The sequence below is a fragment of the Atractosteus spatula genome, chromosome 5 (assembly GCF_055471065.1).
Source record: "Atractosteus spatula isolate fAtrSpa1 chromosome 5, fAtrSpa1.hap1, whole genome shotgun sequence".
Classification (NCBI taxonomy): domain Eukaryota; kingdom Metazoa; phylum Chordata; class Actinopteri; order Semionotiformes; family Lepisosteidae; genus Atractosteus; species Atractosteus spatula.
Window position 1 is genome coordinate 28304975 of NC_142710.1, and position 144179 is coordinate 28449153.

General features: G+C 39.2%; 3 protein-coding genes across 5 annotated transcripts; 2 read left to right on the forward strand and 1 right to left on the reverse strand.

Moving 5' to 3' along the window:
• Positions 1-8836: 8836 nt before the first annotated feature.
• zfyve27 (zinc finger, FYVE domain containing 27) lies at positions 8837-67406 on the forward strand. Of its 3 annotated transcripts, none has more exons than XM_088915858.1 (13): positions 8837-9009; positions 9581-9620; positions 10148-10388; positions 10586-10656; positions 13799-13985; positions 14518-14613; positions 15176-15288; positions 21850-21974; positions 24460-24531; positions 28779-28920; positions 37328-37374; positions 38031-38112; positions 38455-41358. In XM_088915858.1, exons 3-13 carry the CDS (start codon positions 10153-10155, stop codon positions 38523-38525), a joined length of 1242 nt encoding a protein of 413 aa, XP_088771984.1. In that variant the 5' UTR covers positions 8837-9009; positions 9581-9620; positions 10148-10152; the 3' UTR covers positions 38526-41358. The 3 variants fall into 3 exon arrangements, with proteins under 3 accessions (XP_088771984.1, XP_088771983.1, XP_088771985.1); XM_088915857.1 differs by having other exon boundaries at positions 8841-9009; positions 9576-9620; XM_088915859.1 differs by lacking the exons at positions 37328-37374; positions 38031-38112; positions 38455-41358 and adding an exon at positions 67333-67406 and having other exon boundaries at positions 8841-9009; positions 9576-9620.
• Positions 59665-86449, reverse strand: sfrp5 (secreted frizzled-related protein 5). Its single transcript, XM_088915860.1, has 3 exons — positions 85579-86449; positions 73641-73718; positions 59665-61198 (listed from the first exon to the last, which is right to left on the reverse strand). The coding sequence occupies exons 1-3, from the start codon at positions 86108-86110 to the stop codon at positions 60870-60872; spliced, it is 939 nt and encodes a 312-aa protein (XP_088771986.1). The 5' UTR covers positions 86111-86449; the 3' UTR covers positions 59665-60869.
• Positions 86450-114257: 27808 nt separating this feature from the next.
• On the forward strand, positions 114258-139266 carry golga7bb (golgin A7 family, member Bb). The gene is made up of 6 exons (XM_088916760.1): positions 114258-114282; positions 121688-121876; positions 131702-131827; positions 133462-133614; positions 136832-136933; positions 139163-139266. Exons 2-6 carry the CDS (start codon positions 121865-121867, stop codon positions 139244-139246), a joined length of 477 nt encoding a protein of 158 aa, XP_088772886.1. The 5' UTR covers positions 114258-114282; positions 121688-121864; the 3' UTR covers positions 139247-139266.
• The last annotated feature ends 4913 nt before the right edge of the window (positions 139267-144179 follow it).

The window sequence follows — 144179 nt, forward strand, 5'->3', positions numbered from 1 at the left end:
TCCCCTCCACCACCACCAATGTGCAGCATCCACCTAGGTAATCATTTATCCCCTAAACAATTTCACTTTTGAGTAATGTAAAATAATTATGTATTTTGTTATTTCATGTTTTCATGAGATTTGTTCTTGAACTAAAATATTATTCGTCCTGAACTTTTCATTGTTAATCGTTGTTATATTGTGTTGTTGTGTTGGGTTATCCCAGAAAACAAATCGACCCTTGAGAATAATATTAAAGTTTGAATTCATTTGAATTTTGAATTGGATTGAAAATGCAGGCCACTTTATTTAAAAAATGACCATCTGACATCATATCAGACCCTAATTTTTCTTTCATTGTGTAATTCTGAGTAGGATATTTGTGTGTACTTTGTGTTAAATTAATAAATAATGCAGATATCTTATTACATAAATTCTGTGTCTAGAAAATTGTTATACTCATGTTCTCACTAGCAATAGGAGGTATAATCAGCCTAAATAATTTGGGACCATTGCATGGCTTCTAGTGGTTTTGACAGCTGTTCTTTGGTAACATAGACAAACAGCTCTAACTCAAAATAACAAGAATGCAAAAAGATCTGAAGAAGCCGATTCATGAAAATGCATACTTAACACCCCTGGGTTGTACAGTGCCAGTGAAGATTAATGATTCAATATTTAAAATAAAGTATAAAAGATCTGTTGGGCCAAGGCATGTGCTCTTTTATTTAACCACAATATCACTGAACTTGATGTAACACAAAGGCTTTTTATCGAAGTGCCATTATTTATTTTGATTAATAGAGAGTAATGTCTTCTTGACATCAACAGTGACAGTTTGCTAATTAAAAGGTCTTAGAAAAAGAAGTGTTATTAATATGTACATTGATGTATTTAATAAACACAATACTAAGGTCAATTTGATTTAATCAAACAAATCACGATCAAATTCACAGAAAATGTGAGCACAAATATCAATTAAAAATGTATGATACACTTTTAGCATGAAATGTTATACACTGACCAAATAAGAATATTACAACATAGTATCACATACTGTATGACATCCATGAGTATTAATTCAATTCTTTAAGCACTGAAAAATAGACTCTATTACTCTATAGCTTCTGGTAAGTCTGCTGTGGAATCTTCTGCCACTCATGCAACAGTAGCCACTAGGGCAGTCTAACCAGTCCGGACTGTATCCTGATGCCATCAGTGATTTGGTCGTACAAATGTACCACTGGACTCAGGTCAGGAGGAAAATCTGACCAAGTCATGCCGTTGTAATCCTTGCACTCTGGGGTCCTGCATTGTCCCAGTGGAACATATTGTAGATGTTTCCAGATTGGCTTGCATTAAAAGGAAAAACTGTTGCTTACCACGGCATCTCAAAATGTGTTTTCACATGAGACATGTCATGGAAAAATGACTCGGTAAACAAAATATTCCATCAGCATCTTTCTGTCAGCACCTCGTATGTTCTCCTATCCCACAAAGAATGGAAACTTTACCTTTCTGCGGCCAACGTTACACCTGAACTGCCCCCAAGCATGTGTATCATTTTCATGCAGCTGGTACAGTATATCACAATCGTTCTGCTACCGTGTGGGTTAATTATTTCTGAATTTCATGTGCGGTAGCCATTGCTCTCTGAAAAATACGATATTACATACTGTATATTACATACTGTAGACAGCTTAGATGGATTTGATGGGCCTGAGCCAGCATGGAGACCCTCTGTCTTCTAGCATGTGGTCTCTTCCTCTCACAGCAAGTTAACTGATTTCTCTGGACTTGTCAGCTGATTGTAGAAACAAAGCATCTCATCCTCTGATCAACTTTTCTCGCAAGCCTTTAATTGTGCCAGCAGCAACCAGGACATCTTTTTTATTCAAATGGAGTGTGATTGTGTCTTTCACTGTTCTTGCGTTAATTAAAATTATGTTCTTTTGAATGTAAATTGATGCAGGTTCATAGCCACTTATTTTGCCAATTTTCACTCATACACTGTAGCAATCACTGAGTATATAGGCAATTTCTGAAATCACTTGACATGAACTCAGTATTTTGTTATCTGCAGGAATAATAGTTCCTTCTACTCAAAAACCATCTGCTAAATATTTAAAAAGTCAGCACCATAATGTATATGTCCAGTGAGATACTGATGTAAACCTTAGATTGTTGCTTTTTCATTACATGTCAGTCCATTAAAGATTGATATAAAGTAGATTAATCATTGCAAATTGTCAAATTGTCTAGGCAGGCATAATTAGCTTTTTTTCATTTCTTATTTCTTTTCTACAATTTCAATATTTTATCTTGGAAACTGAAGGTGTCACAGTTTATATTCATAGGGCATGGTACTTCTGTTAAAAAAAAAAACATTTTTCTATGAAATATGACTTCTGCTACTCAACCCACTGAGTAGCTGGGAAGTGGTACTTTTCTTCCTGAGACTTTGGAGTGAATGTCTGCCCAGAGCACTTGAGCTGTCATGTTACAGATTCAGACGATACTACTGTCTCCTCATGACCCACATGTGACCCTGCAGCCTTAGGGCAGACATGTTGGAGGGACATGTATGGGCTGGTAGCTGAATTGGACGACAGCGACAAAGAACAGGTGATGCCAAAGACAGCTCAGTTCTTCGAGGTCGAAGAGGACTTGATTAACTTAGTCTGCCTGCTGCAGAAAAATCCCTGCTCCTGACAAGGAGCACAAGTCATTAAGCTGATGACGAATGCTGGGAAATAAAACCCCTCCTGTTTATGTTGTCCTCCAAATGGTCAGCTGTATTAAATAGAATTGCTGACTGGCTTTAGGCTAGCACACGCCACCACTATCAAATTAATAGATCGATTTTCATTTCCAGCAGTTTATTAGTTTTACAAGTCCAATTTAATCATCATCTCCGGGGCTCATTCAGTTATGCCAGAGTGTACAGAACAGTTTAATCTCTAAGAAGGTCTGCTGCTTTACAATGGAGCCCTTGATGACGCTAGTAATAGACAGACCATTGAGACATTGCTTTGTCTGTGGAAGTCAGGGTGTTCGTAGTGACTTCTTAGTGACCACAAAGTCACTGATGCTAATCTTGCACAGCAATCTGCATTGCACAGACCCTGGCTCAGTGACAGACTTGACTTGAATGACAGACAGCGCCACTGATTGCTTGCTGTATTATAGTGAATAACAGTACAGTCTGCCTTCCATCAAATAATCAAAAAGAAGAGTTGTGTTGAGCTTAACAGAAAGAAATGATGGTTTTGGTGAACAGAATTTTATCATTTTAATTTTGCAATGCACTTATCAAATTTGAGCTCCCAGCTCCTTTTCAAACACACAATCTAGGTGCAAAATGTTGACTATCTGTGAATTATTCTTTCCATTGTTGTTACACTATTATTACAGATCTGCTGCAGTTGTTACCAGTATCAAAACAAAGCTGCTAATTTTAAATGAGCTTCACTGCACTCCTACCACTCACATATACTTAACATATTGTTGATGTCCACCACTACACACATAGCCCACAATTTATGCTTAACTCAATACAGTTTTTTTTAATTCATTCTGATATATGCACTTAACCTTTTCCCTGACTTCTATTTATTTAAAAAGATTTTCCTGATTCAGTTCTGCTTCAGCGAAGGGGAATTCATGATGAAGAGTTTAATTTATACATTAACATATAAAGTTGGAAACAACAAAGTACAACAAAGAAAACAGAACCTAAATTTATCCCTTAATATTCAACTTTGTTGATGTAGGACTCAGAGAGCTGAAGAGTGTACAATCACATGATTTCACTGTCACAAAAGGTAATATCCAAGGTTCATGAGCACAGTACGAAAGAAAAACAAAATCACTGGTCTCATGAAAACAGCCTGCCTGATCTTTCTAGATGAGCTCAAGGCCCTGATCTCAACCCCATTGATTTCTTGTAGAATGTGTTAGAATGCTGTCTAAGAGGAAGATCAATGTGACCCTGAATTCCACTATTATGGAAAGAATAGCAAGTATGCTTACCTGTGGGGGTACGCTGTTTCCATGGATTTTGTATTAAATCAAACAAAATCATAACTATGGAAATTGATGTGGAACTTGAATGCATTGTCTCTCACAATATAGTACACACACAATGAACTCTCTGTCCAATGTTTTCATTTTTGAAGGACACAGATGTGACCCTGATTTCCATTGTGAGTTATGGCATTGTGTGAGGAATACTAAGTGTTCTTAGTGAACAGGCAGGATTTCTGTCTGTTCTGGGATGTTGTTTTAACTCATCTAAAATTCTAACTGTGGAAGATATGAGACGGCTCATTGGCTATCTCAGTTTACGCTATACTCAAAATATACAAAATATACTAGACAGCTCATCTAGCCTGTTTGGTATTTCATCGTTAATTGAGAAAGGATCTCATCCAGCCATTGCTTGAAATGTGCCAGGACATCAGCTTCGACAGTAGAAGTGGTTTGTTCCATACTCCCACATCCCTTTGCATAAAGAAGTGCCTCCTCTTCTTTTAATGTCACTCTATGTCCAGTGTTTTCTTTTTGAAAGGATAAAATTTAACCTAAGAAATCTTTTATTAGGCTACAACTGTATATTTGTATTACACCTCTTGTCAATAGGTATACATAGATTGACGGGAATGGTCATTTAAAGTCCCAGTGCTGTCAAAATCTAAGCCTACATAGATCAGTTGGACTGAAGCTACCCGGATGATGGACAGTCTCTTCAGCTCATGATGCTGACTTTCCATTTTGTTCCACAAAACATACCTGCCTTCCCAACACATTTTAATGGTTTAGGGAGGTTCAGTACTGAACCCAGCCTTTACCTATTATACTCATGGGCACTGAAAACATGGGACTCTTAATTACCATATTATTCTGTTGTCGATATTTATAAAGAGAAAATGTTTGTATTGTAAGTGTCTGTTACACAATATATGTATTCTGTTAATAAGATATGAACTTCAAAATTATTTAGCTGATCCACCTGAAAAGGATTTAACAGGGACTGCTGAAGGTCAAAAATATTTTCTAAACCTAATTAATTTTCAAGGAAATTCCTGACCAGAGAGAGATTGGTTGAAACTATAATACCCAAATAAAGCTCTATCATGATTGTGATCTCAGAGCACATAGCAGTACTATCCATCACTAGACACTAGAAATGACATGAAAAGCCTGTGAAGAAGGAGATGTCTGTGGTGTATCAATTTCCTACTTTGAGAACTGTTTGTTAGCCCTATGTTATACATTCTCAGTAAACTCTGACAGTGTTAAAGAATGCTCAATCTGGAAACTTCAAACCTCCTCCGTAATTTCTTGAACTAAAGTTAAGAGCAGCATTTTCAGACATAATGGTGGGCACTGCCATCTGGTGGAACATTTTATTTTTTCAATTTAAATCAGACAAATTAACATGTACTGTCTTATGTGATATTAATGCTAATAATAATACATTTTATTTTTATATAGCACCTTTAAAAGTAGCTTCCCAAAGCCTTTTACTGTATGGGAAAAATTACAAGGAGAGGAGATAATAGAATTAGTATAATTAAATACAAGAGTTTCTAATTAAATAAAAGAAGGTTGACAGTATAGATTTGAAGATGCTCAGGGAAGATGACTCCCTGATAGCCTTGGGGATAGATTTCCCGAGCTCTGGGGCATAACAATTGAAGAACATCTCAACCAGAGTATGAAGACAAGCTTGGGGAACAAAGAGAAGGCCAGAGTCAGATGGACCAAGGGTGTGTTCTCTATGTAAGAGAGACTATTTGTCTAAAATTTTTATTTTATGTTTTGTTGTGCTTTATTTTATACAATCTTTTAAACCAATTCATTTTAAGAAGTATTTTGTACTGGGTTATATGAATTCATGAATAATATTGTATGACATTTACTGAACACTGAACTGAACTAATTTAGTTCACCTGTCATCCTTACTGCTTCCTGCGAGGGTGATTCTGTGTTCACTTGTGAAACTTGTGAAGATATCACTAATAAAATAATTTTAATAAATACTATTTTTAAATAAAAATGGGAGCCAGTATTTTTTGTGACTCCAGACTGTACTTAAATATCCTTTGGTAATATCTTAACTTGTAGAGCACAAGTATAACCCGCTCAAAAATAGACATATTTGACACAATCTTCATCGTTTGTGAAATTATGTTTTGTAAATGAAAAGAGAGCTATTTAATTCTGAAATTCCCAGATTGTGAATTAATTTAATTCTAAAATTCCCAGATCAAATCAAATCAAATTTATTTATATATTTATTATTGATCAAATACACAACAATACAGCGTGCAGCAGTAGTTGCTGGCAATAAAATGTCTTTTCTGTGAGCTCACAAAAGTCACAAGAATCATAAAAATCACAAAAATCACAAAAACACAAAAATCACAAAAATCACAAAATTAAGGTTACAAAAAATAAAGTTAAAATAAAGATAATAATAGATATAATAGAAATTGAATAATACTCAATATGAATAGAGATGCTATGTGTCCATGGTGTATTTAATATATACAAGTAGTGCAGTATGCTGAATACAGTGAAAACTGTGTGTCCATGTAGCCATTACAGGTGATTTGCTAAAGGAGCTGCAAGTTGGCTATTTCGCACTTATTGCCTGGAGGTAGTCTGTTGGACTTGGACCAAATGCTTTGGTACCATTTACCGGACAGTAGGAGGGAAAACAGTTTGTGACTGGGATGACTGGGGTCCTTGAGAATGGACCTGGCTTTCTTAAGACATCTAGCTGAGTAAATATCCTGGATGTTTGGTAGCTCACAGCCGGTAATGAGCTGCGCTGACTTCACCACCCTCTGCAGTACTTTGCAATCCCGGGCAGAGCAGTTCCCATACCAGGCAGTGATGCAACCAGTCAGGATACTCTCAATAGTGCTCCTGTAGAAGTTGGCCTGGATATGTTATGGCATGCCAAATGTCTTTAGCCTGCGTAGAAAGAATAGGCGCTGCCGTGCTGTCTTGACCATGATGTTGGTGTGGTGGGTCCAGGTTAAGTCCTCTGAGATGTTAACTCCCAGGAACTTAAAACTGCTGACCCTCTCCACTGCAGTCCCATTGATATAGATAGGTGTGTGATCTCCTCCCTGGTGTTTCCTATAGTCTACAATCATCTCCTTAGTCTTACTGATGTTCAGAGAGAGGTTGTTCTCCTGGCACCATGCTGCTAGAGTTTCAACCTCCTCCCTGTATGCAGACTCTTCACCATCTGTGATCAGGCCAACTGTTGTATCGTCCGCAAACTTAATGATGGAGTTTGAGTTATGCCTGGCGACACAATCATGGGTAAATAAGAAGTAGAGGACAGGGCTAAGCACACAGCCTTGGGGGGCTCCAGTGTTAAGAGTCAGGGTAGAGGATATGTTGGTGCCCACCCTCACCACCTGCGGATGTTCCGTCAAGAAGCCCAGGATCCAATTACAGAGGGAAGTGTTCAGTCGCAGGTCCTGGAGCTTGATGACAAGTTTTGAGGGCACTATGGTATTGAATGCTAAGCTGTAATCAACAAACAGCATTCCCACATATGTTCCTTTCTTATACAGGTGTGAGAGGGCAGTATGGAGGGCAGTGGCAAAAGCATCTTCTGTTGACCTGTTCTGGCGATACGCAAATTGCAGCGGGTCTAGGGTGTCAGGCAGTGAGGAGGAGATGTAAGCTTCAACCAACCGCTCGAAGCACTTCATGATAACTGATGTGAGTGCAACAGGGCGGTAGTCATTCAGGCAGATGACTCTGGGTTTCTTAGGAACAGGGACAATGGTGGTTTTCTTAAAGCAGGAAGGAACTATAGACTGAGCTAGAGAGAGAGATTGAATATGTCCGAGAAGACGCCTGCCAGCTGGTCTGCACATGCCTTCAGAACACGGCCAGGGATAGCATCAGGGCCAGGAGCCTTGCGTGGATTGGTCTTTTTAAAAACTTTACACACATCCGCTCTGGATATGATCAGTGGGTTTCTGTCTTGGATTTCTGAACTTATTGATTATGAACTTAATGATTAATCTAACAATAATATTGTAACGCATATGGCCGACAGGTACTGTGTAAGAGCCGGCTTACCAGAGCAGGTGACGTCACCGCCCTTCCTTGTGATAGCAGGACCACAGCCCCTGGGCTGTGGAGAGCTCTCTCTTTAGCTCACCGGGCTGGGTCCCTGTTGAGTGACGCGGGAGTCCCGGGTTCGAGCCCCCGACGGTGCGGGGCCGAGCTAATGCGGCAAGGGCGCCCACCTGAACCCCTGTTACGTTACAATATTTAGATTTTATATTAATAATTTTAATCTTAGGCTTTTGCTCTGTATTGTACCATTTTAGCAATTTATTGGTGCTCAGATAGACCTATAGCAGGATTGCAGAGGATCTAAAGTCATTCAGGAAATTCTTGAAAAGATCTTGAACCTGAAAGCTGTTAAATTAGTCTCACAAAGCCGCAGGGCAGGTTCCACCACCTTAAACTGGAATGGTTTTTGAGTACATTTAGCCAAAATGTTTAATAGATTTAGAAAGGATCTCAATTGTTTGTTACATTTTCTAATATCACATATTATTCATTTGATATTCAAAAGATGCTCTATTTAGTATTTAGTAAGATGAAGTTTTTATCTTTTCTATTTCTTTATCTTTTTCAATTTCTATTTAGCATTTAGTAATGTGATTCTAAGATCAATAAAGTCTAAGCTACAGGTACAGTACAGTATGCTCTACTTCCATGAGTGAAATACTGTATTCTCCACTAGTGTCTCTAAATCGATACATTCTGCAATCATGAGTAATTCCTGGTGTTGTACATCGATGGTTTCTGTGATCATCTCTACGAACTTATTGCGGAAGCTTGAAGTACTGGAGTTGTTTTGTATGTTTTGTTATCAGGCGTTTAAAGAAAACTGTTTGTTCCAGTTAGTTAAGGGTTTTAAATTTGACTCTTATAATAAGTGCGTTTTACAAGGATATACGGGTTATACGGCATCACGTTACGGTAAATAGAATATTTACAAAATTGCAGTTAAGTTGTTCAACTAGGTAATTCATTCAGCACTTTTATTTTTTTCTTATATAATGTATTGTTCTGTAAATTATTGACAAGGCGGTGGAATATAGTGCTGATTAGCTGTGCAAATGTCAAGGCATCTATTCGTGCAGGTTTAGCATCAATGTTGAAAACGGTACCTGAATTCAGTCCTGGTTAATTAACATCTAAATTAGAGCGGGGAGCTCAGTCGGTGTGCCATTCGCGAAGGGACAAGTTAGGAGATTTATTTAATCCTGAGAAGTACAAAGATAAAAAAAAGAAACGCATTTCAACTATAGAGCCTCTTCATGTACAGTAACTCCCACTTCAGAAGGAGAACAGAGATGAGAGGGGAAAAAGGTGGGCAAGTGAAAGAGACTGGAGGTGGGAATAGGAAGAGAGTGGGAATAATTAGGTAGAAATATGACGGACAAAGAGGAGGCATGATAGGCAGCAACCTGTAAATGTACTGTGTGATGAGACTGAAAGATGATTAGTCAATTGTTGAATCTAATTCTGACGTTTTTTTCTAGCACAGCTGTCTTGAATCCCTGCTATTGAAGGACACAGGCAGAGAGGTCAGTGTTTTGGGGATCACTAAAATGGTGGACTCTTGGTTTGGACAGACCTTTAATTTTTTCATCTTTGACAAGTTCCCCGAAACGGTCGACCATTCTTATTCCTGTTACCCTGATGTAAATGGCTGGACAAATGCAATGATTAACATGACTTTTTCTGCTCTTTCTGATTCTTAATGTGGAAGTATCTTCTGCTTGTTTGTCTTGTCAAGTCTGTCTCTCTTGTTAAACTGTTATATAGACTGTTATATACAGAGTGCAATATCCACAGTAGAAACAATGAAACAATGTAGTACCTGATTAACTGACTTGTGGTTGGTAAAGACGTGAGTTATTTTACAATTATGTCAGTATGGTACTCATGTAATTAGCTTTGATTGGAGCTTGTGTGTCTCCCGCTACCTCAGGACACAGCAGACTATTGGTGACATTCCTGTGAAAAGGAGACTTTTTTGCAAACTAAGTTAGAGAACCCACACTGATGTGGTGACAGGATTAACTGATGGCACCGCGCTGTGCATGTGCAGGCAGGATGCAGTCTGGAGTGGTGGCTTCTCTGGAGCTGCCACAAGGGGCCGCTGTGGCTGGAGATAGAGGAGACCCGCCAGAGCCGCCTCTGAAGGAAGCTGGGACATCTGAAATGTGTGATTTCAGCAGCCCCAAAGCGCAAACTTTTGATCTCTTCAACATGGTCATTTCATTCAAGAGGATGGGAATTTATTTGGAGCCCCTAAGTGATGCCTGGGATGTTCTCAAGTACATTTTGAGGTGAGTTCCATGTCAGTGGGCACTGACAGCACTGCTGCACTGTTCCTTACAGTGCAGGGTTACTAAAAAAGTCCCCCTTTGCTGACATTTCCTCAGCGTTCCTTTGCTGAGTTTGTTTTTGCTGATTAGATTTAAAATGTTTTGTTTCACCACTTTTTGGATTTAGACTTGACAGTTGTCTTGCTCTGTGTCTCTAGGTGGAAGATGCCCATTTGCTCCCTGCTATGCTGCATCACACTCAATATCCTTTTTCTAACACTTAATGAAGGTGAGACATTTGCACATGGTACATGGAGTAGCAGCAGTCATAATTTTCCCCATGCTCTGTCTTTTTGTGATCTTGTTCTTTTCAAAGAGTTTTACTAAAGTAATACAGCAGCACATTCAGTCCCTTAGCCCTTAGACACTGCCATCTAGATAGATACTTTATTGATCCCATGAGAGAAATAGCAGTGCAACAGCAGCTTAACACAGACAACACAGCCACAGTGTAACGAATGATACAATAATAATAATACAATACATACAATACAATCTAGAATGCAATCTAGAATGCACGAAGGGGCCATTGGTATCCTGGGCAGTACTGTGTCATGGCATTATAATTTTTTTTTTAATACTCCAGTGTAGGACTGCACTACTCTGTAAAATTTGCAAGGTGTTGCATTGAATCTTAAAGTACTACAGATGCATATGGTTATCAGATAAATTAGTACAGTTATGGTAATATTGCAATATGCCATCCAGTGAATCCTTAAAGTACTGCACTATTAAAGTCCTTACAATATTACATGTTTATGAACCCATTGGTGCTTTCCAGCACTAAGCATTCTGTGTGCATACTGTGTTGAGGCATGGTGTTGTTCTGTTACTAGCACAGCTCACAATATTGAGCAATACAATTGATATCATATCATGAAAATGTAAATGTATAAAATGCATTTTATATATATGGAATTTAATTCATATTTTTATATTAATTGAAGTAATGTCATTTTTTCGGGGGAACATTCTCACATTTGCTAGCTCTACACTACAGAGGTTCTCCCTTGCAAAAAAGTCTGCGAGCTGTGCTTTTCACTGTAACAACATAAACATGCCTTTTTATTCTGGTGATTTCATTTATTTATAATTTAATTATTGCTACATTTCATGTTAATATTAATGTGATATTTAATATATTTTTAAATAAAACTGTCAATTTATTGTTATTGTTTTATAAATAGTATATATAAACAACAAATAATTAAAATTCTATAAGGAAGTGAAATGAACCAGAAGTGTTTAGGAAATAAAACAATATTCATAAAAAAACACTGAATGAAACTTATACTATGTTACCGAGAACCACACCAAAACAAAAAATATTACAAATAAAAGTAATTTTGTCATAATTGTCATAAATTGAGGCATTGTGGCAAAAGTGTGGTGTCTGCTCCTTGAAGAGAATCTCTGGTGCTTAAAAACCCGGTAGAACACGGACAGTAGCTAACAGACTGTAGTATTTTTCTTAAAATGATCCATTTTTATATATTGGTGTACTGTTTACTTAAAAACAATAACATTATAGATCTAGACACTGTTTCATTCAGGACAATGATACAAACCCACTGCAGCAATAACGTGTATTAAAGCAGAGGGAATAAACTGGGAAAAAGCCAGCAGATTCCCCTAATTTAAATCCAGTAAAAATGGTTTGGCTGTCCCTCAAAGGCTACATTTGAAAGATGGCAAAACCAACCACAAAGCTAGAACTCATCACAGCAATTGGCAAGTTCTGGGATGAAGATCTGACCAAACAAATGTGAACAACTATATTAACAGACGTTTTTGTGTTCTTCCAAATATTGTAGAATGCTGGGGGGCGTTGAGTTATGCAAGTCTGTAAATGTGTAAGGTGAGAGATGTAATGTATTTGTTCTGTTTTAAAATATAAGTTTGTGTAAAGTTATATCGAAGCCTCTGGACATTTGTAAGCAGTTGTGAGTTAGTTCCCCTCTACAGGCTGTTTCACGTGTAATTACGTCCTTTGTCACCAAATTAGAACATCAAGAAAAACAGAATCTCTATGTGGATCTCATATCTCATGTTTTTTTTTTCAGTTTTGTAAAATAAACCGTTAAAATTAGAGATTCTGTGTGTGTGTGAAATTAACAACTCTTTATGTTCCTCCTGGTTTTGTTTTCTTTCAAATCACTGATGTTTAAAAGAATACTATTTGTGATTTTTTTCAGAATTTTTATTTAGATACTATTTATTACCTAATTGCATTTTTAGAAACCTTTTTGTTTATGTGCAGTTATGCAGAAGCTAGTCTATGGCGTAATCGCGGTGTACATGGGCTTACACAGTACTATTCAGTAGGTATTTATGTGAAGTACTGACATTCAAAGCAGAATACCACAAACTCATGTTTTGAAAGAGTCACTATGTATAATATATTTTTAATTATTACAATCTGAAAATGATCTGTTTTCTAATTGCTATTTATACACAATTACTTATGTTTATTGTATGTAACTAAAAACTGTAGTTCTAGTAGAGTTTTGCTAAATTGAGATATACAGTACCTCATTTGGAGTTGGGGTAGCAATGTGGTACCAACATCGTGTCTAAACAATGCTCTGTAATTATTGTATTTGATGAAATTTTCGCAAGTGCAGTAATGCATATAGTATGATTAGTGCAGGAAAGCACTAATGGGTAAATAAATATTTAATACTGTCAGGCTTGTGTGACAATCACACACAACAGCGGGACTTTAAATATTTACTACGTGGCAAATTGCAATATTAAAAATTAAATTGTTTTGACTAGTTTATAGTCATTCCATTGAAATTCTGAAAAATGCACAACCATTGTAGCTACAGTAGGTCATGTATTTTACTGTATATGTTTTTATAACACAGAAATTATGGGTTGTTTTCAATATATTTTCAATAATTATGATTATCATACTAAAAAACATTAAATGAAGCTACTTTTTCATTACTACTACTTTATCTAACTCAACACAAGTGCTACCTATTGATCTTTGAACAGTGAAGGGATAAATTCTGTATGCTAAAACGAGCCCAGGATACTGCAGCTTGCTTACCACTCATGTCAAGTTTGATATGCATTCCAGATGGCTGCATCTGTACATGGGAGTGAAAATATCAGTTAAAGTAATGTTTTCTTACATAAAATAAAAAAAAACTACTTTGTATGACAGTAGGGACATACAGTATGCAGTCAAAAGAAAGAATGCTTCTGATTAAACCAAAAGTAGTAGTAATAATAATTATTATGTTATTATCATTTTATTATTATCATCTGCTCCAAATTTGAACCCCACCCCAAATGAAATAAGGCTGTAGAAGACTAATGGAAACTGTTTGCTAATGGACTTGAGCTCTTGTCTCCTGCAGTGGCGTGGTTTTCCATGTGCCTCTTGTGTACCTCTGTCCCTGCTGCTCTGGGATATCTCCAGGACTGTTCCCGGGACAAGGCCCCTGAGCCCGCACTGCAAAGGAAAAGACACCATGCTGTGCAGAGACGAGACTTACAGACTGTGCACCTCTCCAGGAAGGAGGCCATGCTGGAGGTCAAGGGCTTGTGAGTACACCTCTTCTCTCTCTTGGCCTTTCTTTGGGTGAGAACAAGGTTCTGCTTCTGGTACTCTATGAAGTGTGGGCTTTTCAAGTACAAAATTTATCATCTTCCCTTGTCAAGCTCAACAGCTGAGCAAAGAATAGTCTGCATTGATGTAAAGCAGAATTCTCAGGATATCACTGAACATCTTAAAGGTCATCAAAGAATTCTTCATATAATTAACGTTCTATTCCGTGTCACATTTCGGGTATTGGCAAGGCTCTCAAAGGAGCTGTCGAGCAACATTGACAAACCACTGAGTGCAGTGTTGTCTGGTAAGACTTTACAAGTCTTGTAAAGCACTGCCTTTTTATAAGACACAGAGTGGCACATAGATAAATTCTGCAGACCTCAGAGGTAATCTTTGCTAATTTAGGGGTGATGTTAGTGTCAGCTGAAGAAGTGGCTGACTGTGGCAGTTGGTTCATTAGGAATGTGTCAGTGGAGCATGGGCCCTGAGTGAGCTCAGTGATTTTGAAGGCTGTTGTCATTGCAGGTTGGTGCAGCTGGATGAGATCCTGTCTCAGGCCTGCCTCACTGCAGAGTCCATGTACAGAGTACTCTACTGGGAGGATCACAGTGCCTCGTTCCTGTGAGTACCACCAGACCAGAATGAGATCAATTGTCCTGTAAATTAGAGTAAATGTAATGTAAATAAAACTAATCTGAATGATAGCACCCAGTGTTTTCCTGATAGGACATTTTTAGTCCATTAGTTGCTTTTATTTTCTTTAGTAGCAGTAGCATTCTTTAGTAGCAGATTGGAATTGCCTTTTGACAATACAGTATGTGAATAACATCTTCTGGCAGGTGTTAGAATGCATTTAGTCCTGTTTGTTGGTCTTAGACAAACTTTATTTTTCTGTGATTCCACAAATCAGTTAACTCCGTCCAATGTGAATTCACTTGCTGGGCTTGGTGTTTATGTTTATCTTGACAGACCATTCATAGAGCTTTTTGCAGTGCCTAGCTTTCTTAGATCTTAACATGCATACTATAAAACTGATAGAGGCCTTACAGTGCTGAACTCTCATTCAGCGATTTCTTTGTGAATTGGCTTCTCTGTACACCAGCACATTTCATTTTTATTTTGCTTGCTTTTTCTTTGCCTCCATGGCAGTGGCTCACCCTCCCTGTCTTATTTTGTGGTCAAGGTTTTATGGCGGTCTCCTGACAGGTCTGTGTCTGGTCTATGTTGTGCCTCTGTGCTGGGTCCTGGCAGCTGTCAATAACGCCCTGTTTCTGTGGAACAGAGATTTCTGTCGAGGTGAGTGGGGTGGGATGCTTGGAACAGGACAGAGTTCTCATACTGTTATAGATTTTGCATTTTGTCTAATGATCACGTTCCTTTTTGATTATATCGAAAAAAACATTATATCCATACATAGATTTCTACTTTTTGTGGTGTTGCCTTACCTTACATGTTACAGCACATTGTATCGATGTAATTGCAGTCCTGCTACATCTAATACATTTTTAATGGAATAACTAATATCATTTTGGTAATTGATTACAGTTCTTATTTCATTTTGGGAAATGTCACAAAATCTTTGAATGTTGTGCTGATGTTGCAGTTCACATTTTCTTCACTAGGAGGAGATGCGACTTTCTTAGCTAAACTGAGAAGTTATCCTTTAATTTTAAACACCAGATCAGTTGTTTCTATTTCATATAACTAATTACTACATTCAGTAGATGTCTTAATCCCTCAGCTATCCAAAGATACCATACCACTTTGTTTCCTGGGCCTTCACTTTCAAAAACAAAAAAATATGTAAATGATTTAAAATAATTTATTTGGAAATTGTTCAGTTCAGTATTCAGATGTACTACCTTCAGCTGTTGGATTTTTAGTAATGAACTGGGAAACAGGTATGTATGATGGATAGATTGATATACGTACATCATAGAAAATTCTGTATGATTTGACTAGGTGTAGCAACAGTGTTTTTAACCACAGCAGTTTTCTTCCAAGAATTTGGACATAGTTTGAATGTGTCGTGAGTAAGTGTTTCGTGCTTCATTTGTTTCAAAAAGGCTCACATGCAGTGACTGTTAAAAGGCAGTGACTTCAGTGCTAAATGTATTGGTCCTGCTGTTTCAAAATGACTAAAGTCCAATGTGGTATCTGACAGGGAGATTAAGGTGGGGAAGGGAGTGATGACTGTAAAAAGCAGCGAAGAAGTATGAATAAATGTCTACCCACGTTTATAGCCAACGGAACAAAGCTTTATTGCGAGAGCAGTAATTTTACAGTTTAACATAGCATTCAACTGGCTGCTTGTCCCGGTGCCGTAAATCATTATGTTAGAACATTTCACAGGATACAGCAATTATTGTCATAACACAGCTCTCTTAAAGGCATATTCAGTTTGCATATAATGCCCATTATATGACAGTGACTGCTGTCTCTCAGAGCCTGTCCCTAACCTACCTGCAGTATGCTATCAATCTAAAACCTTAGATGTAAAATCTGAGGTGATATGTGTATTTCCTTGTAAAATAAACTATTTATTTTTTTATACTGATGAACTATAACTGTAGTATCTGTTTCTGAATGTACTGACTAAAAATATTTAACCAGCTCTGAATCCCCCTTCCTCTGCGGTCCTTGGGCTGAAGAGACTTGTGACGGGGGAGTGCTCCTTTCCACTTGGAATCTCTGGAAATGAGATTCAGAGACCAGGAAAGCCCTGAATAGTTAAACAGGTGGCATAGTTACAACGTGTTGTTAAAGTCATTGAGTTGCAACCTGTGAATTGCCCCTTCCTCCTTTATTTCAGTAGTCAATATTTCCTGTACCCTTCAACTCTAGGGAGCCATTAACAGCTTCTTGTTTTTGGAGAAAATGTTTGACACAGGAAGAAGATGTGTCCCTCATCTCAGTCTCTGCATGTAGATGGAATTCTGTCAGCACAGTTCTTTATGGGGAGGATGCAATCTATCACTGATCCATAAATAAATCAGTAAGCACCAAATATCAAACTGCTTCACATTTGTGAAGTGGCAACAATGCGTTTTGTGACATCAGATGCGCAGGAAGAGGAGTGGTAGTGAAAACCTCAGCTGTCAGGCTGAGGTGTGGTACTTATCCCCCTGTATATTTATGTTAGCAGTTTGTTTTACAGCATAGGTTACAACATTAGCAGGTGGACATTGTAACGAATAATTCAGTAATGAACTGAAGGGGTCATCTTTAAAAGCTGCTGACAGCAGTGACAAGGATAAGTGGAGATGGTCGTGGCTTGATGGGTCAAGCCAGCTACGATACCAATGTTGTTAAATTTAGGAATCTGGTTATTTGAAATAAAACAGTGTACGGTGGCAATGGTAAACATTATGAATACTTTAATCACAAATATACACAACATTAACACAGCAGAACACTGCTATGCCAGGGACTGTTTTGGGGAAATCTTTTCTTACAGAGTGAAATGGAAATAAGCTGTCCCAAAAACGATACATGTACTGTATAAGCACATAGCAAAGGTTACTTAAGAGAAGAGGCCATTTGGCTGACCATCTATCTGTTTTCTGTATGCAGCGGGGGTATTGGCTTCAACACTGCAGCTAGGTAGCCTGTTCCACAGCTCTTTTTATATCAATTTGCCTCCTATTCTCAGTTTTAAGGGCACTTCCAGTGTATTTACACTGTCCTGCTTTGTGTTTCACTGTTAATTCTGAAGAAGTCCACCAGGCTGTCTTTGTTAGAAGCTTTAGGTATTTTGAATAATTGAATCAGATTCCATCTCAGTCTTCGTTGTTCAAGACTAAAAAGATTCTTTTACCTTAGTCAGAGTAAGATGTTAATCCCGGGAATATACCTTGTCTCTTTTCTTTGGACTAATTCCAGCAGTAAATGTAGAGGTTTAAGTAGGTAGGAACAAGTCAAGATTTATTCCATGCTGAAAAGAAAAGAAACACAACGTTTAGGCTGTGGAGCCTTCTTCAGGTGTGGAATGTGAATGTAGAGGCCTTGTTTTATTTCACATGTCATATACAGTGGGTATGGAAAGTCACCACCCCCTTTCAAAATGTTCACCTTTTGTTGCCCTAAAACCCAAAGAGAAGACAAATAAAATCAGACTTTTTCCAGTTTTATTTACAAATTGTACCTTGCAACATCCAAGTGAAAAAAGAAAGCAAACTTTCTGGGGAAAAAAAATGTAGAATAACTGAATAAGAGAACACCCTCCTGAGTTAATACTTGGTGGAAGCATCTTTTGCTTGAATTACAGCCTTGAGTCTCTAACAACTTTGCACACCTAGAGGGAGGAATATTTGCTCATTTCTCCTTACACAGTTGTTCAAGTTCAGTCAAACTGCGTGGTGTCCGTTGATGGACTGCCCTCTTCAAGTCATTCCAAAGATTTTTGATGGGATTTAGGTCGAGCTTCTGACTAGGCCACTCAAGGACATTCACCTTCCTGTCCTTCAGCCACTGTACAGTTGTTTTGGTGGTGTGCTTTGGGTCATTGCCATGTTGAAAGGCGAACCATCTTCCCATTTTCAACTTCCTGGCTGAGGGCTGCAGGTTTTCTTCAAGAATTTGGCTGTATTTTGCACCATCCATCTTCTCTTCTATCCTGACAAGTGCCACAGTCCCAGCTGAAATGAAACACCCCCACAACAGGATGCTGCCACCACCATGGCTTACTGTAGGAATGGTGTTCTTTGGATGGTAAGATGTATTGGGTTTTCGCCAGACGTACCGTTTTGCATTCTGGCCAAAATGTTCGATTTTGGTCTCATCTGACCACCGCATCTTTAAGGTGCTTTTTAGCAAAACATAAACGAGACTTGATGTGGCTTTTTTTAAGGAGTGGCTTTTTCCTTGCCACCCTCCCATACAGATTTGTGGAGCACTTGTGATATTGTTGTCCCATGCACACAATGACCACTTTGCCATGAAGGCCTGTAGCTCGTTCAAAGTTGTCATCGGCCTCTTGGTAGCCTCTCTGATCAGTCTTCTTGCTTGGTCATGCAGTTTGGAGGGACGGCCTGATCTAGGCAAGGTTTGGGTGGTGCTATACGCTTTCCACTTCTTAATGATGGTCTTAACTGTGCTCCATAGGATACTTAAAGCCTTTGAAATCTTTTTATACCCATCACCTGACTTGTGCCTTTCCACAACTTTATCTCAAAGTTCTTTTGAAAGCGCCTTTCTGTCCATAGCGGATTCTTTGTTTTGAAATGGATTTCCAAGCTCTGAAATCCTCTAGAAACAGCTGTTTTTATTCTGATCTAATCAAACTCGCCACAGTTTAAGGCGAGAGCCAATTAGTTTGTTGTGTGATCTGTAAGGTGATTGACCTGAGCAAGTTTACAAATGCAGTTGTAAAGGGGGTGTTCACTTATCCAAATAAGGTATTTTACTGTTGTAGTATTAATTTTTAGAATGTTTTAGAATTTTATTTTCACTTGGCTAATGTAGGTTACTGTGTGTAAATAAAAATGGAACAAGCCTAATTTAATTTGTTTTTATTTTCAGAGTGTCGTACAACAAAAGGTACACATTTGAAAGGGGGTGGTGACTTCCTGTACCCACTGTATTTACTATAGGACCAGGGAGCAATTACTGAGGAATATCCAATATTCATGCAAAATAATTGGCTGGTTCTCACTGTGTTGCTCAGATGTGTTTATGATGGCTTCAGATGACAAAATATATTCAGCACTGCATTAAAAGTGGCATTGAGACACAAAATACAATTAAATCAGCCTGTGTAATGCATGTTTATAAGGTTTTTCATCAGGCCATACTTCAGATCACCATTCCATTAAGCATCATTCCTAATTTTAATGATATATGTAAAGGACTCAAGAAAAGTAATGACACAGGCCATTTTATGGGAGGTCATGTTCACAAGACAGGTCATTGATATTTTATTAATATGATACAAAACATAAGTCAAATTATGTTATTGTGCCTACGTAGAGAGAATTAGTTAAAGGTTAAATACAATACAGGTATTACAGTTATTTGTAAATCTTAAAATTAAATTATGTTGTGAGAAACACAAAGTCTGTTGTATTTATGCTGCTGTGAGGTTGGGCAGAAAGCTGATGTAACTTCACCTCTGAATGCTTCATCTGACAATGTTGACATCAGATACAGTCCAGGGTACTAACACTGCTGGAGAATAGTCCCTTGGGAGTCAATGGAAAGCTAAATGTCTATCATAATTGTAGTTGTGGTGATCATATAAGTGAAATCCAGAATAGTTCTAGTGTTGTTATTGATACCAAGTGATACCAAATTACAATGAAAAATTCCAAGTCACGGCGATTGAATTAAATATATCATGACCAATCCCATAAGCTCCTTGTACCATTTATTCACCTACTATTCCTACTGTATCCTTTCGAGTATCATGTTATGAATGGTTAATTCTTTGATTTTATTTTCTGTGACTGAAAGCTTTTTCATATACCAAATTAGTAATATTTAAGAAACTGTTAGCTAGCCCTAAGAGTTTGATTGTCGGTATAGTCCGTCTGTTAAAATTACAAGCCTTGAATAGCTTTTTTTGTAAAAGTCAAGTTAAGAAATGATTCGGAAATTAAATTTTGATTGTGATTCAAAGCGGCTTAGAATGTGTCCTTGGCAGCCTTTAAAGCTCTCGACCATGACATAAAATTTCAGTCAAAATGATCACCGCAGACTTCACAGCAGTCTTGTTGCTGGGCTCTCTAAGCAGAATGCAGGCTCTGGGCTTTATACAGTATCTGCCCCAGAAGCACCTGTCTACCAGCAGGAATGCTTTCTGTGTTTCTTTGAAATTGATACCCTTGTGTTTAAGCTCTGAATGAGCACATTTTCTCATTGGCAAAAGCAAAAAGTCTGTGAGAGAAATTTGTAAGCATTTGGGGATTTATTGGTGTTTTAATTATAATTTTAACATAGAAGGAGTCGAGGAATCCGTTTATGAGTCAGGTTTATTTTTAACTGAAATGGTTGCTTAATTGTGTTGCATGGGACAAAAAATTAGTGTAAAAAATTAGTAAATCTATACATGTTCACCTTTGTGAGTGAAGAAAATGGACTGTTTGCAGACAAAACTAGAATAGACATGCTCCCGTTGGAATTCTGTGCAGTTTTCTGTCAAGCGTTAAATGGACTTAATGTGGTGTTTGCATTCGCCTGTAAACTTTATAGTAAGTCATAGAAAGCACTTTCGTTTTTTAATGGACAAAACTAATAACTCAACAATGACAAAATACATCGCATAAAATCTCCTATTTGTTGAAAACATGTGCTTTCAATTTATAAATGCAAGTGATATTTTCTTGCTACCCAGTAAAGTTCAGATACACACAACCACATTTGTATTAAAGGGCACCGTTTTATTTAAAAGAACAGCAAAAAACGTTATACAAATTGTCCGTCACTAGTATTCAGTCAGTGGAATGATAGATCAATAATACTTATTGAAAAGGAATTCAGTATATGGGAAAAATATTTAAGTGGTTAGGCATTTAGGTTAGAGGCCGTGGCAATTAAATTGATTTCATTTGCTTATTACTGCTTGTTTCTTACTGGCTTAATGACCGCTTCAAACACCGGGTCCATTCATGTCTGGGTATGGGTTGAAAAAAGCACACAGAATTCTGGCGGGAGTGTAGACTGGGGAAGGACAATTGTAAAAAAGATAAGATTAATCCTGATTTATCTCAAGCCAACCTAAAGATTCTCCAGTTTAACGTCTGTTTAAATCCTGTTGTTGAGATGGGACCTTGATCACTGTCTGCAGCTTCCCCTGCTTCACTGTGAAGTGAACTGTCTGACTCCACAAGATGCTCAAGGTGTTTTGTCTCCCTACAACAGTGGTCTTGGAAATCAGGGAGTCATTCCATCAGGGTCGGCTCAAATCCCCAGAGGGAGAGACTGAAAACCCAGTGCTGGAACTGGGAGGGCTGGCAGACCAGACACCAACTCCCACCAGTGTGGAGGTAAGCATTGCTAATAGGCCCTACCATGTATGAGTGGCTCTACCTGCAACTGTGTACTGAATTGGTATGGTAAATTTTTCAATGGTGTTCAGTATACAGAAGATAAAACTAATAGATCTGTTTGACTACACCAGTTAAACATGAATTAGCCTCCAAATATGTTCATCTTTTAAAGAAAGTGTACAGTAGGTGCACATTAGACGTTTTCGACATATCTGAATCAAAATATAATAAAAAGTTGTAAATCAAAATAGTGTTCTTTAGCTGTTGCATCAACTTTCCTAAATCAAGACCCTAGGGAATAGTGCATTTATTCCTGAATGTGCAACACTAATTGTTGCCCACAGAAGCCACTGTAGTGTGTTGATTTTCAGGCTGTCATGCTCTTATTAGTGGTGCTGGAATTTAAGCAGAACTGGAGTGAAATCATTGAGTTTAAATAACCCTGCAATTAACCTCCTGAAATGGAGAAGCCCCCAGCAGAAGTTTAGTGGGTATTCCCATGAGCTCTGTGTCTCCTTCCTTCCTGCTGTCTTCACCAGCAAGCAGGGCTGTAAATAACCAACGAGAGCTTAGTGTATGCAGACCAGGGCCTGCTTCAGAGGGAAATGTGCAATACTGTTTTATCAGCACAAAAGCATAGCCTGTCTGTGGCACTTGTTCCAAGTCAGGACAGATAAATCACCCCCACAGCCTACATGCTTCATGATGTAGCTTCATTAACATAACTCAGATTTCTGTGATACTAGTAGTAAATTAGTACCTAGCAGGTGGTTACTAGTAGTAACGATGCTCTGTATTAAAAATTAATGTGAAATTGTTAGGATGTGGCACAGAAAACCAGTCCTTCTAACTCTGTTCTTCTAACCCTTTTAAAGCACACATTCAATTTGGATAAAGCAAACAGGGATATCTTGGTTTCAAGTTGTTTTAGCCTATTTTTGTTGCTAGCCATGTGTATGGGAGAGTATGTTTTCAAAACTGTTGTTTGCTTTCTCCAAGTGATACCAACAAAACTGTTAAGCTACTGACACTTCTGAAATCTATCACTCCGTAAAGCCACAATTAACAGATGTGTATCTTTCTAAAAATAAAGCCAGCATTTCTCAACATTCTGCTATTGCAAAGGCATGAAAAAGTTATGTTGGCATTCTCAATGTAGGCGTCAGTTTTTGTAAAAAAAATGGGAGATCAATTAAATTCACAGTATGACATTCCTCACATTTATGGCAGTATAATCATAATGTTACTATTCTCAGATTTATTTTCATGTTTACTCTTCTTTATAGTTTGCAAATCTTTAAGATATCCAGTAACACCTCTTTGTGAAATTCTGACTTTCTGTAATTTTGCCAGTTCTGCCAAAATTGGCTCAAACATTAGAAACTGGACATTTTAGGTCCACAATTTATGGTTTCTACCTTGATTGTTGTTGGTCAAAATTATGTGTTTTTATTCACAGACTCATTGACAGATTTTGACAAAGGCATACTATTGTTTGTTCCAATGTATTTGTTCATGTGCTTGATGCTTTTCAGCCCATTTTCAGTTTATCTTTCCTCTTCAGTGTTCATGTGCCAGCTGTAGAATATCTTTATTATGTTTATTCGCAAAGGACATAGTGGACAATTATATGTCATTGTACAGTTTGTCATACTTCGTAGAAGTTGCAATTTTATAATTTCCTAGTATGTTCTCCATCATTTGAATATTTATTTATGAAGACCCTTGCAAGATTATCCTTGTCACCCCTCATTTCAATGGATTGATTATTTTAGGGCATACTAAGGTTTAGGTTTTACTGTATATTATTATGAGCCATTCTTTTAACATTGTACTGAATACTTTGGCTACCAGATGGCCTGTAGTATTGAGTGTGGTAGTGTAGCTTGGTTTATACCAAATCCTTTGGAGTAGTGTGGTTTTGAAAAGATTCAGCTGGAAGGAGGAAGCAGTTAAACTGTAAGTTGATATTTATAGCTCAACAAACCTCAGCAGCTGTACACGCTGGGTGCTCAATAGCCTGTAAACTCAAATGCTGTCAGGACCCACACCACAGGAGAGCTGGCCTGCACATGTGCACAGATGTGTTGCCAGCAGAGTTCTTAGGCAGATGTGTCACCAGGCTGACACTGTCATCAGGCTAACATCTGGAGACCACCACAAACCAGAAGCCACTGAAGAGCACTGCCAATCTTGGTGCATATGCTGTGAAAAATAGGCAGTGCTGAATTGCTGGGGTTCTGTAGAACTGTATAATTGTGGTCAACATTGGGAAAATGTTCAGGCCCTTTTTTCAAACCAACACTTCACTTACAGTAGGACACTTTGGCCAGAACCGCTTTACTCTAGGTTGAAACCTAATAGACCATGAGATGGTGAGTGTTGTGGTATAAGGATATAATCCAGGAGGCAGTGCTTGTTGGATGTATGTTGAGGCATGTGAAGGGCAATTTATTGTCTTTGGTTCTTGTTCTTTGTACAGGATCTCTCACCGGGGAGCATTGAGGAAGCAGAGGAGGCAGAGCCTGATGATGACTTTAAAGATGCAATTGAGGTGAGGGCACACTTTTTAAGTCAGTACCAGCTGTATTCCTCTGGCACTGGTAATAAGAATTGTGAATAACAACATTGTGGTCATTATAACCAAATTCTGCTTTACACCTGATCAAACTGTGTGCATGTACTCTCCAGTCAGTGTGTAGCATATTCAGCACATTCATTGTCGTGCAAAACAAACGCTCACTCTCGAACTTAAATATGTGCAATCCTGTATCATCTTACAGTATGTGATTCTGTACCCACAAATTCCTTTACAAACACACCTGCAGAAGAATGTCATATGCTACCACATGCCGGCATTGAGTAATTGTATACTAGTAGAGATACACGCGTTAGTAAGAATCTACTTCAGATCGAGGGTTTTATCTCATAGCCCTCGCAGAGCAGCTGTTGATGAGGAAGGCTGTGTGGGTGGCCCTCTGCAGAAGTACCTGTGTTTTTGGCGTGGTGTGGCGTGGGTGGGTGAGTGCTGACTGGTCCAGGTGCTGACAGCATGGCGCGTGTATTTCATGTCCAGCTGAAGAGTCCAGTCCCAGCCAGCTGTGTGTAAAACCTAAAGGAGACTCTCCAGCCAGAACAAACACTCTCCACAGCAACTCCTCAGAGGAGTGGGAGGGAGGGGAATGTCTCCCCACACATGCACATACCAGCAAGAAGAGAAGAGAAACTGTGGTCTTTACAGCAGATCAAAGTAACAGTTAATGTTTGTATGAGGAGGACCACTTCACAATATCTGTGAAATATTGACACTATAGTTGTATACTCTAAAAGTACCATTATACTGACCTTAAAGAAGGCAATAACTTTGTCGTTGTGGGAGTTTTTATTGTGTTAAACATACAAAAGATTATTTTCAGTCTTTGACTGCCTTTAAGCATTGACTGTGTGATATCACTGTTTAAAATGTTGTGGGATCCCATCCCAAAGACGGAGCAAATGCCTTTGAATTGGAGGCCTCTTCTAATGTTTACTTTGTTTTACTTTGCTCTCCAAGGAGCCGCCTATGATACTGCCGGTAAGTATGCAGCTCTCCCTAGAGCCGGAGAGAGAAAACGTTCGGGAAGGTTGTGAAACAATGCCCTTTAAACACTCTTTCCAAAGATCATAGCTTGAAGAAACAACTGAGAATGCATTGAGATACTTTTTCCTTTTTAATGCACTGCTGGTCCAGATGACATTATGCCAAAGAATGTGAGAGTCTCTGGGAGTTGTTGATCAGAGAGAGATTTGAACTCAAATGTTTTTTCTTAATTGTTATAAACTCAGTTTTTGGGGTGAAACATGCTTTAAAAAACTAAGAGCTATAAAAGTGAAGGAAAACAAGTACATTTTTTTCATTTTTGCAATAAATCTCTTCCCATTATTTCTGTATCAGAAATAAAGTCTATAGTAGGTTGCAGTCTTTCAATTATATAAAGATTAAGAAGGAATATTTTAATATTAGTTACCTTTTTGCAAGATGTTGTACTGCTTACAAAAATGTAATGACACTGGTGTACAATGAAAATGCATTAGTTTTGAGTTTTACAACGGTAGTTCATTGGTCACATAAATAAGTATATTAATTATTTGAGGTAGCATTGTTTTTTGGGATGATTTAGTTCAATTAAAATTAATTTAGATTCTTAAACAGACATTCAAAAATACATTATTTTAATTAATATGTCAATGAAGGATATATTCAACCAAACTCCACTTACATAATGAAGATTGGCTAGTTTCAATGAGCATGACTGAGGGTAAACTGTCTGTCAGAGAAAGTCCTGAAATAATGTTCTGAGATGAGATGTTCAGCTTTAACAATCAGCACATTAATCCCAAAGGAACCATGGACCCATCAGTGTGAGGAACAGGATTAAACCCATCCTGGTCCTTCTGATGCACCAACATAATAATTTTCAGACTGCAGTGGCTAAAGCATGTGCAATTACAGGAAGAAATAAGCAGTATCACATGATTGTAATCACTATTAGTGCGAAAATAATCTCCATGCTCAAAGGCCTTTCAAGGTAATGTTGACAGCTGAGAGACAGAAGCACCATCATCTGTGGGCCAGAGAACATCTGAGGTGGAAGCAGAAAGAGTAGTGGAATGTTGTGTTCATTGATTGTACAGTATGTCATTTTGCCCTTGAGGAGACTGAAGACAGCATGTGTGGGGAAGTCAGAATAAGGCAGAATAAACATTATGCCTGTTAGAATAAGGTTGATTTTGCAATTATTCAACCAGTTGACATGGTGACATGAGTTTGTTGATATTGGAGAAACGCAGGAACACCTTTATTGTACGTTCACTACAGTTTTATTGCTCAGCAGTACATTAAGAAATTCTTGGGGCCAATAGTTTTTCCATTCCTGCAAGCCAATCAAGAAGCAACGATTTTCCAGCAGGATCCTGTGAGACCTGTGAGACCTGTGAGACCAGTGCTAGGATTACCGTGGCATGACTTCACAAAAACAGTACCATGAAAGCCTTTTTCTCATTACCCTCTCCATGAGTTCACTAGAACATCTTCAGGATCAAGTCATCAACATACCAAATCCATCAACAGGAGACAACAGTAACCAACCTGCAGCTGCATGAGAATAGTGGTGCAAAGCCTCACAGCAACCTGTCCAGAGGCTGATCAGGTCTATGTATCAGTGCTGCCAGGATTGTTTTCAGTCTTAGGGAGCTTATACCTAATACTAATGTTTTCATTTTGACAGTGTCAAATTTCATACTGTAAGTAATTGTTCACATATTTTCTGAATATTTTTGTATTTCTGTTTAAGTTATATTATACCTCTATTAGACCTAAGTGCTGAGTTTTGTTTGTGCACCTGTGTAATATCATGGAGGGACTTTTTTTTTTACTATTTCTGTTTTTTATTGCCACCACTGTAAAAAAGAAAGTACGGTTTTCAAATATTTTTGTATAAACTTGTATTTCACTTTATGGTGGCTCATGTTTATTTATGAGAAGTTGAGGAGACAAAATGCTTAAATGCCTTTTGTAAACAATGAAAACACTTAAGACTTGTCGTAAACATTATTTTATTTTTTAACTTAATGGAAATTTCATTAAGATTAATGAAATGGAAAACCAACTGAAATGTGCTTTAAAAATGAGGATGTAAACTACACGCTTTGTTTTCTTCTGCTTTCCAAGGAGCCACCGCTGGCTTTGATGGTAAGTTCCCAGACTCTTTCAAGGAGTGAGGCAAGGGGAATGGCAAAAGGAAATAAGAATGGTTTGCATTGCTCATTTTGAAGAACTGAGTGTTTTCTGTTTCCTTATCTTTAAGTTTATATACAACAGATAGTGATACGAGCTTTACTCTTTTTCAAGGGCCTGAAGAGGAAAGTGACTCTATTATAAAATGGCAACTTCAGGTTTTTTTATCCACTCTAGCTAGGGATCTGACAGTAGCCATCTGTAACTCTCGTGGTCCTGAATAACAGGTTATTTTTAAAAGCATATCTTTTTTTAATCTCCATATTTATAGATAGCTTTTGCTCTCCAACAAAGAACTTTGTTTCTTGGACTTTATTTGTAGAGACAAGCCACTGTACAGTATGCATACCCAGTCAATGCATAAAACTTAGTATTTATCCTGGGACAAAGCAAGTGGGTTTTCAAATGCCGGTGGCTTGTACTGTGTCTATTGTGGCTTTTTTAGTTCTTAAAGAGAGGCAGTGTGTGCTGCTGCCCTTTGCAGTACATCGGCAGTGACTGGCAAGGATTATTTATACCACTGTAAGGCGACAGGTCTGTGAAGTCTGGGAGCAGCTAATGAGTTTACCAGTCTTCCCAGGGGACTGAAGATCCCGCTAGTGATCAGGGCCTCCAGCCCTAGATGAGTTATTGGTTCTGTTATTTATATAGGTGAGACTGAATGCCCATTTGCCAGGACTGTTCTTGCAATCCCTGCATGTTTGTTTGGAGAATCAGGTCTTCCTAAGGACCAAGGTGCCTCAATTCCATTCATGTGCAAGAACAATCCTGTACCAAGGTGTCTCAGTCTAAAATGGCATGCCATTGCAGTTCTCTTGTTTTCACTGGTGACTTTGTAGGGAACGGGTAAGAGATCTCCTCTCCAAATCAAAACTGACTCTTTCATGGGCTGACAGAGAATCACTTTATACTGTACATTACTGGCACTCTTCCCTGTTATGGAAGGATACAGCTTTCATTTGGATACTATAGCCTAAACCCCACCTGATGGGAGAAGTTGTAACTTCTATGTGGTTTCTCTGCAGGAGGAAGATGAAGTCTTACCCGGTGCTGCTGACTTTGATATGGCCCCTGACAATGGCCTTCTGAGTAGGAATGAGCCCATCCGCAGTAAAGTGTCCAAACTTACTGAGAAACTTCGCAAACGCTACCCTACCAACAACTGTGGTATGTAATGGAATGAAATAACTTCATGCCTTTTGTTTTTATAAATGAAATAACTTCAAACACCAATTTATTTAAGACCCTCAGTCACTCCTGTTGCATTGTTTTTGTTTGTTCCAAACCCCTGAAATTTAAAGGCAAGGCTGCTTTCTCTTGAACCTCTGCTCTGAGCTCAAGGCTGCATTGTCTTTTACTTTCTCATTCTCAGTGCATGTGCAGCACCAGTAGGCCTCATGGATTTCTAACATAGTCACTTAAACTTTATTATACTGTGCTGGCTGATAAATTCCGTGAGATTAGCTCTATTCTATTCTTAAATTACTACGTGAATGCTGATTCATGGATATAGTATGGAGCAGCTTTAAAAGTCCTAATCTAATTTTAAAAACTATAAACAACTAAATCATTTTTTAAAATTTCAGAGCATGAAATTTGAATGACTTTTTTTTTTAGTTTCTATACACCTGAACAGCAGCCAAATGCACTGCAGGAGGCTTTTGGAAGTTGGATACCTTAACCTTTCCCTCTCTGTTAGTACAGAGAGCAGACCAGGCTGAAAAAAAGCAATATCAAATCCAAAGCAGCAGAAACTTTTCCATGTAACCTTGGGGGATTATCTGATATCTGTTATATGTCATCTTATATATTGAAGCAAGTCAGATAGGCTCCAGTGAACAATAGGCATTTCAGGATGTCTAGCATTGATGTCCAGTGTGAGCAGTGTTCAGTTCAGGACAAAGCTGCAGAGGCATCATTTTGCTCTTTTTTATATAAAAATATCTAAGAATATTTGATTTTTTATCAAAATACATTTTTAAAATGCATTCACTTTACAACATATCCAAACAATAAGAGAAATGCATATTCAGCATCTTTCAAAACTAATTCAGTTACTCTTGCGCTGTTGTGGTAACCTGTCAGATGTCCTTTTTATTACTAACTTGCATCAGAAAACAACATTTCAGACCATAATGCAGCTGGACATCTTACAAAAGACGAGGGCAAACAATATGGAAGCAGAAGCTGTACATCCACCATTTGTTCTCTGATTGGAGAGGAGTTTAAAGAAGTAGAAATTTTGTTTGTGTTGTTTAAAAATATTTATTCAGCAGCATTTTGGTGTGTGCTGTGGGTTAATAAGTGGTTTCCTGATCAGATATGTAGCACATACCCCATAACAGAGACCAGCAGAGGTCAGTGTTGTACAGTGGAAAGCAGGCCAACACCAGCCATTCAGACTGCATTCGCATGTTTTGTCCATAAGGCCTCATAACTTACATGCTTCAGGGAAGTCAGTTTGCATCACTACCGATAAAACTACCCTTAAGAGAGGAGAACAAGCTGCACAGTACCTTCTGATAAAACAAAATGACTCATCTTTGGAGGAATGTAATCACCAGACTGTAGGTTTTTTTGTCTTTGTAAATTTAGCATTGAATGTGAGTGTGTGAGTCTGCTACTTGAAGTTTAACGGATGATGAGCGTAATTCACAAAGCAGTCTGGGTCTTCTAAGGGAAACTACTAATCAGACTGTGTGATTGGCATTTGGTAGCATTTCAGTGTTCTTGGCTGTACATTTATAGTGAAAGTGTTCTGCATTTTTGTATAGCATATAACCCTTTGTGTGATTATCTTCTGTGTTTTGGTTAATCTGTTAACCCAATATAACTACTTGTAAAAGCTTTTTGACTACTAATATTTACAAAAGAGAAAAAATAACTACTGTTTCCAGAATAAGATTTTAATACCCTTTTGTGTTCAGACATTTTCCTTGGAGATGGCCAGCTTTGCTACCTGTTTTTTTTCACAATAAGAACTTTACTAAACCTGTCAAAGTTAGTAATGGCTTAGAATGTTTTTTTTAGAACTGCAGGAGAAGTGCTGGAGCTTCAGGGATAATTTAATTGGTGTGATGATGAAAAACAGCCTTACTATTCAGTTTGGATTCTGTGTATTTAGAAATACTTTTTGACCAAGTTCCAGGAAAGAAAGGGGTTAAGAACACAGTCTAATTGTCTTTAAATAGTCATTAGTCTGTTGTAACTGCCGTTAAACATACTTTTAACATAAGTGCTGTTAGGCTGTGGACCTCTGAGGATGTATGGCTGATAAGTGAAAAGGGTAGGACACAGCTGCTGGGGAGTTCTGTGATCTCTTTAACATAGAGAAAAGATACCTAGCCTTTTGTGAATTTAATACTTCATTGCCAGTAGTAATAAGCATAATAAGATTAATTAAAAGATGTGGTATTGATGTCTAGATGCATATTCCAGCATAAAAAATTCTCCAGGAGAGTTACTGTAAACTACAGTAATTCTTGGAGAAGTCTAAAATCTTTGACAAATAAATTAACTGATGATGGTCTACAGGCTTTTAGTGCACAAACGAGCAGCACTTACACATCCTGTTTCGCCATATATAATCCTATATAATCTCGGTAGAAACCTGTGTTTCTCATCATGTTTGATATTAATTGTTTAACAATTACTGGGAGATACAGTGAGGACTACCAGAGACATTCTTGTGCTTGTCTCCCTCTATCTGTCTCCCTCCCATTTAGCAGAATAAGATCATGGGGCTGCTGGTGCAGTGGGGGAAATACATGAAGGGTTCCCACAAGAGTAGAACAGCCACTGATGCAGAACATTGAGGTTTGATCGGCCGTACAATACACTTTTGGTCTAGCACATCTGTGCAAAACCCAGAAGCCCTAATAATTACCTGTCATGAAGTTAGGTAACAACATTCTTGTTTGTATTTTTGAAGAAAGTCAGAGATGCTGGGGGTGACGTTTTTAGCTCAGGAATGATTAACCTTATCATCGTGTGCTGCAATAACTGACCTGTAACATGTTTTCCACAGTCACAAAGCGATAACAGGCTCATTGGCACAAAAGCCCAGGAGCTCCAGTATTGCGGCCTTTCAGAGATAAGGGATTGAAGTCCTTCCCAAACACACTTGATTATATGGGATCAGGCATAGCAGAAACTATGAGCAAGCCCCACATACAGCAACATGTAGCCTTTAAGCATAGACCCAGAAAGGTCCAGTAAACCACAAGCCTTACAATGAGAGAGGCAATATGGAGAGAAATGTTCTGCTTTCAGGCAGTGGTTGTCAAACTACTGTTTCCATATTTATTTAATTCAGAATGACTTTTTATGTTGCCAAGAATTTGCTTTTGTTTCTTCCAATGAAAACATTTATCAATTAGTTTGAATAGTGGAGAAGTACTTATTTGCTTTGCTAGAAATAAATTCATTATGGTTTTATCTTAATTGCCCACTGAGATACAAGATATTTAAATTTGATGTTTTTTACCCAAATAAGAAATAATAAAAGGCTTGAATTTTGATTAAGACCAGCAGTGATGTCTGCAGATCAGAGAAATAGGAATGGTGAGTAGATTAGCCCATCACATAAAAAGTACTTCAAGAAGTGGTTTTCCCAAGGAGTAGAACTTGAGGAGCAGAGAAGCCCTATCAAAGTTCAATGTAGTTGAAGAGTGACCAGAGATCCAGAAAGCATGTATGCACAAGGCATTGTTCAATATAAATTTATACTCAAGCATGCATTGCAAACATATGGTCACGTGAGATGAGAATTTGAGATACCTTATCTGCACAAATGTTTTAAGGATGAAAGCATAAGCCAGAAACACTGATTTCTGATGGGAAACCAATAAAACTGTCATTACTGTGAATAAGTCAGTTATTACTACTTGCCAGGCAATCCATAGATGTCCATCACTCTGGAAAGATTACAAAGTATTCATTCCTTAACAGGTCTTTTGTTTAAAGAGGGTTACCGATTACACAAACGCCTTTAGATAAATGAGTTAACATCCACCCCTTTAAACAGTAGAGCAATAAAGTGATTAGGCCTAATCAAGCCTATTTGTAAGTCCCAAGCCCTAACACACACTCAATGGGCCAATGACCTACTCAGTTGTTAGAACGATCAATATCCCTGGGGGTCTGTGCCTCGGTTGGTATCAGACCTCTCAGTAAGCCTTGAACTTCCAACCTCCTTTATAGTGAGTGTCTAATAACTGCCACAGCTTCTGCTGTTTGGTACGAACATGCTAATTAGACTAATGTAAAAGACGCCAGAAATCTTTTTAGGGTGACCCTGAATTGCATGTTCATTGTATCTAAAACGTGTTCATTATTTCATGTGGACAGCTAATCAGAAACAAAATGATAACATCACACCCCTTTTAATAACCCTTGTCTATCCGATTCAGAGTCATGGTAGCCCAGAGCCTGTCCCAAGAAGCATTGGGCCCAAGGTGGCATATAGGCTAGATGGGACACCAGTCCATTGCAGGACACACTCACAGTCACACCAGGGCCTATTTTTACAGAAGCAAATTAACCTACCAGTTTGTCTTTGGAGAAAACCAGAGCACCGGGAGGCAGAAAGAAAATGATATTCCACTACATTTTAGTTCTTTTAAAATTATCAGGAGAAACGTCTTGCCAACACCTCTTTGAGCTGGCCTTTTGTCAGTTCCCAAATGAGATTTCATACTCTTGGAGGCAGGTCTGCTCTATGACTCCAATGCTGTGGAATGATCTTGCGAGTCAGTCAGCACTTTTGGATTCCATCTCAAAATTTACTTTTATTCTCTAGCTTTTCTGACTTCATTTACTGCATTAAATTGTTTGTACACGTCTCTACTGGTTTTGCCCTTGCCTTGTTTTATTGTAAAGCACTTTGAGATGATTTCACAAAGGGCACTATATTAAACAAAGATGGTTATTATTTATAAGAGTTGTTGGGAATTGCATTAGCTACTATTGTGGTTCTTGCATTATGTGTTTAATCTCAGTTTAGTACTTTATTACACACATTTATATGTGTACATAGTATTAGAGCATTTTATCAAATGCTTTGAAGCCTTTAAATAGATTCAGAGTTCAGTCTATATAAATCAGATACACATGGTAGAGGATTCTGCAATTTTCAACGGGAAATAAATGGGTGTAACCTAATGGGTTATAAATTCTACACTATATGCACAAACACCTCCATCTGACAGCTAAAGAACACTATGAACTGGAGAAGTTGAGTGTCTGTTGTAAAAGCTCCATGCTTCCCTCATGACAGAAAGTCACTTTTCAGCCTGCTGTGAAGAATCTACTTAGCATAGCCATTCCAATAAGACTAAAAGCACGCATTTGAGGTGATAGACAGGAAGAGAGGTTGTGTAATTCTGGCCTGATCACATCTGGCTCATATTGAGAGAATCTAAAAGCACAAGCCCTGTGGATGTCGAACTTCAGTGTCGGGATGAGAATCGAATGGCAGAGTAGGTGGCCTCCTGCATATACTGTACTGTAGATTATGTATTTCTGAGTCTTCAAAGCCTCGTGTCACTTTGTCCCTACTTCAAAGAATACACAGACTAATGTTATTCAAATTACAACTGAGATATTTGAAAATGAATAAAAAATAACCTCTTAAAAATACATATCACTCATTATTAAATGATTAAATTTAATTTTAAATGATCACGGTCTTAAATCATCTGACCTTTTTGAGTCAGGCTGGTGCTGGTTCCACTGACTACAGGGAAGATACCATAGGATGTCAAATTCATATGGAATGGTAGATCTTTGCCTGACAAATTCTTCTCTACCCAGTATGCTGTAGTGAAAAGAAAATGTCTTATGAATTTCATTCCTCCATAAATAACTTATAAGAAGCTGTAATCGTATGCACTGGCACGATGTAGCCCTGACATAAGCTATGCCGAGTGAGAGGATCAGGCATACTGTAATCACTGACTGCTCCTGCTCAGGAGATGCAGCAGAATCTGGTTTTCAGGCAGCTGTCATGCATTCTTATAGGTAACAATTATGAACAATATGGTGGTGCTGCATCATTAGGTAGTTTAGAATTCCCCAGGCTTCACTGATTTACATGCAGAGCAAGTAAATAAGGGATTTAATTGCACATGAAAATGTTGCCTGGCAGGAGGTTGTTTAAGGGAACTTATATGGTTAATATGAGATCATATAACCTAGTTTAAAAAATTTCAATGTTATGTAATTTTCAGTAAAGGAAAAAGTCCTACAAAACTGAGATGAGCGTTTGTTTGGATTAATTTCTATATATACAAGTGCTGGGCAAGAGAGTGATGTTTGATAATGCTGCTTTGTTGTTTTTAGGTTCCCTCTGCTTGTTAGATCCTTTCTGCAGTCGGCACTGACAGATACCCGAGGTCTTAATGGGCTAGCACTGATGCGTACTGTTTCTCGCACCTCATATAATTAAACTATCACGAGCGGAATGCTAAAAAACACATGCATGTTCATGCATAGCCTCTGGTTCCTCTGTTTCTCCACTCCAGTGCATTATTTACAGGGCTGGAGTCTTACAGCAGTGAGCCTCTTCTTAGGGTTCCTCCATTAAGGATGTGATTATGTAATGGTTGTAACTGTTGTTACAGAAACCGTGAATCTGAGGCTTTTGCCCTGAAAACTGGAAGCAAGATTAACAGGTGGTTGAAGTACAGTACCATGCAGTGGCAGTTTACATGGGAATTCATTTTTTGTGAGCAGTGGAAGATGGGAATCAATAGCAAGTTTTTCTGATTTAAATACTTTTTGATCACCATGGACCAGGAGGCCTGGGCCTGATGGTCTCCATCCTCAGTATCCATCATTCTCATGAGCCTGAGCACTGATTTCAGTTGTAGCATTCTCAATAGATCTTGTAGTTCTTTGTCATAAAATCCAAAGTGATGTAGAAGAATCCTCAGTTTCTTTTGATTAAATGAACATCTAGCACATTGGCTTCAGCTCTGTTGAACTTCCCACTCCCACAGTCCTTGCTCAGAAAAGAGCAGTCTTAAAGATGGGGTCATCATATTGCCCTGTCAGCCAGATAAAGCGCTTCTGTCCTTCTCTTGGTGCCTTTCTCTTGGGTTTTCCTTGGCTGCAGGCAGCGCCTTTTTCAAAAGGCCCGGCCACTCCAGCTGATACGTTTCCTCTCAGCTCACTGACAGAAACAGAGTGCTGATGATTAATGATGTGAAAAGAAGGCAGGTAAAACAAAAGAAAGCAATTCATTTATTTTTTTGCATAGTCCATAAGCCAGTAAGCCCGAGCTAATTCAAAACTGCTTTATTTGGCAAGAAGTTGATTAAGCACCCTGTTCAAATGCAACCTGGAATCGGGACTGACCACAGCAGGTGGAATATTATAGACACTTGGGGGGTAAGAGAGGAAAATATTTGGATGGATTAGTTTTCAAGAAGCAAAGTCAGTGCAAAGAAAGGGGTTTTATTAAAGAATTTGCTGTCTCTGTTTTTGACTTCACTGGCCTCTTTAGAGAAGACCATCATTCATAGTATTTCTTCTAAAAAATAAAGCCCAATATGTTTCAGTGACATAATGACTTGTTGGTTTTATATATAGACATAATAAAGTCTGATTTCACAGTCACCATGATAAAATAAGAAGGGAAATGGCTGGTTTTTTAAATGTCTTACCAAATGGAAGTGTGCAACAAAAATCCAGAAGATCTTGCAATAGACCTGAAATTAAATCACTTATAATGGGTCATATAATTTGATATAGAAAGCCTCAAAGTGCTGAATAATTTTTGGTTTCCAGATATTGCATTTGTTGAAAACCCACAATAAGCCCTCTGCAAACACACATGCTGAAAGGATCCATTGTAGGCAGGGATTCTTTGCATTGGTGGTGTGGCAGGTGGAGAGTGAAAGGAGGAGGAAAGATGAATGTGCGGACTTTCGGAGTGGTGCGATGTGTAATGATTGCGGTAAGCCGCATCAGACGTGGCACAAGGTGGTGAAACAAGGTTTGGCTCTGCTTTGGGTGAGTCCTAGCTTTTGAAAGAATTGGGTCGTGGTCTGCCCACTGCAAGAAAGGATAAAAGCACTGATTGTAAACTACTGACCTCTAAAGCATCCTTTAAAATCCAGAGGCTCTGAATCACTGCTCTTACCCACATGTTTGAGCGGCTGAGTCACTGGGCCCATGTTCCCATCATCGGCAAGCCCTAAGATGTGGGCGCTCCTCTGGGATCCCCCCGCAATGTTTCCCAGCAGCCATGATCGTTCACATCATCTTCAGTCACTTTCACTGCACACACACTTTGTTCAGTTACTGGCACAGCTCTCTCCTGTCATATCCAGGACATGACGCTGGATTCTGACCTGGAAAAGTTCCTTCTCGTTGAATGGCATATGGAGTCTCAAACAATTAAAGAGGTGGTTTACATATTCTGAAAGTAGTTGGAACCGTTAAATTCACATGATTTTATTTTAAAACTGCTTGTACTTTGTTATTAAATCTGATACATCTAGAATACTATTATATAAGAGCTTCAGCCAGTTCTGTGAAATCACTTAAACAGTCCCTTTCTTATTGCCAGGTAACTGCTCCAATTGCAGTGCTGTCTTCTCTGTGCTGAAGAAGAGGGTGAGCTATTGACATTTAGTTATAAATTCGAATAACTGCTCCCAGGCCATCAAATTAATAAGCTTGTGCACTGTGACCTGAAAAATAGAAGAGTTTGGCAGAGATTAGACAATAACCAGTGTGCAGATTCAGTCTGATCCACCACTGAAAACCCCATTAGTTCTCTCTAATTCTAGTTCTCAAAGTCTCCACATTGTTGAAATGCTGCAACAGACATAAAAATATAACTAGCAGAGCAATATGAAGCTTGTAATAGATAGCTTATAGATTCTGTAACACCCAAGATAGCACAATTAGTTGAGCCTGGCTCAGGTGAAGCCTATCTTGTATGAACTGCATAGACTTTTGATTAATTTATGTAATGGAACTGTGCTAAAGATCTAAATAACCTGTGTTAAATAGTGGAAATTAAGTCTCAGAGATGCCTTAGGATTCATATCCTCTGTTTTAGTCCAGCACCCGGTACTTATTTATAACATGCTTCATTGCCATTTATAATTAAAATGCCAATCTTAAGTTCCATCTAGTGCAATACTCTGTTTTTTGTTTTGTTTTCACTGCCTTGCAAAGCTGCAAAGAGGAGTTAGGCCCCTGTGGTGTGATGTATTTTGAAGCCCGCTTTTTCTTGATGGGGTGGTGATTGTTTTCTTTTTCAGAGGAGCTGTAGTAACTGTGGAAACAGTTTCTGTTCACGGTGCTGCTCTTACAAAGTCCCAAAGTCCTGTATGGGAGCTACAGGTGAGTGGCTCTCAAAACATCAGAATGCCTGAGGCATGGTGTTAGGGTAGAAGTGGTAGACGGTATTAGGTTTCCTGCAGGTATACAGTATGTTAAATATACTGTATAAGTCTAATTACTTCCTATTTTATTTCTTTGTATGGCTTGAATTGCTCAGGATTGCTGATGACATAGTGGATTGAGCGTATTTGAAATTGTTTAGAGGGAGGGGGCAACTAAGTTTCTTAGCCATATGTTGCTTCGGGTTTATTAGGAGTCCGAGGTGCAGCCTGTACATTAGGTCAGTAAAAATGACTGCACGTTATCACACTCATTTGGAGACGTATTTTGTTTTTGTTTTAGCTCCTGAGGCTCAGAGAGAGACGGTGTTTGTCTGCAGCCAATGCCACCAGATTCTCAGCAAGAAGGACTAGGAATTCTCCCCTCCTCCCTCCTCCTCCTCTTTTCTCCTCCCTGGAGCCGCCATGCTTTTCTCTGTCTTTCTGTCCTTCTCTGTGACGGCTGGCAATGTTCCAGGATGTAGGCCGGCTGATTTTCCAGAAGACTGGTAGTTCCTGCAGGTCACCCAACCAAAGAGATGCTTCCCCCCTCCACACTCTCTTGACCTCTTTACTGGTGCTTAACTTGCAAACCTATGGCAACATCAGCGCACAAAGAATGAAGACTTGGTTGACCGAAGTATTTTGAAAGCACTTATTTTCCTTTTAAGAATCTTTGAAGGTCCTTTTGACCATGTGATCGCAAGGAAGAGATCAAAACATTTTCTCTGAGAAGTTTTCCAGTAACTACCAGGGTCCTAGTTTATCCCATGTTGCCGCAGACAAGGGGTTATGGGAGGCCAGAGGTGCTGTCAAGGGGGAACAATGCAGGGAGAGCTAGCTTCTGAGTCATCTCTGTCCTGATTAGGACTGGTACATTCAGCCAGGTTTCCAACATGCCATTATAAACTCCAGCACAAACATACATACAAATTAAGTTTCATGAAATATCTTGGCAATATGTGCAAAAACCAATTAATGAACTGAGCTTAGAAGATCTGTTTTTTTTTGTTTCTTGCATCCTTGCTGACAGTTTCAGACTAATTGAAATTAAAACAAATTGCAGGTTTATTGATTACATTTTGAATGCATTTTAGTACAGACATAGAGGAGTGTCAACATTTTTCTGTTGACATTGTGTTATCTTCAAATAGAAATGCTCAAACTGGCAATTACAGAATTCCTACTTTTCTCAAAGTTTGACACAGAACAGTGCATCTGTTATGCCGCTAAGAACATGGAGGCCTCCAGCAGCTCCAGCTAAGGAACCACTGGGAAAAGTGAAAAACTGCACTATAACAAATACACAGGAGTATGTGAACCATTGACAAACATCATGCACGTGCACTCCAAGAAATTCAATTCTAATAGCATTTCTTAGAGGGTTTTAAATAAAGGCTAAAGACTATGGCACATTAGCCTTGAGATCATGAGTGGGAATGCATAAATAATACCGAGACCATTGCAGAATTGCATGATGCCTGTATAACGAGTCAGACATGTATTTCTTCCACAGAAAGTTAATCCCATTTCTGTTTTGAGGTAGTGTGGTAGAGAAAAGCAGATTAACTAGGTCAAGTCACGAGAATCCGACAATAGAAATATAGCTCAGAATTTATTCAGTGGAGATGCACAGTATGATTATGTTCAGTTATCCACATTAGACAATATCTTAGTTTGTATTTCTCCTGCTCAAACACTAGTGATCATCTGTCTGTCATTTTAAATGCTCATCTTCTGGAACTAGGTTACCGAAATGAAAATGAATTGCTTGTGAATCGTTATTTTAAATTGTCCACACCTGTGCTATAAAGTAATGTGCTCAGCCCTTGAATACTGTGCTAGGGGCACCTTGGCCTAGATTATGTCAGGACCAGAAGGCAACAATCACAAGGGGACAGGAATAAGCATGCCTGCAGCCAAGATGGTATCACTGCTTGGTACTATTCAATGACATCAAAGGAAGTCTTCAAGGGGAAAAAATCATGTGTCAACAGTTCATATATCCAGTGATGCAACTGAGCCTTCCAATCTGGACTCTTTCACTAGCACTTGTGTAGAAACCCCTGGCATTATACTTTCAAAAAGAAAAGGAACGGTTTTGTTTTTTTTATTTTCTTAGAGTTCTTTTTGCATTGCTTCCACGCAAATATTTCATCTGGCAGATCTAATCTCCCTGTCGTTTCGAGTCGCTGCCTGCCTGCCTTGGTGCTGCAAGAGGAAGCTTCAACCAGCCTGAGGGCTCCAGCATCTCTCCTTTTCACACTGCCTGTGGAGAATGTTAACAAACTGTCAGCACGATCCCAGACGAATCCCTACAAGGCCACGCTGATGAATCAGTAGTATAGATACATCACAAAAAAAGCAAATGGGTTAGGATCCAGTTTCCTGGTTACTTTAGAGGGGGCTGGTTCTGCAACTGGGAATTCCACAAATGTTGTGGGAATCTTGTGAACAAGGGATCAGGATCTGTGAGGTAATGCTTGCCTTCCAAGTGTGACATCCTGTGTAGGCACCGAGTTTCTCCACTGCGGTTGCCTGAGCTTCCTTGGTTTGACTTGCCAGTCACTCGCCAGACTTGCTTGGCCATTTAAATTTCCTTTGAATGAAACGCAGCACAAAAGAAACACTGGGCCTTACAAAATATATCTACATTTTGGTTTTGCTTAATTTGTTTCTATTTGTTTTGAAGGAGATCTTGCATTCTCTTAAGTTATTTTCCCTAAAACCCAAAGAATTGTGCAAGAAAGTAGCCACAGTGGTCTGAATAGACAAAAACAGTCCCGCAACTACTTCAGATATTTTAAAACACTGTAATTGTTCAAACATATGTAATCGGATTTTAGCTAAATGTTACAATTTGTTTTATGAAACAAAGTAAAGCATCTATATTATTCCATGTGAAACATGGGCGTCAGACATTAATCAGAATGTCCTTGCAAGCATTGAATTTTGAGTCTATGTAAAGTAGTTAACCTGCATAAATCAGACACCACTAGGGAGGACTTGGTTTATGACATGACTACTTAATATGCTGTATTTATACTTAAGAATAGTAAATCTATATACATTTTGTGTTTGTGTTTTTGATCATTTCTGTATATGTTGGCATTAAGAGAAAGTTTGTTTGAATTTATGTTTTGTTCCTTAAAACAATGTCTACAGCCTTCCCAATAAATGCTTATGGCATGGAGATGAAATGTCCAAATGTCTCTATACTATCTGTTCATTTTCACTCGTAGATTTTCCTTTATAAGGGTGCCCTTATTATGATTATGAATTATGAATATTCATAATATTATGAATGTTTCTATAGAACAGCATCTTAAGGTAGTCTTGGCTTGGAGTTGCCATGTGTTGTATTAGGTGTCAAGTAAGTTCTTGTTTTTGATTTTGTACTCTTGTCTGAAAGCGATATGCCTCTTTTTCCTGAGCAGGTAGTAGTGGTGAAAATGTCTCATCCACCTCAAGACAAATCCATTGAAATTAGCTAGAAGAGCTCCGATCATCAGGTACAGTAGTGAAGTGTGTCACTGTCATGAAAGTCGCGAGTCCTAATTTTGCTCCATTTTTCTTGTGTTATTAGTGAGTTTTTTTTGTATTTGTAATGTCAAAATCAATTTGCAGTCGGTTTTGTACATTCTTTTACAGATGTCATGCAAGACTTATGGAAGCTTTGCAGTTCTTTCTGTATCGTTCAGTCAAGACAGGCACCAAAGAACTAGTTAGTGTGTCTGAGATTTATTATGTAAAGAGAAACTGGCCAAGATTGGCATACTGCTGCGATCTTATCAGGAAGGCTCCCTTAAATACACCGGAATTGTGACCTACTGACTTCAAAACCCATTTGTGTTTTATTAGCTAACTTAACAAGAGATCTCAAATGGTTGGCAAGCAGGGATGTCTCATTTGAATAAAGGCAAGTAGCTTGCCTTACTGTTCTCTGAACTCCCACATTTATCATAGACACATTCCTTCCATCACACTTTAGGTGAGCTGATGCAGAGATGGGTTTTTCTCAAGGGCTGGTGCTGTAGTTACTTTCTAACTGTTGAGCTTTAATCTCACAATCAGGAGAGCAGGAAAAGCATACCCCCAATCCTCTAGTTCTTAACCTGCATCCTTAGACCTCGTGGTCTGTTCCATGTATGCCTTCCTGTGGTTGTCTCAGTGTCAACAACAAATAATACGCTTAAAATATTTGGACTTCTTACTTCCTTTGGGAAAGTGGTTTGTGATTTAATCTCGGGAGTTATGAATGTTATGAATCTTAAGACACTAATACAGCTAGTCCCTGGCAGAAGGGTGATGAACAGAAAGCTGTGTTGTTTCTCCTGGTTTTGATTAATTTCAAATGTAATTCTATTTGTGAAAATAGTTAGTGAATTCAGAGCCTTTTGAAAAACATAAAAATTGTGTCATAAATGTCCTGCAAAAATGTCAGTCCTACCTGAGGAGCAGGCCAGAAACTGCATCATGTTTTTATTTCTAGCCTGTTCCTAAAGCACCACAATTCTTTGCATCATGGTTTGACAGAAGCAAGTGAAATATAAATCATGCTGGATACGTATTCAGTCATGAACTGAGGACCTCAAATGCCTGATTAAGAGGTTAAGCGCATACAGTGGCTTTGAACTGTAGCGTCATTTGCCTTGGAAAGAGATCACACTGGAAAGCAACAAAAGATTCTGAAGTCCTGTAATGTAGTGCTCCAGAGAAACAGGATTCATCATAAATTATTTCAATCTGTGTTAATATCAGATTTGTCTCTGTTTTTCAGCCACAAAACCTCCAGTATTTCCTTTTTGCTTTGAATACTCAAGCCTGTCCAACGTAACGGCAGGCCCAGAGCGATGCCACTCAGTTGGGCTCAAATGTGTCGGGGGTAGACAGGACCAGGATGAGTCCAGTGGACCTGTGTGCCTCCACTGACTCTTTCAGGCAGGGCTGGGAAACATCCTGATGACAAAGTCTCTTCCCTCAATGATATGGGGTCCTGCTATGGAGGAGATTTTTTTCCCATTTTTGTTCTACTTGAACTAACACATTTTACTGTTGAATGGTTGTTGATTGAAAGAATGGCATTCCTGACAGAAGCCTTTCTTAGGAAAGGATTCACACACTCTGATTAGCACTGATTGTGGCCCTTTTATTGACGGGATTTATGCAACTCTGAAACCTTTAGGTACTCACATTTGCACATTTGCATGTGCCACTTTGAAACCTATTGCCTATAATGGTTGAGCGAATCCAAACAAAAAGAGCATTTGAGGACTTTTAAAAAAAACTTTGATGAATCAAATAAAAACCTCAAACTGCATAGACATTTGGAGAAACCATCTGGCCCTTCTTATTAGTATGACTACTATGACAGTCATACTGTTATCTTGCTGTAAGGGGGTAATGTGTCTTGTGGGAGGAATGGTAAGATTTTTGGGGAGTTGGAGTGAAGTCCTCACTCAACCTTAGTCTTTCTGCAGGAGTTCCAGGCCCAATAAGCTACTTGTTGAAATTCCCAAATCCTGGATGTGCTTTAATTTCCCTTTCAAATTTGTCTTCAGTTTCTGTGTTGAGCTTTGACATAGTGGTTTCAGGTGACCTTCCTTTCAAACACATGAATCCAGAGTTGTCCTTATTCCAGGCTAAAGGAGTTCCTTGCCTCTCTGCTCAGTGTATACCTGTCAGTTGATGCTGGGCTGCCTCTTCGAGCACAGTTTCCCTCTGGTAACTATGACAGGAGGTGGCCACGCCACAAACAGGTACTTTCCACAGCCTGGCTGGCTCTGTCCCAGCCCATTCATTAGCACCGCTGCCACAAGATTTCTCTCTCCTGCTCTTAAAGATGTGTGAACAATAGCAAACCACATTGCACTACAATTTGAGGTTACTGGTTTGTAGAGTGGAGTATTAATCATCTCTAGGTTTTCTATGCGAGATCAGGGCAGATGCCAAGAAGCAATGTACAGAATTGACAGCAGAGCAGGAGCACAAAAAGTACAGTATACTGGTGACAGTGTGGCATGTGGTTGAGTATGAAGCAAATTGATTTTAGTTTTGTACGTGTTCTAATATCTGTGTAATAGGGGCTGGGAGACGTGGTTTTTTCTGCAGTTTGACGAGCTCCAGCTGGACTGTATGTGCCGTAGTGACGGAGGTTCCCCCAGACTCTAGTGGGCAGGCAGTATGTGAGGAAGCCCAAGGTCCTGCCTGTGAGGCCTGGCCTGTGTCTGAGTGGTGCCAAATGGACGTGCTACAGTGTTGACATTTCTGAGCTAGCGCACCTCCGCCCGCCTCTGGATCAGCTTCAGACCGCACAATCTTTACAATTTTCTACTTCGTTTCTTTAGCTGAAAGTTCATTTTTCTTTTTTTATTAAAAAAAAACTTTTTCTGTTCCCCTGCCAAACATCTGTTGCGATTTTACGGTTTGGATCATTAAAATCTGTAAAACATAAACAATAAAAAAAACTTTAAAGGCCTCATTTTTGTTTCAGGGGAACTCATTGCAGTTTATATATTTATATATTTCAAAAAAGTGAATCAAGTTAATAGGAAGAAAAAACCTAGCATGGTTTATCTGGGCTCCTCTGTAAGGAGACTGTAAGCTCAGATGGCTGCTGGTGCTCACAGAAATTGCTACTTTAATGCTGTACATCCTGCTCCTGTGTCTAATCTTCGTAGTTCAACCTACATCAATGCCTTGCTCCAGTGCTTTGACATCATTGTGCAGCCTAGTTATTATGTCCTTGTGACAGAGGAACATGCCCAGCACTTTCAGTCCCTTATATTTTTGTCCTACAAGCCGTGAGTCTATGTCTCATACATCTGATGGAAATATCTGCCCTGCTTCTCGTACTGTCATCAGCTTGTAAATTTCCAGTGTTTGCTCTTGTTGTGCATGTTGAAGTCTTTCAGAATATTTTGCTACAGTCTACTTTCTGCATTATCACAAGATTGTTTGCTATTTTTATCCCTTGTCTAACCTCCTTTAGAATTTGTGTCAAAATACATCAACAAAATTGCATGAATATAATTTACTTAAATATGTATTCCCAGGCAATATCTTGCATTGCTACTGTAACACTCCCACCCAGACATTACCATGGGGCTAAAAATTCTTTAAAAATGTGAAGTGAAAGCTAATGTAAAGGTTAAGTCTTTGCTTAGTGTAAACCTGCTTTAGGGGTCGACTGATCAATGGAGAAGCATTGGCAGGCTGACTGATAGAGTCATAGGGGCTCAAGTCATAGGGGTCCGTCGGCCCTGCACCTTTTCAGAGGCACTAAATTCATTGGAATTAAAAAGACAGAGGAAGAGGGAGGGGGAATCCAGTGCCACAGCCCTAATGACCCCAATTCCAACAGGCAGATAGGAATCTGAAGTCTCCCCTAAAGATGCATTGTGTGAGCCTCCCGCCTCAGTCCTCTCCACGTGGGAAAGCAGACTGAGAGGGGACAGGAGAGGTGGGGGGGGGCATGAGCCCGTCATGGCAGCTTGCCATTCCCACCAGACAATGACACAGAATAGCTTTATTTGTTAAGGCTTCCTTAGGCACCAAATAAAAAGCTTTAGAAAGCCTGAAAGGGACTGGCCAGCCCCCGAGTCCCATTGATTAACCTGGCTGCTCTGCTGAAAAGGGGCTGACAAGATGGAGTTTAAAGATTATGTCAATTAGTGATTTCATAGAGAAGCTCAGTGTTGCTGGTCTGCATTAACCCCTGCCTGCCTGGCTTCCTGGAACAGGGCTGCTGTTCTTCTTTCGTAAGCGCAGCTGAGAAAAACCCATGGAGGCCACAACTGTGAGTTTAGGCTTGACTGTGGTTTTGCCATCTCTAATGACCGTTTCATCTGACTATCAATAAAGAGTCCTAATGGAGAGTATGTACACAGCAGCCAGGCATGAGGAAGTGTGACGTACATTACAACAGTGAGGGGGAATTGACTGATGGACCTACTGTACTAGAATAAAAGCTACTGTAGATTTTTTAATGAAAGTACTGTGGAAGTATTTTTCAAAAGTTTCCAAGGAAATATTCCTTTTTAATGACTGTTCTTCCTGGGATATTAATAATGTTGTTACCTACCAGACACTACACTTTATGCAGCTTTTTGGAAGCATTCACAATGGCTTGTCATAGAAACCTTTGCTGTAGTGAGGAAGCCAGTGAAATAGTTTGTTTCCAAAATAGCATGAGATGTTAGAGCTGCTTCACACACTCTTAAGTAAATTCTGGGAAACTACAAATACTGTAACTTAAACATCTCTCACTGATAGGCCTGGCTATATAGCTGGGTCTCATATGGTCTCCACAAGCACCGCGATTTTATTTTCCTATTACTGGAGGAAGCTCACAATATAACCATGTACTGTATATCACGTGTTTATTCCTCCACCCCCACTGCCACTTGCACCATCGTCACTACTAGCAATCACTGTGTGGAGGGTCTTAGGGGTCTGGAAGCCAAGCCAGTCTCCTCACAAGGGTTCCTGTCTGTGGAAGCACCCCCCAACTCCCCCCAGTCCTGACCCGACCCCCCCCTGTCCTGCAGACAAAGCCCTCTTCATCCCAGGCTGGGGGTTTGTTCAGGGACTCAATAGTGTCTGTGCTGCTGGGCCAAGAGAGCCTGCCCTACAATACACTGCAGCACTTCACAGCTCTGCTGTCGCCACAGGGGGGGAGCCCACACTTCTCAATCAGAGGGACCCTTTCCTTCAGGGCTAGACTGCTCTAGCCTGCTGCCTCTATTAAAGGGTAGTTGGCCCTTTATGTTCTCCTCCCTTATTCTCTTTCCAGCGCCAACTGTTTTGTCTGCCATTTTACATCATTCCTTTCATGGGCTAGTGAGATGGAAGCCTTCTAGTGCATCTTCACATTGATCTTGGTGCTTGTTGCAGTTGTCACAGGTCTCGTGTGGTCAAATGAGACAGTCATAGTGGGCCAGTCTTTTGGTGCACTGAAGAGGGTTTGGTGCCTCGTTGGGCTGTGCAGACTGGGTATTCAGTAGACTGCCAGTGACAGTGTTCCAAGTTTGGGGTCTAATCACATAGGCTCCTCAGACATCAATTGTTATATACAATATGTCCATCGGTTAGGCATAGAGATTTTTATTTCCTGTCATGTATGTCATTTATATTCCTTGTGCTACCACAAATTCCTAATAGCATGAACCACTATTTATCTAGAATGATGAAACAATAAGCAATGTTTTTTTTAATTAACTTGTTACATTTGTAGAGCTTTTTCAGTTCAAAGAATGCCGCAGTGCTTTACATACAGTATAGTAAGTGACCTGGTTGACACACTGTAGTTATTCTGCACCAGCAGCCCCACTGCCCAGCAGAACAGGAGAAGAAATGAGAGCTTGCTTCAGTAGGGGTTTTAGGAAGGCCAGACTGATCAAGCCCAAAGTGAAATGTAGCCATAACAGCAAGGTTAATATCCTACTCTTATGTACAATGCAAACTTTAAGAATAATGTGGTCAGGCCCTCAATATATTGTTTCATCTAAAGATGGTATTGTACCTACTATAGCACAGTATCATCAGTCACCATGACACTTATGTAGAAATTCTGGTACAGAGGGAAGAGTGCTTCTTACTGGTCACCACCATCACCTAGTTAGCTTATAATTTCTGTTGAGTTCTGGCTGTAAGGTGGTAATGCTGTTTTCACAATATATTAATTTCTTGCATTTGTATCATATTCATGATACCCAGGTGTTTAAAATCCAGGAGAGATCCATTCCATACACCACAGAAGTAGCACTAACCTAATTCAATTCAATTCAACTTTATTTGTCATTATACTTAAATGGGTGCATAGTATAGTGAAAAGTGTTTCTCATTAGTCTCTCAAGTGCAGTATATAAATAGAACAGAAGACAAGTCAAAAAACAGTAATGCAATAACAATAACAGTGTAAACAACAATATGGTGCCAGGGCAAAATCATCAAAAACTGTGCAAATACACAAACAGAGAAATTATACAAACAGGACAAAAACAGTACAAAAGTCATATGGTGATTAATAAATAGTACAACTAGTACATTTGTATGTACAATTTCGGCTTACACCCAGTTGTCGTGTATGTAGAGGTGTTGGAGTACAGTCATTGTGGGTACAGGAAGAAGTGAGGAGAGATCATTGTATGATGGGAGGGAGAGTTGACTGCCCTGGGGAAGAAGCTATTTTGGAGTCTAGTTGTGTGCAACTGGAGCGTCCGGAACCTTTTATCAGATGATAGGGAGACAGACAAGTTATGACTGGGATGAGTGGGGTCAGACATAATTTTGGTGGCTTTTTTTCAGACTCCTGGTGTTGTAGATTTCCTGGATGGATGGTAAGGCACTGCTGATGATGTGTTGGGCAGTTTTGACCACCCACTGCAGTGCCTTACGGTCGGATGCAGTGCAGTTGCCGTACCAGACAGTGATGCAGGCCTCAATGCAACAACCAAGTACTGTATGGTAGCAGTTCCAGTGCACACCGTATCAGGTGGAGAAGTGAGCAATTGCCTTGACGTTTGAATTAAAATGGAGTTTTAGGGAGCCTACAGTAGGTCATGCAAACTAAAGTGGCAATTAAACTGAGGTAAACAGTACCGTATATACCTGTAGGCCTGTGATTGGAATAAGGTTTTTGTACCTGATTCTGTTTCCTGGATAGTAATTTGACATACTGATGAGATCAGTAGTGTTTGTAGAAGAACTATAGCCTTTTTAAATTTGTTAATGATTTTACTGTATTTGTAAATTAATCAGTAGTACAACATGCAGTATTTGCAAAAGTGTTTCAAAAAGCTAGTCATGTACAGTAGATTCACTTTTAACTAAATTCTTTAAAAAGTATACCCCAGCTGAAATATAATCTTGTGGAGATTTAATTACACGTTTCTCAAGTCTTTTGTCAGGAATTAGGTTTATGGGATAAACAACAGTGAGCTAACTGGCCAGTTCAGTAGGGCAAAGGAAGGAAGCCAAGGCTAACAATCGAATGGTTATTTCGTCACGCATTTTGTCTAACTTCTTATGTTACTATGGGTCCACTGAGAAAACCATTACATTTAAAAAAGAGATTTTTGCTGGTGTGGTATCGATGTAAAGCGCTTTAATTTTAGTTCAATAATTACCTCATTGTTTTGATTTCTTTTTGAAGTTTGGCCTCGACAGCTTATTGATGATGTTCTGGCTCAGGAAACAGAGGGTTAAATCAAGTTTAGCATGGTCAAGTAAAACACAAGAAAGTGCCCCGGCACTGCTGAGAGAAAACCCCTCAAGAGAGAACAACTATGTGAGTCTGGGAGTCTAAGGCTTGATCTAATTGATTTGAGTGTTTAGATTATGACATATTTATGTATTCATAATGCTGGCTCTCCTGTGGAGAGTAGGGGGTGGGGGTGAGAGGCAGATTTAGGGTCTGGGATCACTGGGCGAGTCAGAGGCCCTGAGATGCTGGATGTGGAATAACAGTCCCTTTTCCTTGCGGTTTGGCCTTCCTGGAGCACACTGTAACTTAAGCAGCTCTCACTGATAGGCCTGGCTGTGCAGCTCGGTCTCATACATTCACGAAGGCTGTGTTTGTGCAACAGGCACATGATCACTGGTTTCAGTGGTGAGTAATGCAATTCCAGTGTAAGTGTATGTGTCTCTGACAAGGCATTGTGTATGATGGCCTTAGGAAAGGTTTCCTTTGATACATGTCTCTGAATTTCTGAGAGAAATTAGTATTCTGGCTTGATCCTGATGGGAGGAATCAGACTTTATTACTATATGTGGAGCATGCATTTACCAAGGTTACCTTCAGTAAACCAAAGGAACAGACAAAGATATGTATTTTTACAATTGCTGCTATAAAAAAAATGCCACATAAATTTACTGTTACTAATTATTTTAATATAGGGGCTACATACTGTACAAGAATATATCACAGTGTTAGTAACTTTAATTTGTTCCTGTAATCTCTTAACATTTTTGTTGTTCAAAAGTCCACTTACTGTAAGTAATTCCTAAAAGGTAGCTTATTACCCTTAACTAACTTGTTTTAAATGTATGATTCAGCAATTTCTTGAAAAAAATATCTCAATCCATCTCAATCTTTTTGCATTTCCTTAGATGCTTCTTTATTGTTTGATAATCATCCAACTTTGGTATCATCTGCAAACTTGACTACTTTGCTAACTATACTGCAATCTAGATCACTTATGTAATTCAGGAAGAGCAGTGGTCCTAATATGGATCCCTGTGGACCTTCACTAATTACATCACATCAATTTGAGCATTTACCTCTTATCTGTACTCTGTTTTCTATTCTTACTAGTTCTCAATTCAAATACACATTGCATTGAATACCTCTTACCTGCAATTTGAGAATTACTCTCTTATGAGGAATTTTATCAAAAGCCTTCTGAAAATCCAAATTACCATCTTGTATGCTCCATGTGTCAGTTACTGTTGCTCGAAACACTAAGTAGTAAATTTAGCAAAACCTACCTTTTCTAAAGCCACATTGCCTGTCCATTAGGATCATATTTCCATATAGAGCACATTAGTAATTTTGAAGTCACTGTGTATTATGCATGTCTTGAGCGATTGTTGGAAGGGTTTTGTTTACAGCCTAGAAATAAGATCTCTTGGTTCTTTAGGTACAGGTACCACTGGCAGAAAACCATCAGATCCTGAAAATGTGTTTATCCTGTTTCTAGTACTTGTAAGACTTCTACCCCCTCTACACTAATAATATTCAATATAAAAGTCTGTTTCCTCAGTCTGAAGCATGTTGTTTATTTCTTTCTGGGTGAGCACCTGAGTAAATTGTTCATCAGTTGCTTTTCTGTCATTTACACGTTTCCTTTAATTACTCAGGATCCAATTTATTTCATCCTTTCCTGGTTTTGCTGTTACAGTTCTGAAATAAAGGCTTTCTAGCCTTTGATTTATTTACTCCTAAAATAAATCTGCTTAGGTCTTCAAACATACAAGAATACTTTTAATTTTTTCCATCTATCCTGTACTGCTTCCACATCCATCATATCATAATTCTGCTTCTTTTAAGCTCTGTCTCCTTCCTTTCTAGACTGTTTTCCTGAAATTGGAAATCGTTGGATTTATGTTGGGTTTTGTGGATGTTTGCATTTTTCTTATTCTTCATCTGCAGCTGGTTGTTCAGGGACATATTGATTTTAAAGTATGAAGTATTACAATTTAATGATCAATGAAGGAGGACTTTTAGTAGTACATTCTTGAATGGTAATGGAATATTTTTTCAAGAAAAAAGCAAGTGTGTTTTCTCAGTAGACACCCACTTTAATACTGACAGTGACAGATACTCCCCTGGATCAGTCGCTTTCACTGTGCAGTGAGAGAGAATGCTGTGTTTCTCTGAGTCTTTTTCTGTCGGTAGTGCTGTTGTCTTCTGCACTTTGTCTTCAAGCAGTTTAGAGATCTCTGCCTGCCTCTGGACTGTGTACCTCAGGGCTGTATGGCATGTTCCGAGTCCCTGACTATGCAAGTGCGTGTGAAGCGCATCAGTGTCCATGTCTGAGGCAGTGAGAGTGTCCTGGGGGCACGGCAGTTCTTTCTGTCCTGCTCTGTCGATGTGCTCTCAGCGGGTAGAGGGCCTGAGCATCTGGTGATCATTAGAAAAAACAACCAAAGCTGCTTATGATTTAAGAGATGTTGATGTGGGGTGAATCAAGATCTTTTTTTTTTCTGCCAGTTTGTCAAGAATAAATTCACGTTCTCGCCCATGGCATTTTCCACAATGCTGTTGAGTGTGGGGCGGGTCCTGCAGGATTGATTTGTATGTTGTTCAGTCAGCAGCTAAGCCTGACCTGGCAATTCACCCAGGGGTCCAACTGCCCTCATTGAGCCGCCTGGCAGAATGAGCGATACTTCATTACAGGGATGAAAATCCTGCTTTACCTGTGGGTAATGTATTTCTGTAACACCTCATATTTTATTAACAATCTATAAATGCTGGGTTATACATTTAGGCTTTTGAATAATTAATGATGATCAGGGTCGGCCTTACCACTCCACCTTTCTTCAGATGATGTCCAAGTTCCCATTTCTTTCCCACTTTAGAAATGTGCTATTGTATTCAGGCCACATTAGTTTTTTTGTGTTATTTTCCATGTCAGTGGCTACACCAATAACATACCTTGCAGAATTTAAATTGCGGTTAGATATTTTTTACTAATTAGAGAGTTGTGTGAGAGGAAAGAGTCATGTCTTCAGGATCACCCCATAATTCTAAATCTTAACTCAGCTGCTGCATGGAAATAAGTGGCTGTCCTATTGCCCTGTTTGACAGCAGACCTGTTGCTTGTATGCACACTGTACAGGTGGAAGCAATGACAGTGGTTTTTGGACATGGACCAGCCAGCGTTGACCTCTGAAATCGTAAAAGAGGAGAGTGTGGCTGGCTCTAGGGTCACTATAACACAGTGGTGTTCTCTCCCTGTTTTCTCTTTCTTTTTCAGTGTTGTTTTCAGACTTCTTTGATGAAGTCTGGAAAAAAAAGACACCTGTCACAAAAGCTAGGTCAGTGCAGGAAATTCCTCTCTTCAGCCACTGTTTTGGACGCAGAGATATCCAGTATTTTAACAGAGCACTAAACCATGAGAACATTATATGTTTCTATTCAATGTAGCTTTATTACATTAGCTTTTTAGATATCGTCAATTTGCAAAATATAACAGTCAGCAGTATCTGAAACCTGACTATGGAGAGCTTAGAAAAACAAACAGAGAAGTGTAATGGAGTTCGGTCATTCTTTTTCCTTAATTAGTCCAAAAGAATCGCCATAAAAGGACTTGTTGCTATAGTTAACACGTTTACTTGTTACTGAAAAGCAGCATTTTTTATCTTCAAATTTAAAGTGAAGCTTGCCAAACTTACACTCCGATTTTCCATTTGGAAAATGTCCAACTTTTGTGCAAAAGAAATAATTGAAATTATGTTATTAATATTAGCCTTTTCCAGCATTGTCCGAGAGACTTCATTCCATCATCTGGTCATTTCAGTGTCAGTTCAGTGTTTTGAAGTCCTAAATTCCCTGCCTTCGTTGTATATTTGCAGACCGAGTTGGTAGCATCAGAAACTCAGGCTGTGTGTGTTTTTGGACTCCCAGAGAGAAGCAAGAACAGCCAGGGTTGGAGAAAGGAAGGCATTCCTCCTCAGGCTGCGGTCTGCTACAGCGGGTGTGCCGTGGGCTGGCAGGAGATCTCTATCTTGAGACAGCACACAGTGTGTCCTGCAGCTCTTCTGTGCTGCTCAGCTTGTTCCAGAGCTGGCACTGCCTCAGTGTCTTTGCCATCTGGAAACATTTAGGCAGGACTCTCACCTTCATGTTGCCTTGAGAGCAGTTTCCTCCTTATTCCCAGCGCACAGCTTCCTAAGACCAGAGATCACTCGGGCAGCATTCTGCCAGACTCCTGTTTACTTAGCGCACTCTTCTGCTTCTCGCTTCACTGAAGGCGGCTGGATAGACAGCTGTTTTTTTTTGCGTTCTCCTGCTATTGTTTTTTTTTCATTTTGTCTCTGGTAGTTTGTGCTTCACATGAGCAATTTTGTTCTCTGCGGGCGCTGGATTAAGAGCAGCAGAGTCCAGCCTACTCCTCCCCTGGCTCCTGGAACCTGCCTGTTTTTCTTCATGACACAGAAACTGATGGACTTTGTAAAGGGATGATGTGTTCGATACAGTAGCTTCTGTTGAATTTACAATAGCAAAAGGCAAATAACTAATATGGTCAAAATAGCCTAACAGTGCTTAAATTAATCAGGAAATTTAGAATTTTAAATTCCCTTTATTTGTCCCATTTTTTGTAAAGTTATTGTGCATTTTTGGGACATACCTATACTGCATTAAGTGTAGCCTTTACTGGCTAAGCCTGCAGGTGGTAGGTGACCCTGGACATCTTTCCTGATTCCTCTCTCATGGCCACCTTCCCTCAATCCCTGCTCTGCTCCTGCTGCTTTGATTTCCCCCAACAGCTGCTGCAGATGCCAAGTTACCTGGAAATGTGGCCTTGGCAAAGACAATACCAACAAAGCTGGGCCACAGTAAGTAAATTACTGTAACTGCACTGAAACATGACAGTGGAGGCCACTTCAGCTTTGTGAGATCTCAAGGGGATTACTGTGATGGAAGGAGAGTGAGAGGGATCTTTGGCCTGGATCTGACATTCCCTCCATCTTTGCCTACAGAAGAAAACAGCATGTGAGGCTCAGGAGCTCACAGGGTATCTAAATCACCATTTGATTGTTCTCACTGTGACGCCTTTTTTCTGCTGCCTGTTTATTACTGCAGGACGAGTACAGTATGGTCCTTGTCCTCGATCTGATGAATTTTGGCATTCTCTTATTAAGTACTGCAAGTGAGCTTTTAAGAAGCGCTGATGGTATGCTGACAGACGGATTGCCATCCAGCAGCTCACTGATAGCCTGCACTGATGGTTAGAGCCTCACTGATGACCGGATGCTGTGAGCTTGAAGCTACAAAGCTGTGCAGATCACAGCATGTACAGTATTAAACAGTCCCAACCTACCTATTCTTTATTATTTGTTAACTTTCAGTGGGAGGACAAAAGGTTTTTTTCTCCTTCTCCATTTTTAACACTTAAATTATTTACTTAATTAAATAAATCAAAATCTAGCAGTTTTAATAGTCATTTCCTCCTTTCACTCATTTCTCCTAACTGATCAGTAATAGGGAACCCTCTAGGGGTGGGTGGTTCTTGGCCACCACGTCATACTTTTAGAAACTGTACTGAACAAAAATAACAAGGCTAACAGACTATGATGTCCTGCAGTCATCATTGCACAAGATTAAGTTTTACTTAAGCCTAGCTGTGCTTGCCAACACCCATTCAAGACCCCCTCCCTCCACCCCTTGTCACCAATCCCCCCCGTATTGAATTCTGACAGTTCCCAGAAGAGCAGCCTTTCTCTGTGTGTATGTCAGAGCCTAACATGCTTTATATAATATACCAGTGTAGGTAAGGCATGAACAGGGCTGTCACCATGCTCGTTAGTGAAGGGTGGAGATATAGTGATCGATATGCTGTATGCTACTATGTACTGGTAACTCAGAAATGGCTCAGGACCAGGATAAGTGTTTGCCAACCATTGGTTAATAATGTGCCATTTTCAGGGGCTACATCTGGTCCCAATGTGTTTATGTATTTGCAGGTGTTTCACAGATATTTAGGATAACCCGTTTGGTTAATTGACGAGCATTAACCAGTTGTCTAAAAGGACACTTTCAATGGGAAAGCTCCTAATGACAATGAATCCTTTTATCTTTAATCCTGAGGTGTTGTTAACTAGAGGTGAACATACAATACTTTTTGTGCCATTCTAACTCTCCTCTGCAAAGAAAAAATACTTTTTCACCCTTTTCAGAAATGTGGACAATAACAAAAAATCCTGGTTATTGGAAGTGAAGCAAAAGTATTTCAAAGATAAGGACTTTAAAATTAAAAATACCAACACCTGTTAATTTTTTATGTGCTGCAGGCTTTTCTTGCTTTGGCCTCACAAAACATCCTCAGATGTGGTTGGTTGTCTTTTCTAACAGGTCTCAGAGTTTATCCTGCCTTTATTGCTAGCGTACTGTATGTTGTAAACTTCTCCAGCCATTGTTTATTGGATAACAGCAGGTGAGTGATGTGTACATCAACCTGATTATGTCTTCAATTGGTCTAAAGACTGATCTTGGTACCCTTCAATAAGGAGCAACTAGATTTCACCTTCACGAAGAGGGTTTTCACTTCAGGAATATGTAATAATATGCATGTTCTCTCTTTTAATGTGAAATTACTTTGTCGAAATTGTCAGAAATTGTTGACTTAAACCAGATATATATTGCCATCCATGTGAATGAGTTGGAAGGCTGTTTCAAAATAAACACAGACTGTTAATTCTTATACTGTACCACTCCTTTATTCATAAATAGGTTATGAAAAGGTTTACATTGTCTCACATAATACCACTCAGTCCTGAAACACTACAGAAATAGGGGTCTCTAAATTTAATGTTGCTTGAATTGTGAATAACTTTTACATTTCCTTCAAAGGATCACAGCACCCTTTCAAACGTTACTTTACTCTGACATAATTTGCAAACTATTTTAATGGCTCTCAAGCATTATGCATGACTGAAAAATTTAAATTATTTAGATGAAATAAAACTTTCAAGATTTTAAGATGGCTTTATATACAGTATGAATGATGCTTACAGGGTTATTTTCAAATAGAAAACAAATTGATCAGTTACATTTATTCTCCTTTTTTGGAATGAGCTATTCTCATTGAGTTTCTTAAGACCCTGTTTCCATCATTGAGGGTGTGTTGGGGGGCAAAAGAGGGAACAGTAGTGCTTTCTGGGGAACAGTGAAGCAATTTGTAAGGTACCAGGCTTCTCCTTAGTTAATGTGAAATCAGGAATCTCAGAGTCTGACATATTTAATTTACAATTAATCTTGATATGCTTTTGTTTAAAGGGTATTTATGGTTGAGCTCCCAATGAGCTGCCTAAGCAGTGGATCTTAAAATTATTCAAATGTAATATAAAATTATTTTACGTCTTCCAACCACAAATACAGCAGTGGTGTTGAGCCAGCTTTCTATATTGAGAGCACTGAGATTAAGATGGCTTGGGTTGAATCCCATTTTATTGTATTCATCCAGCTCAGCAGTATGTAAAAAGTGAAATTTAAGGAAAATGGCATGATACTGTATCCATAGCTCATTGGCTATTGGGTTACAGATTGTGGCACGGAGTTTCAGATTATTGCAATCTAAGAAGGAGAAGGAGGCAGGCACAACATTGTTAAAGAATGAGGTCTAGGAAATCTTGCTTGCCTAGTAAACACTGAGCCAAATCATTTATTGGAATCTTTTTTACTGTATATATTGTGCAGTATCGGGTAACTTAATAATGATAGGGTGTATACCAGATATGCCTAAATCTGGTTCTGGAGAGCTGGTGTGTCAGTAAATTTGCATTCAGACCATGTTAAAGTACACCAATCACCTCCTTACTGGTTTAGCCGGACAGCTGCCAGCTACAGTACTCAAGTGCTAATGCTTTAAAGAGACCCCAAAAATCCCAAAAAGACCTGGCCATCCAGAACCAGGACAGGACGCCCTTAGTGTGGGATTTGCCTGTGCATGTCTGCTGCTATAAAATCTGAGATATTAGACTATGCAGAAATGTAATCAGGAAGGAGTATAAAAAAGGATAACTGCATGTATAGAGGTGTGAGCAGAGACTTCGCTGCATGCCAGCTGTGGCTTTAAACCTCATTTAGAGATGAGGTTGCCGCTCTGATTAGAAGTGTGATGTCAGTTGCCAGTTGGCCTACAGTCTCATTAAATTCTTAGAGAGGGGGCTTCCTCTGTCCTTGGGGGTGTTCTCTCAGGTCTGATCCTTGTCAGCCGCCTGCTCTGTCTCCAATTAGAGTGTGATTCCAATAGAACTGTAGTCTTCTTTTTATAGAGCTGAAGAATGAAAATGTAATGAGTGCCTAGACGCCCACACGAATGGTAGATGCTGAAGGGAAGGTCACTTTTTGATTCTGTATTGAGGGCATGCTCATGAGTTGTTGTTTTTTGGGGGGGGCTTTGAACAAGGTGCTTTTATATGTATTTCACCACAATATCAGATTGCCCAAAATCATCAATAAAGATAAATAAGCAATCATTATAATTGATCACATCACCCTGCAGTGTGGTTCTAGCTAAAGTTTTATAAAGAAAATACTAGTGGAAAACAATAGGAATATAACTGACTGTCAAAATGAATTAAGAAGAATATACTGTAAGTGTTTGCTGTGAGTGCAGATTGATCACCAGGATCCAGACGTCACTAGCTTGAGTCTGGACCATGTCATGATCTGGCTGTGAATGAAAGAAGCATGCAATTAACTGAGCCCTGGTAGGGTTGGGTGAACTTCAGCCAGCCAGGATCACTTTGGCTTTCAGAGGAACTGCTGGGTGGCTGAGAGGTTGCAGTGGCATCTCAACACATGCTGCTCCTACTTTACAGTCAGCACTAAATATTCTGTAAGGTACTGCAGAGCTTGCAGTTTTTACAAAAGGGTATTCTGGAGGCAAGATATTTATGCATAAGGTAGCAGATGTGGATTAGATCAGATATTTGTCCTCCTCCTAGACTCCTATTTACAAACTCCATTTCAGCAGTTCAGTCAAATTCAAATTAATGTGACAAGACAGCTCGATTTATAAGGAAAGCACATTAAAACTTGGCAAAACTCAAGTGGGTGAGGAAATGGCAGCCTAACTGTAAGGACAAGGTTGACAAGACCCACAAAAGAGATCAAGGGAACCCCATAGCACTTGTGGTACAGTACACTTCCTGAGAGCACCAATCTAGGGTTTTATTGGTAATGGGCTGTGGAAGTTACTATACCAGTCCAGATGGAGTAAGTCCTCGCTGAGGCTTGTTAGTACAGGAATGGGAGACTAAGAAAAAAGCAGAAAGTAATAAGAATAAATAAACACATAGGGCTAATGGTGGAATCCTGACATGACTGGTCCATTAGCTAGGACTGAATGAATGAGGACAGATTCTAGGCAGAAGCCCCAGAAATATTTGCTAAAGCGACATCTGTCTGAAGGAAGGAGGGCAGAGGAGAGAGAACCCGTTGCAGCCCCTCCCTGGACTGTGTGGGATGGCGAGGTCAGTTCCAGCGCAGTCTGAGGCTGTGCGCTTGCACCCACAGGGTGAAGGGTCCAATGGGGAACACTGGGGAGGGGAAGAGAGCAACACTGGAGATGACCCGGGGCTCAGGCTGTGGTGGGTTGGATGAGAATTAGATGGGACAAAAAGGGGAGAGGACAGAAAGGAAAGAGCAAATAGAGCAGGGTGTTGTGGAAAGGGGAAGGGGGGGGGGACGAAAAGCACCCATGGGTGCACAATTGTTCCCGAGATGCCATGGAGGGGAGAGGACATCAGAAGGAGCAGAAACCGAAGAGTAGCGACTGCAGGGAACCAGCTGTGGAGGCCGAGATCAAAGAGCTGCTCGTTTGAGGCAGAGCAGGGAGGCCTCTCCCCACCTCAGCCTGAAGGAGGTGAACAGTAATTGGACCACTGGGTCCGGCCATAGTATAATGCCAGCAACTGGGAGGAGATGGTGGGGTGGCAGCCAAGCAATGAAGTCGGAACTAGCAGGAACAATGGAGGATGAAGAGACAGAGACGGAGAAAGAGATCTGGAAGGCGAAGGCTGTCTCTGGAAAGAGCAAACTCAGGAGGCGAGGTATTTGTGTGTAAGAGAATGGAAGTGGGCAGAATTAGAAATTGGACCTCCTCCATAACTTCTGTTTACACTCCATAAACTGTAATAACAGTAATAACACAAGTAACAAATTGTGTGGTGAAACCTGAGAAAAAATATTTTGCTAAATCTGTTGAAGATCAAACGGGATAATTTTTAGACCACGTAAGCTATTAATGTATTTGACTTACAATAAGAACACAGATTGTTGTTGTTCTATATAAAAATTTCAAGTATATTTTATTATTTTTTGTAGAAAACAGGGATGGTAACTCCTTTTTCAGGATAACAGCTACTTACACATGTACTGATTTTTAAAAACAATTTAAAGTTATTTTTTTTTTACCATTTATTATAGCAACAGTTGATGTATGTGCTACAGTATGCCTGTAGAGGTTTTATATTGTAGATGATATTTAAGCAAATAGGAATAATAATACAAAGTTTAATAATAATGTTGAACAGAGATCTCACAAACCAGTGATATTGGTAAGATCCAGAGTTTTTTAGATTCCAAGCCAGTGGCCAATTTCCCAGCTGCCTCCTTTCTGACGAAGCAGAGTGGTCCTCCTGTTTGCTGCACACAGTCTCGCTCTGGGCTGTCAGTGAGGGCTGCTTTTTAGAACAGTCAGTGGCAGCTCGCTCCATTTCTCTTTCCTCTGAAAAAGGCCTTATATACCCTTGTTCCACGATTCACCTCATTTTTGTAATAGCACTCTACTTTTTTACAGGATAGATTTAATTTTTTATTATCTACAATAGCTAGTTGGTCCTTCAGCACCAGTCCTGGATTGGAGATCTCCATGGTGACCGTTATTTTGCTGTACTGAGAACCTGCCAGTCCCTGCCCCACACTTAGGAACCAGTATTTTAAATCGTTTTAGCTTCTTTCCACACCAAAAACTGCACCCCTCCCCATTCCTTGCCTTCATGTTCCCTTCGTATTTTTCCTTTTAATTCCCTGCTTCTCCCCCGTCTCTTTCCCGTTCTTTCAGAAAAAGCTCTCTACCTCCCCGTTCTCGTAGTGCTACTTCACTCTTACTCTTGCACTCTTTGTGCTTTAAATAAAATCAAGACATAAAATATAAAAAATATCCAAAGTTGCAAAATTCTCCAAGATCTTGCCTATTTTGTTATTAATTGCAATGATTTTATTAGCATATTATATTAATAACCATTATTATTACTGCTGGAAAGACCTGGCGTAACAGAATGAATACAGTGTGGAGAATGCAGAAGCCCATTTCCATGTGAGAGAGATACTGACTTGTACTGCTTTGAGCTGAAATGATCAGTTAATATTGTACTTATTATTACTCTTATTAATATTCAGACAGAAACACTGAAAAAAAGTATCAAAATGTGCTTTCCTTTGAAGTTTGGGGCTCTTTGGGGTGCTTTAGGGTGTGGGGTCATAGGTCACTGGAAGACCGTGTGGTAGGTGGGACACTGATGGGATTTCATGTACTTGACAGCAAATTTGAGTTCCTTGCTCTTCTTCTCCCACTTGTGGATGGACATGAGCAGCAGCTGCTGGTCCACCTTGCGTCCCATGATGAGGAAGTTGCTGCCCAGGTTGTCCAGCTGGGTGCAGGGGCAGTTTGCCCCATTCTTGATGTAAAGGACCAACTTTTTTAGGTCCTTCTTGCGCAGGACTCCCATCTTCAGCACCTTCTTCTTCTTCTGTGCTGCAACCAGCTTCCGGTCACCCTTCTCCTTCTTCACCTCTTTGATCTTCATTTTCAGAGCTAAGGAAGATAGTGAGACAAAGACAGAGATGACCATCGACCAAAGGGATTCTTTGCTTTACTGCTTGTGTGTTATGTGTTTATTCTGAGTTACTTTTGAGGTCAAACTGTTAGACATTAGGGCATCTTGAAATTTCAGCATCAAGATGTCTTACAGTATATTTCTGAATAGGAAAGTTTTCTCTCTAAATAAAATGTGCACTTCCATTGTTATAATATGCAGTATATATGCTTTCAACTATAGATTGTGAATGACCAGCCATTACACTAACAATTTCAGTTTAGGTTACCCATACTTGAGGGGCAGCTCAGGAAAAAGTTAACTCCATCCACCCTTCTACAACCCTTTTCTGTTTCTGTCATTGAGTGAGATAGCTAGAACTTTGAAGTTCGTTTTGACAAACACACAGGACAAACATGTTCATACAGTATGTCTGAATGATAAAATCCAAAGTCGCCTCTCGAGAGCAAAATCAATCAAACACAGACTCATTTTTCATCTCAGCAGAACCACCTGTTCACATCTATAAGAGTAACATACTGTAGTGTGAAGTAAGGTTTTGGAGTTTTGGACCTACAGTACAAGCACTCTACTCAGTCCTTTGGGTTGTTTGGTCCAAGAGACTTGGAATTGCTTTTGTAATGAAGTGAGCAGACTCTCTTATATTCCCATAAATCTTTACGTCTTCATCATTCCTTTGATGAAGATGATCATGCAGTGTAGATGGTAGTCTGATGTCAATGTTAAAAAACTCACTCCACTTTTAGTTGTTAATAATAAAGTTCACTCTTTTAAAGGTCCCCATGTCTGAAAACGACCACATTTTCTTTCATTTACACATGCTCTTTCTTTCCTCCAAGCAAAATATCTTTAGTTTTAATTTAAGACTTAAAACCAGGCTTCTACTGTATAACGTTCTAGAGATATTACAAGATATTTGAGGGGACATCATACCAAGTGGAAATTGACTCTATTTCCAGAGGCAAGAAAGTGTTAAACCGGTTAGTTCCTTTACTGGTTCCAAATAAGGTGTGACAGCAGAGGTATTCTCTTTACAGAAGCTTTGTGGAGCAGCTGAATCCTAGAACTGAAAGGGAATATGATTAAGGAATCTGATCCCACCCACATCAGATGTGAATTCTGCAATATAGCTGTAGTGCTCCACACCCTTTGTATAGTAAATCTGTGGCACCAGTTCTGGGAAAGAACAATAAAGTGACACATCTATCCTTCACCAGAAAGAAGTGACTTTGATTTCCCTCACTAAAGTAATACAGAGTTGAAGAGTTTCATAGTACTTTGGTCTTGCACAAAGCTTCATGGTTATTGGTAGTTCCAGTACATTACCCTATAGCTAAATTACAGACTGTGAACCCAATTCTTTTTGTAAACTTTGGAACTGAGAACTGGGCTCTGGAAGGCCAGAACAGACAGAAATGAAATCTACAGACAGGATCATTTTAAACTACCCTAAAATGTGTTCCAAATAATTCCATTTTCAGAAGTAGCTCTAGTAGCAGTAAAATAATTATTGTGTTTCAGAGAATAACAAAAGAGAATGCAAGTATTTCAGTTTCATAGTCCATGATAATGGCTCAGTGGTCAGATACAGAACATTTCTGACTAGGAATGGGAGAATTGTCTCTAACTGGGCTCCAGAATTATGTGGGGTCTCCATTTCTTTTATGATGCGGAATGTCTGCGACTCTGCTATAAAATTTAAAGGAATGCCACTGCAATTTTATCCCATTTTCAATGCCAGGGTTTTGGCAATAGGTATAAACATTACTTCAGCACAGAGGTTTTGGCCACTACTGCATTTTAAATGTCAGCCATAGATTGCAAATAAATAAGAAAAAAAAATCAGAAGATGATTAATAAGAAGTTCAATTAAGTTAGCCACAGTGACAGATCCCAGCCGTACAAAGCAAAGTCGACTCAGACCGAGGCACTTCCTTGGATGTGGCGTCAAAGGGCTGGTGCTCCAGAATTGGAGCACACATTCCAACTGGATGCACACCAACATACTAGGGAGGGCTGAGGAAAAATGTACATACAGGAGTCTTGTTTAGCAAATTGCACGCAAGCTGTCTTCTCACGCTCCAAAAGCTACATCATTTCTCACTGCAGCCACTGGTAATTAAACAAATTAAGTGGAAGAAAAATATCTTATATTTCTCTTTTTCAGAGGCTCTTTCACCCCCATGATCCTCCTCCCAAAGCACACGAGTGAATGCATGAGCACTGTATGTCTGGGTAGTGTCCCGGTGACAGTCCGATCCCACTGCTAAAACAAGAGCTCTTTTACATTGAAGAGGAGGGCAAGACAAGAGAGGGGGGAGCAGGGAGAACAGCTGTCATCCTGAAGAGAAACAGCATTTCCTTGAAAACTGGCTCAGGTTTGTCGCCCATACAGTACATACACAACAGCCTTCAACCTCTCATCTAGTTTCACAGTGGGGTGAGTGATGAAAGCAACACTGGCCTGATAGGAATCCAACCATAGCCATGCAGGGCAAACTTTATGGGTACGTTTACTTTTCACCCTATACAAAGACCACTGAAGAGAAATCTAAAAAAAAAAAATATTTCAGCGTCCGTCTACCACACTGTTGTTAATGCAAGGATTCTAAAAGATCATTCAAGGAAACTTCAGATTTCATGTAACATACTATACAGGTTAGCAAGCTAACTTTAAAAGAATGACGTGAAGCACAGCACATCGCAGGTCCTGCGCAAGCTTCACAGTCTTGATTCCTTTTCACTGAGCATCCATGCCCTGCAGCAGTGGTTCCCAACCCTGGTCCCGGAGGTACAGAATACTCAGGGTTTTGCTCCAGCTGTGTTCTTAATCACGGGCTAATTGATTTCAGTTTCCTGTTTGGGGCATGTTTGTAAACTGCCTTTCAGCTCTTAGAAGGTCAAATGGGATGTGTAATTGGTATCAACCCTTTACCAATTTCTGAGCTTCAAAGCTGCTTTCATTCAGGTGTGTTGCTTGAAATGTAACCAGCTGGACCAAAAATAAAATGCTCATTGTGGGTCTTTTTGGCACAGTGTTGTTCTAATCTGAATTTGTTCATCATTAACTGATCAGGTGGCAACAGCTGTATACAGAAGTTAAAAATAATAGCAAGAAAGCTGAGGAGAGGCTGCATAACCTTCTGTGTGCTGACATTGCTGGAAACAGTGTCCTTTAAGCAGAGTATTTTTGACACTCTGGACTGACTGAAGAAACAAGTGAAAGAAAAGTCTAAACAAGCAAGTAGATCAATTAAATTATCAGTTAGCACTGTGATTTAGTACTCAGCTAGAATGATAACCAATCCCAAGATGTCCCTCTGGGACCAAAGTTTGGAACCATTTCTCTACAAAACATGTGCGAAACCTGTAACACATCAGTTTGTAGCACTTGAATTGGTTTTATAAAAACATTCAAGGGGTTGATCTTCCTCCAGCAACTGCATTTTTTCTGTGCATTGGTTTTCAAGGTGTCACTACAAACTCGCAAGAAATTTGTGGCAAACTGGCAGAATATATATAGGGGAGGCAAAGGTCATGAAAAATTAGACTGCTTATTTGTTTCATTTGAAAGTGCAGCAAATCACATTGAAGTCATACTTGGCAATATGATAGAAGTAAATTCAAGTAATTTATAAACCCATTGTAATCACAGTAATCTCTGGATTGCATTCAACTTCCAAACCTGCCTGAGCAAGAGCCAAAGAGGTGTTAAGAATGTACGTTTAAGGAAATGCTTTTTATGACTGTTCAGAATTGGAAATCTGCCTTCAGGCCTCATTATGTAACATACTAATAAATAAATCATTTAGTATGCATTTGTAATTAATCTTCAGACTTCACATTGCACCAAAATAAATTAGTGTTGGTTCTGTCATTAAATACATCAATAAATACTGACAAAATCCAATTGCAAACTATTTCTTGTTCTGGCAACCCCTTCTTTCAGTAAAAGAGGCTGGTGAACAAATGAGATTTGCAATATTTGCTTCTGAAGAAGTCACACTTTTATCCCTGCAAGGCTTATCGCAACAACAAAGCACTGCATGCCACGCTGTTGGTGAGTTGTGAGTTGGAAGGTGCTTTCCCCATGTGGCTGTGCAATGTTTATTTTAGATCTTGCATTTGAGTTGATGAAAAATGCTGGCTGAAAGGGGGAAAAGAGTAAGTTGATAAATAGGCAAAAGAATGCTGATAACAGGCAAAGTGAAGGATAGTGAGAAATCAATTCCAAGGCCATTCACAAAGCACAGCAGAGAACATGACAAACGCATTAGGGACCAAAGGATAATCAGTGCCTATGGAAAATGGATGAAAGCTAACCACATGTACAGACTGCCTGGTGTACATAGCCTGGTCAGAAAGACACGCGCTATAAGGTGCTACTACCCTTGAGCTTTCTCAGCCCCAGTGAGGTATTAATCCCAAAATGATTAACTTGACTTAAGCAACACATTTTAGTCCACAAAGGAAACAAATTGTAAAAACCTGGATCTGGGTGCCCAGGTTGTGGGAGGGCCTAGAGGCAGGCATTGAATGGAAAAGCACAGACTCCATCTGTGTTGAACTCTGTTCTCCTTGGAGCACAGATCGCTTGCTACCTGACTTGTAACTGGCCCTGTCAACTATTATGGAGGTACGTATCACTGCATTTTTATGTACCCATTACAAACACTGATTCCACTTACACATTTGGTCAGTGTGTTATGTGCTCTACTGGAAAACACACTCTCACATTTCCAGTGCAATCGAACTTATATGAAGCAAAGAAAAGGAGAGTGATCAGATCAGATATCATAGTACTTTTAACACTCTCTTTACCTTCCTATAGCTTCTTGATGTACAGTACTGCAGGGGTTTCTCTGTTCTCATCTGCTTTGCATTGCTTTACTGCAGGGATTTCCAATCCTGGTCGTGGAGATCCAGCAGCTTCTGTAGGTCATCATTAAATCACCTATTTCTTTAAATCTGAAACCATTGCACTGTGATCAGCTAAACAAATTAATTGTTAAATCAAGTAATTTAGCGATTGTTTCAGGCTAAACTCTAAGTCCTCTTCACCTCTTCTCAAAGATCAGTGGTCCTTATTGAACAGATTACAGTACTTCCTTGATTCATTCATCAGTAGCTTTCTGGTTTTGTCAATCTTTAGAAACAGGTGAACTGCAAGATTTATTGGATTAAGACCCCTGTATTACTAGATTGAGCACATGCTGCATACAGTCCCTTACAAAATAGACCGTGGTACACCTTGGTTACAACAGAGCTTCCTATAGTAAAGAACAATAAGGTTCAGTTAATGTACTGTAAAACAGACAGGCGTACAGTATACAAAGAATGGCACAACCCATGAGATACTAGGTGAAGGCAAGTAATGTGATAGAAAAAATGGAAAATCCATAAGAAAACTGCAAAATATAATGCAAATTTGCTTTCTCTCTGGCTGATAGCAAAATAATTTATTTTTACAGAAAAATACTATAATAAGCAGACTAATGACTGGGAAATGGGCAAGACTAAAATAAGGGCAGAAAATAAATCCCGTACCTTCATGTGGTGTCTTCACTGAGGTGGTGATGTGACAAAACTGGCAAAAAGATCATGAGTTTATCTGTCGTGAATGATATCTGCCATCTGACCTTCAAAGCTGGAGCACTTTTTCATTGAATATCTCTGATTTGCTCCAGCATTATCAGGATAAGCTACAGTGAGCAAGTTCTGAAAGTTAAGTTGAAGTACAAGTAACACAAAAGTGCCTTTGTTTAAAAACAATGAACAGAAATGAATTTGTTAACAACAGTATTGTGTTGCTCATATTAAATCAGAGAGTGACATTTCTCCAACAAACACTACTGTCAGTCAGCGATACTGACAGTCACAAAATCATATCCTCTCACCTATACTATGGATTTTTCCACAGCTGAGATCTACTGTATTATTTGATTGTTTTAAATAATGAGTATTATATGAATGCCATTTTCCAAATCTGTGTAAACTTGGCACTACATCAGTAAGTGAGTCTGTTCCATAAAACAAACTTATGTGAATAAGAGGATATCCCATTTTCTTTCTGTGGTAGTCACATTCCTGTTTTTTTTTTTTTGCTGTGCAGATCCCACATGGCACATCCCCAGAAAACTCCTCATCCTGTTCTGAGATGCTCCTGCTTGGTCCAGCAACTTTTCTTGACTACCCTTCCTTCTCTCCTTACCGGGAACAAAGTAGGAAATGGGATCTCGGTTTTGAAAAGACACCTGCTGTTCTGCATGGCATGAAAGGTTTTCATTTCACATTTTTTATGGGCTTTGCCGATTATGGCCTGATGTAAAAATGTAAGTGAATCTGGTTCAGCTGCAACTCAGTATTGTTGCAGTTCTCAGGGATCTGTAAACATGGTCCTAGAGAGCCGCAGGCTCTTTTGGGGTTTCATTTCCAGCTGAGTTCCGAATAACTTAATTAAACCAATTATCTGCTTCATTAGTACAAGATAACATGTTTCCAGCTCTCCGCTCATTTATCATTTAAGGCTGTCTCTAAACCCTCCACAGGACAGCTCTGACAATATAGGCAGGACACTTCAACTGAGAGAGACAGAATAGGCTGAGGTCGGAGGAGGGCAAAGAGTGACGGGACGGTCTGAGGAAAAGCAGAGTAGAAAGAGCTGAGTTAATATTCCCCAACTGCCAAGAGCTGGATTGCTAACAGACACAGTGAAAATGTCAAGATGTATTAAAGTGTAAGATCACCATTTAGAACATCACGAGGACGGGTTGTAGGAGCGGTGCAGAATAAAAAATCTAAATAAAACGGCATGTCATGATAACACTCCTTACAGGAAGCCCTCCCCTTTCCAGTATTTTTACAAGCTGTGAACGTCTTATTTTGTACAGCTTTGTAGCAGTGATAAGGGTTCTGGTACTTGTCACTGGAGGACTGTAGATTCGGATCACAGGTGAGACACTGCCGTTATAAAGCAAGGTCCTTCACTCAAATTGCTCCAGTAAAATGTCCAGCTGTATAAATGGGCCCAATTGTAAATCACCTTGGATAAAATCATCAGATACTTCAATAGTAGCAGAATTAAATATCTTGGTGCAGACATGCATTTGAGCAGGACTGTGTTCCACAAAAACTGTGTGAGACTTGTTTTCCATACTGTATGTTCTCCGTACACTGATCTACTAACCAATTACATCGCGGCATGTGGAGATCAGAATATTACAGCATGGTAATTGGGATTTTTCCAAACCAGCTTGCCGTGTTCTTTCCCTCGTTTGCATTGGCGGCAGCAGAGTAGAGAGATATTTGGAAAATTTGATTCAGAAGAGAGATTAAGTTGACCATACTCGCACCTGGCAGCTCTTTTTGTCCAATCTCATGATAAGGATTTCTTAGAGAATAAACAGCAGAGATGCCTTCATTGTTGCAGTGTAGGAATAGATTCCATATATTGCTACAATACTGTATGTCCGGTACATGCAATGGTGTGAGTAGACCTCCGGACTTGTGTTCCTTTTTAGATTGTTTTTTAAAATGTACTTCTGTTTTAGAAAAACAAATGGGATAGTAATTAATAATAGTCTTAAAAAAATCTCTGTACAATATGTTATACAAAATCAGTGTTTACATTTCTCCATATAAAAGTCAATAGAGATGGTACACCATTTATTAAAATAGAACAGAAGCATATTAAACTCGATCGGCTGTAACAAATACTGATTTTTGTCCACGGAATGGAAAGCAGAGGTTTGTTCTGGTCTCTCTCCAGCAGATTATGGAAAATATAAAGCAAGAAGGCTGCTTACAAGATGTGCTTTGAAACAGTAATGTCAAATGCTGAGTTTAGATATGCTTTACGTTTTTTTGTCTCTGCCTTTCCGTTCAAGATACTGTATTAGACCTGTCTGTAACAGATGACTAATTTGTGTAGCACTAGAAGAAAAATATGGATAAAATACAATTTACCCACAGTAATGACTTGTTAGCTGTTTCAGTGTGACGCTAAAACACAACAGAGCCCGGATCTCCGCACCCCAGTTTATATTCGTTTATGCAAGCAGTCATTAGGTACCACAGGGAAGTAATTTGTGTCAAACCTATTGAAATGTAAAACTCATAGATTCACAAAAACTTTAAGAAAAAACGACGTCTAGTCTGTAAGAAAAATTGCTGTAAACGATATAAACAAAATTGACCAGTATTTCCGCAAATAAGCACAGTAAGCAACACCCAGATATGAGCTAATTCCTAAAACTGTTCTCTATGGAGATAGCGGGATGGAGAGCATGGAAGCTTGATTAACTACAGTACACTTCGGTCCAGCTAGCTACTTACTGTAGTTTATATTTTTGCGGACCGTACTTTGAAAACCGTGTTGCTGAATGCAGGTTGAGTTGATACTGCACGTGTCATCTCATATCTCGTTTCTCCTTCAAACGTGCGCTTAAAGCAGTTAATGTGAAACAAAAACTACAGACAACCACAGACGTTGCAGGTGAGTTACTTGACAGGAAATGTAAACAAACATGAACGGTGTTTTTCGTCCCCATTTCATAACGGGAGACGCATTAAGCTGAAGCTGCAGTTTCGGTTTCGACGTGGTATCGATATACAGTAGTTACCAAAAGAACATATTAATAGTACAATTTTAGGCTAGATGTCTGATTTTATGTTATTGCGAACTGTGTGGGTGCTGACAGAAGTTCTGCAGGTACGGAAAAACAAGCTTTCACAGCTCAGCAACATCTAAGTAGACTAATCAAAAACACCGCACTAAATTACTCTTGAGAAAACAGTGGTCTGCCTGTTCGGTACGGCTCCAGTGTAAGAACATACCCGTCTGAGAAAAATCCGTGTTATTTGTTTTTTAAAAGAATTCCTTTTTAAAAGCCAATAACAAAGTTTTTTTTCAAGTACAAAAAGTAACTTAAAGACCAGAGTTCACTTTTCCTATTTCACTGCGCTTTGCATAAATTACATTCTTCTCAATCATTCGGATATGATTTAGGATGACTTCCTCCGGTGTAAAATTTTCTTTTTAATTAGTATTAAATCACTTTGCGAAGGAAATATTTCTTAGAGCATTGAACCTTCGGGAAAATTGCTCTTTTCCTGGGACTTAAAAAAGCACTGTATTAAGTTATTCCCTTCGTTCCGAGTGGTTTTATTATTAGTATAATAAGTCTTGCAGAACCTACAGTAAGATCCCACAGATATTTTAAGATCCTCTTAAATTACAGAGTTCATTTTAGATCTTGGAAAGGTTCATCATAAACAAATTCAGAACACACTGATAATCCTGCCTTTGAAATTCTGTTTACTTACTGAAATACCTGTACAAATGCGTACTGTACAGTACACAGCATAACGTAAGATAACGCCGGTATCATTCAGAAACCTGGAACGTCTTGTTGAGCGTGTGTCCATTACGGAAAGTACAGATACGACACCAAGTGTTTGTGAATGCCTCCTCTCACCACAGGTTAAGAACACTAAAGTGTTTTTATTCTGAACCTCGACTCAGTTATACCAAATGATGGTGGTCTTTCAATTGCCTAAAATGGTCTTTACACGCATTTCTGAATGATGGTGTTTTATTTAAACGGACGTTATAAGGCATGTATTATTTCTTTTTCACTAAAAAAGTCCTTAACTCTGCTTTGTGAGTCATATATGCCTCATATATGTCATAAAATGATATTTATAATGTGCATTTTAGATATTTATTGCTAACAAAAAGGTAATAAAAAGTGACAAGACATTTGCTATCTGCGATGCGTTAAGTGCTAGTACATTTATGTTAGTCATTATTAATACATGCCTTATACTGTACACCTAAACTAAAGCATTACATCGTGCATTGTGAGTCCAAACAACTTGGTAAGGATTGATGATCTCTTTGGGTGTGGAACGAAACATAGAGCGACTGCCAAAAATATACAGAGGCATATGAGACCGTTTATTATCATCCTCCGGATAAATGTCAGATCAAATGTTTTGGATACCAATGAATGAAGACAGGTCTGTTTGGAAAATCATCTGCTGTGTCTTTTGCATAAAAAAAAACTTTTGAAAGGCCCTGAAGTTAAAAAAAAAATGCAGATATAATGACCCTCTAATTGCAAAACAATTCCACAGCTGGCAGTCATGTACAGTATATAAAATCTTCACCATTCTTCGTCCAGCAGCATGCTGTCCTAGCTCAGAGTCAGAATTTTCCTTCACTAGGAAGGACCTGAGCCAAATGTGTGAGTGCCGATAATATATTAATATAATTGTTTATTATTGAGGAGCCACAACCCCACAATTGAGTAATATGTCTTTGTTACTCGAACGATGTTTCTGTTTTTCTAAAAGCGTGTGAAGGAAACTACACAGCTTCGCTTTCTTGATGCTGCCAACAGAGAAGACCCATAATTATACTGTACATAATTTAAAAAAATGCACATAAAAATAAAAACGTGACAAACTTTGTAGCTCCTACCCAGCGGTGTGAGTAATTTGTTAACTTTATCACAATATAAAAAAGCATATTAAAGTGTGAACAGCCTCTATAACACAATACAGGAACACATGCATCTGGATCATACTGTTTTGTAATCGTGGGTGGTGGGCCCAGGAGTGTGTGTCTGTGTGTGAGGGGGGTTACAGAACCCATTTTAATTGATGTGGCTTTTGAATACCAGCCAGATGAACTGTAAACACTCTGTCATTTACATTATTGGGTATATTGTGCGGCACACCACTGACATGGAGTCTCGTCTCTTGAAGCTCGCAAAACTTTTATAAATCGTCAAATTAGAACAGGGCAAAATACATGCTAGTCTGCTTTTGACAGTGTTGCCTTGAACTTAAAAAATTATCAATCCATCATGTACTGTCAGAACAGAAGTTTCACCACCTAGAGGAATAAACAAGACAACAAACGTTGTCTTCTTGGAGAGGGGGTGGCTTTTTATTCAATTTTTTACAAATTGTCTGTAGTACAACGTCATTAGGCTATTCTCTGTACAGAATAACTGACTCCAGTCTGCCATACAAATGAATCCATACAGAAAGTGTAACAGGGACAAAGACAGACAGTTTAGCCACACTAAAATTTTTAAGGTTTTCGTAAAAAGATAAAATTCTCATTTTCTGTACCTGTCCTGAGCATTAAAAGAAACCTCAACAAGTTCTAAAAGTTACTGTCAGAAAAATTATAAAATCATTTTTGTTGTAAGTGCAATGGCGTTTCGTTGAACAGACATGTCAAAGGTAAATTCATACAATACATAAACCTCACCATCAGTTTTGGTCTCTCTGATTGTCGCCAGTACTTGGTGGACTGTGTTTAGCTATAATGTCTTTCCAGGTTAGAGTATACAGACTGTGAAGTGCCCAGACAGTGGAATTAGTCCAGCCTAAAACAGTGGCACGAAGGTGTTGTTCTCTTGATAATCTAGGCATATTGGTTCTTTTCTGTGATTTTCTTCCTTGATTTATACCAGGTATAATACAGTATTCAACACGTTTAATTCCCTCATCACCTGTGGCCCTTATTAATGAAGTGTTTTAGATCTTGTGCAACAGTCAAGTCACTCATGTGTATCATGGTCAGTCATGAACAAAATCAAAATGTTCAAAATTCAATCAAAATGATGCTAACGACATTTAAATAATATGCAAAATCAATGCACTTTTTTTCTGAAAACATACAGTATATGCATCAATAGAGCAATGTTCCTTTGGATGCACGGCATGCTTTACTTACAGTACATTTTCTTCATCCTCGCTATGCTTTGGATCACATCAGCTTTATCTGCATTATTTACCCACAACTTTAAGGACTACAGTATAGTATCTATAGAGGATACTCCAAATATTTCTCTCTTTATAAAATGTGGTCCATTCATTTTTTGTATCATCCTATATGTACTGTAGAGTATACTGTTTGATTCACTGTGTTCACTGCAGGCAAAGTTTAGATTCTTAAATTGTTCTAGTGTAGATGTGCCAATATGTATAACAGCAGTGCCAATTTAGCATGTTAGATTTTCTGCACCGTGGGAACTTTTTCATAATATTGATCTTAGTCACTCTGTGTTCAGTCCCGTATTCTTCACACTCACATTTTTATATTTTGAACTGCTTTGAAGGCAATTTTTTGTGATTACTTTTGTAGAGTATACCTTGTCAAGCAGTGACAAGAGGCTGCTTCTGGCTGTGTCGGTTGTGGTCCTTGGTCAGTACAGACTGGGGGTCCTGAAGTGATAACTCTCTCCTCTGTCAGTGGTACGTGCTTCCTAGGACCAGTCAGCTTTCAAGCTTTCTTGGATCTTATGTGTAACATATTCCACTGTATGCATATGTGTATAGGCACTTATCTCCACCCTGTCTCAAATACAGGACACTTTCTCAGGCATTTCTAAAGGCACTTACCAAAATCGCTGGCGCAGAAATGCTCCATTATAGTGTCGGCCTTAAGCTCATTGTCACAGGGTGGGCAGACTTTGGAGGCTGGGGAGAAAGTAAGAAAGTACAACATGAGAGAACGTTCTTAGAACTTATAAATTCTCCACTTGCAGACATCCAGAGCAAACCATCTGCATACTGTATGGAGAAGTTACTTTGTGCATTTCCATGTTAAGATACTGTAACGCATACGGCCACCATTGATTGTGAGAGCTGGCTTACCAGAGCGGTGACGTCACCGCCCTTCCCTGTGAATAGCAGGGACCGCAGCCGCTGGGCTGAGGGGAGATTTCCCTTTAGCTCAAGTGGCTGGGTCCCTGTGGAGTGACGCTGGAGGCCCAGGTTCGAGTCCCTGACGGTGGGGGGCTGACCTGATGCGGCAGAGGCAAGGGCGCCCACGTGAACCCCGTAGGGTTACAATGCTGTACAAGCCAAATTATTTTCTCATTTGCTTAAACTTAAATACATGCATATCTGGCCATAGAGCCACATCATACTAAGGAGAAACAAGCAGCAATAGAGTCTTTTCTCCATTGGTATTTGTACATCGTATATACAGTAGTTATCATTGACAAACATTTGGTTTGATGGATATTGAACTGAAAGAAGCTCTCAAATTCCATTGTAATCAGTGTCAGTTTCTTTAATGAGAAGTGAAAAGTCTACCCAATTATCTTACTTTGAAAATCCAAAAGAAAACCATTACAATAGAGCACGTACTGTAGATGTGCCTAGATTTTTTAATTCTGTAAAAATATCCCTGTCATGGGGCATTAATTATTATTACATTAATTATTACAACTATCATTATGTAAAATCACTCTGCATAGACAGTTGCTTCTTGATAGGGGACTAGGTGCTGTTATCCATCATTTCCAGCATTGCTTTCATCACTGAGTTGTATTCACTCCTCCCTTCCATCAGCTATACAGTACATTTTGTATTTTACATTTATTTGTTCCTTGGTGGTGTCTCAAAACTGTAGGTTTAGTAAAATAAACAGAAGCATTTTTTTTTCCATAGTTACTCTGTACAGTATATGTGATCTATTTAATTGCCTGTCTTACATTGGTATGGCCGTTATGCATACACTAGCAAGGTTAAGCAAAACACAGGTATGAATGCATGTTATCGGACTATATTTTGTATGTAAATTTAGATGTCAAAAGAATAGTTGACATTTCAACTTGTATTTGAAACACTGACTGTGCTTCGTTTCAACCTTGACTACCTCCACCCTTTCAGAGTACAGTCTTTCTTGTGTGAGTGTGCCCCCTACTGGCTACCCTTGAAACCACACCTTGCAATGTGCCAGGAGGAGAGCTCAAGCTCATTTTCATGCTTCTCACAGACTAGTGAAGGACAGGGGTGAGAGGGCGGCACTAATAGGGGTTAATCCACAGCTTTGGAAAGGAAAGGGGGGCAGGGGTCTTTTTGGCAGCTGAGGATGTTGGATTTCCTCTCCGCAAAGAGAATAAAATGGAGACCTGGAATGCTGCAGGCTTAATGTTTTCGAAGTAATGCAGCAGATTCTGACAGGTTAAAACTTCAAGTCATTCTGAAGAGCTTTATGATTCCAAAAATTACAAATTAATTTGGAACTCGTTACAGCTCTGACCCAGAAGAATGTACACATCTGTCTGAAAGAAGTCTCTGTGCACACATCTGTTTGATACTTATTGGCAGTCTTTCGCAGCACTTAAAATTACATTTTTCTAGTCAGCAGAAGGGTTTTTTGAAGAAGATAGGGGCAATGGAGCAGCAAGACTAGTTCTCCATTTATCAGTAATAAGAAACAAATGGCATTATCAATATACAGGCTTTTAAGTGATCATTATGTCTAAGCTTTTTAGGTTTGTGTATTAATAGTTTAGAATAGCTAAGAACATGAAACAATGATGAACCTCTTGTAAATATTCACCAAATCATCAGTTGCCTTATTTCTGTACTTAATTTAGCAACATTGCATCCTTTCAAAATCAAGTACACATGTTCTTGAAAGAAAGTTAAGATCCTAATCTGTGGCTCATCTTTTATAAACCTTATGATGTTGTACAAACATGAAGAGCATTACACTCTCAACACTGCAGTTAACCTCACTGTCCTGCCAGTCTGCTGTGCTAATGCTCTACTCTATAATGTCACTTAATCTTCTCTCACAGTTGCTATGTTTTGTGTGATTTCAGACTTTACTCTTTGGGATTAGTGCCGTTATCTAGAGTTTGACTTGCGAATTGATTGGCAGTTTGGCAGCATCATGAACTCTGACCCTTTTAGTTTGTGGCTGCAAGGACACCCTGCCAGCTTTGCCTGGGAAAATGACTTTAAGTCAATAGTTAGCAGGAGGGGATTATCCCTGTGCAGCCTGCCTAGTGAGCAGACAAGAGAACACTTTACTGTAATGGACTGTAACAATGCCACAGTAAAATGTGTTAAAGCTAGCAAAAGCATTGTCAATGAAAGAGAAGAGAACAGAATTATTGTCAGGCAACCATGGGAAAGTCTGTTAAATGCTAATCTCCTGAAAGGGGAAAGCATGATAAACTATCAATTTTGTCTGCAAAGGAAGCCTGACATTAAGCTATGGAGTGGACAGATAAAGGAATGACCTTAGTTTCAGGAGGGTTTGCACCCAAAAAATTCCTGTAGTCCTACCTCAGGTTTGCTGTGATTTTAAAGCACATTTTATTTTCTTTTGTTGCCTCATAACACTTCCATGCTAGTGCTATAAAGTGACTACCATGGTGTAATAAAAGCACAACTATAACTCATTATTCTTTTTTTTCTTAAAAAGGATACACAGTTAATCCCTGTGCAGTTAATGTGCTGTATCATAAAGCAACATTCATAAACTGACAGGCATGTTAACAAATGGTGTTTGCTAAGGTCTTTGCCAGTCTGTGGAAAGGGATAGGCATGGCCTTCCACTCCCTTTTGCTCTGCCAAGTCACCAGATCAGATCATGAAAGTGACTTTTGTAGAAATGCATAAACTATAAACCAATTCAGTGCAAGTCCCAGCAGCAGCTTATAGAACATTAACACAGTCAATCAGCTAAGGAAATGTTCCAAACAAAATCAATCCTGCAATCAATGTGTTTGCTCTGCTTGAGCAAACTGAGTTGAGCTTCACTTGAAAGAAATAAGCTAGTCCTTGTTAATAATGTGTGGTTTATGGCATTAATTAAGTCATACTGTCAGTAACTAAAGTTGTGTATTCTTTATCTAATATAATGATCATTGAACTACTGTATATATTCTTTTAATATCTGTTCATAATCACAGATAATGGTAGGGACACAACACCACTAAATCACATCTTTATTAGTACAGCAACACCAGTGTTCAAAGATTTGCACAATCTCCTCTGCATCATTTCTCTGACAGCAGTAATAGATTCCTGGTAATTCTCTGACTGCATGAATAACTTGTTGAATTTTTTGCATACCAAACTTGGAAAAAGTCCCCACACCCGTCCTTTCTCACTTTCCTATTCTTAGTGCACTGCAATGTGGGTTAGCAGGAGAAACAAATCAAGATGTCCACCATCAAACCAGCTTCAAAGACCCCAGCAAATAAGTGTTCCATAAAATGGAAATTAATTGCTTGCGCATGATTTATGCTGAGAATTTTGCACAATGTTTATAAAAGCAATCATAAGCGAGTGGGTGCTTGAATATGGCAGTATATTAGCATGCACTGTTTCTCTGGGTGGGTGCAGTTGCCAGAGAGTTTCACTAGTGTTGTAGGGAAAAAAATTGCAACGTGTGATTTTAACAAGTCAGAACAGCAAGATTTTTTAGGCTTAGTAGGTGAATAACTTAAGTTAGCACTATTTTTAAGTGTGAAAAAAGGCCAAGGCACAGTCCCGTCCACAGTCCTGTCTGAATGTAATGAGTATGTGTGTGTGTGCCCTTTTGCATAAGTTTAGACTGGGGGTTGGTAGACTAGAAAAGAAATGAAGGCTGCAAAGAAATGAAAAAGTGTATTATTATTAACTGAATTGCATTCTTCTCTGGCTGAGCCTTTTGTACTGAATGAGAATGCCTCCTGGAAAACGCCAGGGCCAAGAGCACAGACCTCCCACTATTGAGTCCTTAATGCTATGTGTGACTTTTCTAGGGCGCCACCTGCTGGGTGAGAGGGCTCTGTTGCACATCAGCCTTGTCTTCGGCTGCTGGATGCAGTCAGTATTCTGTGCTCCTAGCTGGTGTGTTCTGTAGAACAGGACTCTACAGAGAACATATTAAACACTGCGTTTGTGTCTATTACTTTTCTTTCCCGTTTTTCCTTAAAGAAATGGTTGGAAATGATTGGCATTGCTTGTTCTGAAAATCTTCTGTTCATTGCCCAGTAGAAGTATTTTAGGAATGTGTTCATGGGACCTAAGAATAGTACAGGGCATCTTATAGTGAAACGAACAATAGCATAACATAGTTTACTGACTATAATATCCTTTCAGATCTTTTAACTAAGGCTGTCATAAAGTAGTTGCTACATTGTGCAAGTGAAAAATGGTCTTGCAATAGCAAAATTCTTTTAACATTTAACAGTGTCCCTCATGGCCAAGAGAATGTGTTACTGAAAAAGTTTTCTTTCAAAATGAAATATTGGAGAAGGGATTTTGTGCTATGCTTGTAAAATTGCTTAAAACCAGTTTGCCATTTTTTGAGACTGAATTTGTCTTAATCATAAGTTAAATTATGAACTAGGAAAGAAAAGCATTTCCCCTGTGTCTCTATCATCAAGAAAAAAAACTACAGGTATAGTACTATGCAAAAACAGTCAAAATAAATTGAAGTTTTTACAATACTTTTGCATTTTAAACCTATTCTTTTTGCTAACTATAAATCCTCATACTTGTACTGTAAATCCATTGTCCCTTACGGGCTGCATTGTAGTTGTAACATGCATTTACAAGGCCATATCTAGGATGTACTGTTTCATGGAGTTCTTAAAATTCAGTCAACTCCATGTTTCCTTCTGAGTTAACCATTAAAGTCCAATGTGTAGATCATCAATAAATACAGCAGCAATATGGTGATAATGAGAGGTCAAAGTTCAGAGCAAGTCAAAGCACACAGCTACAGATCGGGTGCATGTCTATAGAGCCAAAGAGCTGTCTTCAGTCAGATCCCAGCCTCTCATTGTCCTGGCCTCAGAGAGGCTCAGATAGCTCCACAGAAACTCTGCCAGTTTGTACAGCAGGTTATGATTTAATTATGCTGCTGTGGCATTGCAATAAAAGGGTAGTTATAATGTAACGTGTACAACTGGAATTTCAATTTAACTGAAGTTCTGTTGCTGCTAAGTTTTATTGTGCGATGCAGTTGGAGATGTAATGCCCCACGTGGGTTTAAAAATAGTTTACTCATATCTACAGAGGGTCATTTTATTGGCAGGATCCCTAGTTGTAACTGTGCCAAAGCAGACGCAAGGAGAATGCATTCTTAACATGTTACGAGCTGTATTTTCCATCTCTATTGCTTATTTTATCTCTTAATTACTTAGATTACCTCTATGATGCGTATAATTTCATACAGTGGCTCCAACACTTATTAATACAAATACTTATCGAAGCCACTGTAAACAAGACCTAAAGATGAGAATGAACTTCTAATTGTTTGCACAGTTTATAACTTTGGCCTTTTTTCCTGTATTGTACTGCATTTTATTTATTTAATTTTCTGCTGGACTCTCTTAGCTACATCTGGAAATCTCTAGATATACAATAAAAAATGAAACAGAATTTCATTCTGGTTTAAAAGCTGGCAGATTTACTCCTGTAGAATTGGCCTTAGTTATGAAACATGTAATTAAATTATCAAATTAAATAAAATATGCACACTCTACTGTGGTTTTTGCCAGAATGAAAGCTAAGACATATTTTACTGGATAGTGCAAAACAAGGTTGTGTTCAGTGATTCAAGTTCTGATTATATTGCATTTACTAACAACTCTTGGTGCTGGACTGTAAAATTGACTGCATTATGTAGTGTAATAGGGTCTCTTACTCCGCTTCTTTTTAATTGAAGACTGTTTCGCATCACTTTTTGTAGCTCAATGAAAAAGAAATTCTTTTTTGATGACATGTCTTGGGCTTGGCAACCCACGAAGCTGAAAAGAGTCAGGGGAAAATAATAGAGCTGTTCAAAGCACTACAAAGAGCGATGTTCAACAGGCTAGCTGAGTAAACTAAGCGATCAGTCAATCAATCAGATTTTTTCTTGTAGTGTCTTTCAATACAGAACATTCTTAAGGCACTTTACATAAATACACATATAAAAAATATGCAGTGTACATGTTTTACATAGACATTCTCGAATGCTGTGAGTTATTTTCTAAATTCAACACGGGGTGAAAAATCCAGTTGAGTCTTTTCTTCCCGCGCTTGGCAAATCCACACCTTTAAGAGATCTATAATTGCAAACTTGCACAGGGGCTTTACTAACCCTTCAGTGTCACTGCATGCAATGGCCGAAAAATACAGCTGATAAGTTCATCCAACTAGTTTTAATAACTTGGGAGGGAATTTATTGCCAAAATCTGAACTGCACACTGCAAGAATACTGTGCAGAGACATGGAAAAGCCTTTTTAAACCACCATTTCATATCTGAGTTAATGTGGAAAATGGAACCTCATAAGATCCCGGCAGTGTGAGAAGCTGCATGCTGGGCAGATGATGCACTGTGGCTGGTCTGCAACTTCTGCAGAAAAGATGCTCAGGCAAAACAAACATGGGTGTTTACTTCGTAAGGGACTGTGTGTCAGTCCTCCAAAAATAAAACTTACTGAAAACAGACAGTACAGCTTAAACCTATGCAGTTACAGAAAAGTGCTCACAGATTGTTAATGAATTGCACGTCAAAGTATTTGAATTCATACTATTATTTCTACCACAAGGAAGCTGAAATACTATATGCTTATACTACCTACAGTATAATTCTTTTTTTTTCATTAAAATTTCCATTATTGTAAGAATTTGTTGTAAAACACCCAACTTTGAATTAAAGAAGAAAGAAATGAGAAATATTTTCAAAGGGTAAAATACTATTTTTCTCCTTTATCCATCTTGTATATTTTCTCCCAAAAAAAGATTTATAGTTCCGAAGCACATATTTAGGCAGGGAATGAAAGAAAATAATCTTAGGAATTTGACTTTAAAAGATTCATGGTTTGTAGTAAAAAAAAAGGCTTAGATACTTCTTAGTGCAATCAATAAAACAGTATTGGAAAAGATTTTTCTTCTATGAAACATCCATATCATATTTCCTGTGTCTTCATAAGTATCAAAATCAGCGTAAATGTTTGTCTAGTTACAGTAGATGTGATAAAGCCTGAATTCAGGAAACATCTGATTCCTGCTTAAGAACCCTCTGGCTTTTGCTGCGTACGTGTGTGAATGTACAGTAATATCCCCGCTGTCACAGCACAGGTAGCTCAGCCAGTTGCGGGAGCAGAGGTGAAGCTGGTGAGCAGATGGAGTTTGGTGATCTTGGATGCGTAGACAAGCACTCGTTCACGTCACAAGCAGGGCTGGTGTGAGGAATGAGTCGCCCGCTATAGGACTGGGGAGGTGGGGGGTGGCCTTTCTGGGAAGTCACGTCTTTGGGCTGTCAGCTGAACAAGGTGTAGGCACCACCCTGCCAGTCCCTCTGTCATGACATCAGGTTCCTTAGCCTCTGCTCTTAAGATCCAAGTATGGTTATTATTTAATTTCTAAAAATGCCTGTGGACAGCGTACTGACTTTTTATAAATAATTATCTGTCACAAAGTACATCCTTCTGCCTAATTTTGATTACATTTCAAATAATAATAAATAATTAGTCGTAATTAATATACTAAATAACACCTCTCATCACAAAAGCTCTTCACCTATAGGAAGTGAACTCACTTCATCCATCATTGAAGTGCAGCTCCCACCTGCTACCCCACTACACAGCAAATCAGGTAGAGATGTGAGAATGTGCTTCACAAACAGCATCTATAAAATCAAATATTTCTGCTTCCAGACAGACCCAGTGTGATATGTATATTATAAGACCTAAGATCTGTTTAAATGTGCAGTGTACTGAATCTGAGGTTGAGACAAGACTCAAATCCTGAGGCATTTAACAACAACATGCTTTTTACCTCTATAAGACATCTTTTTGTATCGTAGCCAAATTATTCCCTACATCCTATTACCTGGATTATAGTATACTAGCAAGTGTTTTTTATTTACTGTATTTGCAGGCTGCTGTCTGTGGTTGGTGTTTTTTTTAATCATGGATTCAATATCCAAGGATGTATATTTTTTCAATGTCTGCTCTACAATTCCTAGGTTAAATTTAAGCACTTGTGATACTGCAGGTCATTTTGTACAGCTGGAGAATTTTAGACCAAAGTGCATTACAGTGTTGACCGACACAATACCTTCACACACATGAATATATATACCATATGCAAAGAATATATATACAGCCCAGTATATACACAGTGTATACATACATAGAAAGTGTTTGAATTAAGACAGAGCAGCTAGTCCATTCTTAAGACCTACCTGCAGTTCTATATTAAACAAAGGGTTATTATAACTAAGCCATGTGAGTTTCTGGTGCCACTAGTATGCCTGCACATTTTCTTGCTGTCACTATGTATAGAATGCTTGGGAAAAGCATGGCAAAGATAGATGGAAAAGCTGAAAGAAAAAGGTGATGAAAACCAGACTGGTATTTTAATACATTTCATGTTATTGCTTTTTTTGCTCTCAGATTCTATGTTTCAGGAATTTACATCATAATGTGTTCTAGAAGTCTTTGTGCTGTAAATACATCAAGGTTCTTTACTGGAACACAAAAATTGTGTCTCTTTCACCTTGTGCAGCTATAGTTTGTTGTGTACTGTGTGTTGTCCATCCTGCACGGCTCTGAGAGCTGACCCCCCTGAGACCAGAATATTCTGCTATGCTGTTTTGAATATATATTACCTTTGGATTAGGATTTTCCTCTGCTCTGTGTTACCTCTTAGCAAAGGCTATGCTTGTCAAATTTTTGTTGTTGTTGCCACACAATCTCCAGGCTTTTATTCCACATAATCCTGCACTCTAGGCAAAGCAGAGTGACTGATTCAAAAATTTGGCTTTCCACAATTCTTTGTCAGAAATAGAGGACAAGTCGTCTTGTGGAACAGAAAACTAGTTTTTCACACAGGAGTTTTGAAACCATGCTTTAGCTCTCTCTAGCAAAATCGCAACACAGCAGATTGAATCAAGCCCCCTCAGGCCGGCAAGGGTTCCAAATGTTTTGGTAAAACTGTACAGTAAGCTGTCAGAGGCAGAAAAGGTTCCTGAACGTCTTAGTTTCTGTTATTATTGTGAAAGTGCCATGCTTTATTCTGTCTTCAATTAGGTACAATTGTATAAACGTTTATAAGGGTTGCCTCTGCTGAGAAAAGAACTACATGATAGGCCTCACTAGCCTGGAGCTTAGCGAATATACTGTATGGGAAAGGCAGGACTGTAAATCAGCCTGAGCCCCTAGACCCTAGTTCTACAGTATATGGTTTTACCATACGACATTTTTCAAGCAATAGCAAACAAATCAGAGGCGTTCGGATTATCAGCACAATGTTAATGTCAGTTTGTTCCGACTGACCATCACAGCTGAAATGTTGCAAGTTCACTCCCACCCCCACCCCCCCGATTGAGTGCACATCAATGCACATATCCTCATACTCGTCTTGCCTTCATGGTAAATTATAAAGACTCTTTTGTAAGTTCATCTTCTTGAAAAGTATTAACAACTAATGTGTCCTGTTAAAACACAGTCTTACATAAAATCTCTTTAAAGAGCAGCAACAAATCGAATTAAATTTTATATAACAGTAACCATTTTACTGTTATATATCTTTAAACATTTGGCATTATTTTTTTAATTAAAGCTTTTATTACATTTCTGCAGTAAATTTAGTTGTAGCATACAACTTGGAAATATATGTGCAATGCAATCCATTAATAAAATACCACATTCCTCAAAAGTATTATGTGTGGTACTCAAATTCCTCCTACTAGCCCATGTTTTTAAAGGTTTATATTACAGTGGTGCAAAATTAGGAAACTTTTTTATTTTCTAAATAAAATATTGTTTTTTTTTTATTCTGGTGTTTTATTCCAGTTCTGTTGCCCTAACACTGGCGCACACTTCCTTGATTTGTACATGAAACTAATTGCAAGGGCACGAATTCTAAAGGAAGCACTGAGTGGGTGACGAGGGAGTTTAAATTTCCCTACTTCAAAACCAATACTGAGCATAAGCGCTACTTATCGCTTCAGAAAATGGGGTCATAGCTCTTCTTTTAGAACTGAAACCAAATAAAAAAGTATTAGTTGTTACTGTTATTTGCACTTTATTTTGCTTGTTACTCCTTGCAGTTATTTTAAAATAAAACTGAAAGCTGCAGGCAGGAATTAAGTGACACTTAGCAGTCTGCCCCTTTTTCCCATTGTCATATTCCCCTTCTTCAGTTTTCTTTTCCTTCTGTTTCATAAAGCAGTTTGTCCCTCTCCCTCTCTATAACTCCCCTGTCCCTGTTTTTTTCTGTTTTTTTTCTATTATTCAAGCGTTTTCCCCCACTCTACTGCCCCCTTTTCTTCCCTCAGTCCTCCCCTCAATTACTTTTCTCAGACTGTCCCCCTTCTCTTCTCTCTGGCCAGGGCACTCAAGAAAGCTCACTCATTTTCTCTCCTTCTGACTAATTAGTGATCTCTAGTAATTGGCTGGCTACCTAATTGACTAACTGCCAAGGTAAATAAGAGAGAGAACAAGCTCAATCACAGCGAGACCTTTTACATTCCAAATTACATTATTTTTATTAGTAGTGAAATTGAAGAACAAGTTTTGGTTTCTGCAGAAAATGTTGAATTCTCTCTGCAGTACCTTCAGTAGTATCACTAGTATCTTTTGAGACTCAGACTTGCACAAAAGCTTGGCCTGACTTGTAGGAAAGCATCATCTCTGTGAAATGTGATTATTTCCACCATTAGAGCGGAGAACAAGAACATGTTTCTTTTGGGATTTATATTGATGTGTGATCCATTTTGAAGAAAATGTAAATGAAAAGATTTGAGGCCTTCCACACCAAAAGTACAATTAATGACTGAATGGTGCTTGCAAATGCTTTTACTTTCCCGATGGTTTTATTTAAGAGTTTGGTGATTTTGTTTGACTTTCTACTCACCTCATCAGCCATAAGTCATTATAAAAAGTTCATTTCTAAAAATGGCTTACAGACACATCCAAAACTTTATCAGTTGTGCCCCAAAAATTGTATTATACAATAAATGTAATGAATTTTGATCTGTAGAGTATCATATTCAATGAACTCCTGTTTTTAATTTGAACGGAAGTATTCCAATTTTAAGGAAACCGCTATAAATAACTACAAATTTCTTTGATTTATTCCACACAGTTTTTAGGTCAGACTCACACTTACCCTGATAAAATGTCAACACTGCTAGGATAATGCTAACACTATCAGGAAAGCATTTTCTGACGTTTTGATTTTATCACAGTTGAGTTTTAGAGACACTATTTCAGACTGTTGCTGTTTATCAGTTTCTTTCATTTTTAACTTTCCAAAGACCTTGCGCAGCTTTAGGCTGCCATTGCTTTGTCTTCATAGAAACACTACGTTAATCCTTAAATCACCCATGGAATACCCATTAATTGTCAAACAGCTCTGCATGCAAACAGAGCATCTATCCTTGCGTGCAGTTCCCATAGTGCATTCTTAACCTCCCGGCCCTTTTTCTGTCTGTCTGTTAGTTGTGTTGCTCTTAATCTAGAAGAAGCCAGTACTGAGTACAGGGTCTGTTAAGAAAACTGGAGTGATTAGAGCCCAGGGAATTAGGAGAGATGACATTACCTGGAGTCTGCGTGGCGTGGTTACCCGAGAACTGCATGGGGATGCAGAGGTCATTGTCGATAGGGAATTTGTCACACTGAAGCATCTCAGGCCAGGGGAATCCGTAGGTCTCCATGACCGGGGCACAGCTATCCCGCACGGCCTCACACAGAGAGCGGCAGGGGTAGATGGGTCGGTCCAGGCACACGGGCGCAAAGAGGGAACACAGGAAGACCTGTGTGTCAGCATGGCAGCGCTTGGCCAGGAGCGGCACCCAGCTGCCGGCCTGCTGCTTGACCTCCGGCATGGACTCGTGGTCCAGCAGGTTGGGCAGCCGCATCTTCTTGTAGCCCACATTGTGGCAGAGGCGCAGGTCCGCGGGGATATCCACGCACTGCGGCTGCTTGGTGTAGAAGCGCCCGTTGTGGAAGTTGTCCGACTGCCAGCTGTAGTAGTCGTACTCTTCTGCGGATGCCACAGAGGTGAGGAAAAAGAGTCCCAGCGCCAGGGCCATGGCTTTGGTGGGTGATGCCTGATTCCTTGGTATTGCCATCTTTCTAAAGGAAACTTTTTTTTTCTTTTAATGGAGAAAGCGTGGAACAGTCTTCTTCACAGAACTTTACAGCTGTGGAACAAAGCTGTGTTCAGCCCCCTCCTTCAGGAAAATGTTGATCCAGGACTCTGCAGCTTCAGCCCTGAAGCCTGCTGGGGCTCCTTGGCTGTCTTGGCTGACTCAGGTGGCTCTGAGGAAAGCGAGCGGGGAGCCTCACAGTACTCTGCTCTGGCTCTACGAGGTGCACCTACTGTATAAGAGGCTGTAGCTGGCTGAGTCTACCAGCCTCCAGCCCCTTCACAAGCTGTAGGTCCTCTCCTCCTCCCACAGGCTTTCCCCATCTTCACAGGGGCCGGCTGAAGCCAATCGTGTTCTAGAAGGCAGGGCTTCTTTCCTGCTGAACACACCCCTTCCCCCCAGTCCCACTCCTTGAGTCAGTCACAGACTCTCCTGGAACACAATGCTTGTGAGCTGCGCTGTCCTTTTCTTTTTCTCTCCCTCTCCCCTTTTCTCCCACCCCCACCCCCATCAAATATTCTCCACACATATCATCTTCTTTGCCTTTAAGTCTTTCTTCCTTTGCCCTCTCTTGAAAGTAAGAAAGTTGGAATGAAAAGGTTGCCGAGCATTGACAGAGCGACTACAGGTGGCCGTGTGTCCTGGCCGCGCTGTATGAGAAATGCTAATTGGATGCCTAGGTTTGAATAGAGCCCGTCTCCCTCCCTGTCTGTTTCTGTCAGTCCCCGTCGCAGCAGTGGGGCCCAGGCTGTGGCGAGCAGGGCCCTGGCAGCAGGGTGCACTGGTACGTGGCAGCGCACTGCAGGATGTGCCTTTATTTCACAAGCTGCTCCGGCAGCCTCCCCCATTTAGTGGGGTTTCCACTGGCGCGCCCCCTGCAACCACTAGTATCTCTTAATCTAGCTTCCCCAGGAATGTCTTCTCGCACACAGAAAACTAACGTGCAGCAGCGATCACATGGCTTTTGTTTTTTCAAAACGAATGATAATTGCAAATTTTGGGGGGAGCGGTTTTTGAAATCACCATAGTACTGTATGTAGTTCTCTGAAATGGTGAGATAGTGTGCCGCAGTTTAATGTGTTTAAATGGAGGGGATGATTTTCTGTAATGACCTGTGATTAACTTAGCTGTTTAAACAGAAACCTGTCAGATGTATTTAATGCTGAAGAAGACCTTGTCTATTTGATGGCTGGGAACTACTGAGATGTATATTGAGTAGGAATTTGACTGAGATAGGTTAAGTTTTGCTTAGCTCTTTGGGTTAACCTCAAAGATTTGAATTGATTGCCAGTTTGGTGTGAGTTTACTGATAAATTGGGAGCCATTTCTGGTTGGCTGCCATATGGAAGTGTTTCTGTTTACAGTAGTTCGTGCCATTGTGTACTCTGCCTTGCACCTGTTGCTTGCTAGGCTAGGCAGCAGCTCCCCTACAAACCTAAACTTGACGAAGAGATTAGAAAATGGATGAAGGTCATTATCCTCAAATTCTCGCTTTCTGTACCAAATATTTTATATCAACAACCCTGAGCATATCTTAGATCGACAGCATTACTTTACTGAGAGACAGGATCAACAGAACATTAATGAGGAAATACGTCTCGGGGATGGAGACCCGACCTGCTGCTGACAGGTTTCAAATCACATTAAAAAGGAAGTAGTCTGATTATATAACAACAGAGAGTTTCACATCGAACAAAATAAATAGTCTGATTTAAATTAAGTGAGAATGAGAGGAACCACAATAATTTGGGTATCCGCTCTAATAATAATGAATGCTTGTGGTGTAAAAGAAAAGATTGAATGCATGTACTGTATAATAATGCAGGAAGCAGTATAGTGGAATAGCACTTAGCACTGTTACCACACAGATTCTATGTCCCAGGTTTGGTTCAGGACAGAAGCCTTTTGTGTGGAGTCTGTTTGTCCTCCTCCTGTCGTTCACTGTCCCTTGTGCATGTGTGTCTGCATGCACTGCAATGGACTGGAGTCTCATCCCAGGTGTAGTCCTGCATTGCTCCTAGTGTTTCCAGGTTAGCACCAGGTTGTCACGACCTTTACCAGGAATAAGCAGCTCTCTGCTGATAGGTGGGTGGATGTAATCCACACCTTGGTCATGGATCATCATTATTCTCCCATTTCAGGATTTGAGGATTCATTATGATGGAAGTTCTTACCTTTTGTGATCCATTATTGTCAACAGTTGCACAAAGCAACCGTTGGCTGATTAAATTTTTTTCCAGGAGAGACTTCAGTGGAAGGAACCTGTCCGATCTACATATCTCCAGCTAATTTACGAGTGTTAAAAACAGTGATCTAATCGTTAGTTTCTCTCTGAAGTAAAAACACCCATCTATTTCTGCTATTTACTGCGCAGATTGTGTCAGTTAAGCCATTACTGATTGATAAAGCTGTTCAACCTTTGCACCCACAGAAATCAATAATCAGAGCCTTAATCATCACTGGACCTTAATCTCTGTGAGTGAAGTTGAGTCACATGGTTTACAAGGTGATGAAAATCCCATTAGTAGCAAAAGTTTTATTCTGTTGAATTTGCTAAAGTGACAGACATTGCTGTCAGTTGTCTAAAATGTGCTTTTTAAAGTGCACCCAGTATGCTTTCTGAATCAAAAAAAGATTTATTTGCACTCTTCTCGGGCTTGTTGAAGCCCATTTTCTAAAAGAGTTGAAAAAGATAATACTTTCCACCCTCCTTTCAAAGAACGTCAGATATAGTTTGTTGTTGTTACAGTCTAACTACTGCTGACCTATATAAATTGAATTTTGTCCAGCAATGTTGTACAAGATTCCAAAAACATTTTCCCAAGTGTTAAAGTTCGAAGGATATACAGTAACGGAACTTTTATTTTTAATTCTGGATGAATTAGGTGATTAACTAAAATAATGATTTATATAAAAAGAGTTATAATTTTGTTCTTGTCATAAAAAAGGCTCCTGCCGTTCACTATTCATGGTAAGAGCTGAGAAGCTCACAAAGCTGATGAAATGTCAATAATACTTGGTGCAACACTTAATAGCCCAAGTGAAACCATTGTGCAGTTTGATGTGCAGTGCTATATAAAATATACGGCATTATATATGGATTCTTAACGTTTTGTGAGAAAACTTGCATTTAGTGCTAACTGTTCCTCAGGACTTATCCAGCACTGTCTTGATCTCCAGCAGCACCATTCTCTATTCTCTTTTAGCATAATTGTTGGGCAGTACAGCTGGAGAATGGAGATGTTGTCAGAATGGCACAGTATTGCATTGAAAGAATATTGGGTGGTTCTTCAAAATAAAACTCCAGGGTGCCAGAAAAGTGGCCTGCAGCCCAGTTACTGTATATGCTTTATTTTCTTGATAGGCCCTGCAAGGAATTAAAAATTAGATGCCTTCCAGAATTATATTTATAGTTTCTTGTACAGTAGCTTTGCATTAGATGCCATACTCCAGCACTGACAGTGTAGATGGAGATTGTATGCTGCCTTGTAGAGAGCAGGGAATAAACACAAGACACAGTACAGGGCTAATTTGGTTGAAATCGCCAAAATCTGGCATACAAAACAAATTTTACTTTGGCTTTGGACTAAACTGACTGTATTCTTTTTAAAAAAATTAACATCCTGATTAAAGCAGAAATAGTTATCTCTGACCTTGCACCCCAGATCTGAAGCTTCAGTGTGGAGCAGTGACATTGATAAGCCCAAACTCTCAGCCAATCAGGTGTCTGGATTCTGCCACCACTGAGGCTGCAGTTAGGCATGGGAGCAGCTCTTCTGCTGTTTTTCAGAAAGGATTAGTTTGCAGAGCTGTTGAAACAAACTAGACAGAAAAACTAGCTGCAAATTTTCAATCCATCTTTGGAAAGAATTTTTATCATCCATTTGTCATTATCTTGACAAGTATAACATTATCATTATCTTAAAAGTCAAGCATTCCTTTGTAATATTTATAACTTCATACAAAAGGAAAATCAATTATTGCTTTTAAGCGTGTACATTTTGTATATCAAAAGTGGTTGCGACTACTGCATTATTTTTGTTTTGAATTATAAGTCTTTCTCATTGCAGACTCTTCAGATGACAACTGTGCAGTATTGAAAAGCATCTGAAAGTTCTCCAACAAAAGATAGAAGCCTACTTAAAGTTGCAATGACCATGGTGGTAATTTTGGTAATTTAGAACAATACTACATTAATTTAAATGACTTGGATAATCAGGATTTATGCCAGAGAATATTGTTTTCTGAGTTCTGAAAAACAATCTGCAATTTGTTATAAGAGGTTAGGACATTCGGGTTTCCTCAGATGTAGTTTTCTCTCTAAATTATTTCATTTTCTCTTAAACTAAGCTGTGCCTTTTTGTTCTTTAAAGTGTGTTTAAAGGTTCAGAAATCTATGTTGTGTGTTTGGAAGTGAGCTGCCACTAGGGGAGTCTGAGAATAACAAGCTGTGCTGTGCAACACTGGGAAACACAAAGAACCGATTAACGGGAGGGAAAAACACTAAGCGATTTGGAAAAAGCTAATCCTGACATTTCAATTGTTTTTGTGAGCAGCAGGCTCTGACCACATCAGCTGATAAAAGACCTTTTGTGCTAGATGTTTGCAAACAGTACAAGGTCAGTGCTTGGGCAGCGCAAAGCTCAGATAATCCTGGTCACAGCTTGTGGAGCCTTAGCTCAATGCCATCCAGCATTCAAACAGTATTCTTGAGCAGAGGAAACTTAGACAAAGCCTCACTATCCATTTCCAAACCTTCAGCTCATGACATTGCTTTTGCAATGAACTTGGAAAGAGCTTTAAACATTCACACCTCATATATTCTTAAGTTCTGTTGGCTGTCTTCTTGCTCTTGTCTTTTTAAAAGGAACTGTGTTATCAATGTGGTTAACATCCCATTCAAAGTGTGTTCATTTCTCCCTTTTCAAAGTCTGCCGTAGAATGTACTGTTTGAAAAACACCCTAATCTAATCTAGATTCTTCACCATTTTGCAAATACAAGTCCACATAATGAACATAAGAATGGTTCCAATGAAGAGGAGGTCATTGTGACAGTCTGTCCCATTTGTCACTTACTAGGTACTGTAATTGTTCTAAGGATCTCATCCAGGCATTTCTTGAAAGAAGCCTGGGTATGGACTGCAACAACATGGCTGAATAGTTGAATTTATCTGTGTTTTTGAAGATTTGAAATACTTGTACAGTATCAGGTACCCTTACAATTTTCTCTGTTCTCTGTTCAGTTTTCTCTGTTCCTTAAGCCTATCACTGTCGGGTGTTCTCTTTAGCCCCAGAATGTTTCTGGTTTCTCTGTTCTCTCTTGATTTGAGTGCAGCAATATATTATCTACAACAAGGTGACCAAAATCATACACAGTATTCTGAATGGGACCTTAGTGCAATATAGAATGTTAATGTTGCTTTATTTAAATACTTTATTTATTTTAAAAAACAGTACCAAAGTATAAAAACTTTTGTCAACCTCATCTATAGTTATTTAAATTTCTTATTTTTCTGTTATTGTCATTTAAAAGGCATCTCTTCAGTCTGGTTTCTAAATCTCAGAAAATAGTGTGATAAATTAGAAATTACAATTACACCTTCTCGTTTACCAGCGGTGAATGCGATATTGGTAATGGGATTCCAGGCCTAAGATAAGCAGACATGTTTGGAAATGGTGGCCTGGTGTCATCTTCTCTTTTTTCTTTTTCCACTTGGGTTAAAAAGATCATCACCATCAAGATAGTATAAAAAACGACATAAAATGGAATAAGAAATCAAAGTAACAGTGAAGTTAAAGGTGAAGAATTTTTTAGTGCTTTATAACATTGTTCAGTCTAGATTAGATTAAGGTAACCTCACATTCACTGCCCTGTCACAGTCCTGAGCAGAGTTACGGGGGGGGCGTTTAAAATAGTTTCGCAAAACTACATGTGAAGATTCCCAGTACATGATGCTTTTCTGCCTTTGGTAAATTATTTATCTATTTAATTTTTTTCTAATGACCATTCATGACAACATGCCTAGCAGTCCATGGTGAATGAGATGGGTTATCTCATGCATGTTCAAAGTTTTGAGATCCTTTAAAACAAAAAAAATCACTTTATAAATAGAATTGTAAATAGTTCTGAGAAAAATTGCACTGTTATGCAATAGAAGAGCATGTACTGTATATGCTGCGGTTGTTTCAATTTTAAATGTCATTGTATATACTGTAGATGTCAGTCAATTTTGATCTGTTTGCATAGTTATAAAGCAATCTATCAGACACCTCTGGACAAACATACTCTAGGACAATAGGAAACCGCTGCATTAACACACTATAGGAAAATAGGGTAGGAGTAACTCCGTGTGGATTTGTATAGTGGAGCCGTGCTAGGGAACATGGCTGACAGCTGGCCTTTGTTGAAATGCTCTGTGCCAAATGACTTGTGGGCCAAGAAAGTGGAACTGAAGGTTGCCGCTTTGGTTTAGCCCTGGCAGCCAGAATGAGTGTTGAAATGTAGTTGGTATTTACACTCCATAAATTCCAACTTTCCAACATTTATCTTTGTTGGCCTGTGAAACAATCTTAAGAACACACACAACACTCCAAAAGCTTTAAATTCCTTTTCCTTCTCCTTCTTCCCAACTCCCTTTCAGCTCCTGTCAGTCCTGCTGTGACACAGGCCTCAGCTCCCCAGATCACAGACTTTCTTAAACTACACAGGTCTTGGGACCCTGTTGTGAAATTAATAAGAGAGATTCTAGCAGCCAGAGCCTCAGTCCTGCTGGAAACAGTGAAATCCACCCTGGCAGAGCAAAAAAGAAATAAATACAGGAAGAAAAATGAAAATGGAGAAAAAAATGACAAAGCAAGAATATTATTATTAAACACTTTTTTTTCTTATCGTTTATGAACTAGTTGTAAAATGTTGAGACCAGCAGTACTGTTTATTGCAGACCTGCCAATACTATCCAATGTTGTTTTATTCAGGCTCTCCCTGGTGTTTTTGAAATTGAAGCTGGTATAGCTGCCTTGTGATTATAAACCCTAATCTGTGACTCTTATGGATGCTGTGAAAGGATGGTATGAAATGTTGCTGGGGAATGCATGAAGAAGTACAGTAGCAGTTTAGCTGGGAAATTCCATCACTTAATTTTCTTGACTTGTCACTGAAAAGCTGTTAGCTAGCTATGTCATGCTTCTCAGAGTATGGTATATTACAGGAAGTTGGCCTATCTCGCACCCCTATTCTTTTTGCTGCTGTCTGACCTAACCCTGGCCTTGCCCATAGTCTTGTCCATGGGGTGCTGTTAGCAGAAAGTGGGAGCTGTCCATGAGGTCTGTTCACTATCTTCCTAAAGGAGATCTGGCATTCCAGATCATGAATCTTCATTTGATTGTAATCACCTGACACATGTGCTCTTCTGAAGAATTTATGAGAGCAGCATACCAGAGCTGATAACGTACAAGGTGTGCATTCCTTCTGTCCCCCAACACTCATGTTCATTCGTTCTCTTTTCCTTTCCCCATCCCACTCGTCCAAACGTCCTTCTGTCTCACTCTGTCCTTCCCAGCAATGAAACTCTCATTTCCTTGGATTTCTCATTCCATCTCCCTTCCTCTTTTTACAGTTAAGGCTTCAACCTTAATTTATAATGGTTATGGTCACACATTTGTAGCCGTTTTAATTATATGTCTTGTTAGTTTTTGAAGAAAATATTTATCCTTTCTTGGAGTAACATTGCGATTAGTGTGAAATGAGCACAGAATCTAGGGCTACAAAAAGTCCCTGGTTAGGGTTAGCAAACCGAAAAGCTTCGACTTCAATGAGGTTTATGGTTGTTTTCCTCATGGTTTAACTAAGATAATGTGATAGAAGGCTCAAGCTTATCTTAAACATTTTGCACTGGCAGAACATAGGCTACTGCTCAATAGAAAACCTTATACTGATTATATTGCCAACTGTAGTCTGCCTCAAAATTTGCACGTAAGTACAAAGCATCACTGATAATACTGTATGTTTGTATTCCACTTCAAAATGTACAGTAGGTGAAGCATTGTCAGAAGCCTAGGTTCAAGGGGAACTGTAAGCCTAACACTAGCTTCAGTTCTAACTTACTCCCTATACTGACATACATTTAAAACTAAAATTTCTTAATCATTTGCTCAGAAAACAATTTGGATGCATGTTATATTCTGTCCACATTCAACCTTGTTGAACTGTTTGATCCTCTAATGCGAAGAGGACTTAGTCAAACTTGGACCACAGGGCATTCACTAAACTTCAAACCAAGTCAAATGAGTTTCAGTGCCAGCCAAAATTTGAATTGCTCCTAAACTGCTAACTGAATGAAATTTCTCTAGGAAACCAGATTTTGTACTGTCAGCTTATAGTTCCAGGATGCCAGGAATGATCATAACAGCAAGCTGGCAACTTTGCCATCATCCCCATCTAGAATTCAGACTGATCTCTATGCCATTGATCCATTGTTTCTAATCCCTCCAGATCCTCCACTTTACATTCAGATTAGCTCCTCCACCATTCCATCAGGAAATCACCCAGCAGCCCTCATCGTCCCTCCTCAATGACCTTCTCATCCAGCATATTGATTGTGCTCGTCTTCCTCATTTAGCTGTGCAGCTGCAGGTGAAATGGGGACATTCTGCAGTCTGAAAAGCCAAAGTGTTCCGCAGAGGCACAGAATGACTCTAAGGTTAAAAATGCAGCTTGGCTTGTTGTCCCAGGCATTGCGTGCTGCTCTGAGCTCCATACCCCACTGTCGGGCCAGCTCCAGCGCTGTCTGGCCGGGCCAGGAGTAAGAAATCATGGTGCAGGGGATGAGTTATTGCTCTTACCCCTGCCACCAGGGGGAACTCTGACCCTCAGGCAGTAATTTTAAAACACAAACAGTGTAGGCTTTTAATAAGGAAAGAAATAAAGGCCACTCGGGCAAACATTGGAAACTGGACATGGAAAGGACTTTTTTTCCATCTCTATAATTAATTTACTTCCACAAGAACTAACTTCTTAATAGTTGGTGCCAGTTTGGGGAAAATTCTGAAATACATCATTTTCTTATTTTTATTGGTGGGGTGTTTTACATATTGGTTTTGTACTGTATTTGTTTGCTAAGGCAACAAGTTGTCTATTATTAGAAAGCTGCCTATTTTTGATAAGGCTCGAGGCAATCTTTATGTATTACAGATACATAGAGCACAAGGGAGGACTGTACCTTGGGGGGGGACGCCAGTCCATCACAGGGCATGCCTACACTTGGACAATTCATTGTTTGCATGTCTCTGAGAGGTACAGTAGGAGAAAGCCAGAACCTCCTGATAAAACCCAGGTAGATGCAAGCTATTCACACAGGGTGCACTAGTCTGTAGTCCAAACCAGGCCAAAAGACCTGTGAGACAGGAGTGCTAATGTTCACATCACTGTGCTGTTCTCAAGACACATACTGGAAAGTCTAAATATAAAATATAAAATATAAAATATGGAAAATGGTAGAGATTCCCTATGAAAATGTTAAGATTACTCACTTGCAGTTTCAATCTTTACCACTAGGTTTAGCACTTGAAGTAATGTAGCAAATGTCATCCTATATAAAGTCAGGTCGTATGGATAAGAGTATTATTAAAAAAATCCTTTGATTAGCACTGGCAGTCTTACTAGTTGTTTCTATCCATTGTGTAAGTTTATCCAATACCGGGTTGTGGGGGAGCCAGTGCCTATCCTGGCAAGCAACAGGCGCAAGGAAGGGTACACCCTGCACAGGATGCCAGTCCATTACAGGGCACACACAGATACAAACACACACTCACACCACGGCTAATTGTTCCAGAAGCCAGTTAACTTACAGTGCCAGTACTGTATGTCGTTGGGTTGTGGGGGGAAACCAGAGCACCCAGAAGAATCCCATGTGAACACGGCGAGAGCAACAAAATCCATACAGACAGCACCCTGCACCCCAAGAACTGAACCCTGGGCCCCACCACTACGAAGCTGCAATGGTAACCATTCCTCCTTTATTAGTTACACTGAAAAAAAAAGAAAGAAAAGGTCAAGTGGCAGATTAGAAGGGCAGCTTCCATTTACATTATGTAACAAAACAAGACAGATTAATTTTATTCGAATAAATTGAGTGCCTTGGAACCTATCCAAGTTTGCCCTTTGATAAGAGACTGAACAAATGTATCCTGTAGCTAGTGCTCAGAAGACAATATGCTTCATTGATCAAAATGTACACACTGAGGTTTTTCTACCCTCTTGCAGAGATTTCAAGGTGTAGGGCACCTCTTTCATATTTATCTTCAGGGTGTAAGCGTATGTAGAAAGAGTGAGAGGTCTGTTTCCTTCTCAAGCCCTGTCCGAAAGTGGCAGTTGTAGAATGTAAATATAAAAGGATGGAGCTGGGGTACATTGAAAACTGTAGAGATGCCAGCCAGGAGGAACGAGGCCCTCTCTCTCAGGCCTGGCTGTAGAACACACTCCCTATTGACACAGAGGCTTCGGCTTTCAAAACCAATTCAGCTCACATCTCTCACATGTTTACCAACAAGACCACAGACCTCTTGCTAAACCCTGCACAAGCAAATATTTTCTGGGAAAAAAAGCAGCTACATCTAATTTAAGAACACCACAAGGCTTACATAATCTGAGTTGCCTGAAAAAACACAAACCAGAATGTCATCATGCTCAGCAGAGCTGCAATCGTATGTGCAGTTGAAATGATGTCTTCCAGTGAGTAATTAACAGCATGACATTCTTTGTACTTAGAAGCCAATATAATACAGAACTGCATCAGCATGCCACAGCTAACAGACCGTGGGAGGGGGTGGATTTTCAAATTCATAACAGAGGGCAGGAGTTTCTGCAGATTAGCATAGAAATGTTTTTTGGAATCAAGTGTCTCATCATCACAAAGCTATCCTTAGTGAAGAAAGGTCTCATCGAAACCAGGTAGTGGAGTACTGTGATGAACACTCAGCAGCTCCCGCATTGCCAACTGGCCCTAACTCAACCAGAAACATTGAGGCAGGACAGGCCTCACATGTTCCTTCTAAACTGAAACAAACTAACTTGTAAAATAAGCAGAATCACATTGCCGAATTATTTCTTATTGTCAATCAAAGACTGATCAGCTGGTCAGAACAGCTGTTGCTCACTTTTTCCAAAGTACAAATTAGGAAGATGTATGAATTAACAGAGGCCAAATTTGCAATGTGGATAATTGTAAGATAAGAGCAAAAAAAATGTGAAAAGAAATTGTGAAAATCTTAAATATTCAAGATATTATTTTGTGGTGGCTACATTAATAATAATTGTTTTAATAGTGCCTATCAAAGATTAAGCACAAATATTGTTCAACTTCTGTGTTTTTGCTGAGAGTCAAGGTGAAAAACCAGCCATGGCTGAAGAAGTCCAGTTGATCTAGAGCCAATTGGCAACTTTAAGCAGCTCCTCTGATATTCAGCTGATTCCGAGTTGAAAACAGGTCTCTGTGCATGACATTCATGGTAGAGTACAGCAGAGACATGAAATCTGCACTGCACAGTCCAAATCTGGGAGAAAGAAAATGTAAAAACGTATCAGTTTTGAAACTGAAAAAATACTTTTTTCAAAAGGAGGAAGCAGGGTTTTGTTAGTAGAGATAATACAGATGGGTGGAAATCTGTAAATTCCCAAATGCTTCTTTACTGGGAAGGACATTGTATTACATTGCTCTGGGAAATGTTTTAGAATAGTGTCTGAATGTCAGGTTAGTGCCTGACAATGATAAGCCCCAGTCATTATCACTCAGCCCCAGATCTCTACAAGAAGGGGAGGCACTCCCCCGATCTACGTGTAGCTCTTGAATTGGTGATCTCTATAGTTAGCATTTGAAAATGTAAGGTTTTAACTTATCACAGCGGGCTGCATCTTATAGTATAAATGTCCTGGCTTTCATTACCTGACAGCAATAACCTGGTGACATTTTCAAGCTTTTACCACCTGCTGTTTTGCTGATAATGATAACAGGTTCTTTGAAACCCATTGGAAATAAATTCTATGCGATTATCAGAAAGAGGATTTATACTATATTACAGTGGCTCTATATTACTGCTGAAATGTATCTATATGCCTATCAAAAAATAATATAGAGATGTATTTATCTCTGAATATTAATTTTGTAGATTTCAAAGAGGCATCACAATTGAAAATCTTTTACAATTGTATTATAATGTGATCCAGATTTATTCAACATAAGAAATTGAAAGCCACTTTCTTTAAAAAAACAGCACAATTTATGCCAAACCTGGCTATTTTTAAAGAAGTGATCAAATCCACAGTTTGAAGAACTCAGCCTGCAGTACAGAAAGGCTGCATCAGGATTCTGTGGTCAGGGCACCACTGTTGTAGACAAGAGATTAGACTTTTTTCTTGTTTCGAGGTACCATTTCAAAGAGCAAGTTTAAGAACCTCTGCATAATGAAATGTAAATGAGATATCTGTTCTTGTCTGGCGTGAGCACCCATCTGTGTTTGGTTAAGCAGCCCACATACAGTACAAACAGAATGGTATTGGGCTGCCAGCAGCCACTGAGATTACAGTCCCTTCTGTCCTCCTTTCAAGTGTGATCTGTGGGACCAGAGAGTCGAGAGGAGGAGTTCACTGTCCCAGTGATTCACTCTCTCCAGGTGGCTTCACAAGAGGGGGTTCGCTCCAGTGTAAATGTATTTTAAAAAAACAAAGATTTAGTCTCCCCAGATTTTAAATGATATTTGTATAAGTCTTGAAATGGCCTATTTTTAGTTGGGCACACTTCCAAACTACATTTGAATATACAGTGTATGAGTTAATAACCCCATACCTACAGTACAGTATGTTAGAGAAGAGTGGAGGCAAATCAAATCTCAGTTCGAAGCCAAAAGAACTCAGTTACCAGGCAGCTAAAAGTGCAACAGTAGAGGAAGGAAGACCGTGCACTCAAGGCCTTCTAATCTGTTTATTGGGAAAAAATGATTAATATTTTTTAAATGTTTATTAAATTCGAAATTGCTTCTATTTCATCTACTGTACTGTATGTCTATGGTATCTAGCGCTGTGCTTTGCACTATTACGTGGACAAATTCTTGTGGGCACCATTAAGATGATAGAGGCTCCACATCTGTCGTATCTTATTACTAAAAGTGTAAATGGCTTGTAATGCTCTCAACTATTTCATTTTATTTACTTAGTGGTTCAAAAACGTCTTGAATAATAGTGTCAGTACTGTTCCTGTATTCGACTGGAAGAGGGAATTACAAGAGTTTTCAGGAATACAGTGAGTATTTTAAGCTAAAAGCTACGTGATAATGCTGTACTAAAATCTGTGGTATTCAAGTACTTGTATTACAGTAGTGAGAATTATTACCAGCTTCTTGCAGGTGAATATTCCATCAGCAACAAAACATAAATAATGGCATAAAAGAAAACCTGTCTACTGCTTTGCTGAAGGGAACTCAAATGATCTTGTATACAGTGCACACGTTTGCAGAGAGATATCAAACACCCTTACGGGTAGAAAGGAAATTATTATAACAGTGTTACTTCAGATACAAACTGTATTGACTCCTTGTGAAATGTACCTTGTGATCTCTTTAACAGGACCAGTGTGTTCCACTGGTTACTTACTCAGAGACAAATGGATTCCTGTAGAACTGAATGTATCTGTTCCTGGAAGACAAATGGTTTAGTGTTTAACATGACAGGTTTTTTTAAGTAATTAGAATTGATAAGTACGATAATTAATAGAATTGGATATATTGTTTTGATACATACAGAAGCATATGAAGACCAGATGGTTTATTGTGATTACATTGTACTCTGTGGAGGGGAGAGGATTAATTAACAGTGGCTGATTAAATAAATCGAATGTCAGACTGCATGTTTTTTCAGTCAATTACATGTGAAGGAGCAGGAAGCAAAAAATCTTCCTTTTGATTTGCTTTTATCTCTATTAACGGTAGAGATTTTTATCCATTCAATACAAATGGAAGAGCTCCTGCCCCCTGTTCTGCTTTCAGAGTGTGTTTGAGAATATTTAAATTGATACAAAGGACTAATATACAGTACCAGCTTTTTCCTCTGGAAGGGCAAGACTCCAAAGGGAAGGGTAGGCATGAGGTAGCACAGCAGGTTGCCTATCCAGTTGTGCTCAAGAAGACAAAAGTGAGTGCAGACAGGTTCTGTAGGGGTTTGGCTTTTATCACCCCTGACTTACTGTATATCTTTCTTGTTCAGTTTCATATGCAGCTAATCAAATATAATATTTTGAACTATAAAAGTTCTGATTCATATTTCAGTCGTCATCACTCCAGACAGAAGCTGAGCAGAGCACCCCAGAAGCACAGAGCTAAGGTCCTGTTAGAGCAAGCCATATTACTTATCTTCAAGTGAAACTGTAAATCATAAAACGTGAGGCCATGTCTCCATCTGTTCATCCTCATGCTCCTCTGATCTCTGAAGAAGAACAGACTTTGGAAATTTTACTCCAGCACGTGACTTTAACTTCTTCATGAAGAAGGAATGCAGAGCGTTTTGTCCTGTTCCAGATTTTTTTTTCAAAGCAATTTATGTGAAGCTTCTCATAAAGGGGACAAATAAAAATGGTTTAGGGACATTCTGTCACAACACACTTTTAAAAACTGAAGAAAAGCAGTACTATACTTGTCAACCTTCCAGGAAGATCTCCCTCATTGGAAGTAAAAGACACTGCCTTTTGGAAAAGATGTTTGCTGTTCTTTTCAGGTTTGATATACAGGACTTTTGATTGAATAAATGATCGAAGGTTGTGGTTGTTGTATCGTTCACCTATACTGCAATCCAAATTTCTTATAATCGTTTTCAGATTTCATGTGGTTTAAAGAGATGCCAGAAATCCAACACACACACACTCATCATTGGATGACTATGGAAGAGATTCTCTTGTAGAGAATATCAGAGTACACACTAAAGCTTTAACTTTCAGAAATGTATCGTCCTCCATTGGGCTGACTAGTGACATTAACATTCCAGAGGTCCATTTCATTCCATCAAGTGGGAAGGACTTTGCGTTTCTCTTGAAGGATCTAAACTATAATATCACTGTGCTTCCGATTACAGTAAGGTATACTGGCTTACAATTTTTGTCCCAGTAATGGAATACGAATCTTTGGTGCTCAAGCATTTCAAGTGGACCTGGACTGCATAGCATTAATCTTGTTAAATTATTAATGTGCACTGATTTGTTGTGCAGCTCTTCAGCAACAAGATGCCAGCAGAGGACAGTGAGAGTATTGTACAGTGCCTCAAATACAATTACCAAAGCTATTCATCAGAGATTTTTAACCATAATGATGTTTTACTATTATTGAATACTTTGTATTGTTTGGAGTCACAGTTCAAAGACATGTTATACGTTCAAGTTTCTGCCTTCTGCCATTCTGCTTCCATGTTCTTCTCAGGGGTGGTAGGAATTTGAAAAGAAGCTGCCTTTGTAAGATCAATTGCCCATTTGCTACAGTATACGAGAAACAGTGCCAAGCACTGAATCAAATACTTTAATGTTAGACCAACGACACTTTTTTTAAATATTATGTTTTAAAGTGTCTGTGCTAGAAAGCTAATGCTTAAACGTCTGACCCCCCAATAATGTTTATTATTTCATTTATCTTAAAATAAGATTTAAAATGCTACACTGCCCGTAAGGAAGCAAAGCTGGAAAGAGGATGACAATACAGGACAAATTAATTTCAGTTTGAAGTGCACAACAGGTACTGTACACGTCTGCAAAAGAAATGAAAAAAAAAACAGATTAAAACATTTTAAGGGGAAGAAAGGGATTTTAATTCAGTACTACAATAGTTTTGCAAGGTCTTGGGTTTCTGTCTTTTCATTCAGATGTTCTTACAGTAGTGGTGAGGGATAGCAATTATTTGTGCGTCTTAGGATACCCCTTGTAAAGGGACTGTGCCTGCGGATCCAGCAAGGTTGGTCCGCTTCACATACAGCTGTAGCCACTCTACATGAGGCAAGAATACCACAAAGAGCAGTGGAGGAGTGCAACAAGAGGAGGTGCTCATTCCCTAGGCTATGCACTCAGGCCATTGCATTAAGACACCCAATAATAATTATCAGCCTCTTGCCTTAATGATTCCTCACAGCTTTTGGCCCGCCACATTGAAACCTGAGCCAAGGCAGGGTGGGATATGCTTTGACAGTTTGGAAAACAGACATGACTTCAAAGCAGAGAAAGGTTGGCTGCTCCTTTTAAGAGAAAAAAATCTGACAAGTTAATCCAGAGCAGAAGAGAGTAATTATTTTGGCTGTTCTTGTTCTTTTTTTTTAAAGAAGAGAAGGGGCTATTCCTTTAACTCAGGCTGTTACCTGCTGAAAACAGACGTACCAACTTGTACACCAATGTGAACCATCGTACAGACAGGTACTGAGAGAAACACACCTGTATGAGCTCAGATATCCTTGCTGGCTAAACAGCAATGGCCCGATATTCCTATTTTCCTGAAACTGAAATACTGCAGATTTTATAATGAAGCAAAAAAAAAAGAAATCCAGTCCAGACTGAGGTTATGTGAAGCAATTATCATTTTAACCCCATTAACTGTAAAGAAATTTTAAAAACGTGAAATAATACATGCTTTAAGGTTTATATTAGTGACTTGTTTTTAATGGCATTTAAGGTAGCCGGGCTTATAACAAAAACTGACATCTTGTATCTGTTACGTCTCTCACAAATGTAATATTTTCTAATGTTTTAGTAAACATAGTATGCGATGTTTCTACTTTATCACAACAAGCACAACATTAGGAAAGGTTATCTTAAAAAAAGCAATCCTTAACAGTTACTTGTATAAAGGATTATGTTTTTAAATTAACAAGTTGGGCAAAAAAAATCATTTTAAGTCATCAGAGTGATCAATGTTGTGTGTGCTTAGGTCCCATGTAAAGTATTGCATTACCTTATAAAAGCAATTTCATTCAGATTCCCAATTTAAAAATGTTATCTCTTACACAAGTAGTCTTTAACTGTAATGGATTACTTTTTCAAAAGTAAAGTAAAAAAGCAAAAAAGGGTTCCCCAATACTAACTGTGCTTTGTTAAATTTGTATGTCTATGACAGCCCTCCCCCGTCCTTACCACTGGAACACAACAGAAGCACACAGTGATAACCTTCACGAAAACACATTCTCTTTATGTAATGGGAATAATTACATGTATCTTGTGCTCAGTGTTCAGTCTGTTTTGCTACACATCTTAGCATCATAACATAAATGTACTCTATACACACATTACTCATTTCAAAAGCAAACTAGTAATTTTGAAATCACAACAAAACAGCTTTGTGGTAAAACTTAATTTAATTTGTTATTTTGAATATTTATCATTGTGAGATAGTCGTTTACATGGAACATAGTTCTTAAACAAAGGGATTGATTTTATTTTAAGGGACATATTATCAATGCATCCATTAAATGCATTGGCTTGCTTCTCTACTTCTTTGTTAGAAATGGATCGTGTTTCCTGAAATATCGCTGTGCTCTGTACTAGAAAATCACATTGAGAATTTGAAAGCCTGAGTGGAAAAAAATAGATGGAAAGTTCCAACAGTAGAACATCCTGGCTTTCTATGACCTGGCATTTCATAGAATGGCATCCTGGCATTCAAATGTCAATCTTGCGAAATGCAAATTCAGACGTATCTATGTACATGATAACACATTCCAAGGTGGTGCGATTTATCTATTTTCCTTCAGATGTTTGATTCCACACATTTATAGATTTTAGTGGCCTCTGCTCTTAGTGGTTTGTTGAATTAGCTGTTAAAGAGTTTTTTTTTCCCCAGGTGGCTGCATTCTGGACCAGTGCAGAAATTCTAACTCTTCAAGTGCTGGCCAGCGTACAAACTCTCTTCAGAGCACAACTGGTGCCTGGATACAAAATAATGCAGATTTATCGAACCTGTTAGTCAGGTTATTCTTGTTTCATAAGGACATTCTTTCTTTAATTTTGGACCTCACAGTGATGTGTTAACCCGTGTTTCCCTTCTTTCTCCTCTGAATGAGATGCTATCCACTAGAGGGAGCTACAGCCATTGTGAGATCCTTGGTCTGTTTGGAGATCTGGTTGTACTGTATGTCTGTCCTGCTGTCTTCCACTTGTCAGCTGTGTTGCTCTCTGTCTAAACTGACACAACAGAGTAAATCTTCTTCCTTCTCCAAGCATTCTGGACACTTACAGAGTTTGTTTCGACTTTCTGGTAGATCCTGGAACTACTAGTGAGGTGCAGAATTGAGCTAAAGCATTTTTATTGGTGATGTCTTCCCTTAAGCATCAATTCAAGTTAATTCCCTCACATGTTTTAAAAAATATATACTGTAGGTTCAAAGGTTTTATTATTTTATAAGTTTATTGAGGGAATACTATTGAGCATTTCATTCTTAACACATATTTATTTTTTTTTTATCTTTGCTTTGTGTATCCATTTGATTTTTCAGACTATAATTCTTTCCCCTTCTATTTTTTATCCTGCATATAGCATGGAAATAACATAAATATCTCTTGGCTTGAACAATTAGAGTTAGGCGAGTGACCTCCTGGGATTAGGTAGGCCATCATTTCCTCTGATAATCCTTCTCACGCTCACACACTAAGCTATTGAGCCAAGGAGTTCAACTGCAGAAAAAAAAACCTGCCCTCAAAAGATATGTGCTCAGTCATGGTTACAGTGGGAGGATCTGGCAAATCCATAACACCCAGTTCATCTCTTCATTTGGCATCCCAGACACACGATTCTGCTGCTGTATTACATGGTACCATTGCAGAGGTTTGGTCAAATATTTCCAAACGATACAGCCAAGTACCAAACTGTGGCATTGCGCTATACTGTATATTCCAAAATAATAAAATAATTCCTCACTTCTGAGTCATCAGACTACAGTATGTCATGCCCCAAAATACAGCTTTTTCACAGGAGTCAAGCTTCTTACAGACAACAAAGAAAAGGTATCTATCACTGGACAGCTAAATGCTAACTGGTGAATAAAGTGATCTTAAAGTACATGACTACTTCATATTGCACCAGAATCTTTCTCCATTCGTTCTTGATTCCTTTCGGCATGTGTTGCCCCTAATGTGACCCTAGTTAGTACTATATGGTCTGTGCCACCGATCACAAGGTCTGTTATAAATTAGCTGGGGGATTCGGTATGAACTTCTCGGAAGTAAGTAGTGCTGTCTGCTAGTTCATGTTATCTATGGCATTGTGTTTTATGTCATAGGATAGAAGGAGAATGTTTTTGGGAGGCCAGTTACTGCAGCCCTCTGTCGGTACTATATGTTCAGAACAATATCCTGGGTTTCTTCATAGTGAGAAGGGTAAGTATCAACCACACAGAGGCAACCAGGCTGCTTAATGTATCTATGGCAATTTCTGGTAACTAAGGCACGGTTTATGAAAACAATTTAGTTTTCTGCTTTCCATTGGGTGTCTTCATGTATGAGTGGGTGTATTATGAAATGTCGGACAAAAAAAGACGAGCTTGAAATAGCTTGATATTGAGAATTTGACACTGGAGAAGGGCCAAGAGGACACACATGGGTCTGGCACAGGCAGGGCCCTCTTGCACAGGCCTGACCCTTCCAACATGTGCCAGCCTTCAGACTGGAAGGCATTTTTAAAAGCAGCAACAATTTAGCCCAGAAAGACAAAACGGTGAGCAGATAGCCGAGCAATTTTAGAACTATTTCTTAATATTTTTTTTAAAAAAATGCCTGGCTTTGAAAAGTAACTTCCAGAGCCAAGCAGTGGAACAGAACATGGGCTGGAATTGTTGGCCAGGACGTCTCCCCGACAGACTGACTTCACTTCCCAAATAGATGCTCTATAGCACATTTCTCCATTCCCAGCTATCACCTTCCATTTTTCATCCAGCCTTGAAACTCAACCCCACCCCAACTGATGCATATATACTTAGGCACACACCACACAAGCTTCTGTGAATGTTTAATACAGCATTCTTCACTTTCTCATGCAAAGTTAATTCAATTTAGCTTTGCAAATCAAATATTTAAAATTAGTTGTGCACTTTTGGTTGGTTTACTCTTCTATTTTTTTTCCAGTGAAATCCCCAGCTTCCACATGCTGGAAACGTATTCTTTCTTGCAGAATCCTGGTTATTGTGTGCTGTGGCTTAAATAACAAATCACCATTCCAAGTCATTTGCAATCCTAAATCAGTGGAGGTTAATGAGGTATTCCTAGCTTCCACATCTTGCAAATGTATTCTTTCTTGCAGAATCCTGTGTGTGGTGTGTGGTGTGGCTTAAATAACAAAGAACAATTCCAAGCCATTTGCAGTCCTACAGTAAATCAGTGGAGGTTAATGAGGTATTGCCAGCTCATTCCACTGCCAAGACAGCCCCTCAGATGCAAGACTGCTTCCTGACGTCTTACCATTATAAGCTTTGTCTTTAAACCTTATCTAGAAAATCTGTCCAAAATGCTACAATTACAGTATTAGAGAAACAATTGTCTTACACTTGGTGTTAAGTTTATTTGAATGTTATGATTTGCACCAAAAGAGTATTCTGCTTTCGGTTTAATCAGAGTACTATTGCACAACTGTTGCTACAGTGTTTCAAAAAAATGTTAGAAATGTTCAAGCCTCAGCTGGACTCAGCCTCTTTCACTTTTTGTTAGTGGCTTGGAACATCACCCTATCACTATCCTGGTTATCGATAAAGTAGCTCAAAAGAGGTGATGTTTCATGTTTTGTGTCCAAATATGTTTCTCCCCTTTTTTCCATATTCTTTCTTTCTCCTTTGGTGAAAGAAACACTGTCATTTGCATTGTGGGCCCCTGGAAGATGTGTCCAGTACTGTATATTTTCAGTTTTGTTCAGTAATTGCTTCTGTGTTTTCTGCCTCGGGTTGGGTCAGGTCAGGTTGGGTTAGGGTGAGGCAGGGATAAAAATCAACAAATTGTTAAAAAAACAATGTTAAAACCAAACACAAGTGATATACTTTTCATCTTGCAGTATATCTTCAACTTCATCTACCCCGATGACATCCAGAGGTGTCAGCATTTAAATGATCAGTCAGTGGTTCGACTTGATGTTGCGGTTCATCACTCAGTGAGCTGTGTCTTATAAATGTGAAAACTGTTTCACCTTAAAATGAAAACAGATGTCACAACATTTTCACTGACCTGAATATACAGTAGATACTATATTCATTATTATTGTAGATGCTATCTGCCTGTTACGTCCCCATGTGTGTTTTGTTGCTATGTTCCACACTTCCTGACCTTGATTGTTCTCCCTCCCCCATTGGTCCATCATTACATCATTGTTTCCCTGTGATGTCATCATCAATCAGCTTCTCAGCCAATCAGAGTGCAGCTTATTTAGTATATAAGTTGGAGGTTTCCTGAATGAAGGGGCCTTTTGTTTGACTTTGGTCCAGCGTGGCTCAGCGTCCCTTTGTTTCACGTTTGGTTTTGCTTCGGCTTCGTTTCACTTTGTGTGTATTTGTATAGCTTCGGCTTTGTTGGTTTGTGTTCGTCTTGTACTTTCGTTTGTTTGTGTTTATCCTTGTTTAGCCTTTACCTTGCCCTAACGTGTTATATGTTCTACCTCTGTGTTCTTTTGTACCTGGTTACTTGTCTACTCTCGTTTTCCCTTATTTGTATTCGTAGTTCACTTGTGTATTTGTGTGAACTTTTGTGTATAGGGTTAGTTTAGGTTGTTGGGTACATTTTGCACACGTAGTTGACTTTTGTATTAGTCACACTAGTTTAGTACAGGTGAGTGCCCTTTTGTCTTGTATGGTTTTGGGTAGTCAGTGAAGGTTAGCTAGGGCATTTGAAGACGCCGAAGACCAAGTGTTTTTGGTTTTCTTTTGTAGTTAGGTCAGCTTTCCCTCACTTTCTTAGTCAGCTCCATTTTGTTTATTTTCTTTTCTTTAGCACCACTCTAGTTCCCTTATCCTGTGTGTTATTGTGTCCTGTATTTCGTACCAGTCACGTATTCACCTTAAAATCATCACTTTTGCACCGACCCTTGTTATCACGCTTCCTAGTCCCTCAAAAGAACCCACCTGCATCCAAAAACTATCCTAAATGTTACACCCCTTTACCCCTAGACACTTGGGGTCGTAACACTGCCTTTTCTTTTAGGTACTAGGAAAGGGCTTTCAATTTAAACTTACACTGACTGCCCTCCTTGCTTTAGCATTAAACAGACCTCCTAAATTCATCCTGAATTTCACTCTAGTCTAGACTCTACTGTGATGCTGTTGCTGTGGTGATGCATCAGACTTCGAACAGATATGAGGCACTTGCCTCTTCCTTTTTAACATGTAGGGAGGTATACTGTACAATAGTTGACTTTACTCCCGTTTTTCTTTGGATGTGCATTTAAAACAGAACATTAGTCACATATTTACACAAAGAATTGTGGAAGTCTGGAACAAGGTATCCAGCCATCTTGTCCATGGTGTCTTTTAAGAAATGAAAGAGAAAAAATGAAAGAAATGAGATTCTGGGATTAATTATCTGCTAACAACCAAACAAGCTAAACTGGCTGAATGGCCACGTCCTGTTTCCAGCCCTTGTCATGTTCTTTCTTGGAAATCACAGCAAAACTATATGATAAGAATCCTTTGTTTTCTGCAACCAAACTAGAGAGACAGCCCCAAGTTCATTTGCTTACCTGGTAAGAGAAGCTCCAGTGTGGTAAAGTGTTGATTGGGTATTGTATAAAAGTGAGAAAGCACTGAAGAATGTAGAATAATGACAGGGCTGCTATATGAGTTAATTATTTTTTAATCAGTTGAGCTTCTAGCACACTGGCCAAAATAGGTCAGTATTTTATTGCAATTTTGAATCCAGGTTCGATATTCCCAGATACATGACATTTTTGTGATTTTTGTGACTTCAGGTAATGGACAGTTCATATAGGTTTTGATAATACCTTTCATTCAGTTCAGTAGAGAACTGTCTTATATACTTACAGTATATACAGCTACAAATGGGGTTTTAGGAAAAAGGAAACAGGAAATGACCCAGCAGATTAACCAGTAAATACAAGTTTACAGTCAAGGTGTTCCAGAGGCCTATGTCGAGACCACCCAGAAAAACCCAAAACTGTTACCTGGTATTCAAACTCATAACACAAACAAAGGCCAGAATAAGATAAAGCTGCCTTCTAAACTACATAAAACACAACCTTAAATCTCTCTATGTAAACCCAGATGCTACCAAATCAATGGCAAGCACCCACTAACCAGGAAAGTTTTTAACTGAGGGATTCAGAGTTCCTTAAAAACCACAGAATAGCAAGCTTTCTTAGCAAGGTTCAAATACATACTGTATTTAGATCCAACCTGGTTTTTATGGATGATTTGTACAAAGACCTCTTGCCTGGTACAAGCTTTATGTTCTGTGTCCTCCTGTCTCCTCTATTCTCCTCCCTCTTTCTATGTTCTGAACTCTTCCACTGTTTCTCTCTGTCTTTTTATCCTACACTTCTTACACTTTTAATCATTTACCCAGGACTTAATTAACTAAGGTGAATCAGTAGATTCTTTTGTTCCATGTGCTCCATCCACACCCAGGACAACTACGTAAACATCCCTTTGCTCGAAGCTCTAGAAAGTGGAAATACTGTATGGCCACTCGCTAGGTGTTTCCTATTGTCTCTAGACTCTCAGAGACACTTCCATAGTCACCTACCATATATTAATTTTAGATAAGATTAAATATCCAGGGAAAAATAAAAAATCAGATTGTCCTTCTTAATAGCATGAGAGCACCATTGGTTTAAACTGTGTAAATTAGAAATTAGAAGATCATATACTGTAGCTTTTTGGGCTTTTCAAAATAATTCTTCTAGTTGCTTTATGTTTTTACATCATTTTGATTTAAATATCTTGTTTTAATTCTTTCAGAGAAACATTATTCGTATTATATCTAACATAATAGTTTCTTAAAAGATGTCTATATACACAGGATGTGTTTTGACTAAAGAAGACCAAGTCAGAGAACAGAGCATTAATTTAATTTTATAAAGGAAGCAATTTAACTTGAATCCTAATAGAATGCAGAAGAGGATTACAGCTACATAAAATGTTATGTAATGATACATGCAGACTGTTGAGTGAGGACAAATTAATAAAACTTTAAAAAAATAAAAAGGAACAGACAAGCATAAGCTTAACAATTCAAGATGTATTAAGCAATTAAAACATGAATTACACTACACTGTAACTCTTCACACACTGCACATCAGCTGTGCCTATTCATTACTGCTGGCTGGACATGTCTAGGAAGCACAAAATGAAAGACAGGTTGTTTTCTTTAATTAATATCGGACCCTATTTTTTCTAAATCATTTGAAGGATGCATGTCAGGTGCCACAGTGTTCACTTCACTGGTGACTCTAGAGGCACCAACTCCAACTTCAGAGGACTGATTTCCAACATTATTATCCTCATCTGAAGCCTTTGTGAGGTCTGGATTGGGACACTGGTCCCAGCAGGCTCCCAGGCAGACAGGGAGGAGGTCTCTCAGGAGGAGCTCAGTTCAATATACATCACTAGCTTGACATGAGGTCTGCAGTGTGAAAGGAGGCTCAGTTGGACTGTGAGAATGGAGAACATTCCTCTGTTTGAGATGTTCATGGGCTGTAATGATGTTGGAACATCTAGTGCCCATGTGAATGACTTGAGCTTAAAAGGCTAAAAACGGTACTAAAAAGTTACAATTGCAGAAAATGAAACTCTAATACTTTGGTTTATTCAGAAAGATCTCCACACTAATGGATGGATTCTGTTCAAAAGATGCTTATGTATTACTAACCACCCTATAAATCATTTTCATTAATTCTTCATATGACTGTAGGTTTCTCGACGACGTTCATAAAAACTGTGCTTTGAAATGCATTCCCCTGGTTTATTCATTTATTTGGTTATTTATTTGTCTTAGCACTCTGGATCTTTCTTTTACTGTATTATGTTTTCCTAAACTATGTAAGGCTTTCACCATAATCCTACAAACCCACTGACCACAATCAAATCAGAGAGGAACATCTTGCTTTTAATCTTGGCTAATGTATCTGGTGGTGCACAGGCACATCTGTTTCAGATAGAGTTCACCCTGACATCATCATGGGGAGATGGGAGGCAGATGTGCACGGCAATGGCTGCTCTGAACCTCTGTGACACACAACGTCTCCCTCTCTACCTCTCTCTGCCCTCCGTCATCAGCGCGGCCCTGGGATGGCAGAGTGTACGGAGGGGGCAGGCAGTGAGTCACCCTTGGTGTGTCCTACTTTCCCTGCGCTGCACAGGCTTCAGATGAGCAGCTTTCTCAGTCAGGCTGGAAGCTGTCTGGAGATGCTGGGAGGATCATGAGAAACAGTGGTGGCGATATCCCACTCATGGCCACCAGCCATTCATTCTCAGAATTTGCCTCATTCGTACAGGAGATATGGAGGTTATTGTGGCTTTTGTTGTTTAGATTTTACTGAATAAACAACACCAGATTCTAGCAGATAGGCATTCCATGTGGGTTCTTAGAAACTAGACATCCCAGGTCGAAGAAAGACAAGGAAAAAGGCATGTATCCCATAGGTCATCTTTACCACAATTGTTAAAATTATCTGTTAGAAAATTATCTATTTGTTAAATTAATTTGGCCTTTTTTTGTCATGAGCACTGTTAACCTTTAAGGAATACAACCTGAAAGTTCTTTTGACAGAATTGAGACACTGACACTAAAGTCGTCACCCTTGTGTCTAATTTTTGCTCCATTAATGGACATTTAGTCACAATGTTTATGGTTACCCAGTAGATCTTCTATACTAATAAATGATCATTTCAACTGTGTTTAAGGATAATTATATATTTATTTTCTATTTTAATTTTAAAGTTTAAAAAGGTTTTTATCAAGAGGGATTCCTTGAAAAGGGGTCCCCCAGCAAGAGAATCCCTTTCTTAAATGAACAACATGCCCTTTATGTGTCTGTTTCACCACATTAATTATATTAATATGTCACATTTAGTCTTTCCACAAAAAAGATCTTGTACACTTGTCTTTCATATCGATTTCAATTATCTTCCTTCAACAGTGACACGATTCTGTCACTTTTGGGAAGAACTGTGTTTCTTAGATCTCTGTTTAAGACTTTTTTCAAGTCTTAAACAGTGGGATATTTAGAATTCAATAGAAGGGAGGCTGAAGACAACACTTTTATTATTTATTATAAGTATCACAAGTACATTTAGCACCTTTATCACGTTAAAATACCTTAATTATGTTAAAGGTATTATTAATTATACAGTATATACGTAGTGCGATGTAAAATTACAGAACAGGACTGTTTTAGGTTGGGCCTTGAGCAGTTATCTCAAGCCGAAACTGACACACTTTATTATTTCAATGTTTCAGTGTTCACAAGCTTTGTGATATTTAATAGCAGTTATGTTCTGAGCAATCAACAGTAATATACTGTAGAGTAAAATTTGTGATATGTTTCAATTGATGAAGTGAAAGAAATGAACACCAGTAAAGATCAGTGGATGTCCTACATGAGCTCTGCAGTCTTTCATCTTCTGCACTGAAGTCACACATCTCTGAAGTAAACCCGTGTCAGGTTCAGAGTGCTTGTGGCTACAGCAGATGACGACACGGGGCTATAAATCACATTTCCTCTATTAGCACACCAAACTCTGAAAGGAGTGATTCAGTGACCCCACACCCCACCTTCCGGATGGAACACTTGAGCAGAATGTTGACAGGCACTGTCTGGAATCCTCTTCAGCAGGAGGCTGAGGATGTTCACCCATCAGAGAACAACGTCAAGAGATGGAGGCACTACTGTGAGAAAGCATGATGGCGTATTTGTCACCCTGGTTTGCAATCTTCTAGTTCGTGCACGAAGCACTGCAGGTGGTTTACATTTTCTAACCCACGATCTAACAAGAGGTGCCTTCTTTCCCTGCAGTTTTCAGTTTTGTCTGACAAATCCAAAATAGCCATGGCCTTAAAATGACCTAACATTAGGCTGACCTCTAAGGCCTAGATGTAAGAGGTTTGATCCTGGTTGACGTGAATACCCGTCTGTGCCCAGCCTTCTCTAAGTAAAGGAACACAGGGTCGCGCTCAGGACCGTAGGGTTGCGCTTAGTGAAACAACAACCCCTGTGACTTCCCAAATTGGGGTTCAGTGCCACTGAATATTGTTTTATTGTTTGCTACACTTTCTCCAGTAGGCCACATGGTTTTCCCTTTCTTGAGCTCTGCTCAGTGACTTTTCTGCGAGTCACTGCATCCTGCTCTGAGAGCTTTATTCATTTTCCAGACATGGACATGGTCTTTCAGAGCTTTTCAAGGCTTACCACATTGATTTTTGAAAGCAAGCTCTTAAACTGACAAACCCAGCAAGACATAGCTCAGCTGTAAAAAGAAGGAATGTAATTGTTATACCTGTTGCTTTAATGTTGTTTCCATAGGACTGAATTTCCTTCCTGACCTCTGTGGCATAAAAATGTTCCGAAAATTATGCTGTTTTTCTTTTGTTAGTAGTGTAGTCCCTTGGAAGTCTCAACTTATACCAGGAGATAAATGCTTACTATTGCTCCTAATCAGTACAGCAGCCAGCCTCCTAATCCGCAGGGGTAAATTGCTGGCCACAGCACCTCAAATGTTCCTATGTTCAGCGACCAAGAAATGAAGCTTGCGTGGGAGCAGAAGAATCTGTGCCAGAGACAGTTGTTTTAAAGACATTAAAAAAAAGTTGATTTGACTTTCAAGGCCTGAGACTTGGATACTATTATTGGTGTTTATTTGCCTTTTAAAGATTCCAGTTAATAATATTTTATTTTTGCTTTTTCAGAATTCTCATTTCCTGCTCTCTCTGAACGGAACATGATTTGAAAGGATGCCAATGGCCCCTCCTGTGGTTAAGTCAACAGTGAGGCGGGGGATGTTTGTGGTGGCAGACAGCCTGGCCAAACTTGTCCATTGGATACAGTGTCCATATACAGAGAGGGCCTCTACTTTCCCTGGTTAACAGAAAGTAAGGGAAAAAAAGCCTTCTTCGAGCCTGTTTGACTTAGGAGACCTCCTCAGAGGCCTTCAAATCCCATTGGTAAGTTGCAAAGTTCGGTAAACTGACAGGCATTGTCATTTTTAAAAGTTAGGGATCTCAGGGGAAACTGAAGGGGAAAGAAATAACCTGGACTGGTCACTATGGCAGCCCACCCACTGTCCCTATGTCTGTCCCGACACAGCCTTTCCCAGGCAGGCCCAGTGTTGTGCTCTTCTAGCTGAATAAACAGGGACAAATGTATCCTCTCCTATCATCTGCAGTTCCAAGTGCTTTTATAATTTACAGTAACAAGAACAATGCTAAACTCTGTATCGCTAATCTAGGTTCATGTACAGTAGGTCGGACTGCTGTACTGTCACCTCCAATAAATATAGTATGCTGGATTGTGTACCTGTTCGTGTTTTGGTCTGCGCTTTGTGTTTTGTTCTTGAAGAAAAATAGAAGTCGGCTTAAGTGGAGAAAATTGATTTTTTTATCACTGTTTTCACAAACAGCTCAAGATAACATGAAGTTTCAACATTAAATTAATCGCATTAATGCAAATGGCTGTGTGAATATACAGTATACTGTACAGTACCTGTTATTGGACAGGTATTTTAATGGCTATCATTTGAGCTCAGCTGCTGATAATTTCCATGTGTTGCTTTCGTTATCAGTCTGTTCGTACTGTAGTTTCTCTTTCAACAAGTGAGACCTGCAATGCAGTGGACTCAGCTCACTGTGCACTGCAGTGCAGCTGTCTCAGCACAGGGTGTTTCAGAGCTGAAGACGTGGTTCACAGAAGCAACACCTACCGGAACACTGAAAAGACAAACACTCCATTGTAAATACAGCACTATACCGATTTAGTTTCAAAGGTAAAAAAAGACAACCTTGAGCAATTGTACTGTTCAACAACTGCAAATAGAAGGTATTCATTACAGTCATCATCTTGCATGTACAGGTATTCATCCTCTTAAACTTTGCAATCTTTGACTTGTTTACATGAAATTAGATTTGTTTAAAGGAAAATAAATACAGTAGCTTGTGTACACCAGACGTTCTCAGTGCTGGCTGATATCCATAGCTTAATCTATCAGTAATCCATCATTAACCTGGAAACCCCTTGGAAATCCTTTAGAGCTGTTTACACTAGTAAATGTGAATAGTAATTTTACAGTTAATCACACTGCTTCTGAATGTTACAGGATGAGCATTGAGTATTTGATTGCTAAGTTGTTTAAGAGGCTGATATGATGCCCCCAAGAGTCCAGACATTTCTGCGTGCAATCAATTCCAATAAAATTACACAATCAAAGAGTAAGAAGCTCAAGACCACAACTTTCAAGGTTTTTCAGGATTTGATGCAGTATAGTAAATAGTAATGTACAAATTTAGATGCCATAGAATGTTTGTACTAAAAGTAATGATATTTGATGAAAATAGAAAGGTGTTTAGTCTTAATTTTAAAGCAGTTCCATTTCTGTCTCACCTATTTTGTGATTTCTGCATGTACTTACATATGTTTGGGTCCAAGGCCAAAACATGACTATATTGCAGTGGATCAGCCCCGTCTGCTTGACATTACATTCCTTGTTTTATATTCAGCATTATTCTTTCTTGTTAATGCATGTATTTTGAAGGCAGCCCCCAATATGTCAGAGCCAAGCTATGTTGGCTGTGTAATAATAGACAAGAGCACACTGAATGAACAAATTTGTTATCATTCAAAAAATGAGAGTTAACTACAAATCTTTGGGACCAGTCCAGTCATGAAGGTGCTGTATTTTGGCTTGGGATCCTAACATATTTTATCACACACCAGGTCAGTTCACATTTTACCCAAATTATCCAAACAATTTCCAGAATATGTTCCAGAAACAAAGGCAATACTAACTGATTCAATGTTGCAATGTGTTTTTCTTCTGACAAACTTGTCCCTTTTGCTTAACTTGCTTATGCAGTGTAATTCCTTAGAGTTATATGATAATCCAATTTGCAGCCAGAGCGCATTGCACTGACTGTGGTTTTTCAGGCAGTAGCACAAAAACAGAAAAACATCCTTGCACAGCTGCAAAAACTCCCTCACACTTTGCAACCATAAAATGTTATGAAATCAGAATCTTTAGGAGCCAAGACCAGCAAAAGAGCAGAGGGTCCAAACTCCATTACACCATGCCTTATGCTTGTTCCCTGAGGTGAGGGATCCTGGTTGGACCTCATTTCCGTATCAGCATCACCGCAATTCATTCCCACAGTGTTGCTCCAGCCCAGCTGCACTGTGTTAACAAGGTGCAGTCACCTTTGGCTCCCCTTCTGGCCTATATTGCTCTTAAAAGTCATCAAGTCAAGACTATGCAAACCCAATGCCAGGATCTTATAGTTTATATTCAGCTGATCTCTCAGTGACTTAGTTGAGCCTTTAAACTGAATAATAATTTGCAATGTCTAGCTTTTTTAATGATCTGTACCTTTCAGAAAAGGCAGTCTTTGCAGTTTAGTCAAGTATTCCATTTTAACACAGGGTATGGTAACTGCATTCAACTGCTTTTTCACTAGAATTATACCGAATGCCTTTGGAATTAGTTGGTCAAATAGTTTTGGAAGAAGAGCAGTGTGTGTCAAAGTGTTATAGGGTGTGTTTCATGAAAGCAGGTGATGCACCAGTGTGGGTATACTATATATTACTCTAATAAGTGAGAGAGTGTTCTGAGCCAGGTGTAGGTGTAATGCATGAAAATGAAATGGCTTTCAGGAAATCATCTTGGTTTATGCAGGAACTTCATTTCTGTGTAAATGCATCCTGTTGTTCCTAGAATTATACCTATAAAGTTTGTCATTTATTCAACTTTTTTATTCTTCGGAAGAACAGTAGCTTGCATGATAGGCCATTTTTTTTCAAAATCAGTTTACCATTCATTGAAGTTATCATTATAGTTTTTTTTTTAACTTTTTGGTTTGAACTTTTCAAATAAAATAAAATACATAAAGTCCACCAAGTTTTGATTTAAGAGGTTCAGCACTTCAACTTCAAAATTGTTTTTGAATATATAGGACAGGCCAAAATTGTTTTTGAAGCAGGATCCTAATATCTGTCGCATGTCTGTATTTATATGTTCCAGTACATCTGATCCAAACAAAGTTGCCTGGCAGTCCAGACACACAAAACAGTGAGAAGAAAAAAAAACATCCTTACAGTTACTATGGGCCTCCACTAGTAGAAAGCACAATTATCACTTTATCAACAAAATCTGCTCTAGATTTCTTCGTTGTAGATTCCGGCACAGGAATTAGTGCTCTTCATTCACAGGCAGATCAGGAGACACTCCATTGTTAAGGATACACCTGCAGCCAGACAGCAGCCCGCCTTGATCTATAGGCTGTCAGTGTATGCCTAGGCAGTAATTTGAAGTGAAAGCGATACTGCTGAAACCCAGGCCAATGGAGGTAGGTTTTCACCCTCCACATCAAACACAAACCTCGGGCTCTGTTAGGGAGACAGAGTGCACCATATATCTATTTAAATGCCTCGCGCCCCAGTGATCACGGAGCAGTGAAACCCGAGCTCCTGGGTCCAAGAGGATGGCTCACACAGTGCTCGGAAAGCACAAGTCATCCTGACTCTCAGGTATCTGTAAAACATTCCGAGTGTCTCCCTCCCAAACGAGAACCCTGCTATCCACAATTAATTAGGGAACCCCCTCTGTCTCTCCAGACATGAGGGGCACAGTTCTGCTACACAGCAGCGGCCTTCCCTGTAGTCAAGAAATAATGGCTGAAGTTCATGCACCAGGCACTGCTTTAAAGCTTTGCTCTAGGAAATTCATTTTACTTTAGAAAAGGGTTTGTTTATCCAAAATATAGCAATGTTTCTGCATTTGAATATATTTTTATTTGTTCAGGTATTCCTAAAACATAACTGGATTGATTTTGTACTGCATATTTCAAATCTCGAATATAATTGGAGTATGTTCTGTTTTCAAGATCAGTGATAAAATATTTTATATTTTTACTTTACCCTGTCACATTTCTAGCAAATAATATGATAGCTAATTTTTCTTGCAATATTACTATAATAAACAAAAACTGAAATAATCTTCTTGTTGTTAAATGTTACTGTAATTTGGCTCAATGCTAACGATTTTTTATATAGTATATATAAAGTCAGCAAAACCTTGGAAAAAAGAGTTAACGTGTGACACAATAGAAGAAATGCATAAATTGTATGTCTGTGCCAGTATATTTTTTCTTTGTCTGTCATTATGCACAGGTACAGTACTTGTGCCAAAAGCGCAGAATGTTTCTGAAATGGACTTCTTCATCTCAGTGAAGACAGAGCCTGAATTTGAAAAGAAATTCTTGAAGCAACGCCTAAATAATAGTGTGCAGTTCTAGGCACAGGAGGTTTCTGCTCCTGGCGTATGATCATACACTGCTGTCCTTCAAGAGCAAGCTGTGCATTCGCCAACCTAATTATGGGCTGTTACTGTGTGAGTGACAGTTTCTTCAAGTGTCGGTTCGAAAATAAGAGAGCTAATGTACCATATGTATGTGCGCCTGTGTGCTCCTAACATATAATGAATACATTGGCTTAGTTGTATGTGTTGTTATTCAATCAGTTATGTTCTATTTTTGTCTTGAGATGATCTTGGTTATATTTCAGGCTCTGACATTTTTTTGCAATCATGTACTGTTTAGTAATGTGATACTTTGATTTTCTTTGTTAATGTTTCCTAAGGTTTTAATAAAAGTTAATGAAGTGCCATCAGAGTTCTCTAATAGTCCCCAAGCTGAATTGTGCTGCAACAGGGTGGTGTGATAACGAAATGAATAATTACAGTCTTTAGAGGTCACGAGCCATGGTTCCTCTCAATGCTATGTTGATTTCATGGTATCTTCTGGTATATTGAGACTGCACTAATAGTGAACCCTTAGAGGGTTATGATGTTAGTTGTGATCTATCAGTTCAACCAGTCCCTCTGCTTTAACCCGTAGGACACAATGTGTCTCCTATAGCTCTTAAAGAGTTTCCTACTTTAGTTAAACTATGTGATTAGGAAGAAATTAGCTTTCGGTCCCTCTTTTGTTACCACTACATATACAGTACGCGCTGTATAGCTGTCAGATAACGCAATGCAAAATCCCCTTTCGCTGCCCTTCTTCTCTAACTATCTCTTTAAACCAGAGGAAATTAATTGTTCATAAGAATAGGGATTTGGTTCCCAGGTACAAATGCAGCTTGAAGAAAACCGGCTTACAGCCCATTGCAGAGCTGCCAACCTGTAATTAGACACACATCCTAATTAGGCAATCCAAAGAGAAAAGAACAAGTGAATGCTCTTAATTATGCATTCTGTGTGTGTATGAGGCATTCTTTTGAAAGTTGTTTTTTCTGCTTTATTTTGTATAGCTTGGAAGCACACAAAAACAGAACATGGAGTCTGTGTGAATACAGAGGTCTTAGGCGAATGGCTGCATTGCACAAGAAGACTTACTTGGACTCTTTTAGCTGGTTGACCAAAACCTTCGTAGCAAGCAGCATGGCTACAAGACCTAAGAAATTCTTCATAAGCCAAACATGAGTTTAAAACATTTCTGATTTTTTTCAGGAAAGGACCTGAAATAATACCTCACTGTCTTCCTTTCTTATGACCTTCCCTTTTTGGAAGAGGGTGAGGGGCTGTTCTGGGGTGACGGCTCCCCGTGACCCCATAGTGTACCCTAAACAATCTAGGCACATGGCCAGGATAAGAAATGTGGGATAAAAATGGGCTCCACTCCTGTAAGCCTGTGACTTACTCTGGGTGGATTTAACCAGTGCAACAAGAGCAACAGCCTATTGTAAAATAAAAGTCTTCTTTTTACTGTATATTAATCCCATTACTTGTCGGGCTGACATTATGTTACACAATCTATTTTTCTGAACTCATGAACACATTAGATAGAACCAAGCTAAGCTCTGCAGTTCTATACACTATAACACGTCGTGTGTGTTTTTGTCTTGACTAAGTCTTCCCATTGACTTCCACTCTATTTTTTATTAACTATTCTCTATTTAACCTAAGCGAAACTTGGCCTAGTACTAGTGAGAGCTAGTACATTCAGAAAGTATAGTTTGGGCACTTTTAGATCCAAAAGAAAATGTCATTCGGTTTATGTTAAATGAATTTATGTTGTGTGGTTGTCTCTGCACAACCTCATCTTCATCCTTTTTGTCAGTGGTTACTATATTTGTGTGAACATTTACTCAGATTCTGTCCCTGAATTGATTAACACACACACTCCTACCCACCACACAGGTGGAAAAAAAGAGAGATAATGGTGGTTTAAGGATAGCATTCATAATACAGTATGTAGTCAGTTTGAGAACTGTTGTGATTGATTTAAACACCTGGGCTATTGTTAATTATTGAATGGCAAATACATTTTTGATTAAACTTATTTGTATGTGTTTGATGCAAAATCACCTAGAGACATGTAAAGACGGCCAGTACTTTCCTGTACGTGACATACTTCACTAATTACAGTAGGACAGTCTTCTTTGTACTGCCATTTACTTTAATCTAGCGTCGCATTTACAGTACTTCCGCTATTGCTGTCTGGCTAAAATGGAACTACAATTAGTGAAACACGTGACAGTCTGCTTTACAAATCGCAGTTCTCGAGATCCAAAGCCCTCTCGCTCCCCTGCTGGGCATCGTAATTATCACGGAAACATTGCAGACTGATTAGCAGCAGAAAACAGGTCTTAGGGACAATTTCTAACTGTTTTTTAAAAATGCCGGTATGTCTAAAACAAAACCATTTTTTTAAATGGCAGTCGTATAAGTGATGTGTGTTTATTTTTTAAGAACCAGACCAGACAAATCTTAGCATGTGAATACTTTGGTGGTGCGGTTAGTTTCTGAATAACTCGTACAGTCCGTTTTCGTACGATTTAGTATATATATTTTTAGAAAACGAACATTCAGAGCCCCCAAGGTAAAAAAAAGGCAAAAGATGAAAGTAATTTAAAAAATAAAATATTATCGCTCTTGCAGAATTGCGCATTTCGCTCTTAGTTGGGTCTGTGTGTGAGATGAGGATACTTAGAAGCCTTCTGTATCAAGATGCTTCGGACTGTGTATTTAAACGTCTTTCCTCTTGTCTGTGGCACAATATACTGTACAAATGAGTTCTCAAGCTGAAATAAGGAAACAATCACAGTATTTTCGGTAAAATAAAAAAGTATCAGTATTAAAAAACAGCGCGATTGACGGGGAAATAAATGCACAACATTTATGGTTTATCACCTGCTAACTAATAACTGTACTTTGTGTTATGTCTTACTGTGAACAGGGAAAATCGCTTAACCCAAACGAGTTCTTCATTTCGATTTTTGTATGCTAGACGTGTAGCTCAAAAGACACCTCCTGTAGCTCTCCTCGGAGCTCTGTTTCAGTGAACTGTTCTATTCCCTGTACAGACAAATGTGGCTCCTATAAGATCTCTTGAACGTGATGATTAAGCCCACGGCATCATCTGCTTTCCCCACCCTCGCCAGCTCGTCCCTCCCTACTGCGAAGCCCTGGCCGTCTGTCCCATTAAAGCTACTGGAAGCGATTTCAGCACCGGGACAGATCCTGCACTGTCTAATGGCAACATGGCGACAGAGGTAAGAAACTGCGAGCTTATTCTTTCATTGAGAAGCCCTTTCTGGTCCAGCACCTGAAATACTAACGCGGATCGCTGGTGTTTATTTAGCAAGGTTGTATAAAAGTGCTCATGTAGCTTTTAATTATGTGTAAAACGACAAATAAAGAAGAGAGCGAGTTCATCGCAATGGGGGGACTTAGGAGACGCCAATGTGTAGTAAACAGAAGCGCACCTGCCCCTCATCTCCGCCGGAACAAAGGATATAAACGGGCCTGGATGTTACAGTATTTGCTCGGAGCCAGCAAAGAATGGAACGATATATAGGGAAAATAAGTATTTGCTTGTATTTCAAGATTATGCAATTATCTGTTAGAATTGTTTGTCTTAGAACGACTACAAGTGTAATAGAGTTCTGTTACAGCACTCACATTTTTAAATGTACTGAACTGCGGCAAATGGCAAACATATTTTATGCAGTATTGCAATGTGCGAGTTTTCACGTCTACCTAAAACGACTGCAGATTTCTGAAATCAGTTTATCTAATCCACTGCAGTGTGACACAGAGTAAGGAGTTTGTGTATTGCAGAATTTGGGTAAATTGAGCGTTCACATTGCACTGGCATAAACTCGGAACGTGCCATGCCTAAGAATGACTACGAAACGCACTCAGTTTTGTTATGCAATTAATGTGCTGTAATGTTTACTAAAATTAATGAAGAAATGAAAACTCGCAAACAGCACAATGTTTCAAAGCTACTGGCAAACTGTGGGAAATATTGTAGATTTATCCCGTGTTGTACACGTGTTTTTAGTGAAGGAAAAATCCTTGAACCTCATGACTGAAGTAAAGAAGTGTTTGTCAGTACCACGGAGAGTGGAGCTGTCATTGAGAATAGGTAGTGTGCTGCACAGTAAGATGGAAAAGTTGCCCTACTAGAAGTGAAGGCTGTCAGCACCGTGGACAGTAGCTCGTATACAGTAGCAAACATCGTGTTGATGTGCTGAGGAATTCTGAGTCGGACAATCTCTGGTCTGTTTTATTCATGTTGATGAGAGGTTGTGTTAGACGTTCTCGGGGAAAGCCTGCTTTTTAAATTAAAAAAAAAAGATTTTTACATATATAACTACCTAGCCATTTTTGCTGTAATTGTTTCTAGTGCCGTTTTTAAGCAGCATATTAATAAATGCAGTCAGAACTAAAGATAAAAACCTAAACTTTATCTATGGTTCAGGTAATGTTAACTTTTTTACATATACTGTATATGCCTTATACAGTACAGGAGCACAAAGGCCTTTGAAATATTGATTTCAAATAATCCCACAGGGCTTTATCTACAAATGAGTTTCATAACATTTATAACATTTCTTCTGCTGATATGCTCTGGCCCTGTATTCGTAATGTACATCCTAGCAACCCCCACTCAGCTCACAAAAGTGGGAGAAAAACATATTTTAATAATATGCAGCTGAAGGGCTTAAAGAAGATTTGTTTTTTATTGCAAAAGAATGAAAACACAAATTTAAATTGTGTCAAACAGTACAGCAGCATATCGAAATGTGGTCTTAATAACCTTGCTTGTCATCAAGGGGTCTTGGCTTATCCTCTTAGGATCAGAGCAAAAACAAGCACATCTGGAATCCTTATTCATGATTTTGAATATATTCCATACCAGGAGCATTCATAATCTTTGCACATTTCTTTCCCATTTTAGTGCAACACAAAAGCACAGAAGAAAACCTGTATAACAAAACTTGATAAAAGTCTATAACTTCTTTAATTGGCAAGACTGTTCCTGAATTGCCATATTTCAGTAGGTAATTTACTTTTTCAAACCATATCAGTTCATCAGCAGACAAGAAAGCACATGACTCTGGGCTTGGCATCTGTTCCTCACAGGGTTACCCTCAATTTTATACAATGCCCCCCCCATTTATAGAGCTGGGCACAGCAATTAGGTTAAAGTGCCTTCTCAAGGTGCAACAGCAGGGTCCACAGTAGGGACTTGAACCCTCAACCCAGCAGTCATCAGTCTGGAGACTCACCCACTACTGTATAGCACTTTGCCATATGTCTGTGTACAGTAGTTATTAGGATGCCAGGCGTTCACTGGGATGAGATGCTGTACTAGTGTTGTATTTCTACAGTAAATACCTGGAAGTTCTGAATGCCATGTGATTGGTGGCTTGTTCTATTCCTTCTAGTTAGTGAAGCTTTCAAAGTAGCTTCTTTTTATTTCCATGTCAGATAAAAATAAATTGATCAACCTGCCCTGACACAAGCTGTGTCTATAAAACTGTTGCCTTGCAGTTGAAGCACTATTTCTTATGAAAAGCTTCTGTATGTGTCACGAAGCGTTCTTTCAGGACCCTATGCGGACAACACAATCTGGGGAGCAGTGAGAAAAACATGAGGAAAAAAGCATGCAAAGGGGCTGGAAGGAAAACGGGGGCGTGTCCATGGTGCCCTGGTGTTCGGGGGAGGTGTGGCCGAGGCAAACAGTCCAAGGGAGTCCGAGGGAAATCCATGAGTGTAGCAAAAGTCCCAAGACTGGGTAATCCATCCTGACAGACAGAGTTAAAAGCTGGAGCGGGGGAATAAAAGGGGGTAACAGGACCAGATGCTCCCTAATCCCGGACTCAGGACATCGTGATGAAGCCTGTGCCGTCGAGTCGCTCCTGGACTCGCAGATAGACAGACTTCCGGGCGTCCATCTTCCAAAGCGGAGCCCCGATAGGCAGGAACGCCTGGCCTTTATAGGATGAGGGGCAGGAACCGGAGGCAGGTGCAGGGGATGAGTACAGAACAAGGAAGGGCTGGAGTGTCCTTAAGAGGAGGGGTTTACGATTGTGACAGTATGGTTCAGTTGTTGAAAGATTTGAAAGGTATAAAAGAATATATCCAAATATATCCAAGTTTTTAAAAGCACACATCCTCTCATAAAGGGGTAAAGCTTACAGTATATTGCTATACATACAGTACATGTAGTCATCCTCTGGTTTTTAGATGACTGTGGTTATTAAAATTGTAAAGATGTTGATGGCCAGAGGAATACCTGTGAGTAGCCTCAGCTCTCTGCATCGCTGTCATGCTGGCAATGTTCATGACACAGATGTCCTCTGCCTAACAGAAGAACACAGGAGGTATTTATAGTAGGAGAAACACAAAGACAGATTTCTTCTTCATGGGGAAGAGACTGCGAGAATCAGATCTGAAGCTTGAGCTGAGTGATCAGAATAGTGATTCCGTAATCTTTGCAGAAAAAAATGGCATGTCACCAGTGGTTACTGTGTTCACAGCAGTTCTCCGCATCTGCTGTTTTTGCTGAACTTCTTAAACATAGCCTTGTCTTTGCACTTAGCAAACACCCACAGCCTATGCCAGAACACTTGTATATATTTTTTGCTAACTGAAAGGGCTAGAATAAGGTGGAAATCTGAGTGGCTATAATACCAATAGTTTACTTCTCGACTGGTTATTTTCAAAGGAATTATTGTTTGTAATGAACAAATCCATTCTATTCAGCCATGGAGATTTTTTTTTGTCAGGAAATCAACCTTGGATGCTACACACATGTTAAAGTTTTTTATTTTACTTCTGTGTGTCTAATATAAAACAATAGACAAATACACCCTTATTTCAAGTGTCACATATTCTCTGGAATCGGTCTCCTTTTCATTCTGGGTTGAAGTCACATTCAAATGCAATGAAACTCTAATAGAGTTGAATTCAATAAGATCTGTGTGTATTTAGAATGATGTGATATTAACTTTCTCAGCTAAAAACAATGGTAATCGGTTTGTCTGCAACAGTTAATTGTGTACAGAAGCAATCCAGCTTAAAACGATGACTTGAAGTGTCACGAAAAGGTCATTTGAAAAGGCACTACGTATGTATCACATTAATCCATACACTACTACAGTAGATATTTTTGGCTACAATATGCTTCAAGCCAATAAGACAGGAGTATTTATTTTTATTTAGTTAACGTGATGGTAATTCAAATGGTGTGACATTACCAGAAATTTCACAAAGTTATTAGCTGACCTGAAAGACAGTAGGAGTACTTGTTAAGTAGGAGCAAAATGAGAACAATGTTTTTTGTCCCCCTTAACAAAACAAAAGCTACTGTGGCCCCATTCTGTTGCAGTTCATTTAGTCCTTTAGAAGATTTCTATAATTTTTTTGCCCGTTCCCTTGGTATGCTTTCTGCATGCAAAAGCCGTATGGGATCACATGAGCAATGTGCTGCATCGAAGGAGTGACAAGTCATTGGCTGCATCTCCAGAGCAACTAGGCAGGGTTTGATTAATAGCTTACTGAACATACTGCATCATTATCATTTTCTGTAACATAAAGAGTCAGCTATTTTTAGACCTTGTCGTACAGTGTGTGTTCACTGTGTGCAGTTCTTTGTACTGTTCTGGTGTCCTCTCCAAGCATTACGTCAGGGGAGCCTTTGCAAGGAACGTGACCGATAAAGGAGAACATTTGTTCAGATGCACATCTTTTTTTAAAAAAAGAGTTGTTCCGATTTGCCTTTGCTGGATGGGGAAAGATGAATAGACTGATCATCAATTATGATACGATAAAAGCCCGTGTTCTTTTTTAAGTATATTTGATGGTTCAATGAAAATAGACAAAAAACACCCTTTTATTGCACTGTTTTACCCTTTACGCAGTAAAAAGGTAAATCCTGTTTTATAGTTCATAATTGTCTGAAAGGTGAATGGAAATATCCCATGTGTCTGAAAAACTATTTCCTGTATAAAAACAAAGGCAACCAAAATAATTGATGGCACAGAGACGTGCTGCCTTCAGTCACCACACACGTCTGCACACACATCTGTGTGCTAAACATTTACAGTAGTTAACTATGTCTGGTTTTGTGATGACTGCATGGATTCAAACGATATGTTTTACAGCATCACACTGATCTCCTCTTGGCTTTGTGCTTTTAAAGCACGTAGATATAATTTGAGGATACCCATTATACTATTAAGGGTAAAATAAATCAAGGGTCGTTCTTTGGACATCTATATATTATTTCCTATATATTATTTATAAATATGGATATTAATCAGATCTGTTTCACAACACTTGGAAGATGGCAGTGTCTTATAAATGACTTATAACTCTGGCCTTTTGCAAATTTAAAGTCAAAGTTAGCAGCAACTGACAGCAACTTCAGCATTATTAGGGCTGATCAGGATGACATACTGTAGCTAACCTTGACCAGTGAAACAGGCATGTACTGTATACTGTATGTATCTTACAGTACATATACAGTATATGCCATTCATAAGACTGTTAAAAAAGGTATAATGTGTCACTTTTAATAATTTACCTTTACATCTCTGGAGCACTTGATCATGGGATACACCACAGAAAAGAGAATTCTTATTTATGTTGTTGATGCTTTGATTTAAAAGGTCTTACATTTGCACCTGTTTCCACAGCATGGTATTTAACTGGAACAATTCAGTTGACATACTGCCCCTTGCTCAAGAGTACAGCAGCAGTATCTCAACTGGGATCTGAACCCACAACCTTCCAGGACGCTAACTGCTATTCTCACTGCTGCCTTATAGCACCTGCAGTCAGTTGTTTTTGGTTTTTTCTGTTTGCTGCATGCAGGTATTCCATTGGCACTTCTGCACAAGTGTTTGAAGTGTCAACCTTCAATGTTTTGCTTAATTGTCAGGGCATATCTTCGTAACTCACGCTGGCACTCTGGACATCAGCCTCCCTGCACTGCTGTTTAACGTGCTGTGCTGAATAGTTGTTTGGAGCCTCCCCATCTATTACTCTCCTGTCTCCAGCATTATCTTCCAGCTAAAGTCTCTTCTGCTGTGCTGATCCGCTCTGCAGCTGCTCCTGCCTGTTGGGTTCAGTCACCACCATGTTAGGTGCACAGGGGAATCAGCAGCACCTCAATGTCCCTGCATGCTAGAGAGTATCACCTTTGTGTTCTGTGCTCCAAGTCCAGATGTGGCATCTGCGTTTCAGCATTGCAGCTAACATGGATCAGCGTTGTAACTTTCTGCAGCACGCCAAGCAATAGGTTCTTACCCTCCTCTGTAGACCCTGGATACAAGGAACCCTATATCGTAATAGACAGGGACGTGTGATTCATCCTTAATAAATCTTTTTCACAATCACAGTGTCTCAGTTCAAAGAGGTCTTGTGTGTTTTTAGACTATTTGGGACTTTTATGATAAATATAGATTGTTGATACTGTTGTTATCATGAAGGAAATGGTTATATGTTTATGAGAAGGTGGTGCAGGCACAGAAGGTAGAACTGTCACAGGCCTTTAACATTCTAGTCCAGGTTTCTTTTGCACTGTTGGCTTGTCTGTTTTCAGATAAAAATTATATTATTAGAAAGCAAGACAAAAAGTAATATTATTCATGTTGAGGCACAAATAATTTAATTTTGAAAAGGAGGTTAAGTAAAAATGCTATATACTCTGTGCTGAATCCGAAATCGATATTGTTCCGACAGATGTCTGAGAAATCTGTACTAATTATGTAGGAATTCCTACAGGTCACAATAGAGGAATGCAGAAGCATTAGCAATGATGGTGAACAGTTGCAATAAGAATAATGGAAAAAATATGTATACTTATGAACATGTTAAATTTGTTTAAAAATCCAGAGACAGTGCAAAGAAAAAATAGACTTTCTTGATTTCATTGCAGCCGTGAAGGCATCTCCTGCAAAACAGGAGAATGGATGCGGAATAGAATCCTTCATTATTTCCTTTCAACCTCACTGATGTTGCACAGGGGAGGTGAGGCGGGAGAATCTCAGCTGCCAGCACCTAGTCCAGTCTATATGAGAGTGCTGGCTCAGGCATTACATACAGTATGCTGATTGTCACAACATGTGTGTTCTGTGTCTCTGTGCGCTGTAATCAGTTTGGCAAAACTGTAGGATATGTCATTCTGATCAAATGGTTTAATTGAAAAGCACTGAGCTGTACAGAAAGTGACATAAATAAGGAAAAACGTCAATCTCATGGGGGAATCTAGGAGCAGAGAGACAGAGGGAACAAAATACTTACATTCCGAATGCAGTGTTGTTGGTCTGTGCTCAGGAAACATGTGACTTGTCAAGTTAAATATCACCTAGGGCCTTCCTCAGTTATCTGATCTCCATCAGTAGCTGATTAAATCATTAAAATATTCACTTTCAAGAGATCAGCTCTCTTGCTTATTTCTCTAGGTCTCTGAGATAAACACATTTATTTACACTCTGTGGCTATTTAAAGATTCACAGAGCATACACTGAGAGGTTTCTACATTAAATGCAAAAGGTCAAACTTTTTGTTTTCCATTTCTGTTGGAAATGCTTATTTTGTTTTACAAAGACAGAATTCAGATTGATTCCTTTAGATATTGTGTCACTACCTTCTTGAGCCTCTGTCAACTATAAACATTTTAGGTTTTTTTTCCATGTCTGTGTCATCAAATTTAAAAATAACCTTGAGAAATCTGAAGTCCTTTCATTCCACAGGCAAGATTAAGCAAGTGCCACACCCCACACTCTCCCTCGCAAATGGTGTTGCATTCCCAAAACCACTGTTTCACAATCTCATTCCTAATTGAACCCATCACATTCCCAAATGCACTAGATTCCACAAATTCTCACTCCCAGACCAATTATCCAACCACATCCCTTTCCTTTCAGTATTTAAACTTCACTCACACACCTACCCATGCTTGCTATTGAGAAGCCTCTAGTAGTATTTGTGTGTGTGCGCGCGTGCGCGTGCGCGCGCGCACTTTTTGACTGATCAAAAAAACTGGTACTAAATCTTTGCTCCTGCCTTTTGACCACGCCTTTTAGATTTCTCTTGTTACCGGACTCTTTGCCTCCCTAATTGACCTAGCCCCTGGATTTCGTCTTTTGGATTGTTCCTGTGCTACTCCGCGTTCTGTGGGATTCACAGTTATGTATAAGGATCCTCCTATTCTACCAATAGATTCCTTGACAGCAAGTACTCCAGACTGTATTCTTGTGTGCCAAATGTGTAAATTCCTTAATTAAACATGAGCAAATATCTTAGGTTTTCTGACACCTAGTTCAATAAACTGGACATCCCTGCAGCTTTCCTGTAAATGGTGTTATGGATTGGACTCAAACAAAAGATTGCTCCTTAGAGCAGACAGTACTAAGTTTGCATTCTTACCAAATATAGCTGTTTCATTTGTTTTATACCAGAATAATTTGCAGTTGTACAAAATAATTGCAGGTGTACTATTAATAGGTAGCTCACAGCAACAACCAATTGCTTGTGGAGTTTTTATCCTTGTATGTGTAGTTTACAGGACTAACAAAACAGCGCTCCCTGAGTTTGCAGCTCTGGGCAATTCAATAAGCACTGTAAAGGCTAATCAGATGATTCTCCAACCCCAGAGGGCAGGAGAGAAGGGGAGTGACTGGCAGATTTTAGCTCCTCATTCATCACTGTCCTTCACTGGGATTAGCACCACAGAGAATGTTTTGCAGGAAAATTAACTGGGAATGATCTTTAACAGAAAAGAGAAATAGAAGCACAGTGAAAAAGAAGCAGACATGTGGGGAAACATTCCGCTGGCGGTCCCAGCTCCTCCATCACTAGGCTCCGCTGTACTTGGGATTGCTCTGTCCTTTCTCATCACCACGCAGATGATGGCGAAGTAGTACACATCTGTTTAAAATAAAATGGGCTCCTTGTCACGCCCCAAAAATCAAACTGTGCAATGCGAGCTTCGGCATAGGCAGCTTTGTCTTGTCTGTCCTTTGAAAACAGCCCTGAGTCCCGCATGAGTGCATGGATAGATCAGGCACCGAAGCAGAATGTCAAATTTCTCACATTTCTTCCTTCATTCCTTTAGGTCATTTTTATTTAAAAGATCTTACAGTACATCTTCTCTTCATTTTTGCCACCAGATAACATCCACAGATTACATTTCATGATGAAGTTTTAATTCACATGACAGTGACTACACAAACGGCAAACTACTTGGAGAAATATCATTTTCTCTGAAGCCAAATCTATCTGTGAGCACAGGGTATGTCCCCATTGTGTTGTGCATTTGGCATTCCAAGACACACATGGCTTTGAGGCCTTTTTGGTATACTCAAAATGGGTTCTCTGATTGTCTCTGATAGGGGCGGTCCAAACAGTCCAGTTTTATTAATGGAACACTGCTAATTGGATACCTCATTCGAGTTAATTGCATTAAAGCTCCATGTAGACACACTGTAGAATTATTACCAGTTTCATCTAGTGCAATGAAACCTACACCTTTAACTCCAAATCTGCTGTTTCAGACTGAGTATCAGAGAAATTGTACATTGAATTATTTTCCATCCATCTATTTTCTAAGCACCTCGTCCAGTTCAGGGCTGTGGTGGAGCCGGAGCCTAACAGGCACAAGGCAAGATGCATCTTAGACAGGACACCAGTCCATCCCAGGAAGGACAGTCACAAACACAAGCATGCACACACTCACACTAGGGCCACTTTTCCCAGAAGTCTGGACTCTGGGAGGAAATCTATGTGAATATGTGGAGAACATACAAACTCCACACAGATAGAACCCCAGGTCCAGAACTGAACTCAGGGTCCCAGTGCTGAAGGTAGCAGTGCTAACTACTGCGCCACCATACCAGCCTTTGAGTTATTCCAGTAAACGCCAAGGTGGATTTTTTTGTTCAATTCAAAATATGATACTGTAATGAAGTATTCGTTGCCACATTTTGTGCATTTCTGCTGAGTCGCCTTTGCTGTAGAGACTCCAGAGCAGCATCAGAAAGGGCAGCACTCACAGACACCTCTATTTCTCTCCCTAGTTTCACAACCTCCAGGAGCTACGACGAAGTGCTTCACTGGCCACTAAAGTCTTTATCCAGAGGGACTACAGTGAGGGAACCATCTGCCAATTCCAGACCAAGTTCCCTGCCGAACTAGACAGTAGGGTAAGTCCTCATCCCACAGGGTCTTTCTGCCATGTCTGGGTTATAGCAGTTTTAACAAGGAAAAGAACTAGTGAAAGATGCAGCAGAGCTCATAGACCAGCCAGCCAACAGATGCAGAGGTCACAGTGAGTTTATTCATGTCCCACTATCAGAAGTAATCCACTTGGACACTGAGCAGCATGAAAGGCAGTTTTGTTTTTCTTTTTGCCCATGGTTGGATTTAAAAAATAAATAAATTCTAATTTTCTTAATAAAGTATCACTTACCACAATTCATTCTAAGCCCAAAGGAAATAAAATGATTGGGAACTCAGTATTGTCTACATTTGATCTCTACAGGGTAGTAATATTTACCAAACTGACTTATGTTCCCCATCTTGTTTAGATGACATAGCATGTCTAAGTCCCTGTTGTATAGATATGTAGTTGTGGTCATTCAGGAGAGCCAAGAGCAGGGCATTTTAGAGAACATAATTGAAATACAGCGGGGCAGTGTGGCTAAAAATGTGGTGTTGTAGTGCTTAGTCTTCTGGCAGACAGTGAGAAAGAAAAAAGGCACATTTTGTTCTTAATTGTACGGAGCAGAAGATGAAGAGATGAATCTGAAGGGGTTTTGCTGCCATTATTGAGATGCGGTACAAAGGGAGAGTACCAGAGAACTGCAAATTGACCACTTTTGGGTTCTTTAAGGGTCACTAATGTTTATTAAATGATCCATGTCAAGGGTATTGCCTTTGGAGTGTCATAGACATTAATGGACTCCTCTGAAGTGTGAATAAAGCACTACACCACAGAATAAATGTCAGGCACATCAAGCAGTTTAAATAGAGATGATAATTTTAGAATTCAGCTGTTCCCAGGGTTACCAGTGTTAAAATATGTTATGATGTTTGAATGTGCTGTACAGAAGATTATTTTACTTAACTGCTGTGTTTTTTCTGTGTACAATTAGCAAACCCTTAAAGTTTTTTAGGCATATTCTGAAATGCCAGAGAAGGCTGATATGTTTGGTTAGTACATTGCTCAATTTTTTTCTGAGAAACAAAGGTATATATATTTTTTAATAAACGTGTTTCAGATATTGAATGAATACTATACTGTATATTTTATGTTGAATATACAGATTATACAGATGGGAATAAATAAGGCAACAGCTTCTTTCTTTCCTTTCAGTGCAATTTTCATCTTTTGTTATGGTTTACATTCAAGCCTTTGTTTTTTCTTTAAGGCTACAAATTTTGAAGTCTCATCTGACTTTGAGATTTCAGAATCAGGTTTTAAAATAACACATTGCTTTCCCACTTTTGGTTTATACAGTAAATCACATTTTTAAATTGCTTTTAAATGAAGGAGTATTCAGTGTGTGATGCAACATACAGTATATGACCTGGGGTTAGGAATCATTTGTGAAAAACACAATGGCAAGAGGCGTCACACAGTGATGTTGAAGCGACTATCAGCACGTTGGTGCTGCAGGCTACAGTCCTGGAGGGGTCACTTTTCTACTTTACTGAATGACCAAGTCTGCTCAGATGCTCCTTGAGGAGTCCCTTGGAAAGCAGGCTGGGCCGGTAAGCGAAGGGCCAGTGAGACGATGGGGAGGCGTGAGCTCTTATCTATTGATCTCTTGGATAGATTGAGCGGACGTTCTTCGAAGAGACGGTGAAGACGCTGAACAGCTACTATGCTGAGGCTGAGAAGATCGGAGGCCAATCGTACCTGGAGGGCTGTCTAGCCTGTGCCACTGCCTACATCATCTTCCTGTGCATGGAGACCCGCTACGAGAAGGTGAGAGCAAACCTGAAGTGCGTCTGTTACTGCCCAGACATTGTGTGGTACAAAGGTGAAAACATGTCATGATCTGTATTATCATGACAGTATAAAAAGTATTTAAACTTTTAACAGATATGCAGCTTTTAAGTGAAGCTTAATTTTTTATGCACCTCTCCACCAGTCCTTGGCAAAACCATTAGTTTCACGTATTTAACCCGACAGCTAATGAAGCAGCTTTGTAGTTGGCCTTATCTTTCAACTGTTAAAATATCAGATTGATGGTCTGTATCGGTCCAGTTCATATGGAAGGTCTTCACTGAAGCGAAGAGTCTCTGTTTGACATGTGATTCCACGGAGTCCTATACTGTATAGGAAGGACTTGTTGCTGCGTGCAGTCACTGCTGAATAAACTTGGATGATAGAAAAATGATGTAAGATAAAACTTGACTCATGATGCTCTGCCAAAATGACATAACCGCTCTCAAAGTATCCTTGCTAAACTGACATTTTGAATAGCTTGCACCTGACTGCCAACGGGTATAACAACCTGTGCCAATGATAGCATTGTGTGCAGTATAATGGGCACCTTGAGAAAGAACAGGTAATTACTGGCTTAATTTGTTTAAAAATTAGAGATAACTTAAAAAGGAAGCCTATTCTGCACATGTAATCTTTATTGTGTCCCATCAGATTAATCTTTATGATTTTGAAAGGTGCTTTGAAGAGGCTTATATTTTCTATCAGGATTCTGTAGTACTACAATGATACTGGTATATAGCATAAACTGTGAAATTATTTCTTAAACACAATGTAGGGACTTTGACTGGATAACGTTACATGACATGAGTCACTGTTTTGACAAAGTGCTTTATGTTGGACTTGGTTTTGCCTTCCAGCTGATAAAAGCCCACACACATTAAAGCATGTGGAAGTGCACAGAGCAAGAGAACACAGTTTTCCTCATTAAAGGAAGCTGATTTAATTACACTAATATGATTGATGAGAGCATGGTGATCCCCGTAACATCTGTTCAAAATGCACAATGCAGGTTTAGGAGTTTTGACACTGCAATTGAAGACTAGGAGCCATTGCTACAAAGATTATAAGTTTCAGTGGAATGAAAATGAGGGAGAGAAAAGGAAGGTACGGTACTATATAATTTTAGCTCTTAAAAACATCCAGATCTCTCTGCATCTTCCCTTGGTTTCTAAAGTGCCAGCAGCTTCCCCTTGACTGGCACTACGTGGTGCCTGGCATGATGGCCAGTGTGGCACAGCTCAGGCTCCTCATATCACTTTGCCTCATTGCTGCCCAGCTCTGTACAGACAGCCTTTGTTCCGGGGGGCAACTCTATCTGCATGAGAAAAGCAGTGTATTCTTGATGCCTACTCTCTGTGCAGACAGCTGAGTGTGGCTTCAGCGCACCAGTTCTCCCTTCACTGCCTGGGAACTCAGCCCAGTGTCAGCCATTTCCCTAGACAAGGAGTGCCCTCTGTGGTGGGCCAGCTGCCATGCCATTATCGGAGACCTGACTGAAGATCCTAGGCCATCCAGATACAGCTGAATCCCTCAGTTCAGTTAAAATAACAATCATCTAAAATAATAACCCTTTTCTGCACAGACAACAACATAGCAGGCCTGGGTCCAGACAGAGCAGACTTCTTAGAGCAAGAACTCTTTGACAGCTCATGTCAAGCCACAGAAACTGACCCCTGCTCTGCCCATTGTAATAGTTGACACAAAGCACAGCTAAGCATGAACAAGCACTGGAAAGCATGGCAACCAGTTTGTAAGCATGGTTAAAGTTCATAAAAGCATGCAAGATAACACAATACTGACTTTTATATGGAGCATCTCAGCATGATATACAATTAAGATGTTTATACCAGTAAGATTGTTTAATTACCACAGAACTGAAACAAGATCAAAGCAAATTTCTTCCCGCAGCTATGAGAAGTCTTTTCTCAGTTCAGAGGCTGTCTCTCACCAGAGAAAACAAAGAACGCTGGACTAAAGAGCTAACACTCAGTTTCACTTCACTGGGGTATGCACTTATGGGCATGTATCTGACGCAATGGTTATTTGCTAAATGTAAAATACCGCACTGAGACAGTCTAAATAAACTGTCTCCTTCTCTTTATTGTATTTCTCAATTTGCCCTGAACTATTACAAGCACACAATCTAATCAGATTTTGCTCCAGTGGAAAAAAAAATCAAATTGAAATCTAATGCAGCAAAAATAAACCAGTCAATTTTAGTAATTTAATTCAAGGGCTTTCAGTACAAAGAAATTATGAATAGCAGCTTACTGCTTCATGGAATTATTCTGGATTTAGAGAGTCAGGAGGGAACCCACAAGAGAGGAGTTCATTTTTTAGCTGAAGGAATATGCAGTCTGAGTAGCCTGATTTGTGAATGTTAATTCCATTGTACTATGTCTGTTAACTAGACGTTAGTACAGCAGTTTAAGCACTCTAACTTTACCATGTATGCCTTTTTTCACAAATTTACTGTTGGAAAACAACATTCTGCAGGTAGCTGGCACACAAGGAGTACTGATGAATCGTGTTTTTGTGTCAAGTGACAGCACGCTACGAAAATGAAAACAACAGTACTGTAGCTCCAAATTCAATTAGAGAGTTTGGTAACACTTTAGAATAATGGCTGCATAATAGCAAATTCCAAACAAATTCCACAAAAATAGAACAGGAATAATACCTCAATATCTCAAAATGAGGTCATGCAGAACTCAGAGGAAATCTTCTTGGAATATTCTTGGAAGTTATTACTGTATTATCAGGGCTGATTTCAGTAGGAATCTGTATCAAAACTATTTTAAATGTAAACAATTTTTTTGTTGTTGTTGTTCATGTATGATAGGTATTGACACTAATATATATCTACACATAATACTATCCATATTGTATAGCATATTTAAGTGTTTGAGAAAGTATTATTTGATTTGCAAGTGAATTAAAAAACCTCTTTAAGACACAGAATACATACGGTAGAATATTTTTCCTAACAAATAGGACATTTGGCTGCCTTTACAGATGTCTCCAGTTATCCAGCATTTAAAGTTAATGCGTTTTAGTGCCATGGGCTGCAAAGCTCAGCTGCTGTCTGGGAAGGTCTTCAGACGCAGGGGAACTATCTGCAAAGCTGAGGGTTTTGCAGGATGCTCTGCACTCACTCAAACTGACAAAGCTGTCCGTTGTCGCTGTGGAACAGGTGCTGAAGAAGATCTCCAGGTACATCCAGGAGCAGAATGAGAAAATTTACGCCCCCCGAGGTCTCCTCATCACAGATCCTATTGAGAGGGGGATGAGGGTTGTATCCTTTCACAGGGTCATGGTGGGGTGATGGGTAGGCAATGTAATCCGTACATGTGAGCTGGGCTTACTGATGTCTCAGGATACATGAATGATCACAGCCAGGTCTGTACGGTCTGCAGTGATGGATGTGCTCAGAATTCCTTAGGCATGAGTGAAATCCTGTTCCTAATTGAAGAAGGAGTGCAGCGACCTTTATCAGTTTTTTAATTGGACAAAAATTAGACTGATGTATTTTTAATGGCTTTTTATTCTTTCGCTCTTGGAGTACCATACTGAATTTCTCAGGTTTGGTGATAAAATTAAGACACTTCTTCCACAAGAAATGGTCACTTTAAGACCTTCTTGATTCTTGTCATCTCGGTTGGTGATTAACTTGGGATCCTTAAAAGATTGCTTTGCAAGAGGCATGTGCCAGATTTACTGCAACTAAATAAAGCTGTTCTCTGTATAGAACTACAAGTATTGCAAGAAATCTGTTGTCAGGTCCAAAGATATCCAGAAAAAAGATCTGCATTTCAAAACGTTTTCCCATTTCTGTATGAACTCTCAAGACATTTTCCCATTTCTGTCTGAACCTGTGGAGTCCCTTTCAATATACACTTAGAGGTGTAATTAAATAAAATCAGAGATATTCAAGTTTTTTGTCAGACTGTGAAAGCACATCGTCTGTCTGAAAGGTGAGATATTTTGTTTTAAATTGTGTAAATTCTTTTTCCACTCCTGACTAAAAAGGTCATCTCCAGTTCCATAGTATACACTAAAGGCTCCAAATACTGAGCAAGATGTCAGAAGACCCATTTGTGATTTGTGTAAGCGAGTGACTGGAGCATTTCCATCTGAGTTGTTCTTCAAAGCTCAAGGGAATGGAAATCCCAATTGGCTGGTTGCTCAGGCTTTTCCTTTTTAGATGCAGTCATTTTGGTCCTTGAGTGTTTTTCAGGAATGTGCTGTGCTTTCAAACCCTATGATTTCTGCATTAGTCCCAGGGAAACCATTCATTTCCTTAATAAAGCAGCAACCACAACATTTGTCCACTATTAACCATTCCTTATGGGACTGTACCTTGAGCTTGTTTTTTTTATTTTAATCTTTCACCCAGAGGACAGGACATTGACATCACATTTTTGGATCTCTCCAGATACTTATCATGATAATTTGATAGACTGATCACCATTTTCTGCTGGAGACCTGGCCTCTTATTTAGAGTAGTACTTTGCAAGTACACTGGCTTCCTCCATCTCTGGCATTTTCATGAGAAAATTCACCACAGTTTAATCAGAAGAATAACTCAATATATAAACAGCTCTCTCCACCCTAGTCACTTCAGAAGGGATTATCTCACGCTGGCTCTGTTCTCTCAGAGGAGGCCTTCGTGTCCCCCTGCCCTGTAGCCCCTCCTCACACCACATGATCTTAGATAATGTGCTAAGTAGTCCCACACTGCAGCGGCTCCATCATCTACCAGCTTCAGAATACTTCAGAGAGGAGCGCTGCTTTGCTGCGGTTAGCTATCTCTGTGAAAGATGGGGTATTATGTGGAAATGAATTGTTTCTTGTGGCATCTTACAAGAGGGCTATCAGGAAAGTATTCTGCCAGTGCATATCATCCAAGCACAATCTTTTTCTCATTCCTTTTTCTATTTTTCTTCGCATTTTTTGGGTTTCACGGCTTGACAGAAAAGTTTGGGGCCTTCTGAAGCATTTCCTCTCGAACTGAAACTCGGTGAAATGCCTGTGTTAAAAATGTGTTGCTAAACTGTTGCTAGGCATGCGATACAAAACAGTATATAAAATAAATTCTCCCTTCCAGTTCTGCTTTACCTAAAAACTGCTCACCAAAAATGTTTTTAAAATGTTATCTTTGGCATTCATCCCTTTCAACACTTCAGACTGCCTCTTAAAATATAGAAAGGAATTGGGGGTAAACAGAAGATGGTCATGACCATTTATATCTTTATATTAAGCTGAAACATTTTTGCACTGTATTTGTATATCTAAACTCTCCAAAACTTCAGCTCCTGTCCCTGAGTGTGACTTACAGTAATGTGATTTAGGTTAAAGTATAAGACGGCAATGGGGGAACACTTTCATCAACCCGCAGAGGGGGACATGCCCCTGAAAAGATTAATCAGTTTGGTAGAGAGGGTCCCCCTCATCTGTCCGACCCCCCACCGCCCTCCTCCTCCTCCCTCCTGTTCCTCCTGCTTCCTTGACGTGCGGTGCTCAGATCGAGATCTCCATATTTGAGGACCGCGGCTCCAGCGGCTCCAGCTCCAGCAGCAGTTCCACGTCCAGCAGCAGCGGTCGGTGACTGGAGGAGCAGCACCAGGGGTATGGGTACCGGGGGGCTGGGGGGCTCCCCAAGATCCGCATGCTGAAACATGAGAGCACCAGATTCTGACCCCGGGGAGGGGGCAGCCTCCTTCCCATCGACACACACAACAGCCAGGGGATCATATACACACCCATGTCCTTCCTGCCCCACCATCGGCACCATCAGCACCTTCACTCTCATCACTGGCTGCGTTTCCATGTGCACCCAGCTTCTGGGTCAAATCCCTCAGATCCAGTAGCCACACAGTTCAGGCAATGTTTCTTCTTTAATTCTGGTCCATCTGGGGAAGTCTGTCCTCAGTTTCCTTTGTGAATTTGGTAGTTATGAATTGATCTCAATTGACCAAAATACATTGCAGCCTTGAGATCTGTGGACAGAGTTAGTTTCCTATGCCAATGTGCCTCATGTCTGCTCCAGCGGGCCTCAAAGCAAGGTAAGGATTATTACCAGTTCACCAAATTCCTGATCTTCTGGACAGACAAGCTGTAAGCGTGCCATTATCATGCAGTTGTGGTGCTGCCTTTTATCATGTAAGAGCTAATTATTTTATTTTATAATCAAAACATGAAACAGCTGTAGATCACTGCCATTCTCCAACTGGTGGCTCCTGTTGGAACTAGACCAATTTCCTAAGTACCTTTCAGCCTGAGTGCAAGCACGCATGTACAGTATATACTGTACATAATCATTCTATGGATAATGGCTGTTTTCAGATACACTGAACTGTCTAAAGACGTGTTAACGTCTCAGTATCAGAAGATCAGAGCTGTGACATATTAGTGAGGATGTTCTGAAGAGATATGGTAGCCATCTGGTTTTACATTGTGAGACCAGTTACTGTACATACATCACACTGCTCACTGAGGCAAGAGAATGCACGCATGTGATTAAAAACTGTCAGGCTGCCATTTTTCTCCTAAAGTTAATCTCAAATTGATACTGCTGTAGCTTTACATCATTAGGTGACATTCTTATTTCTATACATCAGCCTTCTACAAAACATAAACATGATCTAGAAGATGTTTATTCCATTTTCTGTGTAATTTAACTTAGCTGTAATGATATAATGATCCGATCAGTAGTAGCTGATTCTTCATCACTTAACCGAACCTTTGCATGCAATCGTTTTTTAATGCATTAATGTGTTGTTGTTTTTTTAATCCAAAGCCGGTAAATTTTGTGAAACCACATTGTATGGCTGATGCTATTTTTAAATCATGTGATAATTGAGCAGCTTTCCACGTTCATCACATCCCTGCACTCTCTCACATTAATGTGCTTACTGAAACGATAGTGCACCTGTCAGTGTAAGCTGTGGCCGGCCATTCAATACCAGTGGGCAGCATGGATTCTGTATCCTCACTAAGTCTATTGATGGGACCAAAAACACTAAAAACAGCAACTGCTAGAAATAGTCAAAGAGATGGAAATGAAGAGTGACTGTGCAGGCGTAGTTGATGCGTAACATAGTAGAAGCTTCTGAGAACAGGTCCCCATGGAAACGCAGGTGGTCTTTTTTTCATCATATTTTTATCTGAATGCATTCATTCTTCATCACATGTTTCATTATCATTATTTTTACTAGATGATTCTTTTATTGTCCAGAATTATCAATGGACTAACCTCCCACACCCCTGCACCCCCCCCCCCTTCCCTGACCGTTATTCATACTCATCCACCTGTCATTCCTTTATGATTTCATCTTTTTGTCTTGTGTGTTTGACAAACCCGTTCTGTTGCCAGGACTTGAAGACTCTTAGCATAAAGGGCCAGATCAGTGTGGAGCCTTGTGGCTGAGAAGCTAAGACACCAATTGAGAACCTGGAAATTTGAAGCTTCTCAAAAAGGAAAACCAAGTCATTATAATTTAATTTTAAAAGCCAGTTTTTGTTTGTATATTTATTAATTTATTTTTATTTCCTTTTACTTCTGTTTTTTTGTTTTTATGTTCATGCTTATTTCTGTTCTGTTTTTTCTGTTTATTTTCAGTTTCTCTCTTGGCTACCCTAAAAACTCCTCAGACTTTGCGCATTTCTAAAGGTTAGTTGCCCATTTGGCCTCTTCCAGCACCCTTCCAAACCGTACACCCTGTCAGTAGCACTCGCTCAAGACCTCCAGTGCTTGATGCCTTCATGTTTCATTCCTGTGGATACCCATCCTGGGGCTGACCAATGGATTCTAAACTGCCACTGAGCCATTGTATATTGTACATGAGCACTCTATCGCATGAAAATCTTCCTGTACAGCAGTGGGTGTACTGTAACAGAGTGGGAACCCCATAGTGCTATTCTGTAATATCTACTGTACTTTGTTTACACACATCCTGGTATTTGAGGTGGGGATTACAAAAGTAGGGTGGGGAAGAAGAGGGACCAGCGAAATCGATCTTAAAGGGGGGAACAAAAGGAGGAAGCAGAAATGGTAGAATAGGACCAAAGAGGGCCAGCAGCAGTGGCATTGCATCACAGGATATTCTGTCACCGTGGCAAGGAAACCCAATGTTAAAGAAAGTAAGAATAAGGTCAGGGCAAGGAGTTAATAGTATGCAAAGCATGGATAAGTGTCAGTGCAAGGCAAGGTATTATATAATACTGTATAAATAGGGACTAGTTATGCCATTAGAAAGTAGGAGTTCATATTTTCTTAGAGTGCAGAAAACAGAAATCTGGCCTAATGAAAATTGTTAGAGAGAAATAGTAAGCATTGATCAGGATGAAAGTTCGTAGGCAGTGAGGGATGGAAATGCAGTGTTTTAAAGTGCAAAGTAAATCGCCTGGATGTGGAATAGTGAGATTTCAGGGATGGACAGGGCTGTGCAATAGCCAATGTGGGGAGGGTATCCCCTGACCTTTCTTTTATGATCCACATTAACATACTATATGATACATTTTGTATTTCTAATGCAAATATACTGTATACTGTAGATGTAGCGACCCATAATTTAAAGGGAATCAAGCAAGTCTTCCTGCATATGAAAGAGTAGAGAAATGAGGTGAACCTCACCTTTTACATCACATTAAGATCTTCAAAACATCCATTGGGATTTACTTCTGCTATATGAAACAGAATAAATTGAAGTAAGCAGAAACGTAAGAGTCAAACTTTTGTGAAGCTCCCCAATTAGTCGGAAATGCATGTTTTTTTAAACATAATTTTATAAAGGGTATTACTTTCAGGGAGTCTACTTACTATAAAAACTAAGCATTTTTTTCTATTTATGAGTGTCTTCTGCAAGGCAGATAAAGATAATGTTTGTATTACAATTACAATGAAATATGACTTTTCATCTATTTCTGTTGAATGGTCAATACAAATAAGAAGAAACGTAAACCTGTTTGGCCTCCTATCTACTGTATACTACATTGGAGAATACATTGACATTCATAACATCATTGTTTGATTACACAACTAGGGCTTTATTTCATGTCCAAAGAAGGTTGAATTGTCATTTAAAGGATAAAGTGACGAGCCAAGAGTTTTAGATGCTGAGTTTCATCTTTAATTGTTATTCTCCACCATGGTTGTTTGTTCAGCTTTTTTGCTGAATCTGGAGACAACAGCTCATTTTTTTTAGTTTTAGGAAACAGAAGAAACAAAATTGTTTGTGATGAGACTCCTTTTTCACTCCAGTGCATCAAATTAGAATATGAGCAAGGGGTTCTAATGCTCACATATTATGTGAGAAATTCATATGTTAAAAGTACTGTAACTTTGTAATGAATAAACACAACAAAATTCAGGGCTGCCATTCAGGTACTGTACACACAGGCTTTGATGAGACACATTTTACTAGTTTAGTGTAGTAAAATAATGTGGCTAAATACACTGCAGTGATCAATGGTGAATTATTTAGAGGGTTAAAGCCTTTCAGCACCCACCACCAGATTGGAGATGATACTGTACCACAAGGTTTTTGTATACTTATGTTCAGATGGATTACTTCAAGGGATGGAGTAAAAACTAAATATTTCATATGGATTTACCTGAACAACACAGTGCAGAAACTGGAGGAGCATAATTTCACATTTTCAGGCACCTTACCCTTTGGAAATTTTCAACTCGGTTACAGAATGTTCCATGGTTTCTGTATAATGCACATTTCTTATCACTGCTTTCCATTGTATTTTACATCTTTCTAATATTTCCCATCTTATACTATTCTGATATTTGAATTCACATTTGTCACAGATCAGTTCATGACTGTTGATAGAACACAGTTGTAAATACTGGCTCCTAGGAAGCATCTTGAGAATTAAGACTGTGAACCCTATGACCTCTTCTTATTACAACAGTGTTCCATGTTTCCTTGAAAGTTTGATGATTCATCTATGATCAGTTAATATGGATACAGTATGTGACCCAGGGTATTTGAATCAAAATATCAAATAATTCATATGATTTCAAGATTGCATACAGTACAACACAATGGACAGCAATGGTAAATAGATTATCAGAACCAAGGGATTTTCTGTGCCATCCTTTTAGGCCTACTAATCTAGATCCTATGTTAATCAACTCAGATTTTTGAAAAATAAAACCTATATGAAAATTTAAAATCTAGCAGTGGATCATAGTGTCAAATAAGGATAACACCATCACCACCACAGTAACTGCAAACCATCATAAATTATGTAGGTCCTAGTTGGAGCCCAATGAGGTATCACAACATCAGAATTTTTTGTAATTCTAGACCATCACTAATGATTGTCTAGAAGTGAATCTGTAAACACATCTGTAAACAGCAAAGCCCTTAAAGTGTACAGATCCTTAGTAAAAAACACTTTGGTTTTGTGTAGAATGCTGTGTTATGACTTCAATCTGAATGTAATGTTACCAGTATAATGAAACATTGATCAAATTGGATTGTGATGCAGTCTCAACGCCTTATACTGTACAATGACATTTATAA

Coding starts and splice junctions, on each gene's coding strand:
- zfyve27 (XM_088915858.1), top strand. CDS start 10,153: ATGCAGTCTGGAGTGGTGGCTTCTCTGGAGCTGCCACAAGGGGCCGCT. Junction 10,389..10,585: donor GTTCTCAAGTACATTTTGAG/GTGAGTTCCATG, acceptor CTGTGTCTCTAG/GTGGAAGATGCCCATTTGCT. Junction 38,113..38,454: donor GTCCTGTATGGGAGCTACAG/GTGAGTGGCTCT, acceptor TTTTTGTTTTAG/CTCCTGAGGCTCAGAGAGAG.
- sfrp5 (XM_088915860.1), bottom strand. CDS start 86,110: ATGGCAATACCAAGGAATCAGGCATCACCCACCAAAGCCATGGCCCTG. Junction 73,719..85,578: donor CCACGCCACGCAGACTCCAG/GTAATGTCATCT, acceptor CTTTCTCCCCAG/CCTCCAAAGTCTGCCCACCC. Junction 61,199..73,640: donor TTTCTGCGCCAGCGATTTTG/GTAAGTGCCTTT, acceptor TATCTTCCTTAG/CTCTGAAAATGAAGATCAAA.
- golga7bb (XM_088916760.1), top strand. Junction 131,828..133,461: donor CTGCCGAACTAGACAGTAGG/GTAAGTCCTCAT, acceptor TCTCTTGGATAG/ATTGAGCGGACGTTCTTCGA. Junction 133,615..136,831: donor TGGAGACCCGCTACGAGAAG/GTGAGAGCAAAC, acceptor GCTGTGGAACAG/GTGCTGAAGAAGATCTCCAG.